This window comes from Lethenteron reissneri, chromosome 35, assembly GCF_015708825.2.
Source record: "Lethenteron reissneri isolate LAM-NWPU_2019-01 chromosome 35, ASM1570882v1, whole genome shotgun sequence".
Taxonomy (NCBI): domain Eukaryota; kingdom Metazoa; phylum Chordata; class Hyperoartia; order Petromyzontiformes; family Petromyzontidae; genus Lethenteron; species Lethenteron reissneri.
The window spans coordinates 1,909,446-2,053,624 of record NC_083813.1 but is presented as its reverse complement, the minus strand read 5'-3'; the positions used below and the strand labels follow the sequence as shown (position 1 = coordinate 2,053,624).

The following is a 144,179-nucleotide window of genomic DNA, read 5'->3' as shown; positions in this document are numbered from 1 at the left end:
AGTGAGTGCGAGCGAGCGGCCAACACGCGCCCCACCCGCCGAGGTGTTAAACCCTGAGCAGGCTGCAAGTGACAGGGCTGAATTGAAGTGTGATCGGACGGTGGATAGCAGACAGCAGAGACAAAGAGAGAACACAGAGACACGCCCTGAGGAGCGCAGGCGTGAGCCTTTGAATGGAAAATATCCAAGGGAAACCAAAATGTATGTGGATCGGAGTGCTAAAATGGAGACGAATGTTCATGACATATCAGGAATGGTGTTGGAATCTAACACACTCGTAAAAACAAAGAGGGCAACATTACGAGGCACGGAATTAAGTCGACACACTGACTCGGCAAATGTGCATGTAATCGCAGAGAGAGCGAATGCCACGAACCAAGTGTCAAAATGGGTCGTGTGCGCGAATTCTGGTTACGTGCAGCACAATTTTTCACCACACACTCCCACGACGCGAGAGAGTGAGAGAGGAAACTACAAAAACGAACCCGAAAACCGTGATCAAATTATCAAAGTGATAAGTGGTAAACCAGGCAACATGAGGAAGGTAACGCATAAATGCGTTCGAAACCGCTACCTAGCGTTTCCCAGGATTTAACAAAACAAAAATGAATGTTCGTCAGAGTTATGATGTATGAGAACCGATGTAACGCAATATCGATGTTAACGTGTTGTTTATTTTCTTTGCTTATTTCAGATGTAACCAGGTTAAGATGGTAATACGTGCACGCGCGTCGTAAGAAATAACCGCCGAGAGTAAGGGCGGCTGATGGGATTCATGACATAAAAAGGGGGCATTACTTTGTTTGAAAATTCGCCAGTGGCCAAATCGACCCCTGATAATTTTCAAACGGGCGGACTGTTGTGTATGTACCCCCTTTTTATTTTTTTTTAATATTATTTTTTTTTAAGGCTTATTCTGCCATCATATATAATATTGTTTTTTTAATAGACACGGGGCCACGTGGGAACGAACACGCCCCCACACTTCCACAGAGGCCCCCACACTTCCACAGATGCGCGCATACCTCATTTCAAAGGAAAGAGGACATGACAGGGGGGGCAATAAGGTAATAAAAAAAAAACTCCCCTAAATTCACACAAGAGGAACAAGGGAGGGGGGGAATTGCAGGCGGGGGGTTGCAGAACCAGGAGACACGGAGGAAGAGATAATTATATTCTGAACAAAGATAAGCCGGGATATCAGATTAAATAATCACAAGAAGTCAAATAATAAGTACGGAATTAAAGTAGAAGAGGAATCAAGGGCGGAGAAGGCTCTCAAAATTAACCAAACACAACACCCATGGGAAGCGAGCAACACGGCCGCCTTTGTCTTTCCGAGAGGATCTCCACACACAGGCACCAAGCTAGGAAATGACACCCATAAAGGGGGCAATTTCTCAAAGGAAATAAACACGTCTTCGAATAAATAAGCGCATGCGCCGGGTGCTCCCACCGTGGAAACAACCGCCTTTGTCTCCCCACAACACGGACAAACACGCACGCGAAACACACGGACGGACACACACACGGACGCAGATGGTTCAGCCCACAGGAAGGTTTTATGACAGCCTTTGAACAACTCGGGAAGCCGAGTGGAAGTTTCCGATATAAACCGAAGGAAAATCCATACAACTCAGATCGACAGGGGCTCTGGCCCCCATCACAGATCTCCAGGGCTGTGGCTCCATCTCTCCTCGTCGCCGCCAACGAAGAAGCTCCTGTCATTCAGAATGACGAGGTTTGCGGAGTAGCGACGCGTAGCTACAAGCCGAGGTCTGCACCACCTGAGAAGAATCGCTACCCTGAGTCGCAGAGCTGCGAGTGAAGCCAACAAAGACGCCAACGTCCACCCTGCCACGAACGAAGCATCGCTCCTCGTCAGAGTGACGACCAGCGAACAACCCGCAGGAAAGGCGGAGATCGCTGAACGAGCGCTGACCGTGCGCCACCTTGCGCCACCGTGCGCCACCTTGCGCCACCGTGCGCCACCGTGCGCCTCCGTGCGCCACCGCGCGCCATCGAGCGACAACGAGCGACACCTTGCGCCACCGAGCGACACCGAGCGACACGAGCGACCGAGCATCTTCAAGGACAGCATCGTGCCAACTCGTCATCTAGCAGTAGAAAGAGAGAGCGCACGAGCAGCACCAAGCCCCCGGAACCATCAAGCGCCAAGCAAGCAAGTTTCTTCAAGGAACATCGTGCCAACGCCGCTCAATCCAGCAGTGGAGAGAGAGAGAGAGAGCAAAAGCCGAGCGACACGCCGAGCGAGGGAGCAGCAGGAGCTGTTCGTATCCTCCCACACCACACAAGCTAACGACACAATTAATATTACGAGAGGACAACGCACACACAGCACGCACACGAATAAGACTTTCAAAAAGTGATCTTTGCGTTTCAAAAGGGTTGCCATTTCGAGGTGGTGCGTTCAATATCAACTGATCGTGCAAAGCAGTTGCTGCCGTCGAGTTGCATGAATAAGAAATGTTTTAGTCATTTTCGTTAACTGCATAATTTCGCCAATGAAGAAGTATTTTTAGTCATTCAATTTAGTTAATTGCATAATCTTGCCCATGAATTATTGACGCATGTTTAACCTGCATGATAGAATGTCACGTGCTTGTTAGAATAAAATTGTTATCACAGAAGCATATTGAGTGTTCTTTCCAAGTCCATGCAAAACCATCTTATTCATAAGAGCTGTATCCTGCGATGAGATATGAAAATGGAGACCTAAAATATTATAACACACACTAGGATAATCGGTAAATGAATCTATGATAATCGTGTTATCCTGATTGATAACTCTGGATAAACGAAACTAAGCAAATTATCATAACTGCACACATTAACATAATCGCAAGCCTCCGCATAAATTACTACGATTATCATAATTTATGCATATAATCACACGCATTATCATAATTTATGCGTATTAATACACGCATTATCATAATTAATGCGATTTGCGCATTTTTCGGAAAATTATTAATTTTTATTATTTTCATCAAAATTTCATAATCACAACACATACAACAAAGCCCCATTGTGTGGGTCGTTAGACTAAACTTTACACTGTTTAGTGCACGTTTTCACATTTTAAGGAATACCACAGTTGTATTAACATGAAATAAAATAAAATTCTAACGTGCACAGTATTTGCTTGCTCTCAAAGAGACACTACTACTCAGAGTTGGAAGGAACTACGGACAACTGGCAAGGCAGCCAGGCGGTCAGCCGGTGCCAACAAATGCCTAAGCTGTGGTTTTCTCTATCTGCCAATTAATGACGGTTGAAACATGTGGGAGGAAACTGGAGCGCCCGGAGAAAACTCATGTGTGTGAGGGGAAAACACTCTCCCATACGTAGAAGCAGGGGAGCCCACATTTGGTGTAGCAGCATTCTGGCAAACCAGGGTATGGCTCATCGACACCCATGGGAAGGGAGTTTCACAACAATCCACTTTCTTTCGTCTCCACACTGCTGAATTGCAGGTATGCACAGCCACTACCACCATGTTAAAGTGCATGGTATAAGTTGTGATGGTAATTTCATAAAGGTAAAACATAATTACGAACATGTGTACCTCTGCTTACAACAAATTACATGTTTAACCTTGTTTTATTAAATTCTGTACATGTGCGTAATAATTGTAAAAGTCATTAACCCCTTATTTTCATGATGCTGGAATTGATGAATTTACATGGATTATTTTTAGAACATATGAAGATTTTGTAGGAATATTAATGGATGACCACATTTCAAATTAAAATGTAAATGCATATATATGGAGATGTGTTCCTAAAGGGTATTAGAGCTAGAATTGCCGTGGCAAAAGCAGAATTCAAAGAAGAAAGAATACTGCTGGTAGCATGAACATGAAACGAATCGCGTGACTTTTAAAGACCCACGTATAAAATGTGGTGGTTGTTCTGCTGAGGTATGGATACTGAAATGAAAGAGGAAAGATGCATGAATTAGTTTTGAAATGTGTGTGTGGAGTTGAATTGGAATACATAGGCAGTATTATTTAATCGTGTCTGTGAACGCAAAAGCAATAGATTGGGCATATATGAAGTACGCTCTAGAAGGCTGAAGGAGAAAATCTGAAAAGGTAAACAAAAGTGTTATTTCTAAGGGTGATGTGACAGTGCAATATTTTATATGATGGAGTGAACTAAAATCGTGAACCTGTCCTCATAAAGAAAACTCAAGAAAAGTTACATAAACAAATATTTGAATTGAATTACCTGAGTCCGCAATGAGCAGCTGTCACAACCCAGTAAGGGTCAATGAGGGAGCCGCCGCAGAAGTGGAAACCAGTTTTGCTCTGCGTAGTGAAAATCACATGGCTGTCACATTGGCGCTCTGTGACTCAATCCTCGATTTTAAATAATAAAATTTAAACATGATTACTTCTCAAGAACTCGTATATTGTTTTTCATCATTTCGATTTTAGTGTGCTTTCTATCATTTCCGAGAGATATATAATCAAATGTACTTTGCCCTTTATTCACTTCACTTGCTTTTTATGTTAAGTCATGAAAAGTATTCAGCCACCGCTGAGGAGCTGTATTGGTCAATATTAGTTCCATACATAGCTGTGTATAAATGATTTATTCATATTTCTGGCAACCTTGTCGGGTAGTGGAGGGTTTAAGAAAAAATTGTGGCATGAAACTGCCACATGGCCAACCGTAAAACAAATATCAATTATTTTATTACTTCCCTTCTACGTGACTTTACCGAAAGAACCAAGAAGATGAATCCCTGCAGTCACGAAAGCTTTAAATCGAAAAATCAATTGTACTTTTTACGGTAAAGTCGCGTAGGTAAAAAAATGAAATAAAAATTAATAAAATAAAATAAAATTAAAATCACGACGTTTCGAAGGCAACACAAGTGTGACGGTCCCATCTGATGACCGAGACTTGTGTTGCCTCCGAAACGTCGTGATTTTTATTTTATTATTTTATTTTTATTAATTTCAATTTTTTTACCTACGTAACTTTACCGAAAAAACTAAGAGTATGAATCCTTGCAGTCACGAAAGCTTCAAATATAGAATAACTATCAATTGGTTTTGTAATATGTTCATATTACTGTACTCATATGTTTGTAATCCAAGTTCATGTTTATCCCACAACTCCCCACACTACCTCCCCATGCACTCTGGCCATCGCCATTAGTTTACATCTGCAAAAGTTGACTGCATGGACACCTGCCAGGGCCAGGAGCCCGGCATCGCTTCCTCGCCGTTGACGATGCGGGAGTAGCCTGTGATGACTGGCTTGATGGCTGGGACACCACACCCTGTAGATATACAATTATTTAATACTTATATCATTCAGAGACTTATCTCTATATATAGATATCCATATCAGCTCAAACTTCCTGTACATCACGTGACTTCTATGTGGTTCCCCTCACTCTAGATTCCCTCTCCCCCACCACCCCCTGTGAAAACAGATGCTGCTCCTTGTAGCAGCAATGAGGCCCTAATGTAACTTCTTTCTTATCAGCTTTCCTGACAATTTGGCATAATTTTCCTTTCCCTTTTTCATCTTTTTTTCTCACATTTTTTTATTCTCTTCCCCATTCTGTTTTCCATATGTTTTTTTTCATACATTGCACGGGTAAAAAGTTGCAAGTTCTGTTCAAAGAACATGTAGCAGAGTAGGTCTACAATGTGATGAGCTGCCAGCTTTTCTAGCATGAAGAATAAAGCCATGAAAGAACAGCATATACATCGCCATTGTCACTCACCAAAGGTGGTGCCGATGAAGGCGAAACACGAAACGAGCCAGAAGAGAGCCATTACTAATTCCGTAGACACTGCTGGTCTCATGCTGATTCTCAGGCTCTTTTATACGGAAAAAGGTACGTTAATAGTTACCTTGTTCTCATATATTGTCCACATTTTATTTACTCAATCAGATGTCATATCACAGGTGTATTGGGTCGATATCTGCACATGACCTTGACAATTTTCGTCACGGCAGGAATCATTCAATATTTTCCATAAAACAGCATAGAGGAAATATTTTATCTGATATTCGTCTACTTGTTTAGATAAATGTGGAAACATAAATATGTAGTGACATAAATGGAGTCACTATGGCGTTTAACGCCAGCTAACATCAAAGGAGTGAAGCAGTGTATCAAGGGCCTCTCTCGGTGCACCAGAGTGGGTATGCCATGGAAGTGGGCCCTAGGGGGCATAGTCCTGGTGACAGTGAAAGAGAGGTCGAGTGAGGACATGATGGTCTGGGTGACCCCGAGAGGGCACATGACCGGACAAGGTGGCAAGGGGGGCCAAAAAGGAGGGGAGAGGGACACGTGACATACGGAGCAGAGTCTTCGGGAAAGATCTGAAAAGGGGCGAGGCCAGGCTCTGCCCTTGGCCACGCCATGACCCAAAAAGGCCGAGTCCCTAGCCCCGATCTCGGCTGTTCTCTGTAATCAACCCTCGGAGCTACGTCTCTCTGATCTTTGGTCTCTGCACGGCGTCGTGAGTCAGTCAGGATGTTACTGACTGACCCGGTTATGTAGTTACCCTGTTGGGGCTGTGTAATAAATGTGTTGCCTCCAAGTCAAGTGTGTTCCTCTGTGAAGAACACTACAACTGGTGTCAGAAGTGAAACATAATAGTTAGGTGATAGCATAGCGTAAAATAATGTTACTGAGGCGGAAAAAAACTCACCAAGTCGTCTTCAGACGAGGAGAAGGATGAAGCGGTGATTCCACAGACAGCCCCGGGAGCTGCAGCCCCGGAGATGGAGCATGAAGATCTTTTGCCGGCGGAGCAGGGAAAAAGTCCGGACCTCGCCGTGCCATCGCCGCCAGAGAGGGAGCACCGATCGCGGAACGCGTGCATCAACAATTTTGTGGCAGCTCTGGCCGCCACTTTAACGTGGGAAGAGGACGTCAGGGCACCGGAGCAGTGGCAAGACGTCTTTCCGCCACTTTCCTGCGAGCGGAAGTACAGAGAGGCGCGGCCTGTGCAAGCAGCTGCCATTTTGCCAGATGAGCGTGACGTGATTCCCACCAAAACAGACCTCCTGCCGAAAGCGCTGAAGCTCCAAGAATGCACTCTAAAGAAGAGGCTTCCCTGTTTTTGCCGAAAATGGACAATCCTTTGGGATTATTGGCCAGATATCGGTGATGGACTGTATAGGCGACATTCGGTTAACAGGACCAGTACTTGTTTCGAAGTCCCTTGCTATACCCTGCCTGTTAAGGATAGATTTTTTTAGGGAGAATGCCGCCGAAGATGCATGTGGATCAAGGCTGCATTGAGTTATTGTCGGGCCGCCGAATAGCATTTTTTTCCTCTCCTATTCAGTTCCACACAGCGAACGCCTCGGTCTATGTGCTGGCCAAACAAACAGTTAAAATCCCCCCCCCCGGTGCACAGATGCTCGTCCCCTTGCATCTGCGGAAACTTTAGTGCATGTGTATTGGCTGGAAATGTCACTGTGTGGTGCCGGGCCTACGAGGCCGCGGAGGAATGTATACTGTTGTGGGTACACCCCGGACAGGGGCTGTAGTACCAGCCCTAGTGGGGGCTTGGGTGAGCGCTGGTTAAGCGTGGTGGCACCACGCACAGCGTGCGGTGCAGGCTCCCGTTGAGAGAGCGAGAGAGTATCAGCCAGCTAGGGTTATGTTGGGGGCATGATACTCTGGCTGACCTGGGGATATGTGACCCGAATGATACTGGAGGGGGGGCACCGGTAGAGGGGGCCAATGGGTGGTCACATGGTCCGGGAAGACCTCTTGAGAGCCTTTGGGCAAGGACGAGAGAGTTCGAGAAGGTGGGCGGGGTGAGAGGCAGAGCCAGCCCCAACCCGGCCCGATATAAGGGGGGCCCCGGGAGGGGCTCGAGGTTCTTACTGTTGAAGAGGTAGGAGATCCATGTCAAGCTTGAAGAAGCCTCCAGCCACGCGGTCTGGGACCCAGCTTGTGGTCCGGACCGGGATAGTAGAACCGTGTCTAGTTCCGCCGTAGCGTGGTTAGTTGGGTGGTCACCTTTCGAGAGTATGTTGTGTTAATAGCCTGGAGTATGTTGTGCTAATAGTTTAATAAAACGTGTTGCTCCCTAAGACAATGTCTGCGACTCAGTTGGACTCACTACAACTGGTGTCAGAAATGGCCAACTTGCGAGGAAATAGCTAGTGGTAGACAGTCATGTCTACACGTCGCAGAGTTCGTACATGGGCGTCGAACGACGAAGACGATGAAGAGCTGATTCCGCCCATGGCCGCCGACAACAAAGCGGAGGCGCTGCCAGCGGAGCAGAGCACCGTCGGAGCACGCAGCGCCTTGCCATCGTTGGAGGCGCTCGTCAGAGACGTGCATGGTTGCCTTGTGGAGCTTCTTTAGATGGCGTCCTCGATCCTCGCCGAGCTGTGTCCTCTATCTGCTGCGGCAAAGGAGGGAGCGGCGGAGTCGTCTGGACGGAGCGACTCGGCCACCATTTCACAAAGGGCGGGAATGTCGATGGCGCAGCCCGCGCTCGTGGCCGCCATTTTACCGTCGGCATGGAGCGCAGAGCCCGCCAAGCTCGAAGTGGAGCTGTCCTCGCTGATGGTCATCCCGTCGCTCCGCCGCCGACTGCCCTTTATTAAAGAATTTGTTGCTACCAGTGGCGATTGGGTAGCGTTTAAGCGGTGATTTCTCACCAATGCCGACTTGGCAGGATGGACGGAGACAGAGGCGCTGAAAGCGCTGCCCGCCACCCTCGACGACGACGCCTTGGCGGCGTTCCTCGCCATCCCGCCGTCTGACAGATCCACCCTCACGCAGGCGTTTGACCAGATGGCGACTGTTTTTGAGCTTCCGTTGAACACCCGGCAAAAGTTCGCCATAAGACGTAAAGGGGAGGGTGAGCGGCTCTCGCCTACCGTAGCGCGCTTTTGGCGCTAGCGAAGGCCGCCTTCCCCAAAAGGGACCACGACAGTCTTGATGTCTTGGTCCTCGAGAAATTGCTGGGAGTCACGAAAGACCTCCAGAATGTGCTTCCCGCCGAGGACGATGCAGTGTCTTCACTCCGGGTCGCCAGGTGCATCCAGGTGCAGCAGACCCTGCACCGCGACAGGGTGTTAGTGGCGTGCACCACATCCTCCACAGAGCCGGAAGCCTGCGTGGAGACTGAGCCTGTTCCTGCATGCTCGCTGCACTAGCGGGGTGGCTGTTGTATATGTTGTGTTATGAAATTTTGATAAAAATAATAAAAATTGATAATATTCCGAAAAATGCACAAATCGCATACATTGTGTTAATTTGTGTAATTATATGCATCAATTATGATAATCACGGAGATAATCGTAGTAATTTATGCGAATGCTTGCGATTATGTTAATGTGTGCAGTTATGATAATTAGGCTTAGTTTCGTTTATCCAGAGTTGTATCAATCAGGATAACACGATTATCATTGATTAAACATTCACCGATTATCCTAGTGTTTATGTTATGTTAGGTCTCCAATTTCATATCTCATCACAGGATACAGTTCTTAGGAATAAGACAGTTTTGCATGGATTTGGAAAGAAGCACTCAAACAGTTGGTGTTAAGCAATTTTAATTCTAAACAAACACATGACACTCTAATATGCAAAGGCAAAAGCATACGTCAATAAATTCATGAGCAAGATTATGCAATTAACGAAAATGAATGACTAAAACATTTCTTATTCATGTAACTCGACGGCAGCAACTTCTTTGCACGATCAGTTGATATTGAACGCACCACCTTGAAATGGCAACCCTTTTTGAAACGCAAAGGTAACTTTTTGAAAGTCTTATTCGTGTGCGTGTTGTGTGTGCGTTGTCCCTTTGTAAAATTAATTAAGATTTTCTTAAGAGCCGGGAGTTGTGTCGTTAGCTTGTGGGGTGTGGGAGGGAATATACAAACAGCGGCCAGGTTCTCTCTGACTTGGGCGTGGCCGCAGCGAACCGTGCTGCTCCCTCGCTCGGGCGTATCTCTGCTCGTGCGCTCTCACTCTCCACTGCTGGACGACGAGTTGGCACGACGCTAGGTGACGCCCGGGTCGTGCTGCTGCTGTCGCTCTCTCCTTGATCGCCGCCAACTTCACACGGACACTCGCCCTTGCTTCAGGCTGTGTTGGCTTGTGGCTCTGGACGACGCGGCTGTGCGCGCTCACCGGCTTGGAGCGTTCTGGTGATGAACGATGGCTCTTGTTGCTCATCCGCTGCTGCTCGTCCTTTTCGATGCTCGCTTGGTCGACGCTTGGCGATTTCCGCCCTTTTACAGGTTGATTGCTTGTCGTCACTCGTCACTCTCTCTTCTCCGTGCTTTTCTTTGTTCGTGCAGCTGCCAGCTTCACTCGCACTTAACTTCGTTCTGCAAGAAGCGACACCTGCTATCGGCATCGGTGTTTGCTCCCTCACGACGCTCCGCCAGCCGGAGCACGGCTGAAACCCAGCCTCGACCCAGGTTGAACTCAGACTTCTGCGACTCGAACGACCCCTCCTCATTCCATCACTTCTCGAGGCACGACGCGCCCCAGCTCCCTTGCGAGTCCCGTCGCAACGCTGCGTCGCAAGCCGAGTCGCGAGACTGAGCGCGACTTGAACAGACTGCACTCAGGCGGTCACTCTAACGACCCCTCGTCGTCCCATCTCTCCTCGAGGCACGATCTGCCCCAGCTCTCTTGCGAGCCCCGTCGCAACGCCGCGTCGCAAGCCGAGTTGCGAGACTGAGCGCGACTCGAACCAGACTGCTCTCAGGCGGTCACTCTAACGACCCCTCGTCGTCCCATCTCTCCTCGAGGCATGATCTGCCCCAGCTCTCTTGCGAGCCCCGTCGCAACGCCGCGTCGCAAGCCGAGTTGCAAGACTGAGCACGACTCGAACCAGACTGCACTCAGGCGGTCACTCTAACGACCCCTCGTCGTCCCATCTCTCCTCGAGGCACGACCGCCACAGCTCCCTTGCGAGCCCCGTCGCAACGCCGCATCGCAAGCCGAGTTGCGAGACTGAGCGCAACTCGAGCCAGACTGCTCACTCTTCTGCGCGTTTGTGCTTAAACTCAAAACGTGACTCCCCTCTCTGCGCATCTCTTGCGAGGGAAACAAACAACAAACCGAGCGAGAAGAACCAGACACCCTTGCGACCCCTCCTCGCGACCTTCTCGAGGCACGACGCGCCCCAGCTCCCTTGCGAGTCCCGTCGCAACGCTGCGTCGCAAGCCGAGTCGCGAGACTGAGCGCGACTTGAACAGACTGCTCTCAGGCGGTCACTCTAACGACCCCTCCTCGTCCCATCTCTCCTCGAGGCATGATCTGCCCCAGCTCTCTTGCGAGCCCCGTCGCAACGCCGCGTCGCAAGCCGAGTTGCGAGACTGAGCGCGACTCGAACCAGACTGCACTCAGGCGGTCACTCTAACGACCCCTCGTCGTCCCATCTCTCCTCGAGGCATGATCTGCCCCAGCTCTCTTGCGAGCCCCGTCGCAACGCCGCGTCGCAAGCCGAGTTGCAAGACTGAGCACGACTCGAACCAGACTGCTCACTCTTCTGCGCGTTTGTGCTTAAACTCAAAACGTGACTCCCCTCTCTGCGCATCTCTTGCGAGGGAAACAAACAACAAACCGAGCGAGAAGAACCAGACACCCTTGCGACCCCTCCTCGCGACCTTTTCTAACCCCCTAAGTATTTATGGGCCATCTGTTTGTGCCGGACCGTTGGAGACAAAGGTGGCTGAGGAGATTTTTGCAATACATTTATGTGGTCCTGTGTGTTACATTTATTCTTGAGTTATATTTTAATGTCCTGAGGTTAAGTGTAACTAAGTTTCCACTTAAGCTTTCTGGAATACGTATTCTTTAGTTTTTGGTAAGGTCATGCAGATAGAAACATACAATACAAAATAATCTATGTGCGGTGAATACGAGTAATATAAGGGAATATCTAATAACAAGCCTCTATTGTTTGCTGGTTAATTCTTTTTGTTAAGTTTCTACTTTTCGTTAAGGAAAACGTTAAAGAAAACGCGAGTTGCAATAGTTGTTTTTCTCTGCTCTGCACCTTATCTGTGCATCTCCAGACGTCTTGGGAAGGTTAGGCCATCGACCTTTTGTCCATCTGGATGTCTCTGACCTCTCTGTGTTCTGAAATCTTGCCACTTAATGGCCCTCCCCGTTTCACAGATTACTGGTGTGCTTGTGAGTAGAGGCTGTTTTCATTATTTAATTAAAAATATATATACATAGAAAAAATAAAACATTTTTTTTATTCTTAATATTAATTTTTGAAAAACAGGGCATTTATACAACAATCCGCCCGTTTAAAATTTATCAGGGGTCGATTTGGCCACTGGCGAATTTTCAAACAAAGTAAATGCCATTTTTTTTGTTATGAACCCATCAGCCGCCCTCGTGTTTCGGCTGTTACTCCTTACAACGCGCGCGTCGTATCACAATCTTAGAATGGTTACATTTGAAATAAGCAAAGAAAAGAAAAAATGTTAAACATCGATACCACATGTTACATCGGTTCTTATCCATCATAACTACTGTAAAAAAAATGTATTTTGATTTTTTTAATTTAAAAAATGCAATTTTTTTTTATTAATATTTTTTTTAGTTCCTGTGAAACGCAAGGTAGCGGTTTTCGAACGCATTTATGCGTTATTTTCCTCCTATTGCCTCCTTGCCATATTTTTACCAAGTTATTATCATCTGGTTTGCCACTTCTGGTTTTATGTGGACATGCTGCTTCCCATGCATTGTCCTTCAGACTTGGTTCATCTATAGCGTTTTCCTGTCCATTAACAATATTCTCATGGCCAGATATTTTAGAGTAACTTTTGACTCTTTCATGCAATCTCCGAACATCATTAACTTGGTTCGTAGTGCTTATCGCTTTGATCTTTCGATCACGGTTTTTAGGTTCGTTTTTGTAATTTCCTCTATCACTCTCTCGCGTCGTGGGAGTGTGTGGTGTGAAATTGTGTTGCACATAACCAGAACTCACGCACACAACCAACTTTGGCACTTCGTTATCAGTGGCACTCGCTCCCTCTGCGACGACCTGCACATTTGCCGAGTCAGTGTGTCGATTTAATTCTGTGCCTCGTAATGTTGCCCTTTTTGTTTTTACGAGTGAGTTGGATCTCAACATCATTCCCGATCTTAACTTTAGAGCTTTCGTGACTGCAGGAATTATTCTTTGGTTCTTTCGGTAAAGTCACGTATAAAGAAAAAATAATAAATTAAATAATAGCATACGACGTTTCGATTGCAACACAAGCAATGATCATCAGGTATAATGAAATAGCGACATAAAATCTAACCAGAAAAAATTATAGACAGACATATAAGCAGACAGATATCACCAAGATACACACAGCGGGCAACACAGGTACAGAGAGGGGTGATCGTCTCTGTGGGGTGGCCTTAAATAGACAGAGGGGGGCGGAGGCAACGAGAGGGAGGGGTTAGAGACAAAATTTACATGTCAATGAGTACAACAAAAAGAAGTGAACAGGCTTAGGGGGAGAAAGAAACACACTAAAATTAAATAACCTAGCAAAGTATCGAAATGTTATGTAAAACGACACAGAGAGTCGGTCAACACACAATTAACGCATAGCCTGGTCGATTACGTATTTCAAAGATTGCTAAGTTAGAATTTAAGTGTGAGAATTTCAAAGAAAAACCCAGAGAGAGAGAAAAAGGTAAACTTGGAACTTCCCCGTAGATGTGGTTCAATCTTAACTTTGGAGCTTTCGTGACTGCAGTAATTATTCTTTGGTTTTTTCGGTAAAGTCACGTATAAAGAAAAAATAATAAATTAAACAATAGCATACGACGTTTCGATTGCAACACAAGCAATCATCGTCAGGTATAATGAAATAGCGACATAAAATCTAACCAGAAAAAATGATAGACAGACATATAAGCAGACAGATATCACCAAGATACACACAGCGGGCAACACAGGTACAGAGAGGGGTGATCGTCTCTATGGGGTGGCCTTAAATAGACAGAGGGGGGCGGAGGCAACGAGAGGGAGGGGTTAGAGACAAAATTTACATGTCAATGAGTACAACAAAAAGAAGTGAACAGGCTTAGGGGGAGAAAGAAACACACTAAAATTAAATAACCTAGCAAAGTATCGAAATGTTCTGTAAAACGACACAGAGAGTCGGTCAACACACAATTAACGCATAGCCTGGTCGATTACGTATTTCAAAGATTGCTAAGTTAGAATTTAAGTGTGAGAATTTCAAAGAAAGACAAAACATAAAAACAAGAGGAACGGAGACACACAGACAGAGCAGAACCTAAGAACGACAAAAAACGAGTGTAGACAGAAAAAATTACACTAAATAAACAGGCAGAGAGAGAATAAAAAACCCAGAGAGAGAGAAAAAGGTAAACTTGGAACTTCCCCGTAGAAGTGCTATTATTTAATTTATTATTTTTTCTTTATACGTGACTTTACCGAAAGAACCAAATAATAATTCCTGCAGTCACAAAAGCTCCAAAGTTAAGATTGAACCACATCTACTGGGAAGTTCCAAGTTTACCTTTTTCTCTCTCTCTGGGTTTTTTATTCTCTCTCTCTGCCTGTTAATTTAGTGTCATTTTTTCTGTCTACACTCGTTTTTTGTCGTTCTTAGGTTCTGCTCTGTCTGTGTGTCTCCGTTCCTCTTGTTTTTATGTTTTGTCTTTCTTTGAAATTCTCACACTTAAATTCTAACTTAGCAATCTTTGAAATACGTAATCGACCAGGCTATGCGTTAATTGTGTGTTGACCGACTCTCTGTGTCGTTTTACATAACATTTCGATACTTTGCTAGGTTATTTAATTTTAGTGTGTTTCTTTCTCCCCCTAAGCCTGTTCACTTCTTTTTGTTGTACTCATTGACGTGTAAATTTTGTCTCTAACTCCTCCCTCTCGTTGCCTCCGCCCCCCTCTGTCTATTTAAGGCCACCCCACAGAGACGATCACCCCTCTCTGTACCTGTGTTGCGCGCTGTGTGTATCTTGGTGATATTTGTCTGCTTATATGTCTGTCTATAATTTTTTCTGGTTAGATTTTATGTCGCTATTTCATTATACCTGATGATGATTGCTTGTGTTGCAATCGAAACGTCGTATGCTATTATTTAATTTATTATTTTTTCTTTATACGTGACTTTACCGAAAGAACCAAAGAATAATTCCTGCAGTCACGAAAGCTCCAAAGTTAAGATTGAACCACTTCTACGGGGAAGTTCCAAGTTTACCTTTTTCTCTCTCTCTGGGTTTTTTATTCTCTCTCTCTGCCTGTTTATTTAGTGTATTTTTTTCTGTCTACACTCGTTTTTTGTCGTTCTTAGGTTCTGCTCTGTCTGTGTGTCTCCGTTCCTCTTGTTTTTATGTTTTGTCTTTCTTTGAAATTCTCACACTTAAATTCTAACTTAGCAATCTTTGAAATACGTAATCGACCAGGCTATGCGTTAATTGTGTGTTGACCGACTCTCTGTGTCGTTTTACAGAACATTTCGATACTTTGCTAGGTTATTTAATTTTAGTGTGTTTCTTTCTCCCCCTAAGCCTGTTCACTTCTTTTTGTTGTACTCATTGACATGTAAATTTTGTCTCTAACCCCTCCCTCTCGTTGCCTCCGCCCCCCTCTGTCTATTTAAGGCCACCCCACAGAGACGATCACCCCTCTCTGTACCTGTGTTGCGCGCTGTGTGTATCTTGGTGATATTTGTCTGCTTATATGTCTGTCTATAATTTTTTCTGGTTAGATTTTATGTCGCTATTTCATTATACCTGATGATGATTGCTTGTGTTGCAATCGAAACGTCGTATGCTATTATTTAATTTATTATTTTTTCTTTATACGTGACTTTACCGAAAGAACCAAAAAATCATTCCCGATATGTCATGAACATTCGTCTCCATTTTAGCACTCCGATCCATGTAATATTTGGTTTCATTGGGATGTTTTCCATTCAAAGGCTCACGCCTGCATTCCTCAGGGCGTGTCTCTGTGTTCCATCTCCCTGCACCACCATCGCGCGCTTCTGCGATGTGCTGCACTGTTTTTCCTGTGCGCTCTGGTTGTTCTCTTTGTCTCTGCTGTCTGTTATCTACTGTCCGATCACACTTCAAGGCAGTCCTGTCCTTGCATTCGATCTGCGCGTCATTTACGGGAGCAATGCTCGCGTTTCCTACCGCATCGTATGCATAATGTTTCCCGATCGTGGCGGTATTTGTCCGCCCTGTCACTTGCAGCCTGCTTGCATTTTCCAATGAGGCCAGGATTTCGCTTCCACTCAGCGGGTGGGGCGCGTATGGGCAGCTCGCTCTCAATTCTCTATTCCCTCCTGGTATAGTCGGTGGGGGAATCGGTCGGAATTGGACCGATTGTGTTTGACCTCCCATCCTGCGATTTTCGTACATTTTTGGCCCCGTGTTTATCCGATTCATGTGCCACCTTTTTCCTGGATTGTCACCTTGCCATCTGTGTGTGTAATTTTGACCTTGCGTGTGTCGGGGCATGGGGTGCTGATATGGTTCTGCCCTTGGCCTCCACATTCTGCGATTCCCCTGAATGTTCGGCTTTGTGCCACTCTCATTTGTGTGCCAACCTCTCTCTATGTTATTTTGCCATATGTGCGTGCGTGTTCGCTCCTCTCTGCATTGTGGGACTGCTCGGTGATTTTTATTTCTCTCTGAGAGGCTGGGTTCATTATCCCTCTCCCTGTGTTCTGGATCCGAATTATGATTCTTAGCTCTGTATAACCATGCCATGTACGCCTTGCTCTCTATGCGGTGTAAGGAAGCTGTTTCTGGGTTTAAAACCATTCTCACACTTTCTGTAATCTCTGGGCTCAAGGATTCAAAAAACATAATTTTGAACATATGGTCCCCTTCGTGGTACCAATTCACATCACCTGCGTAATATGCCCTTTTGAATCGGAGGAGGTAATCTCGCGGATCCTGATCCATGCCCTGGGTCATTGATTTTACAGCATAAAACCCCTCAGTGAGTGTCGAATATTCTCCAAACTTATGAATCACTGCCAGGCTCAGTTGTTTGAAATCATTCCTAATCTTGTATGGTAGCGACTTTACCCATGGTATAGATTCTCCATGTAAACTCCTTTTCAACAGAATCGCTTTCTCATCCCGTCTCATCAGCCTTCTAATCATTGCCTCCTCTTCTACTGTTGCGATATGTGTGTGTATATCCATGTTCTTGTTGTGTGGGTCAAAATCGGGAATTCTGACGAGAGCTTTGTCCATCAATTTAAGGGTTTTACTGTTGAACGAGTATTCCGAAAGTTGATCGTCGTCAGAGTCATCATCAGACGAATTATCATCAGACAAGCTGTCACTTTGATCTGTGCTGTGTCGAGCGTGTTTTAGCGGCGTGCATTTTTTGTGTGTCGCTCGTGTTGCCATTTTCCTGCAGTTTTTGCCTCTGCTCTTAGTGGAGCACATCCTGGCGACTGTATTTTAACATTTTGCCTCCCTATAGCTGCGAGGTTGTCAGTCCCACATGTTTTTATTTGCATCTGTATCTCCCCATCCCTTCTCTCGAATTGTGAGGGATTTCCTTTGTCAAGAATATTTTGTTCGATACCCATAATTTTTGTGCGATCTGTCCCTGGACTATGTCCACGTACCCAAGAGTGTGATTTACTGTTACTTTCATATTTATTCTGTGGCTCAACGTCTGTGAGTTTCGCTGGTGTCGCGAGCACTGATTTCTCCTCCCTTACGAGGGTGTGGGGACATTTTTCCTCGTTTATTAGAGACGATTTCTCTCCCGTTTCCTTTACGAATTTTTCCTCATTCCACAATCCCTGTCTGTATGCCTGTGTGGGAAGGCATGAGTCCTGTCCTGCCTTCTCTGCAGTTTTTGCATTGTGTTCGCCTTCGTTACATTTTATCCAGTCAATTAGTTTCCCACGGAGTGTCTTAGTGTCATAGATACAGCTCCCTACCCATATGTCTCTCTGACTGTCCTGCTTTGTAGCAGATCGGTTCGGTACGTTTTAATACGAGTTCCCAGTATTCCGCAATCCATTCAAAAATTATTCTTAATCCTAGCATCTCAAGTGTGGCAGGAGCTACTTTGACATTCCCTTTCAGAGTGCATATAAAACAATTATCTCACAGAGAGTAGTCAGTTTGACTCGAGCTATTCTGTTATTTTCAGATTCAGAGTGCGTATCTCTAACACCATTTATCACAGGATGCAATCGGTTCGATATGATGTTATCTTAATCCCGCTGTATTTGTTCCAACTTGCTATTCTGGAGTTTCGCCTCAGAGGGCGGTTTTTTGTTTTACGCCCGTTTACAATCACAGGCAATGTTGGATCACAATATTCTGGTTAACACGTAGTGATTCGTTCCTTCATCCATCCAAAACACTGTCTGCGAGAAATCCCGGACGAGCCCCCATTATGTTGTATATGCCAGGTAATGACATTTTGATAAAAATAATAAAAATTAATGAAATTTCGAAAAATGCGTAATTCGCATGAATTATGTTAATGTATGTAATTATATGCATAAAGTATGATAATCGCGGAGATAATCGTAGTAATTTATGCGAATGCTTGCGATTATGTTAATGTGTGCAGTTATGATCATTTGGCTTAGCTTTGTTATCCAGAGTTGTATCAATCAGGATAAAACGATTATCTTTGATTAAACATTTTTTGATTATCTTAGTGTGTTTATGTTATGTTAGGTCTCCAAATTCATATCTCATCGCAGGTAACAGTTCTTATGAATAAGACAGTTTTGCATAGACTTGGAAATAAACACTCGAAATACTTCTGTGTTAACAATTTTATTCTAAACAAACATGTGATACTCTAACATGCAAAGGCAAAAGTATACGTCAATAGATTCATCGGCAAGATTATGCAATTAACGAAAATAAATGATTAAAACATTTCTTATTCATGTAACTCGACGGCAGCAACTGCTTTGCACGATCAGTTGATATTGAACGAACCACCTTGAAATGGCAACCCTTTTTGAAACACAAAGATAACTTTTTGAAAGTCTTATTCGTGTGCGTGTTGTGTGTGCGTTGTATTGTTCCCTTGATAATTAATATTGTAAGTAGAGGCAGGGCGCTGTGTCGGAGCTTGTGGGGTGGGGGAGGGGAGATACAACCAGGGGCCAGAGATTCCTTCTCGCTTGGGCGTGGCCGCAGCGAGCCCGTTCTGCTTTCTCTCTCCACTGCTCGATTGAGCGGCGTTGGCACGATGCTCGCCGTCGTGGTGCGCGATGATTCCGTCGTTGGATAGCGCGCAGCTCCTCCACGAGTCGGCACGACGCTCGGTGACGCCCGAGTCGTGCTGCTCGTGCGCTCTCTCTCTCTACTGCTAGATAAGTGGCGTCGGCACGACGCTCGCCGACGTGGTGCGCGATGATTCCGTCGTCGCTGCTGGACGTCTTGTCTGTTCTCACTGGGTGTTGGTCGGTGTGTGTGTATCAAACACACGGCGCATTCGATGGCGCTCTCTCTCTCTTGGTGGCAGCTCCAAGCTTCTCCACTGCTGGATGATTGTTGAGTCGGCACGATGCTCGCCTTCGGCGGTGCGCGATGATATTGTCGTCGCTCTCTCCTTGATCGCTGCCAACTTCACACGGACACTCGCCCTTACTTCAGGCTGTGTTGGCTCAGGCTCTGGACAACGCGGCTGTGCGTGCTCTGGCAATGAACGATGGCTCTTGTTAATCATCCGCTGCTGCTCGTCCTTTTCGATGCTCGCTTGGTCGACGCTTGGCGATTTCCGCCCTTTCTACAGGTTGATTGCTTGTTGTCACTCGTCACTCTCTCTTCTCCGTGCTTTCCTTTGTTCGTGCAGCTGCCAGCTTCACTCGAAATTAACCACACCTCGACACTTCGTTCTGCGAGAAGCGACACCTGCCATCGGTATCGGTGTTTGATCCCTCACGACGCTCCGCCAGCCGGAGCACGGCTGAACCCAGCCCCGACCCAGGTTGAACTCAGACTTCTGCGACTCGAACGACCCCTCCTCGTTCCATCTTTTCTCGAGGCACGACTCGCCCCAGCTTCCTTGCGAGCCCCGTCGCAATGCTGCGTCGCAAGCCAAGTTGCGAGGCTGAGCGCGACTCGAACAGACTGCTCTCAGACTGTCACTCTATCGACCCCTCGTCATCCCATCTCTCCTCGAGGCACGATCCGCCCCAGCTCCCTTGCGAGCCCCGTCGCAACGCTGCGTCGCAAGCCGAGTTGCAAGACTGAGCGCGACTCGAACCAGACTGCTCTCAGACTGTCACTCTGACGACCCCTCTTCGTCCCATCTCTCCTCGATTCACGATCTGCCCCAGCTCCCTTGCGAGCCCCGTCGCAACGCCGCGTCGCAAGCCGAGTTGCGAGACTGAGCGCGACTCGAACCAGACTGCTCATTCGTGATGTGCGCTTGTGCTTAAAACTCAAAACGTGAACACCCTCTCCTCTCTCCGGGTCTCTTGCGAGAGGAATAACAAACCAAAAAACCAGACACTCTCTCGACCCCTCCTCGCGACCCTTTTTAACCCCCTAAGTGTTTATGGGCCATCTGTTTGTGCTGGACCGTTGGAGACAAAGGTGGCTGAGGATATTTTAGCAATACATTTATGTGGTCCTGTGTGTTACATTTATTCTTGATATTTCTTATGAGTTCCCTCGGTCTTAGTATATCTTGATTATTATTCGGTCTATGTTTAATGAATATTCGTAATGATCATCGTTACATCATTATTTTGAAGGCTTTGCAAAGTTTGGTTATGCGTTTGTTTCCAGGGATTGGTGTTTTATTCTGAGTTATATTTTAATGTCCTGAGGTTAAGTGTAACTAAGTTTCCACTTAAGCTTTCTGGAATTCGTATTCTTTAGTTTTTGGTAAGGTCATGTAGATAGAAACATACAATACAAAATAATATATATGCGGTGAATACGAGTAATATAAGGGAATATCTAATAACAAGCCCCTATTGTTTGCTGGTTAATTCTTTTTGTTAAGTTTCTACTTTTCGTTAAGGAAAACGTTAAAGAAAACGCGAGTTGCAATAGTTGTTTTTCTCTGCTCTGCACCTTATCTGTGCATCTCCAGACGTCTTGACCTTTTGTCCATCTGGATGTCTCTGACCTCTCTGTGCTCTGAAATCTTGCCACTTAATGGCCCTCCCCGTTTCACAGATTCCTGGTGTGCTTGTGAGGAGTAGAGGCTGTTTTCATTATTTTATTTAAAAATATATATATAGAAAAAAAACATTTTTTTATTCTTAATATTAATTTTTGAAAAACAGGGCATAGATACAACAGGTTTCAAAGTCATGTTATGCCCGTGCATTATGCAGGATTAGCAGCATCAAAGGGAGGGGATAGGGGGTAGCATTAACAAAGGGAAGGAATGTTAATAGTATGTAGCTGCAGTTACTAAACCACCACGTAAAAAACTAAAGTATAAACTACATAGTATCATCAGTATACTAAATATACTCTCCAATAAGCTGAGCTAATAACAGTAAGTAATACATTACAATTCTATGTCGCAAAAAATATAATATGCTTCCAGCTAAACTTTTTTTTTCTTTCTCTTACATCACAGGGGTCTACCCCGTTCTATATACTACCATAAACAAACCCAACATTAAATTATATACTGTATTACTATACACACTCTATACCTTCGACTATAATATTACCCTAAGCATTATTCTATCCACCCTACCGTATACCACACTGCTGTATATTCAGTATACAATTACGATACTGTATATTACCTTATACATTGTATTAAACATTACAATTTTATACTATTTATACAATCTGCTATACACTATACATTGACCGTCGCGTGAAAAATACTAAGAGGAAGCAACGAAATATGTCAATGGGAGAGTGGTGGTAGGAGTCTTTTAGCGGAGCAAATAATCCATTCCCTGTTTCATGAGGCGATCCACATATACAAACACAGAGACAATTTCAACCGAGAAGATGGATTCTGGCTCAGCAATCATTGGAAGGATGTAATAAACCATTTCGGATCTTAACTGATCGTGTTCACGTTTACGGTGACTGTCAGACTGCAGTCCACTCACTGGCATTGACTATATATCTTTTATTCTCCACAGGGAATGGATTCTTTGCTCCGCTGCAAGTCTCCTACCACCACTCTCCCATTGACATATTTCGTTGCTTCCTCTTAGTATCTTTCACGCGACGGTCAATGGTATAGTGTATAGCAGATTGTATAGATAGTATAAAATTGTAATGTTTAATACAATGTATAAGGTAATATACAGTATCGTAACTGTATAGTGAATATACAGCAGTGTGGTATACAGTAGGGTGGGTAGAATAATACTTAGGGTAATATTGTAGTCGAAGGTATAGAGTGTGTATAGTAATACAGTATATCATTTAATGTTGGGTTTGTCTATGGTAGTATATAGTACGGGGTAGACCCGTGTGATGTAAGAAAAAAAAGTTTAGCTGGAAGCATATTATATTTTTTGCGACGTAGAATTGTAATGTATTACTTACTGTTAGTAGCTCAGCTTATTGGAGAGTATATTTAGTATACTGATGATACTATGTAGTTTATACTTTAGTTTTTTTTACGTGGTGGTTTAGTAACTGCAGCTACATACTATTAATATTCCTTCCCTTTGTTAATGCTACCCCCTATCCCCTCCCTTTGATGCTGCTAATCTTGCATAATGCACGGGCATAATGACTTTGAAATCCCCCACCCACCTCCTATGCATTTTCTATAAATATGCTAAATTCCTCTTGATATGCAAATTCTTTTGTCAAGGCGCTCTTCTTCCTCCTCCAACCCAGCTTAAATATACGCTCCAAGCTTGGTGGTGTTTCATTCTTCACCTAAGGACATCTGCTTGCGATGTGGCCGAAACGTCGTGAGAATTATTTTATGATGTTTTATTTTTATTATTTTATTATTTCCCTTCTACGTGACTTTACCGAAAGAACCAAGAAGATGAATCCCTGCAGTCACAAAAGCTTTACATCGAAATCAAATAATACTTGGGAGGTATTAGACCGAGGATCATCCAGAAGAGATACAAGGCGAAATAGGTCATTCACATATGACCAAGATAAAATGTATCCCATAGAGAGACCCTCCCAACCGCCTTTGTCTCCCAGCAGCACGTGGTAGCAATACATTACATACGCATGAGGAGGGCACCTCCCCTTGAAATATCAAATACCATGAAGGAATTCCAAACCTTGATGGAAGTACTGTAAACACTGCTGAAGAGGGGGGGGGAAGAATGCACCTGGGCAAAAGGAACCCCTCCCTCCTTCCAGATTATTTATTGGAATCACACACACACACACGTACACTGGACAAATAACTGCCCCCACAGCAAAGAGCAAAATCAAAGGAATTCGTTCCTTTGTGAGAAGGCGAGCCAAGGAGAGAGAATTTCAGATACAAACAGAGACACGAAACACACAATTGAGTACTGCAGGGGGTAGGCTCCGGGGTGGGCCCTGCAATCAACCAAGAATGGCGAGGCTTGCAGAGTAGCGATGTGTCACCGAGTGTGAGTTCAGAGCTGAAAGATGAAGTATCGCAAAAAGTTTATTCTACATTGAGTGCCAGCTCCAACCAGCAGCTGCAGCCCGAGAGAAAGAGTGACGAGCAACGTCAAGCAATCAACCTCGAGGAAGGGCGGAAAGCACCAAGCATCGACCAAGCGAGCATCACAGAGGACCAGCCGCAGCGAATGAGCTGCGAGCACATCGTGCATCGCCAGAGAGCACGGGGCAGGAGAGAGCGCGCAACCAGAGCCACCGAGCTTGGGTGTCTTCCACCAGTGAATGAGCTGCGAGCACATCGTGCATCGCCAGATAGCACGGGGCAGGAGAGAGCGCGCAACCAGCGCCACCGAGCAAGGGTGTCTGCCACCAGCGAACGAGCTGCGAGCGCATCGTGCATCACCAGAGAGCACAAGCAGGAGAGAGCGCGCAACCAGCGACCACCAAGCAAGGGTGTCTGCCACCATCGAATGAGCTGTGAGCGCATCGTGCATCACCAGAGAGCACACTGCTGCACACCATTGTTTCACGACATGTTGTTAATTGCATAATCTTATCAATTAATCCATTGAGGTCTACTTTTGCTTTCGGGATATGTTTCTTTATTGCTGTTCGTAATGAATATTGTCACATTCATTTTAAGGACTTTTTCCTATCGCCGTGTATGCTCGCTTTACTCTGAGGAATTAACCGATTGTTCTGTTACCCAGTTTAACAAACGTGATCATTGAGGGTTAAATGTATGGAGCAATGAGGACATCTCCAGGAGTACTGTGTTGACATTCCAAGCATAAGAGTTCGCATATTAGAGTGTTATGTTTTTGTTTAGAGATTAAAGTTGCTTAGCACAGAAGTGTCTGAGTGGTGCCTTCCTAAGTTCATGCATAATAATCTTGATTATGAGCACTGTATCCTGTAGCGAGATCTGAATTTTGAGACCTGACATAAAACACACTTAAGCATGATTAGTTAAAGTTAAAGCGAGAATCATTGTATTATCCTGATTGATAATACAACCCTAGACAGCGAAGCCGAGCTTAATCAGCATACTTACATCACACTTGCATAACTTCATACAATTCATTGTATTATCTCGATTGATAATATAACCGTATACAACGAAGCAGAACCTAATTATCATAATAGCATACATTAGCATAATTACATACACTTGCATAACTTCATATAATTACACCTTCAAAATTCGCATAACTGATTTGCATTATTGTATAAAGAAGCATAATTTCGGATATTTACCAAACAAATATTTTCATTTTATTGCTATAATTTTTTTAAAATTTTTAAAGACCCAATATAAACAACATAATGGGGGATTGTCCGGGATCTCTCGCAGACAGTTCGTGCATGAATTAAGGAATGAATCACTGTTGCGTTAACCAGAGTATTGTGAACTAACATTGCCTTGTGATTGGTAACCGGCATAAAACAAACAAAAAACGCACTCTGAGGCGAAGTACCAGAGTAGCAGGTGAGAACAAAGATAGGTAGATTAAGATAATATCTCGAGTCGAACTGACTGCATCCTGTGATATAATTGTTTTTATATGCACTCTGAGGTCGAATACCAGAGGAGCTTACGCCACACATGAGATGTTAGGATTAAGAGGAATTTTTGAGTGGATTGTGGACTATTGGGAACTCGTATTAAAACGTACAGGCCGGAGAAGACAAGGCAGAGAGACACATGGGAGGGGAGCCGTAATGATGATAGTAAGACACATCGAGGGAAACTACTTAAGGGCTTGAAAAAATGTGACAAAAGCGAACACGATGTAAAAACTGCAGAAATAGAAATACTGAGCTCATACCTTCTTATACAGACAGACAGACAGACAAAGATTGGGGAATGAGAAAATAAATTTTTTAAAGGAAAAGGTGCGAGAAACTGTCTCTGATAGGCGAAGTATAATGTCTTCACACCCTCGTAAGAGAGAAGGAATCGGTGCTAGTGGCACCAGCGAAACTCACAGACGTTGATTCTCAGAACAAATACGAAGGTAGCAGTACACCACATTCTTGGGTATGTGACCGTAGTCCAGGAACTGACCACACAAAAAGTATGGTTATCGATCAAAGTAACTTTGACAAAGAAACCCCCTCACAACTCGAGAGAAGGGATGGAGAAATACAGGTGCAGCAGGAAACAGGTGGGACTGACAACCCCGAAGTCAGAGGGAGACAAAATCTTAAAACAAAGTTGCCAGGATATGCTGTACGGATAGCTCCAAAAAGGGGGGAACCTGAGCAACACGAGCGGCACAGCAGAGACAGCTCACTAGAAAGACGCACACCACTCAAACACGACCGACACGGCACAGATAGCAGGGACAGCTCACCAGAGAGACGCATGCTACGCAAAAACCACCAACACAAAACAATCTGCACCACAGACGACAGACACGGACATCACGACAGGCACGAGGCACGAGACAAATATAAATCAAGCATCAAATAAGGACCTCGGAACGCAAGCGCCACACCTAGCAGACACCATACACAGAGTGGGCAGCAGGAAAGCCGAGCTCAAAGACACTCACCACATAAGCACAGGCCAAGGGGACAACGCACACCAACTCATAAACAAGGATCACAAGACAAGTATAGGAAATATAAGGGACACAAGCCACGGGACAGGCATGAATTACCAAGCAAAGTTGAACCACGTTACAGGCGCAAAATACACTACAGAAGTTATGTTAAGCAGCGCCACAGTTGGAGTGATAGCTCATCTGACACTGACTCCTCTGACGACGACCAACTTTCTGAATACTCATTCAGTCGTAAGACTCTTAAATTGATGGACAAAGCTCTCGTCAGAATTCCCTATTTTGATCCACAGAATAGGAACAGAGACATACACACTCATATCGCAACAGTAGACGCAGAGGCAATGTTCAGAGGTCTGAGGAAAAAGGACAAGAAAGCAAGTCTGCTGAAAAGAAGTTTACATGAACATTCTATACCATGGGTAAAGTCACTACCATACAAGGTTAGGTTTGATTTCAAACAACTGAGCCTGGCAGTGATTAGGAAGTTTGGAGAATATTCACCACTGTCTGTGGGTTTAATGCTGCCAAATCTATGACCCAGTGCATAGACGAGGATCCGCGAGATTACCTCCTACAATTTAAAAGAGCGTACTAAGCAGGCGATGTTGATCAGTACCACGAAGGTGACAACATGTTCAAGATTATGTTTTTTGAATCCTTGAGTCCAGAGATTACAGAAATTGTGGGAATGGTTTTGAACCCAGAGACAGCCTCCTTACACCGCATAGATAATAGGGCTCACATGGCATGGCTATATAGAACTAGGAGCTATAGTTCGGGTTAAACACACAGGGAGAGGGTCAATGAACCCAGCCATCCAGAGGGAAGAAAATAATCACGTGAGCAGCTACAGCACCCCACATGTGAGGCATTTCATACACCAAGCCCCACAATACAGAGAGGAACAAGCACCCACGAACTACCAACATAATTACACACACAGATGGCAAGGTAACACTCCAGCGAGAGAGTCGCACACAAATCGGAGGCGACCACAGCGCACAAAGACAAGTATTTATGGGAATTGCAGGGTGTGGAGGCCAAGAGCGGAATTATACCAGGACCCCATACCACGACACACTCAAGGTCAAACACAGTCTGCCCATTCACGTGGCACAAACACGTGATGAGTCTAGATTTGAAGCTTTCGTGACTGCAATGATTCATACTCTTAGGTTTTTTCGGTAAAGTCACGTAGGGAAAAATAAATAAATAATACAATTAAATTATTGAAATAATAATAGAAGTAAAATAATAAATCACAAGCTTCCTTCATCAGGTGTAAAAAGGCACAGCAAAATAACTGTAGTGAGAGTTATTTGTGATGGGACATTATTGTATAGGGTAAGACGAGGGGGGAGGAGCCAAGGGGGATGGGTGCAGGGTGGGGGGGTTTGGGGTGTGGGTGGAGCCAGGAAGGTGAAGGTGATCCTAGAGGACGGGTGCAACGGATGGTGGAGGGAGGACGAGGTGCAGGATGGGGGGGGGTGGAGCCAGGAAGGTGAAGGTGATCCTAGAGTTGAGGGGGGGAGGGGGTTGTCTGAATGTGGCAGCCAGGATGATGGTCCTCGGGAGCGGGGCTAAAAGAGAACAATGGTGCACATCGGCTCATGGTTGTGGCCGGTGTTAGCTGATAATAAGCATCAAAGTAAGCAATACTAGTAAACACTGGGGATGTCAACACTCGGTAAAGTAGAATAGTACCTGTCAGATAAGATGGTACAAATGTGTGTAGTTAAATCTTTTTTACATGGTTAATGACATCGTTCCAATGATTACTCAGTTTGTACCCATCATCACGGTTGAAGTTATGTCTGTGTTTGTATATCTGGATGGCTTCGTGTACTAACCTCTGATGGTAGCCAGAAGGTTTGCAGAGCACCTTGGTCTCAGAAAAGACAATCTCATGAGAACCCACAGCGTTGTAGCAATGATTGGCAACGGCGGAAGTCTCAATTTTGCCGTGTTTCAGATCTGACTTGTGCTCGCGGACACGATCAGAGATATGACGTTTCGTTTCCCCAATGTAACAATCACCACAGCTGCAACTCAGTTTATAGACTCCAGGGTATTGCAAGTCAGGAATGACATCCTTCACAGATGGAATTAGATCACGGATGTTATGTACTGTACTGAATCGGACTTGGATCTTATGTTTGTTTAGAATTTTGGAGATCTTTTTGGTCACGCCTGCTATGTATGGCAACGTGATAGTTTTGATCAGAGTTTCAAGTGGCTGTTTCTGTATGGTGGGAAAAACAGCTTGGCGGATGGTGCGGTCAGAGTATCCGTTCATCCTGAGGGCCCGATGTACATGTCTTAATTCACTGGCCAGGTGGTGTTGGTCAGAAATGCCATGAGCTCTGTGGTATAGTGTTTTGATAAGAGAATTTTTTTTGAGATGGGTGGTGGTGGGAATCAGGTTTCAAGTAAGAATCTGTGTGGGTGGCTTTCCTGTAGACAGAATGTCCCAAGGATCCATCTGGTCTTCTCTCAAACAGAATATCTAAGAATGGTAGTTTGCCATCTTTCTCCACTTCCATGGTGAAACTGATGGATGGGTGTCTGGAATTGATGTGGTCCAGGAAGTGGTTCAATGCTGGGAGGCCATGTGGCCAAATGACGAAAGTGTCATCCACATACCTTTTCCACAGGGAAGGACGCAGGGTGGATGTCTGGATGGCGTCTGATTCAAACTTTTCCATTAACACATTGGCTATCACTGGTGACAAAGGGGAGCCCATAGGGGTACCCTCATTCTGTTTGTAAAAGGTGCCATTCCAGGTAAAATAAGTGTTGGTGAGGCAATGCCTAACCAGCGCAGGTACATCTGAATTCAATCCATCTTGGACCAAGTCTTCAATTATTAAATTTCGATTTAAAGCTTTCGTGACTGCAGGGATTCATCTTCTTGGTTTTTTCGGTAAAGTCACAAAGGGAAGTAATAAAATAATAAAAATAACACGTAATAAAATAATTCTCACGACGTTTCGGCTACAACGCAAGCAGCCGTCTTCAGGTGAAGAATGAGACACTGCCAAGCTAGGAGCTTATATATAAGCTGAGTTGGAGGTGGAAGAAGAGCGCCTTAACAAAAGAATGTGCATATCAAGAGGAATTTAGCATATTCATGGGAAATGCGTAGGAGGTGGCCGGGGGGGTTTCAAAGTCATATTATGCCCAGGCATTATGTAGGATCAGCAGCATCAAAGGGAGGGGGCAGGGGGTAGCATTAATAAAGGGAGGGAATGTTAATAGTATGTAGAAGCAATGAAACATGTGAATGGGAGAACGGTGGCAGGAGACCCGCAGCGGAGCAAATAATGCATTCCCTGTGGAGAACACAAGATACACAGTTAATGCCAGTGAGTGGACTGCGGTCTGAAAGTCACCGTAAACGTGAACAACAATCAGTTAAGATCCGAAATGGTTTATTACGTCCTTCCAATGATTGCTGAGCCAGAATCCATCTTCTCGGTTGAAATTGTCTCTGTGTTTGTATATGTGGATCGCCTCATGAACGAATCTCTCATGGTAGCCAGATGGCTTGCAGAGAGCCTCTGTCTTGGAGAAGTCAATGTCATGTGAGCCCACTGAATTGTAACAGTGATCTGCCACGGCTGAGGTGTTTGTCCTACCGTGTTTCAGGTCTGCTTTATGTTCACGGATGCGGTCCGAGACATGTCGTTTGGTTTCTCCAGTGTAACTGCTACCACAGAGGAAACTTAGTTTGTAGACGCCAGGGTACTGTATGTCTGGAACCACGTCTTTTACAGAAGGGACCAGATCACGGATTTTATGTACTGTGTTGAATCGGACCTGAATCTGTGTTTAATCAGGATTTTGGAGATCTTTTTTGTGACCCCAGCAATGTAGGGTAAGGTGATGGTTTTGAAAGGCTCCTCAACAGGTTCCTTCTTGATGGTTGGAGTGATGGATTTTCGGATTGTGTAGTCGGAGCAACCATTAGCCTTAAGAGCTAGGCGTACGTGTTTGAGTTCACTGGCAATGTGTTCCTGGTCGGAGATGCATTGGGCTCTATGGTATAGAGTCTTGATGAGGGAGTTCTTCTGGGATGGATGGTGGTGGGAATCCGGTTTTAGGTAGGCATCCGTATGGGTGGCTTTCCTGTAGACAGAATGGCTCATTGAACCATCAGGTCTCCTTTTAATTAGGACATCCAAAAAGGGTAGCTTGCCATCTTTTTCGACTTCCATGGTGAATCTGATGGCTGGGTGTATGGAATTGATGTGGTCGAGAAATTGGTCTAGAGCAGGCCGGCCATGTGGCCAGATGACAAAAGTGTCATCTACGTACCTCTTCCACAAGGTCGGGTGTAGAGTGGCAGTCTGGATGGCGTCAGTCTCAAATTTCTCCATGAAAATGTTGGCTACAACCGGAGATAGGGCGGAGCCCATTGGGGTGCCCTCAGTTTGCTTGTAGAAGGTTCCATTCCAGGTGAAGTATGTATTGGTTAAGCAGTGTTTCACCAGGGGGGGTACCCCAGTATTCAGTCCTTGATGAACCAAGTCTTCAATGATTGCGATGGTGTCAGGCACAGGAACCTTGGTGAACAAGGAAACCACATCAAAACTGACAAGCAGGTCGTCTGGGGACAGGGAAATCCCCTTGATTGTCGATACCAGGTCAGTAGAGTTTAGTACCGCAGAGGTGGTTTTTCCAGTGAAAGGCTAACAAAGTCGTAATTAATCGCAGTAACAGTTCTATTTCTGAAGGTCTGAAATCCGTTCTAGCTAAAGGACTAAACTTTGCAGTCACACCTAGACACATACCAGTTAATGATATAATTGCCCGAGTAGATGTAGCTCTCAAGGGCCTGAGTCACATCGCTGCAGATGTAGCAAGATCGGAAATCTCTGCAACCCTCAAAAACGCTAAGATGCCTGCTAGCAACATCAGCAAAGATGAGCGTTTTGAATTAGCTCAATTAAAAAAAAGGGATGACATTGTCATCCTCTCAGCCGACAAAGGCAATGCCACTGTCATCATGGACAAAATAGAATACAACAACAAGATTCAGGAACTACTCAACGATGGCAGCTATACAAAAATAAAAAGAGACCCCACCAACAGCCTCGTCTCCAAAACCAACAAAATCATTTCTGCTTCAACCGCATTAATTGATCAGACCAAACAGTTCTCGTTGAAACCTTCTGCAGCCAGGCCACCAATAGTGTACGGCTTGCCAAAGATACATAAAGAAGATACACCTCTTCGTCCCATTGTCTCTACTATTAACTCCCCCACTTACAAACTGGCTCGTTTTTTGTCTGAAATCCTACGACCTTTCACTGGAAACACCACCTCTGCGGTACTAAACTCTACTGACCTGGTATCGACAATCAAGGGGATTTCCCTGTCCCCAGACGACCTGCTTGTCAGTTTTGATGTGGTTTCCTTGTTCACCGAAGTTCCTGTGCCTGACACCATCGCAATCATTGAAGACTTGGTTCATCAAGGACTGAATACTGGGGTACCCCCCCTGGTGAGACACTGCTTAACCAATACATACTTCACCTGGAATGGAACCTTCTACAAGCAAACTGAGGGCACCCCAATGGGCTCCCCCTATCTCCGGTTGTAGCCAACATTTTCATGGAGAAATTTGAGACTGACGCCATCCAGACTGCCACTCTACACCCGACCTTGTGGAAGAGGTACGTAGATGATACTTTCGTCATCTGGCCACATGGCCGGCCTGCTCTAGACCAATTTCTCGACCACATCAATTCCATACACCCAGCCATCAGATTCACCTTGGAAGTCGAAAAAGATGGCAAGCTACCCTTTTTGGATGTCCTAATTAAAAGGAGACCTGATGGTTCAATGAGCCATTCTGTCTACAGGAAAGCCACCCATACGGATGCCTACCTAAAACCGGATTCCCACCACCATCCATCCCAGAAGAACTCCCTCATCAAGACTCTATACCATAGAGCCCAATGCATCTCCGACCAGGAACACATTGCCAGTGAACTCAAACACGTACGCCAAGCTCTTAAGGCTAATGGTTACTCCGACTACACAATCCGAAAAGCCATCACTCCAACCATCAAGAAGGATCCTGTCTTGGAGCCTTTCAAAACCATCACCTTACCCTACATTGCTGGGGTCACAAAAAAGATCTCCAAAATCCTGATTAAACACAAGATTCAGGTCCGATTCAACACAGTACATAAAATCCGTGATCTGGTCCCTTCTGTAAAAGACGTGGTTCCAGACATACAGTACCCTGGCGTCTACAAACTAAGTTTCCTCTGTGGTAGCAGTTACATTGGAGAAACCAAACGATATGTCTCGGACCGCATCCGTGAACATAAAGCAGACCTGAAACACGGTAGGACAAACACCTCAGCCGTGGCAGATCACTGTTACAATTCAGTGGGCTCACATGACATTGACTTCTCCAAGACAGAGGTTCTCTGCAAGCCATCTGGCTACCATGAGAGATTCGTTCATGAGGCGATCCACATATACAAACACAGAGACAATTTCAACCGAGAAGATGGATTCTGGCTCAGCAATCATTGGAAGGACGTAATAAACCATTTCGGATCTTAACTGATTGTTGTTCACGTTTACGGTAACTTTCAGAACGCAGTCCACTCACTGGCATTAACTGTGTATCTTGTGTTCTCCACAGGGAATGCATTATTTGCTCCGCTGCGGGTCTCCTGCCACCGTTCTCCCATTCACATGTTTCATTGCTTCTACATACTATTAACATTCCCTCCCTTTGTTAATGCTACCCCCTGCCCCCTCCCTTTGGTGCTGCTGATCCTGCATAATGCATGGGCATAATATGACTTTGAAACCCCCCCGCCCACCTCCTACGCATTTCCCATGAATATGCTAAATTCCTCTTGATATGCACATTCTTTTGTTAAGGCGCTCTTCTTCCACCTCCAACTCAGCTTATATATAAGCTCCTAGCTTGGCAGTGTCCCATTCTTCACCTGAAGATGGCTGCTTGCGTTGTAGCCGAAACGTCGTGAGAATTATTTTTTATGTTTTATTTTTATTATTTTATTACTTCTCTTCAATTATTGTTAGGGTGTCAGGTACTGGGACTTTGGTAAACAGAGACGAGGATATTGTCAGGAGAAAGTGTCATGTCCTTGACCATAGAGACCAATTGGGTTGAGTTAAGTACTGCTGAAGAGGTCTTGCCAGTGAAGGGAAGCAGAGTATCTGATAGAAAACGGGCTAGTTTGTAGGTAGGAGAGTTGATCGTGGACACGATGGGCCGTAGTGGGGTGCCTTCTTTATGGATCTTGGGAAGACCATAGAATCTGGGAGATCTAGCAGCCGAGGGTTTTAGGGAGGGACGTCTGGTTGGATCTATTAGGGAAGTCGAACTCGTGATGATCTTGTTGGTTTTTGTCAACAGGCTGTTAGTGGGATCGCTTTAAATTTTGGAGTAACTCCCATCATTGAGTAGATCCAGAATTTTGTTGTAGTATGAGCCTTTATCCATGATGACCGTAGCATTGCCCTTGTCGGCCGAGAGGATGACTATATCAACTCTCTTTTTTAGGTTCGCGAGTTCAGAGCGTTCGTTTTTGCTAATGTTGCTCGTGGGTTTCTTAGCGTTCTTAAGAATAGTGGCTATTTCAGCTCTTGCTACATCCGTATGGATGTGTCCTATACCTCTGAGGGCTACATCAACCTGAGAAATCACATCCTCTACTGGTATATGTTTATGGGTGACAGCGAAATTTAGTCCTTTGGCCAGTACCGTTTTTAGATTGTCAGAAATTGGGATATTACTCTGATTAATAATGGTCTTGTTGACATCCAGCTTTGTGATGTGTGGCTCTGGTTTCTTCTTTGATAGGAGGTTGAATTTAGAGATCAGGTTAGCTTTGCATTTGGCTGACAGCGAGTCAGCAGAAGCATCAGTCATGTTGTCAACGTGGTTCCAATCAGAAGGGGACATTTTTTTAATAATAATATTTATTATTATTTTTTATTTTTTTCCTACGTGACTTTACCGAAAAAACCTAAGAGTATGAATCCTTGCAGTCACGAAAGCTTCAACTCTAGAATTAATACCCTCTTAGGGGAGGAGTTTTTAACAGACAACGAGACAAGAAGTCACAGCTCCTCGAGACGCTGGCCTTCCTCAAGAGATGCCGCGATAACAAGGTAATACCCATCGCTTTCACACTCACTTTTGCTGTTGTGTCCTCACCGAATTCTAAACAGATTTTATTTAAAGCTAGCCTATCACTAATCTCGGAGAGAATAAGGTTTCCGATTTGAACTCGATAATTTAGACAAGACTCTCTTACAAACACATTTAATGTTAATGTAATATATGAGGATATATCCGGCTCACTGATGTATCACAACTCGTCATGGTGATTGGCTCTGCCGGTCCTGGTTTACAGCCAATAAGGGGAAGCCTAGGGGCATGGCCCTGACGTGATGGAAAGGTGACAGCTATAAGGTTTGGTTCTGCTGGCTTTAGCCACAGCCAATGGGGAGATCAGTCAGGGGCGTGGTCCCGGGAGCTGACGAGGGAGCCTGGAAGATTCCATGCAGCCTAAGAGGATTGGCGGAAACGTACCACGTGACCTGGGTATTAAATAGGGGTGGAGACGAACGACACGTGGTCAGAACGGGAACGAACAGAGGAAGGAGGCCACGCGGGAGCGGGACTCCGAGTTGCCACGTGGCAGTGCGTCTCTCTCTCTCTATATCTGTCCCTCTCACGCTGCCTATCAGCAGCATGAAGTAAACTGTAATATAAGTTGAATAAAAGACGGATTCCAGAAGTCGCCTCAACGAGCTTTATTACATTGGTGTCAGAAGTATCTCTTGAGACCGTTTGGACGATCCTTCAAGATGTCCATGCACCTCAAGAAGAAGAACCCACCGGACCATCCGTCGGAGGAAGAAGTTGAAGCGGACGAGGACGAGCTGCTGGGAGCTGCGGGTCCTCTGCCTCCGGCTGCTGCTCTCCTCGACGCCGCTCATCGCCGACAGGCTGGAGAAGCGACGTCCTCGACTGCGGACGAGGGATGGCGGCGACTGGCGGAGCACATCGAGTCGCTCCGCGCGATTTTTCTGAATCTGGTGACGGTGGTCGTATCCTCAGCGGCCCTTGGTCGGTCGTGTGGTTTTCAACCAAGTGCCAATGACCAGGATTTTCAGTGGGAATCGACGTCCGCCATTGCTCCTGCCGCGCGGGGAGAGGCCTACATCATGGGCGGGGCTGCTGCGATGGAGCCGCCGGACGCCATCTTGGGCGGGGCTGTTGCCACGCGGCCGCCGGACGCCATTTTGACGGAGCCGCGAAGAATGTGGGAAGCGGGAATGGAGACGCTCGAGGCGTCGGAATTCACCGCGGACATCGCCTTCTTCAAATCAAGGAATTTATCGCCGGGGGCGATTGGAGTGCCTTCACGTGGCGCTTCGAGTCGGCCTTTAGATCCGTATGGTGGACGGAGGCGGAGGCACTGGAGGCGCTGCCCACGCTGCTGGATGATGTCTCCCTGGCGGTCTTCCGATCCATCCCGGCGACCAAGAAGAAGATGCTTCGTGATGCTTTCACGGAAATGGCGGAGTTTTACGACCCGCCGACGGCGGCTCCAGGAAATTTATGTCACGTCGTCGAGGATCAGAGGAATCACCCTTGGCCTACCGGGGGGCGCTGTTAGCGTTGGCTCATCGGCTGATCACCTGGATCCTCTCATCCTTTCCCGAATGATTGAGCTATCCCAGGAACTAAACATCTCGTTGCCGGTATGCGGCCACGAACCGCTTACGTCGCGATGGGCGGCGCGCTGCTTGGACGCTAAGTTCAATCTGAAGCGCTGGGATCAGATGGCGGCATGGACGGGGAATCCCGAAATAGACGGTCCACCGTTGGGGTGGGTTCCACGTCGGGTCGTCCACTGCTCCAATGACTCCGGCGACAATGAGGTGATGTCTGCTGTTCCTCGCTGGGTCCCGAAACGCCGGCTGCGCGACCAGTGTGATGATACGGGTCGACCACGTGCAGGGCCTGGGACGAGCGACCGCTGGGCGACCACGGCCACGTGCTTCAAGTGTGGCTGATGGGGCAATTTTGCCCGGGATTGCCGCTGCCGACCTCAGCCTTCTCAGCTCCCGTCGGGTCAGCTTCCATCTCGTACACCGGACGCGGATCCACGACACCCTCGGACGAGTCGGCACAAATCGGACACCCGGCAGGTCTTGTCACATCACCCATCCACTCGCACACATGTTTGCGCTCCGGACGGAAATTGTTGTACACCTGTGTCGATGCCACACTCTACGACACAATGGAAAAAATTGGCCCGTAGGGTGGTAGCAGCCGCGTCGGGCTCATCGACGGTACGAGGTACCATCGATGGGATCGATGTCCGTATTTTGGTGGACACAGGCGTGTCTGCCACCATCATTTCCGATGTCATTTTTCATCTCCTGTCCATTCCTATGTCACGGATCCGACTGGTTAATGATGCGTGTGTTGCTGCTAATGGGGGTAGCATGGGTATTTTCGGGCAAGTTGATGTGCGCATTGCTATCGGGAATATCACCGCGGAGGGACCAGTGTTTTCTCGTTCACTGGCCGTCCCATGCCTATTAGGCACCGATTTCTTGCGCCGCGTGCCAGTTAAGATACTCGTCGACCAAGGTTGCTTAGAAATGCCAGGGGGCCGTAGGATGTCGTTCCTGCCTTCCCTGCTGGGCCGTTCACCCCCGGGTAATGCGGTTAACGCGATTGTTGCTGCCACGGTAGAGGTGCCGTCGGGCTCGCAAAGGCTTATTCCGCTGCGTTACTGAAAGCCCTTGGATGCTGCGGATGGTGCGACGGGTGTGCTGTTATCCCCGTCGAATTCGGTGGCTAAATCTTTTTTTCCTAGTAGCGGCTCAAACTATCGTTCGGCCGGGTCAAGCCCCGTTCATACAAGTGTTGAATGGGGGCCTGAACCGGGTTGTCGTTCCGGCTGGATCGGTATTGGGGAGAGAATTTCAGATATAAACGGAGACACGAAACACACAATTGAGTACTGCAAGGGGCAGACTCCGGGGTGGGCCCCGCAATCAACCAAGGATGGCGAGGCTTGCAGAGTAGCGATGAGCTGAAAGATGAAGTATCGCAAAAAGTTTATTCTACATTGAGTGCCAGCTCCCACCAGCAGCTGCAGCCCAAGAGAAAGAGTGACGAGCAACGTCAAGCAATCAACCTCCAGGAAGGGTGGAAAGCGCCAAGCATCGACCAAGCGAGCATCGCAGAAGACCAGCCGCAGCGGACGAGCTGCGAGCGCAATCGTGCACCGCCAGAGAGCACGGAGCAGGAGAGGGCGCGCAACCAGCGCAACCAGCTCCACTAAGCAAGGGTGTCTGCCACCAGCGAACGAGCTGCGAGCTCCTCGTGCATCGCCAGAGAGCACGGGGCAGGAGAGAGCACGGGGCAGGAGAGAGCGCGCAACCAGCGCCACTGAGCAAGGGTGTCTGCCACCAGCGAACGAACTGCGAGTGCATCGTGCATCACCAGAGAGCACAAGCAGGAGAGAGCGCGCAACCAGCGACCACCGGGCGGGGGTGTCAGCAGTCAGCGAACGAGCTGCGAGCGCGATCGAGCACCTTCAAAGACAAGCGTCGTGCCAACTCAGCGCATCCAGCAGTGAAAGGAGCCTGCAGCTGCCGCCGAGTGAGAGAGAGCGCCGTGTGTATGAAACTCCCACACCCACAATGCATCGCCCAGCAGGGAACAAACTAATTTTGGTACAAGAAACGCCACCTCGGCGTCTGCTTAACGCAAAGAGTTGAGCAAGGAGACGATACACCAACACACACATAACGCACATATTGGGACTAATAAGAGTACTCCAAAGTTATCTCTGTGTTTCAAAAAGGGTGGCCATCCTAAGGTGGTGCGTCAACTATTAGCTGATCATGAAAAGCATTGCTGCCCATTGAGCTACGTGGATACGGTCGTTTAGAAGTATATTAGTCATTCCTTTTGTTAAATGCATAACTGTACCAATGAATTCATTGATGAAACTAGACATTTAGAAACCTACATTACGAATCAACACACTCACATGGAGACGTCCAACTCTTGAAGTTTGCGGACGACACCACCATCATTGGGCTCATCTCTGGTGGGGATGAGTCTGACTATAGGTGGGAAGCTGACAACCTGGTGACCTGGTGTAGCCAGAACAACTTAGAGCTTAATGCTCTTAAGACAGTGGAGATGGTTGTGGACTTCAGGAAGAATACAGCCCCACTCACCCCCATCACCCTGTACGACTCCCCAGTCAACACTGTGGAGTCCTTCCGCTTCCTGGGCACTATCCTCTCCCAGGACCTCAAGTGGGAACTGAACATCAGCTCCCTAATAAAGATAGCACAACAGAGGATGTACTTCCTACGGCAGCTGAAGAAATTCGACCTGCCAAAGACAATGATGGTGCACTTCTACACAACCATCATTGAGTCCATCCTCACCTCCTCCATCACCATCTGGTACGCTGCTACCACTGCCAAGGACAAGAGCAGACTGCAGCGTATCATTCGCACTGCTGAGAAGGTGATTGGCTGCAATCTGCCTACCCTCGAGGACCTGTACACCTCGAGGACCCTGAGGCGAGCGAGGAAGATTGTGGCCGACTCCTCCCACCCTGGACACACTCTCTGTTCCAGCTACTCCCCTCCGGCAGAAGGCTGCGGTCCATCAGGACCAAAACCTCACGCCACAAAAACAGTTTCTTCCCATCCGCTGCTGGCCTCTTCAACAAGGCCAGGGGCTCAAACTGACTTTAACACAATATCTGCACTATGTTACCCTATTTGCATTTTTGTAATTTTATATTGTATATTATAGCTATTGTATATTTTAGATTTTATTTTATTCAATTTTTACATACTTTAGCTCCTTAGTATTAGTTAGACTTGTACCTTTAGTATAGTTAGACTTGTAAACCACTTATTTAAGATTTAAGATTCCTATATGTTGAATGTATGCACCTTCCGGCCAAAGTAAATTCCTTGTCTGTGCGAACTTTCATGGCGAATAAAACCCCTTTTCTGATTTCTGATTCTGATTCTGAAATCTTTCTTTTGACCACAGAATCTTGCCCGTGAATTTATTGAAGCCCTTAGCCAATTGATAAGCATTTTCTAGACAGACAGGCACACTGCCGCACACCATTGTTCCAAGACATTTCGTTAATTGCATAATCTTACCAATGCATTCATTGAGGTCTACTTTTGCTTTCGGGATATGTTTCTTTATTGCTGTTCGTATGAATATTGTCACATTCATTTTAAGGACTTTTTCCCATCGCCGTGTATGCTCGCTTTACTCTGTGGAATTAACCGATTGTTCTGCTACCCAGCAGTTTAACAAACGTGATCATTGAGGGTTAAATGTACGGAGCAATGAGGAGGACATCTCCAGGAGTACTGTGTTGACATTCCAAGCATAAGAGTTCGTATATTAGAGTGTTATGTTTTTGTTTAGAGATTAAAGTTGCTTAACACAGAGGTGTCCGAGTGGTGCCTTCCTAAGTGCATGCATAATAATCTTAATTATAAGAACTGTATCCTGCGGTGAGATCTTAATCTTGAGACCTGACATAAACACACTAAAACATAATCAGTAAACGTTAAAGCGAAATTCATCGTATTATCCCGATTGATAATACAACCCGAGACAACGAATCATAGCCTAATTATCATATTTGCATACATTAGCATAAGTTCATAATCAGCATAAATTCGGATAATGACACATTTTTCAATTTTCATTTAATTTATATATTCTTTTTATTAAATTTTAAAGACCCGTGTATATACAACAAGCCTCAGACCCCTGGGCTCTGATGCAGCGAAGACACGCCTGTCACTAGTTGCAGCAAGGTGAATGCCTGGGAGACTCGCAGCCTCCATACTCGGTGGTATGGTAGATGTCGAACGCCCACTGGTCACAGAAATGTGGAGGCCTAGGAGCTTCATTAACGGCGAACTCTCCCTAATTGAAAGTGCACGGCAGAGGCGGGGCATGACCACCAACCAGACACTGCAATGGCCGGGAGTGGCCCAAATACCATGCTGCCTTTAACACTGGAACCTGTTTATACACTTCCCCTTTATCAAACAATCTACCTGAAAATTCAGCTGCATGACTCTCTCTCTCTCTGTCAGTGGAAATATAAAATATATTACCCGTCAACCCATACGGTTTGTCCGTATTCATGTACAGGGAAATTGAGTTTTCAGGTCCATACGGCGTGCAGCCGTTTCAATACGGGTGGTATGATGTTTTACCTACGTGACTTGACCGAAAACACCTAAGAATACGTTTCAATACGGGCAAAAATAATGTTTTTCTAGGGTGACCAATAAGGTTTGAATTGGTCTGTAATAAGATAGGCACTGATAAGGGGGTTGACAGGTATGAAATATGATCCCACAATGAGCTGATACTATTGTGGGGGCCGGCGTCCACCCCGGGCAGGTGGGGCGCGAAGTCCGCCACCTCCACTCCCTCCTCCACCGCGTCGATTGGCTCCCGCCCCCGGCGACCGGGTGATCCCCCCCCCCATCCTAGCGCCCTCTCTGAGGGACATAGCTAAATTGCTGGCTCACCGCCACACGGGGTTACTCCACACACACACGCCCGCATACACACCGCCACTAATGGCAACGCGGCGGCGAGCACGCGCAGGCACCTGGAGGCGATTATACCCTACCACGCACACACCACAGTTAACACTCAAGCGGCTGCGCGAACACACACGCGCACCTCCTGGTCATTATATTCCAATACGCACCCGCACCACAGCTGACGCTCAAGCGGCCGCACGAACCCGCGCACCGGCGGGCAGTTATATTCTACCCCGCGCCCAAACTAAGACTAACGCTACGCGGCTGCGTGAACACACGCGCTCCTGCTAGCGATTATATTCTAACACACGCCCGCACTACAGCTGATGCTCAAGCGGCGGTGCTAACACACGCGCGCCAGCGGGTGGTTATATTCCTACCTGCGTCCGCACTAAGATTAACGCGAAGCGGCTGCACGAACGCGCGTGCTCCGGCTGGCAATTATATTCTAACACGCGCACACACTGTGGCTCCGTGATCACTCTTCTGTGCATACCACCACTCACGCTAACGCGGGCCGCAGCAGTCCGACCGCGCCCACACCTGTAAGCGATTATTAATGAGTGTTTGTGCTGCGGCTCTGCCTCTCACTCTCTCTGTGCTAACGTTTATTCACGGCACAAACCCTGCACTGCCCGGAGGGAATATTCTGTGAGCAGAGCCTAGCCTACTGCGATCCAAGTCCCCAAACACTCACACGCTCTATCATGTACCTCGCAGCTGTACTCACGGCGTCGCATGGACGCTGTGAGAGTCGGAGGGAGGATGACGAAAAAACCTTGCCTATCACTGCCTTGTAGCAGCATTCGCTGGCATCACACAGATGCTGCAAGCGGCTCGAGGAGGCAGGACGGCAGGAGGGGGGGTCTTAGCGACCAGGCTGTTGAAGATGAGATCTCTTGAATCATTTTTCGCGCCCCTTTTTATCCCCTTGACTTTTGAAATCCAGAGCTACGTCATCCGGCGCAGCTAATCATGAGCCTATCTGTGTTTTGAACCGTTTCTCTGCCCTTACATGGAGCATTACGTTACGTTATTTTTCAACCCATTGTCTCTGCACCCGTACTCATTAATCTGGAAGGGCGTCCAGCTGCCGAATACACACCCGGCTAGTGTGTACTTGGTCTGTGGTGCTGGGATCCCCTAACCTCATCGTTTGCTCTGGGCGCCTAATATTTAACCCCAGCCACTCCCCGATGTCGTGCATGACTCATTGTGGCTGGCTCGGTGAACCTTTGTGCGCCCATACAATTTTAAGCCAATTTAGGGGCGCCGCAATGTGATTTGTCCTGGAATGGTCGGCCAATCTCCTGGCACCGGGAAACTGTGGGCCTTCTCACTTATGGGCTCTTCGGATGAAAACCCGTTGTGCCAGGCGATCCCCGGCTGGGATATTGCATGTGTGTGCTGCGTGTGTGCATGTGCTCAGGGTGGAAGTCGGGGCGCTTGCGGAGTTGCTCCGCGGCCGTGGCACGGATATCACCGAATCACACATTTTGCAATTTGAAATAGAGTAATTGGTTAACCACTTCATCTGTAGCCTAAATTATCAAATGTAAAGCAAATATCTGCCCTGAAATATTTGATAACCTTTGAAAATGTATTGAAGGGTTATGGCCCGATGCATGGCTCGTTTGTGCACACCTGCATTAGTACAATATTGTTTTAAACTTGCTCCTGTATCCGTGTTTTTCTCTTTGCATCCAAAATATTTCAAAACATTCCCTCCTAAGTATAAATAACATCACTAACATTCCCATCCATCACTTATCGGCTGCTCCGGCCTCAGCAGACTCCGCAGCCCGGGTCGTCTTCTCTCCAACACTGCAAAAGATTGCACCTCGCACGCTTTTTTCAGGCGAGGTCGGGCTTCCACACGTGGCATAAGGTCACATCTCCCGTGCATCATGCACTTCGCATTACTCACCTAAATTATCTATATTTCACATATGTAATTTAAATTGTACAATTCAGTTGAATTAATGCTGACCAAGTTTTAACTCTGATAATCCTCAAAATTTGGTTAAGGTTAACCCTCACTCTAACAAAATATGTAATAACAAAACAACTGTCATTAACTTCAACACAATTTAATATTGGTTGAACACCCATTTACAAAATGGCATGTTTAAACCAAAGTGTGTGAAATAAATGTGTTGCTCCATATCGCTATGGGTGTTTTTCAGCCGACCTTCGCAATATTGGTTGTTCATGGGAAGATATAGATTAGTGGCATGTGGCACCAGTACTCCAAAGCTTATCCAAGGGCAAGGCCAACCGCTAGAATTCTAAATAAAGGTTAAAACTCGCTGCCACGTGACAGATTTTCTGTATAAAAGGGGCTGCCCAACAGCAGGAGGCCAGCACCGTCTACCACAGTAGCAATATCTCTCTTCTGGCTCGTCTCGTGCTTCGCCTTAATCGGCGCCGCCTTCGGTATGAAACTGCCATTGCACACCTGTTGAACTCAAACACTCACAACGTAAAATGGGAGTCGCACGCAGCGTGGTAGGATAGGAAATCTACGCTTTGAGGCTTAAATTGAATTCCTTTATAAGGCCTTTATAAGAATACTAATTATAGAGGCTCTTAAAGATACGCCAGCTATTTTTTTATTCATCAATCATCATGCGAGAGAACCATTTGAACATGTACGCCATAGTGAGGGATTCACTGAACCCTGGGTAATTTTTTTGTCGATAAACCAAGACATGGTGTACTCACAATTTGCCAGAATACTTTAACGAAATACATGAATAAATCCCCAATTGATATGAGAGCTGGGGAAAATGTACATACATTTTGCCTTGGGATGAAACTCAAAAGATCTGTGTTTTAAACTATCAAGATTGTGTAGACAAGCAGTACCAGGGTTACAGAAGGGTTAGGTTCCTGAGAAACATCCGTAACCCGAAAATTTTACGTCGGAAACAAAACAATTTCCCCCTCAAATCAACGATAAAATCCCATATCTGGAATAGTTGTGCCTCCCCTACCGTTTTCTCTGAGTATTGTACGGTATAACGCTGTCATCCGCTTTCTATCGCTACCTGTATCGTATCGCTGGACATACGCTCTACACTTCCTATGATGTTTTCATTTGATCAAATATCTACCCTAACACTGCCCATAATTCAACGAATGGAACATACACTGGACTGTGTCTAATTGTTTATGAATGCCACGAAGCATAGAAAACAAACAATTACGTAATGCTACAAAGAAATCGAGACGATGTGACGGGTAGTCTACTCAGGGTACCAATGTAACAGCGTAACTCAAAGTGCTGTACAGGACACCACCACCTTGGGGAATATGCGGCCCAGCTTTACCCCTCCCTCATCTGTATTCATCCGCAACCTCACCACGCTGCACCATTTGCGCTTACATAACTAATGCAGACATTTATGCATACAGTATTGCAATTTTTGTTACGTGATTTATAGGAGAATAATTCCTGCAGTCACGAAAGCTCCAAAATTAAGATTAATTTCCGTTAAGTCGGATTTTCATAAGTCGGGTCTTCCACACTATAGTTTTTATACACATAGCGCAAACTGCTGTCTAACTATAATTCTTTCATATTGTATGTATGTAATCATGGGCAATGATCTATTAGCTGGTGGATGAATGCCCCACCAAGCCGTCGACTTCTCTCATGTTCTAATGATGCAACAATATTTACATAGCTCCTCCACTAGCTTTGTAGGTAAATCATTCAAGGAGCCTCTGCAGACTGCATCAGCAGTAGGCAATGCTTTCCCACCTGATGACGGACGCTTGTGTTGCGCCCGAAACGTCGTGATTTAATTTAGTTTTCATTTATTTTATTTAATTTTTTACCGACGTGACTTTACCGAAAAAACAAAGAGTATGAATCCTTGCAGTCACGAAAGCTTCAAATCGAGAATTGAGCATCTGTAATGTTCACGATAAATGACCGTTATCTTTACACATCACAGGGTGCGGTGTCCCGGCCATCAAGCCGGTCATCACCGGCTACTCCCGCATCGTCAACGGCGAGAATGCGGTGTCGGGCTCCTGGCCCTGGCAGGTGTCCCTGCAGGTGAGTGCTCAATGTTAGTATATCATGAGTCCACATTGACATGAACCGTATCGCGGTGTCCACGAGACAAGCGAAAGTCGGCCTGTACGAACTGCTGTTTGGTATGTGAGGTGTGCTACGCGTGTCCCAGAGTGCGACACGACACCAATTCTGTCGCGTCTTGCCACTACAGGATTCCACCACATGGCACTATTGTGGTGGCTCCCTCATCGACCCCTCGTGGGTGGTGACCGCTGCCCACTGCGAGTTCAAGTAAGTGCATGCTGGAGTCACTGCACCAGCATAGCACCGCTCATTGTTAACAACTTTAAAACGAGGAAGAATATCTTTATCAATCAGTAAATGTTCGGTTTTCTTAAATGCGTCCGCAGCCCGTCCCGTGACCGCGTCGTCCTGGGCGAGCACGACAGGAACTCCAACGCCGAGAACATCCAGTCTCTTGTCGTCTCTAAGGTAAACTTGCGAGCCATGAATTGACCTCATGAACATTCCCTGCAACTTCCTAGACATTGCAATGGATGAAGTTCAACTGAGACCAATTGTGTTGATCAAGTACCCTGAATTTAACAAATGTAGTGAGTTTAAGGTATTATAACATCTCGTTCTGTTTGCACACACAGGCCATCACTCACCAGCAGTGGGACTCCTACAACATCAACAACGACATCATGTTGCTGAAGCTGGCTCAGCCCGCTCAGATCGTGGCCCGTGTCTTTCCCGTCTGCCTGCCCGCCGCCTCGGATGTCTTCGAAGATAACATGATGTGTGTCACCTCTGGCTGGGGCAAGGTCCGCTCTTCCGGTGAGCATCAAAGACCAATAATTAACAAAATTTACTTTGCGCAGGGTATTCATTCAGACGTCCTACAGCTCGTAGGCCTATTCAACTTTGACAGTAACTCGTGCCAAATAGTCATTAAGAAATATTATTAAAGAGATGATCTAACCATTATTATGTTATTTGGCATTCTTCTATGTGTGTGTTCACAGCCTTCAACACGCCTCCCATCCTGCAGCAGACCGCTCTGCCCATTGTGCCTACTCCCATCTGCCAGCAGAAGTGGGGCACCGTGAACGTCATCACCAGTGTCATGATCTGCGCTGGTGGTGCTGGAGCCAGCTCTTGCATGGTAAACGTTAACGGCCTTCCATTACGTAGCTAAAGTGGTATTTGAAGTAAGCGTTTTAATGCCTACACCAGAAGATAGGCGATCATCATTAGAGGTATGAGGGATGGTGGGGTTAATGGGACTGTCTTGTAAAAATGTAACATGTTTGAAAGTAAACCATTGATGAAAGTAGTTGTTGACAATTTAATAGGATTGAACTTTGATATAAACCTCAATACTTAATTTTAAGTGGCAATATATTTAGTATTTCATCATCTAATGTAAATTGGTGACAGCTCATTATTACCATGCACAATGCACATACATTATTTTAAAAAAAATGTGTAATGATTGCAGACCTGCACCACCATATAAGTGAAGTGTATCTCAACACAACTCAATTGTCATCAAATATGGGTAGGATGGTTTTATTTTACTTTATTCTGTCTCGATATCGAAGCTCATTCCGATATGCTTGTGGTTATGCACCTTGCGTGTCTTCTCTCCAGGGCGACTCTGGCGGCCCCCTGGTGTGCGAGAAGAACGGCGTGTGGTACCTCGTGGGGATCGTGTCGTGGGGCAGCAGCTCGTGCTCCACCAGCATGCCGGCCGTGTACGCGCGCGTCACCGCCCTGCGAAGCTGGATAGACCAGACCATGGCTGCCAACTAGACACACTGATGGGCAACGATTCAGTAATTGCTTTCAATTGGTCGCATTGGATTCGTGATTGTGAAGACCTTGGATATTGTACGAATCCATTTGTTAATGACATGTTTTATCATTAATACAATTGTTGACCAATATTTTTCCCAAAAAGTTTGATTTATTTCATCCTTGACTTGTTTTGGTTTAACACGTAGGCTTTCGCGACCAATATCATCCACAATACAGGTTTTTTTGGGTGAGATCGCGTATTCCATTTGTAGGCAGTTTAAGGAATACGAGTTTAAACCACAGATTTTTTTACAACAGTAACATAGCTAATATTCCAACAAGCTAGTCGACCTTCCCAAATGCAATTCTAAATTTATACTCATGTATATTCTTCATTCATTTATAAATTGCTTTCCGTGCACATCTGAAGTTTTTTTTAAAGAGGATGACGTCGTCATGATTGGACTAGAGTTTGGAAACCCATGGAGTATGTTATATGTAATGAACTCTGTCATATCACTGCAATTTAACTCTAATCGTAACGTGAACAAAATTTCAACTTCAAGATTAGCTTAACACCGAGTATAATCATACAGGCAGACATCGTCGAACGCAGGGGTAACGTTCTTGAAAAATGCCATATTGGGAAAAACCACGTTCGACAATAAAGTTTATGGAAGTTGCATTTCTGTGTCTGAAATCATCAACCCCTCCCTCTTTAACTAAATATACATGATTTCCACCCTTGTTATTATGCTAAAGGATGCTGAGTTACTCTCCGTTTCTTGTGTTTGTGTACACTCTTGATTTTTCAATTTCACCTCAATTTAAACCCCCATCTCCATTCCTCTTTCCGCACCGCGACACTCATGCCCATAACTCGCCCCCGACATGCAATTGCCAGCACGGTACTGGCCCCTAACAAAGTCACTTGAACGTGAATGATTTGCCATTTAGGCGTCCATATGAACTGACACATTTCCTGCGTGTTCTGACTCGTAACAATTTTTAGAATTTCTTCATTTTTGTAAAAAAAAATCTCCAGGACAAAGAGCGCTTTGACGAATTAGCGTTGTACGGGGTCGCGCTTAGCGAGATCTGCCTGTATGTTATACCAGGCAGATCTCGCTAAAAGCGACCCAATCGAACGCTAATTCGTTACAGCACTCTTTGTTACTATAACATATAGCACGGCCGGCCGGTCTGCAAGGACACAGCACCTATGGTGGCGGCAGTGAGGCTGGTACAACAGAATGGGGAGCCCTTCTGATGCCAGCAGGGTGTGCGGCAACAGGGCGAAAAGCCCAGAGCAGCGGGATGATGGCTGCCCGTCATCCCACAAACACCCACGCACACAGTGAAATAGTGCTCACCACCAAACCTCTCCACATGGGTTTTTATCCTGGCAACCTTGAAGGTTATTTTTCCATGAGTTTTTCACATGAGAGGCGAGTAGGGGGCATTGGGGGTGATAGAAAACCAATGTGTGTATGATTGAAAAATGTGAACCCAGTGTGAGGTCACCTTCAGGAAACCCCAAATAACAATTATAGTTACGTTATAAAATGAGAGGGCAGCCTGTCCTACAGATGCGTTATATTCTCCATCGGCTCAGCCCTCTTCTCTCAACTATTCTCTGCTATTGACTCCATCTCTCCTCTGTTGGGCACTCTCACCCACCGGACACTACTCACCTGATGTTCGCTGCTCACATCAGGCTTTTCACTGGTCAATGATTCTATCAGCTTCGACAATTGCGCACCATCCATCGTGCATTGATTAAAGAGATAGCGAGGATGCTTTTCCATGCATTCATCATCAGTCGCATGGACAATTGCAACAGGATATTTTGCTGTTCTAGCACTGTGCATCTACGTCCATTCTGGCCAGTGTTCAATACTACGGTTCACCTGATAGTTCGGACGCGGCAATTTTAATATGATAACGATCTCGATATGAGACGACTTAAATTGGCTATTAAATCTAGATTTTATGAACAAAAATAAACTTTGCTTACTATTTTACAAGATGCTGCACCAATCCGCTCTGTCTTATCTCACTGAGCAATGTATACTCGCCTCAATGGACCCCAGACGATGCACTCTACAATTCACAGCTCATGGTGATCTACTGTACCCACGCACACACATTGTGCTGTTTTGGGGTCTTTGGTCCGAAGACCGGTTACTTGCATATGTTTTGGATCCATCCTTGAGTCTGAGTCAGCTTGCAACAGACTTAAAAGAGTAAAACTTAGTATGCAAGATCAGTGCGCATTTACATCGTACATAGCTAACCGTGCTAATCGGAGGTGCGGGATGCTCACATGACATCTAATGCTCACGAAACACCCCCAATACTCCCATGACACCATTCACCAGTCATCCACTTGACCCTCACCATATACAACTGACACCTAACTACTTGGTAGACACCACACTACTCTGCTGACATTTAGGCACTCTAAACTCCTGAATTCAGTAGACATCACCCACCACTCACCTGCCACCAGCCTCATCGTTAATACATACTCACCAGACCAATTGACTTGATAATTACACCACTAAACTACACCCTCATCTCCAACTACACCAAACTGTACTCCAACAAGGCACTGCACAACGTCACAATTGTAGACTACACCACATCACTCTTAGTGCGCCATTCCTTAGCACAGGTCAACCGAAATGAAGAACCGACTTTTACCAATAAAACTTGAACAAAACAAAACACAACTGAACAATCACAATAACCAACCCACTCGCAACTCCCCCAAAAAGTCACCCAACTGCACAATTGGGTCTTGACTTTGGAAATTCTTCCGGGCCTCACGTCGGAGCAGCTTACAGTCTCAGTCAAGACTTCTGGGCTCAGGAACAACTTGCAGTCTCAGACCGCTGAGTTAGATTCAGTGAAGACAGGTGCATCTGTTCATTGTGGGACTTTAAGAAGCATTGTCTGTAAGGTCGTTTGTATATTTATAATACTGGGAATGCTGTTATAATGTTAGGATTGCCATTATAATGCTGTAAATGCCTTTATAATGATGTAAATTGTTATGATAAATATGAGGCCTAGTTAACAACGAAGCCTGCCACTTGCATTATCGTGAATGTTATTTGTAGTTGGATAAGTCGTGCCAGACTTGGGCCCATGTAACTTTAATGCAATCTTGAGAGCAAGGATGAAGAAGTATCTCATCCACAGTTCAGTGTTATATGCAGAACTGTACATTTAGGCTACAGTATGGTGACTACACAAAGTGACTTAATTTAACACAGTCGCTTATTCACTTGCTGTATAGTTATGCAGTGCTAATGTAGGTTCGTGGTCCATCCAGGACCTATTGTTGAGATTCATCTTATCTAAGACAATGTTATGATGCTGCAGTGTTCATTCATTGTATTGATATTGTAAGTATTAACAGATGCTGTATTTTGTGCTGTGTTTTTCCATCAGTTTTATTTCGTTCTATTCATTAAAAACGTTGGAGTCGGATTTTCACCCCGGCTCTGAAAATGTATTGAATGCCAGGTAAACTACTTGGTGCAACGCAGCGCACAGCGAGGCCGTGACAGTAAAAATGCATTATTCTTGGAGCTCTCAACCAGCCAGCTCCTCAGGCTTAGAAATCTCAAGCAGCCAGCTCCTCAGGCTTGGAGCTCTCAAGCAGCCAGCTCTGCAGTGAGTCTACATTAAACTTGTGTTCTAAGCATCGCAGCATGGAAATCCACAGTTCAGCAGGGAGAGATGCTGAAACAAGTGATTTAACCAATCCAGGACCTCCAATCATTCCTCAAGAGAATCAAGGGAGTTCAAGGCCCCAAAGAGAAGTCAGGCTGACACAACGGGCCTTTGAAAGCGATGATGCTGAGAAGCAAGACTTTGATGCCAGGATACAAAGGGCATGGGACCGGGTTGAAGCAGGTATAACTGAAGGTCACTAACGCCTCAGACACAGTGGCCTCAATTCAGTGGGCCATACATCGAGTGAAGGTCGGCAGTTCAAGCTACAAGCTGCTGGCAAATAAATACATCTCCCACCTGAAGAAGGTGAAGACAGACGAGGGCATCGAGGGAGTGCGCATTCAGGAGCACTTCTTTGAACTGCTCGATGATAATGTGAAGGCAGTGATACAAGACACAATGGACCGTGTGGATGGCTTAAGAGAGACACCATCTAAGCACTCTGTCTCATTCAAGTCCATCACAAGATCTAAAGGCTCAGCTCACTCACAGTTATCATCTGCCAGGATGGCAGCAGCTCAGGCACGTGCAGCAGCAGAAGCAGCAAACGGCCCGTATCTCCTACATGGCTGAAGAGGAAGCCATGATAATTGAAAAGGCCCGCATTCATGAAAAAGCAAGCGTAACCAAGAGTACATTGGTGGCTACTGCCACACGGAAGAAAGCAGAGCTGGATGCTAGTTAAGCACCCTACAACTCAAAAAAGAAGCAGCTGCTGCAAAGGCCCAGGCAGAGATGCTCGAATCAGCAGCCAATCTGGATAAGGAAGATAATTGGAGTGAGTTTGGCACTCAGATATCTGTCAAGGACCGTGATCAACTTACCAGAAAAAATATTTTGGACTGGTCTGAACAACGCACCAATGCTCTACCACCAACCGATACTTAGCAAAAGGCGGATGTTGAGACATCACCACCTCCATGCCGAGTGAACATGAATGATGTCCACGGGAATGGTGAAAATGCATACCCTGCCCTGGCAGTTAATCACCAACTCAGCATCTTACACGTGGGGTCAGACAAGGATGCATTAAGTCAGACCCACATTACATACAGTCACATAAAGAGATCAAACCAACGTGATCAAAACCTTTTGGGCCCATAATCCAATGCCATCGCGAATGATGGCATGCAAGGCAATACAGCCAATAATAGCACCTCACAAGCGCCAGTATGGACACACCCTGAATTAGCAGGCATAGGGGACTTTGCTAGGTACTTGGCTCACCGTGAACTAATCAACACAGGACTCGTAAAGTTTGATGACCACTCTGATAACTATCGAGTCTGGAGATCTACCTTCAGGAACGCAATCAGGAATGCAGATATCTCAGCAAGTGAATGACTCAACCTGTTGGTGAAATGGTTAAGAAACAAATCTGCAGAGTATGCAAAAAGGATCTGGTAGGCAAACATGGACGACCCTGCCTCAAGCCTGCATACGGTGTGGGAGAGGCTTGAGGAGGGCTATGGTAGCCCAGAAACCATTGAAAAGGCTCTCTTCAAGAAGTTGCAGAACTTTTCAAAAATCTCTGGTCGAGACAATAAAAGGTTACATGAGCTTGGATATCTTCTGATGGAACTTCAATCAGCCAAGGCTTATCACTACTTACCAGGTCTCATGTTCCTGAATACCTATCATTGAGTGAACCCCATCGTGGAGAAATTGTCATTCGACGTGCAGAAGAAATGGAGAACAAAGGGTTCCAGATACGAGTCAGATCATCAGGTTGCATTCCCCCCATTCTCGTTTTTCTCAAGGTTTATCTACAACCTGGGTCGGACCAGAAATGACCCGAGTTTCATGTGAAGCACCACGGGGATCTCCAGTCCAGATCTCCCAAAATTGAAAGAGCAACGGCGAAACGAGGAACAGTGAGAATGCCAATCTCTGTACACAAGACTGAGGTCTCTCCTACATTATTCGCAAATACTGTCCAGGCAACCATCACAAAGAAAGGCAATGCCCATTGCATGATGAACCTCACTCTCTCCAGAAATGCCGTGAGTTCAGGAGGAAGCAATTGGAAGAGCATAAGAATATGGGGGAAATCCCGTTAGGGTGTTGGTGGACACAGAAGCATCAGTCACCATAATTTCTGCGATCATGTTCAATATGTTACAAGTGGATAAACGTCGCCTAGAACCCGTTTCTATTAAATTTGTCACAATAGGCGTAGCCTGGGAATTGTTGGGAAAGTTAAAACGGAAATCCACATAGGGGAAATGTATTTATCGGGCCCCATATTGGTCTCTTTGGCCATAGCAGTACCATGCTTATTGGAAACTGATTATTTCAGTTGGCTACCCATTAAAATACTAATGGCTCAGGGCTGCATTGACACGCTGTCAGGAAGACAGATATATTTTTTGCAGCCTGACACAGAGACAGGGAAGGCCGCTAGAGTCACGCCCTGGTGGGAAAGTTGATGTCAATTCTGCTCCTAGCACAGGTTCCCTTGCAACATCGATCGCCACTAATTACATCGGGTGCGGAATACCAATTACAATATCACCATTGGGACCAAAGATCAGTCGACATTCACTAACGGCAGCGAACACCATTTTTAAATGGAACCAGTGATTATATATGCAAGTTTTGAACACATCAGAGCAAGTGCTAACAGTAATTGCACAGATTTACCTCGCAAGTGAATAAAAAAAGATGAAGTAGTGACAGGGATACAGGAAGTTATGGATGGGGTAGGGTTTCACTGGGCAGGGGAAATCGTTCATCGGAACCCTGAGTTGACTCAAGGTCAAAGAGACCGGCTTAAAAGTCTCCTTCCCGAAATCAATTATATTTTCAATAAGGGCCCGTATGATTTGGGCTGCACTGACATGATGCAGCACCACATTGAAATGGGGAATGCTCAACCCGTGAGACAGAACTCATATAGAGTGGGTCCGGCAGAAAAGGAGCAGATCCATCGAGCTATAGACGAGATGTTAAAAGCATAAATCATTTCTCCATCGACCAGCCCTTGGGGAGCACCAGTAAGACTGGTGATAAAACCAGATGGCTCCATGTGGTTTTGCATGGATTTGTAATGCGAGCAAGGATTGAGGGGGGGCGGAGTCTGGGTCACGTGGGGAGTGGGTGGAGTTGGGGTCACGTGAGCGAGGGGATTTAGGGGGAGAACCGGAAGGGGAAATGGAGTGGAGACGGAGTGAAACAGGAGGAGGCCACGCTGGGCAGGACGGAGAGAGTGGCACAGTCGCCACACGGAGGGAGACGTCGACACCGTCAGCCATCGGTGTCAGACGCAGAGAGAGAGATAGCGGCTGTGGGAAGCTGGCTATAGAGAGCGGGGCAGCGGTGTGGCTGTAAGGTGGGGCAGCAGGGAGGCTGCATATTGGGGCAGCAGGGAGGCTGCATCTCGGAGCAGCAGGGAGACTGCATATCGGCGCAGCCGAGGGGCTGTGGAGAGAACGTCGGGAGAGACGCGGCCTGAGCGAGGACGCCGTGGTACGAGATTCTACGAACCCAATAAAGGACAACGGAGATCGACACCTGTGCGAGAGTCCTTTATTACATTGGTGTCAGAAGTGAAACGGCATGTCCAAGCAGCTCAGGAGGAAGACCGTCCCTGCACCATCTTCTGCAGCATCTTCTGATGACGACCTCCCTCCAGCGGTGGCGCTGCCGACGATGGAGGAGGAAGGCGTCGCGGGGATGAGCGGAGGTCCGGGCGTCCAGGACGTGGCCGCCCCGGTGGGCCCATCCACGTGACTGGACGCTGAGGACGGATGGCGACAGGTGGCGGCGCAACTGGAGGCGCTTAAAACGGTGTTGGCGCAGTTGTGCGACCTTGTAACGCCGGCGACGACTTCGGGGAGGCCCGGCGGGGAACAACGGGCCGGGGCCTTGCCGTCGCCATCAGCCCTCTCGACCACGCGGCACGAAGACGCCATCTCGGGCGTGGCCGGGGAAGAACGGCGGGAAGCCGCCATCTTGCGCCCTCCGCCGCGGGAAGCCGCCATCTTGCACACGTTGCGGGGTGACGCCATTTTGTCGCTGCCACGGGAGTCACCATCGGCGGAGGACAGCGGAGCAAGAATCCGCAGCCGTCATTTAACAACCGTCAAAGAATTCTCCATCAGCGGCGATTGGATCGCATTTGCCTGCCGTTTTCAAGCGGCCGTACGCTCCGCCAAATGGACGGACGTGGAGGCCCTGGAAGTTTTACCAACGCTTCTCGACGACGAGTCCGTCCGGTTCTTCCGTTCCATCAAGGCCGACAAGAAGAAGACGCTGCAGGGTGTCTTCGAGGAAATGGCGGATGCGTACGAGCCTCCGGACGATGCCCATCGTAGATTTATTCAGCGCCAACGGGCGCCTGAGGAATCGCCTGTGGCTTTCAGGGGCGCAGTTCTGGAACTGGCGATGGCGGCATACCCCGAGACGGAGCTGGATTTGTTGGAACCCCTTGTGTTGGGCAAGATGCTGGATCTGTCTAGAGACCTGGGGATCCCCATGCCGGTGTGCAGCCATGATAAATTGACGTCCCGTGCTGCGGCTAAGTGCTTGGACGCTCAATTTAATCTCCGACGCTGGAAGCAGGTGTCAGCTTGGACGGGGGGCCCCATTGTTGAAGGCGGTGCTACGGGGTGGGATCCTAAGAAGGCGGTCTACGTTCCTGGCGACAAGGGTCCGCAGGAGTTGACGGCCGCCTCCGGCCAGTGGCCTCCTCGGGGGGGAACGGGGCCGAGGTCTGGCCCGCCGGCGCGAGAGCATCAGGACAGAGGGGGTGCCGCGCGCCGGAACGACGTGGAGTGTTTCCGCTGCGGCCGTAAGGGCCACTTCGTCAGCGACTATTGGGCTCGCATCCCCGGGCCGCCCCAGCAGGAGGCCTCGACCACGGACGTCGCGCCAAAAGACCAGCCAGGACAGGCAAGTCGGTGCGCATCAGACACCTGGCAAGGCCTGTCACCTCATGCATCACCATCGCCGCACGGTCCGTGTGTCGTTAACAACGAGGTGCCTCCGAGGGACCCGTGTCGCTCGCTGACGCAATGGCGGCGATTGGCACGGAGGGTAGTTGCGGCTGCTACGGGGTCGTCCACGGTACCAGGTTCTATTCAGGGGGTCGACGTGCGTATTTTGGTGGACTCCGGTGCGTCTGCGACCATTATTTCGGATGTCATTTTCCATCTTTTGGGCATTCCGTCAGGTAGAGTGCGAGCGGTTTATGATTCATGCATAGCGGCGAACGGGGGAAGTATGGGCATTGTGGGCCAGGTGGATGCCAACATATCGATTGGGGGGTGTCGGCTTCAAGGACCATTTTGATATCCAGGTCCCTTGCGGTACCCTGTTTGTTGGGGACTGATTTCCTGGCAAAAATGCCCATTCAAATAAGGGTTGATCAGAATTGCATTGAATTACCGGGGGGGGCGAAATATTTCGTTCCTACCGTCGCCATGGGGCCGGCCTGCCCCTGTTTGCCAGGTGCAGGCGCTGTCCGAGGTATCTGTTGACATTCCACCTGGTTCGCAGATGCTTATCCCGTTGAGATATCGGAAGCCAGTACCTGGCGTTGAGGGAGCGGCGGGGGTTCTGTTATCACCGTCCACGGCTATAACGGGCGGCTCGGCGCTGGTTGGGGTGCAAACGATTGTCCGACCGGGCCAGCCCCCGTTCTTACAGGTGCTAAATGGGAGTGCGGAGAATGTCAGAGTCCCGGCCGGAACGGTCTTGGCTCACGCCACGACCGCGTTCACGGCCCATGACAACCGGGGCCGCCGGGACATGGTAGGGGGGGGTCTCGGGGCCTACGGGGCAGGATCACCGTTGGGTTGCCGAGTTATGCGGGGAGAATTCATCCCTGACCGGGGAACAACGGTCCGCGCTTCGCGCGCTGTTGCTAAGTTATTCGGACGTGTTCAGCTCGGATGATTTTGACTTGGGACGCACCTCCCTGCTTTCCCACCACATTGACATGCGGGATGCCGCTCTGATTTGGTTGAACTCGCATCGGTTGAGCCCGACGGAGCGGGATCAAGCTCGCGGTGCAGTGGAGGACATGCTGGCCACTGACATAATATCCCCGTCTAACAGTCCATGGGGCGCGCCGGTGGTCCTTGTGAAGAAGAAGGATGGGAAACTGCGATTTTGTGTTGATTTTCGGAAATTGAACAAGGTGTCTGTCGCAGATGCGTACCCCCTGCCGCGTATGGATGATTCCCTCGATGCCTTGTCTGGGGCAAAGTTTTTTTCAATGCTGGATCTCTCTTCGGGATTCTGGCAGCTTCCCCTCGACGAGTCCTCGAGGGAAAAGACGGCTTTCCGTACGCCGCAGGGACTGTTTCAGTTTAATTTCCTTCCAATGGGCTTGAATGCGGCCCCCGCCACTTTTCAGCGATTGATGGAGCTGGTGTTAACGGGTCTGCAGTGGGAGACATGTTTGATTTATTTAGACGATGTCATCGTCTTTAGCCGCACATTTGACGAACATTTGCAGAGATTGGAGACGGTTTTTGCGAGGATGCGCTCCGCCAATTTAAAATTCAAACCGAAAAAATGTCACCTACTGCAACGATCCGTGCGTTATTTGGGACACATCGTCAGTGCGGACGGGGTGGCCACGAACCCGGAGAAGACGGCGTGCGTCCGTAACTGGCCAACCCCGGCCTCGGTTCGGGGATGTACGTCGCTTCCTGGGGTTCGCCTCATACTATCGCAGGTTCGTTCCGAACTTTGCTATGATCGCTAGGCCCTTGCACCTCCTTATGGGTAAGGGTCGGAGGTTCAGTTGGGGTCCGCCGGAGGAAGCGGCGTTTCAGGGCCTACGCGATCGGTTGGCGACGGCACCGACATTGGACTATTCAGATTTTGATCGACCTTTTATTCTGGATACGGACGCTAGTGACACTGGGATCGGGGCCATTCTGTCACAGTCCAAGGGCGGCGTGGAACGCGCGGTAGCCTACGGTATCCGTGTACTGTCCCCGGCAGAAACCCGCTTTTGCATTACTAGCTGCGAACTATTGGCTATTGTCCATTTTCTCCGCCAATATCGGCCGTATCTTTACGGTCGGTCGTTTATTGTGCACACGGACCATGCGGCTCTGCAATATGCCTTGAGGGTTGACCAACCATCTGGCCAACTGGCACGATGGTTGGAGACCCTGCAGAAATTTTCCTTCGACATACAATATCGGAAGGGGTCGCGTCACGCGAACGCGGACGCACTCTCCAGATTACCGCAGGGGTCCCCTAGCGCTTGCGCGTCGGGTACGAATAGGTGTACGCCGGTTCAGCTACCCCCTCGGCCTGTCGTGTCAGCTGTCGAGGTGCCTGGGGCTCCGGTGTGCCCAGGACCGGCCGATGGGGTTCTGAACCTGCCGCGCTCGGTATGGATTCGCGAACAATTGCTTGACGACTCGTTGGGGGCTTTACGGAGTCGGGCTGCGAAGGGAGCGGGGAGATTGCTGTCCGGGGGGACGCCGGGGGCCGCTCTCTGGGATGGTTTGCTCATGTGGAGGGAGGGATTGCATGACCGCTGGCGTCTGGTAGTTCCGTCGTCGTTACGGTACGAATTGATTCGGACTCTGCACGGCGACACGTTATTACATCTCGGGATGCAGAAGACTTTGTTAACATTGCAGCGAGATTACTTCTGGCACGGCATGACGACGGATGTCGTCGAACACATTCGGGCGTGTCCCGAGTGTGCCCGACGGAAGCCGCCTAAAAATCCTTACGTGCCGCCGGTGCAGTCTATACAGGTGTCTCGAATCAACGAGTTGGTGGTGCTGGATATTTTGGGACCTTTCCCGCCATCCGCTAGGGGTAATAAATATTTGCTGGTCGGGGTGGAATATCTTTCCCGGTGGCTGATGGCTTGGCCCTTACCCAACCAGTCGGCGGCATCTATCACGGACGCCTTCCTATTTGGATATGTGCTGGACAAAGGGGCGCCGGAGAGGCTACTCACGGATCAGGGGCGAAATTTTTCTTCCAAATTGTTGGCGGAGGTGTGCGCTGTGCTGGGAACCAAGAAGGTCTGTACCTCTCCCTACCACCCGCAGACGGATGGCATGGTGGAACGCCTTAATCGGACGCTGTCGGCCATGCTATGTCACACGGTTGACGAGAAACAAGCTGATTGGGACTTGCATATACCTTGTGTGTACACCTGCATTATTCAAGAATAATCTGCTCCTGTGTTTCTGTCGACAAAATATCTTTAAAACATTATTCCATGTAACTAACCTCTCTGCACTCCCATTCATTACTTATCGGCTCCTGCGAGCTCAGCAGACTCTTTCAGACGCGGGATCATCCTCCCCGCACTTTTGGCAGGCCAGGGGCATGCTTCCACGTGGCATTAGGCCGCAGCTCTCTCTCTCAGCCAGTGTCACGCTCCGAGCACACATCATCACCCCGCGGCCACGGCAGCACGCAATCAGGATGGATGATGAGGCACCTGTTTCGTTGTTCCTCCCTCGTAACTTTAAATTTGAGGCCACCAAATAACCGTGCTGCACTGCCACACCATGCGGCTCCACGCCCATCTCTCTCGGGCCCTTCCCCTTCTGTCCATCTAAATCGGGGCACCTCCCCTCCTGTCAATCTCCACGTCCTGTCCATGAGACACCTCCCCTCACCAAATGGCACGGAGCGGAACCGAGGGAGGGGTGGAATAAGGGGGAGGAATCGGAAGGGCCACTCCAGTGTGTAGATGTCAAGCAAATGTGAATGTATAAGCACGTGTGTTCATTTGAAGTAAGTTGACGTTTGAGTGAACTCTTGCAACAAATGCAAGGGATTTATAAACATCTCGATGCAGGACCACAAAATAATTTCAAACTAAAGGCAGATGTTTTGCTTCTCAATTTATTTGTCAATCAATAACAATCAACACAATGAACACATTTGTACATGTGTCTCTGGATGCACTATGTGTCTATCCGTATCATGTGAAGTCATGGTAATTATAGAGATGTTGTTTTAAATTGAAGATGTATCGCTTCAAAGAATATCACTGCTTCATATAATTCCTAGTTGGCGGCAATGGTCTGGTCGATCCAGCTGCGTATGGCGGTGACGCGTGTGTACGCGGCCGGCATGCTGGTGGAGCACGAGCTATGGCCCCACGACACGATCCCCACGAGGTTCCATGCGCCGTCCTTCTCGCACACCAGGGGGCCGCCAGAGTCACACTGTAGGCGAGACACACACACACGCATGAATTCCTTTTCAGTCGGACACATCTGTCCATTTCTATTTCTACAAAGAAATAGGTTCCATCAAAAACACAAATGACAGAGACCAAGATGTTTTAAAGACATACTGCTTTACACTATGGGAACCTCATTTGCTAGTAAAAATATGATAATTGGTTTTTTACCCTTCTATCTGGCAACAAAACTGACACCTTTTTACAAGGAGTCATGTTTGCATAGACCACAATACCTGCAGTCATAATGCAAACAAAAACATAACTCTGATAATGTGCACTGTACTTGAAGTTGATTGGTCCACACCCGAGACAGCTTTCCTTAGAGCCTAGTCTCACATGGGTTGGACCAGATGACGCCAAAAGGCGCACAACTCAAAGACAATGCACCATCAGAGTATGAGAGCTCGGGGGCAAGCATCTACACTATGGGAACCTCATCTATCTATATATATAAAATCGTGCATGTCTGTCTGTGTGTGTGTGGATTTCGGACCATACGCACTTTCATTGGACGGCGGTTGCCCCTGGCAACGGCTAGCGACGCCTTCGCCGCTTTCATTGGACCTGGCAACGGCTAGCGACGCCTTCGCCAAGGGCTGCAGTTTCATTGGACGGCGGTTGCCCCTGCTAACGGCTAGCCACGCCTTCGCCACTTTCATAGGCTCCGTAAATAATTAAATAATAGCCATTACACAGTATTGTTGGAGCGCTGAGGGGGGGGGGGGGAGGCACGCCACCCGTACCCTGCCTTTGCCGGCTGGACAATTTTGGCGAGGCCGCAGGCTCTGCACTGCTACTAGGCCTCGACACCCACCACGCCACTCTGAGGTAAATTCATCAAAGTTTTTCCTACTCTTCACTCCACCCCCACCACAATGTGTGCAATTTATATTACTTTTAAACCCAACGCGCCAACAATCGATTACTTAAATGTTCACTGTACAAATAGTCATTAAGCTGGGTCAGCGTACTGCCAGTCTATCATGTAGACTGTAGCCTGCTTATTAAACTCGGTGAGCGTACTGCCACTCTATCATGTACACTCTAGCCTGCTTATGAAGCTGAGTGCGTGTACTGCCAGTCTATAATGTGGACTGTAGCCTGGTTATTATAACCGATTCTTTATATGTTCTTTGTACAAATAGTCATTAAGCTGGTTGAGCGACCCCAGTTCCATTCCAACTCACGCCCACCACCGCTGACGATTATTTGAAACGGACCTGGGCCTCCCCTAGGTCGACTCAGCCTCAAACGCGTAACTGCTGTCGTGTGTGAACATCGTCACTGGGGAGACAAAGGCGGCCGGCCATCGTGAATCCAAGTCCTGGGCGAAGCCGGGTCATGTGTATGTGTGTATGTGTTTATGTGTATGTCTGTGTGTCTCTATGTATGTGTGTATGTATGTGTGTGTATGTGTTTGTGTGTATGTGTGTGTGTATGTATGTCGGTTTTTTTGTATGTCTTTATGTGTATGTCTGCGTGTCTGTATGTATGTGTGTATGTACGTGTATGCATGTGTTTGTGTGCATGTATGTGTGTGTGTATGTATGTGTGTGTATGTGTTTCTGTGTATGTATGCGTGTGTACGTATGTGTGTTATGTGTGTGTCTGTGTGTCTGCATGTATGTGTGTGTGTATTGTGTATGTGTTTGTGTGTATGTGTTTGTCTCTGTGTATGTATGTGTGTATGTATGTGTGTGTATGTGTTTGTGTGTATGTCTGTGTGTGTATGTATGTGGGTTTTTTTATGTGTTTATGTCTATGTCTGTGTGTCTGTATGTATGTACGTGTGTGTATGTGTTTGTGTGTATGTATGTGTGTGTGGGGAGCGGTGGTGTAGCGGTTAGCGCGCTGCGCTATGAACCTGGCGACCCGGGTTCGATTCCCGCTCACGGCTAACACCAGTGACGATTATCTGAACCGGTCTCGGGCCTCCCCTAGGTCGACTCAGCCTTAAATGAGTACCTGGTGCGGTGTGTAAACATCGCCACTAGGGAGACAAAGGCGGTCGGGCGTGGTGCTGGCCACCCACCCCCTCGTGTACCGTTCCGGCCTTCATAGGTGCTCGCTAACAGCACTTGCCCCAACAGTCTGTTCCAGGCTATATGGGGATCTTTGTCTTGTATGTGTGTGTATGTATGTGTGTGTTTGTGTGTATGTGTATGTCTTTGTGTATGTATGTGTGTGTATGTGTGTGTGTATGTATGTGTGTGTATGTGTTTGTATGTGTTTGTGTGTTTACGCTCGCATTACACAAATGTGTTGCAGGTCTAAGGCGTTCCTCGCGCAGCATTGCCGCTTTCTTTTTTCAGTCGTTTACTGCCGTACGCACCCTGACAGTCGTGTGTGTCTGCAGCAAGCGCGTGTATGTGTACCTATGGACGCGCGCGCGTGTGTTGTGTAGGGGGAACGGTAGTGTAGTGCTTAGCGTGCTGTCTGTGTCTGTGTGTGTGTGTCTGTGTGTGTGTCTGTGTGTGTGCGTGTGTGGTGTGTGGGGAGCGGTAGTGTAGTGGTTAGCGTGCTGTCTGTGTGTGTGTGTCTGTCTGTGTGTGTCTGCGTGTGTCTGTGTGTGTGTCTGTGTGTGTGTCTGTGCGTGTGTGGTGTGTGAGGAGCGGTGGGTGTAGTGGTTAACGCTACGCTGCGCTACAAACCCGGCGAACCGAGTTCCATTCCCGCTCACGGCCACCACCCGTGACGATTATTTGAACCTCCCTTAGGTCGACTCAGCCTCAAACGAGTAACTGGTGTGGCGTATTAACATCGCCACTGGGGAGACAAAGGCGGCCGTGCGTGAGTGGTGAGGGAGGGAGAGTGGTGAGGGAGGGAGAGTGGTGAGGGAGGGAGAGTGGTGAGGGAGGGACAGTGGTGAGGGAGGGAGAGTGGTGAGGGAGGGACTCAGCCGCAAAACGAGTAACTGGTGTGGCGTATTAACATCGCCACTGGGGAGACAAAGGCGGCCGGCCGTGGTGGATACAAGTCCCGGGCGAAGCCGGGTAGTACAGCTAGTTTGCCAGTAAAAATATGATAATTGGTTTTTTACCCTTCTATCTGGCAACAAAGCTGACACCTTTTTACAAGGAGTCATGTTTGCATAGACCACAATACCTGCAGTCATAATGCAAACAAAAACATAACTCTGATAATGTGCACTGTCCTTGAAGTTGATTGGTCCACACCCGAGACAGCTTTCCTTAGAGCCTAGTCTCACATGGGTTGGACCAGATGACGCCAAAAGGCGCACAACTCAAAGACAATGCACCATCAGAGTATGAGAGCTCGGGGCAAGCATCTACACTATGGGAACCTCATTTGCCAGTAAAAATATGATAATTGGTTTTTTACCCTTCTATCTGGCAACAAAACTGACACCTTTTTACAAGGAGTCATGTTTGCATAGACCACAATACCTGCAGTCATAATGCAAACAAAAACATAACTCTGATAATGTGCACTGTCCTTGAAGTTGATTGGTCCACACCCGAGACAGCTTTCCAACGTGGTCTCCCTCTTCACTCCCTCAACTCCTCCAGATGTCTTCCGGTCTCCTTCCTATAACCTCTCCCCCACGTGACCCAGACTCCTCCCTCTCCCACGTGACCCTGACTCCTCCCTCGCGGATCGTCACATCCGGCCTGCCCATTTACGCTCGCATTACATTCATATAATTGTGGCTATGGTTGTACTATATAAATACCTAATATCTGCCATTACATACAATGAAACAAGAAAAGTTCAAAAATAAATAACAAAGCAATGTAATACAATACACTATTAGACATTATTGTTTAAAATAAATGAAAAGTCAATCCCATGTGTTAGTGAATTTTTTTATATTTTAGACAGGAAATTATTTTTCCAAATTAGATTTTTTTTCAGGGGGGGGGGGACCCCCAGACCCCCTGGAAGATTTGGTCCCCCCCCCAATGTTGACTCCAAGGCTTTTTAGTGCACTTTAAAATAAAACCAGTTGTTTTTAGTTTTTTACTTTTTTAAAGGAGTTTATTTTCAATGCAATATTATGTCAGTTCCTCTTACTCGCGTCATGCATATGTAGGACTTGATAAACACGCGTCACGCGCTCGGTTGAGATGCGTGCACGTGGCGGACAGTGAGGGCAAATGGGGACACAGGGCGCTGAGCGACTTACTGTTGTTATTGTACCAATTAAGGTGGCATGATAGTTAAGGGGGGCTGCAGGTGGCCGGGGGTAATTGAGGACGCAGGCCGGTGATTGGACGAGAAGTATGGGTGTCTGGAATTGGCGCAGCGGTATCTATAACAACGCCACGTGGCATTGGGGGCTGGGGGCAAGTGGCGAAGTGGGGGATGATCCAATTAATTAAGGGGAATTGGTTCAGGGATAAAGGGGGAGAGCGTGGAGAGAAATGGGAGTTGGTGCCTGGGACGAGTGACGAACAGATGGAGAGACGGAGCAGCGGATAGTGTGGGTATAGTATAAGGTAGCAGTGGACAAAGAGAGTATAGTATAGAGTAGCAGTGGACAAAGAGAATATAGTGTATGGTAGCAGTGGATAGAGAGAATACAGATAGAGTAGCAGTGGACAGAGCGAGTACAGCGTAGGATAGCAGCGGAGTAACGGACCTTGGTAGAGAGAGCTACGACGGAGTGGGACGGCAGAGAGAACAAAGAGCGACCGAGCTGGAGAGCGAGAGCAGAGAAGAGGGTCGCTGGAGGAGCAGAAGGAGAGCGAGCGAAGCCAGCGGAGTGGAGCGAGCGAACGGAGGGACATTGAGTGATGTTGATGGGGAGTTGTGAGTTGAAGAGTACGGAGGGCCATTGAGTGATGCCGACGGAGGAGATGTGAAACTATATGAGTTAATAAAGAACCGAGAAAGACAAAGAAGCTGTCGCGTCAGTACGAGTCCTCCACATACAATTATTTTGGATAGCTTAAGAGATGTCCATAGTACATAATTCTGGTTGTTAGTAACATTATTATTTATTAGTCATGTTTATAAAACATCCTTGCTTTCTATGCAACTCCTGTAATCACGCCCTTCCCTCGTAACATGCTCAGCCATTTTAGCTGGGTCGCCACTGAAAAATAGCTTCTTAACTCAATGAACTGAACGACTGACTGAGGTGCTCACCCTGCACGAAGAAGCTCCAGCACCACCAGCACAGATCATGACGTCGGTGATTTTCTGCACGTTGGCCCACATCTGCTGGCAGGTGGGGGTTGCCATAATTGCCAGAGCGGTCTGTCGCAGCTTTGGGGGTGTGTTGGAGTCTGAAACGTCAAGCATGTCACCACGGTTAAGTGTGAATCCTATAGCTATTTCGAACACTTCTGAAGAAGCATTACCTAGTGTCAAATGATAGTTACCAAAAATGTTAGTCTTGCCCCAACCAGACGTGACACAGTTCAGGCCAGCAGGGAAGTTGTCAGAGGTGGAGGAGAGACAGACGGGTGAGACGCCATCGGTCATCTGAACAGGCTGGGACAGCTTGATGAGCGCAACGTCATTGTTGATGGTTTCTTCGTCCCACTGGGGATGGTTGGTGGCCTGTTCAGATATAGAAAGGAATAGAGGAATGCCATACACTTATGTCAAATACGTAGAGTAAAATCTTTTAAATCCAGACTACTTCATGGAAGAATCTATCATTATGGATCATGCCTGATAATGGCTTAATTTGAGTTATATTTAAATGTAAGTAACATAATCCACTTAGATGTAATGAACACGTTGTAACTTAACAACCACAATTGTAAAATGTAATACTGTCAATAAAAAAATGTCAAGTCACTCGAGCTTCATTTGAGTCACCATCGCCATGAGGTTGCCCAGGTTAACTGAATGGATATCTGAAGAGATTTCCTGACGAGCTTGAGCAATGTAAAGTTTTCTTTACAGAATAAGCATAAAAACATGAATGCGAGCCAAACCACAACACTTTGGTAACAGGAGCGTCCGAGGCCACAAGTGCAACGATTGCATAAGTATAACCATGTAGTCTGTTATTCTTTGGATATTTCAGTAAATTCACATAGATAGGTTCAAAAAATAATAAAATAAATAAGCAAAAACTACGACGTTTCGATCGCAACACAAGAAACCGTCATCAGGTGGAAAAAAGGGGGGGGGAAACACTAAAGACAAGGTGTTTAAAGGTTTTTAATGGGCGTAGCCAAGGCGTCCTGGTATCAGAATTAAGTAGGCGGGGCACAAGTGCCCTGGGGCCTGCGCAAGCAGAGATTGTTATGTTAATGTGAAATCGGAATTAGGAGAGGGGGAGCCGCATGAGACGTGGAGAAATTAACAACTTGTGGTACGCCCAATACAGGGGCGACAGCACAGGAACTGGAATTGCTTGTCCCATCATTGGTAAAATAAAACTAACATCGGAAGGTGACAACATGGAAACATCACAGCCAGTTATGACTTAAACTGTATGATGACTTCCTTCCAATGATTGCTGAGTTTGTACCCATCCTCTTGGTGGAAATTGTGTCTGTGTCTGTATATATGAACGAATCTTTGTTGATAGCCAGTGGGCTTGCAAAGTACCTTCGTCGTAGAGAAATACATTTTCTGTGAGCCAACCGCATTAAAACAATGATCAGCCACGACCGAAGTGTTGGTCCTCCGGTGTTTCAAATCTGCCTTATGCTCACAAACACTGTCCGAGACATGTCGCTTAGTTTCCCCAATGTAACTACTGCCATAGACACAGCTTAGTTTGTAGACGCCGGGTATTGCATGTCAAGGATCTTATCCTTCACAGATGGGATCAGATCATGTCGTCTGTTGGCAATGAGATATCGCTGTCATTCTTATAGGATATTTTTCTGAATATATGGAGCACTTTTCACCTATATGTTAATATACATACACGCATTATTTTATTTACTTTATTTCGGGCAATACAGTCGAAAAAAGAGCAGAACATTACCACCAGCAGACCCCGAGGTAGACTGGTAGATGCAAATTTACTGCACCAACTGGCCTCAGATTACCTTGGCGATGGTCATTGTCTGGATCTTTTCGGAGCTGGAGCTTTGGTCATGCTCACCCAAAATGACACGGTGCTCCGAGGGGCTGTTGAGCAATCACAATAAATTACTTCCATGTTATCCCGAATGGGCCAGAGGTGAGCCCCTTGACAATTTCAGGCATTCACATACTGAATTAAATAAATTATGTAAGTTCTTTGTCAATCCGCTGCTGTATAAAGGCCTCTCCAAGCCACATTGTGTGGGTCGTTTGACTAAACTTTACACTGTTTAGTGCACTTTATTTTAAGGTATACCATAGTGGTACTAAAATAAAATAAAAAATTCTAACGTGCACAGTATTTTCTTGCTCTCAAAGAGACACTATTACTCAGAGTTATGAGCAACTACGGACAACCAGCAAGGCAGCCAGGTGGTCAGCCGGTGCCAACAAATGCTTAAGCTGTGGTTTTCTCTATCCGCCAATTAATGACGGTGTATACATGTGGGAGGAAACTGGACCGCCCGGAGAAAACTCACGCGTGTGAGGCGGAAACACTCTCCCATACATGGAAGCAGGGGAGTCTATATTTGCTGTAGCAGCATTCTGGCGAACCAGGATATGACTCTTTGATGCCCATGGGAAGGGAGTTTCACAACAATCCACTTTCTTTCGTCTCCACACTGCTGAATTGCAGGTATGCACAGCCACCACCATGTTAAAGTACATGGTATAAGTTGTGATTGTAATTTCATAAAGGTCAAACATAATCACGAACATATGTACCTCTGCTTACAACAAATTACATGTTTTAACCTTGTTTTATTAAATTCTGTACATGTGCGTAGTAATTGTAAAAGTCATTAACCACTTATTTTCATGATGCTGGAATTGATGAATTTACATGCAATATTTTTAGAACATATGAAGACTTTGTAGGAATATGAATGGATTGACCACATTTAAAATTAAAATGTAAATACATATATTAGGAGATGTGTTCCTAAAAGGTATCAGAGCTAGAATTGCCGTGGCAAAAGCAGAATTCAAAGAAGAAAGAATACTGCTGGTAGCATTAACATGAAACGAATCGCGTGACTTTTAAAGACCCACGTATACAATGTGGTGGTTGTTCTGCTGAGGTATAGATACTGAAATGAAAGAGGAAAGATGCATGAATTAGTTTTGAAATGTGTGTGTGGAGTTGAATTGGAATACATGTGCAGTATTATTTAATTGTGTCTGTGAACGCAAAAGCAATAGATTGGGCATATATGAAGTACGCTCTAGGAGGCTGAAGGAGAAAATCTGAAAAGGTAAATAAAAGTGTTATTTCTAAGGGTGATGTGACAGTGCAATGTTTTATAGGATGGAGAGAACTAAAATCGTGAACCTGCCCTCATAAAGAAAACTCAAGAAAAGTTACATGAACATATAATTTGAATAGAATTACCTGATTTTGCAATGAGCAGCTGTCACAACCCAGTAAGGGTCAATGAGGGAGCCGCCGCAGAAGTGGAAACCAGTGTTGTTCTGCGTGGTGAAAATCGCATGGCTGTCACATTGGTGCTCAGTGACTCAATCCTCGATTTTCAATAATACAATGTAAACATTATTACTTCTCAAGAACTCGTATATTGTTTTTCATCATTTCGATCTTAATGTGCCTTCTATCGTTTCCCGAGGTATGTAATCAAATGTACTTTTCCCTTTGTTCACTTCACCTGCTTTTTATGTTAAGTCATGAAAAGTATTAAGCCACCGCTGAGGAGCTGTGTTGGTCAAAATTAGTTCCATACATAGCTATGTATAAATAATTTATTTGTATTTCTGGCAACCTTGTCGGGTAGCGGATGGTTTAAGAAAAAAGTGTGGCATAAAACTGCCACGTGGCCAAACCGTGAAACAAATATCAATTGGTTTTGTATTATGTTCATATTACTGTACTCATATGTTTGTAATCAAAGTTTCTGTTTATTCCCATAACTCCCCACACTGCCTCCCCCATGCACTCTGGCCATCGCCATTAGTTTACATCTGCAAAAGTTGACTGGCATTCACACAGTGTCAGTATCAAATGCAGGTATTGACACCATGATGCCGGTGAATATAGAGCACTCACCTGCATGGACGCCTGCCAGGGCCAGGAGCCCGGCATCGCTTCCTCGCCGTTGACGATGCGGGAGTAGCCGGTGATGACTGGCTTGATGGCTGGGACACCACACCCTGTACATATACAATTATTTAATATTTCTATGATTCAGAGACTTATCTCTATATATAGATATCCACATCAGCTCAAACTTCCTGTAAATCACGTGACTTCTATGTGGTTTCCCTCACTCGTGTCCCTCTCCCCCACCACCCCCTGTGAAAACAGATGCTGCTCCTTGTAGCAGCATTGAGGCCCTAATGTAACCTCTTTCTTCTTGTCAGTTTTCCTGACAATATGGCATAATTTTTCTATCCCTTTTTCATCTTTTTCCTCAAAATTTGTTTATTCTCTTCCCCATTCTGTTTTCCATATGTTGTTCTTTTATACATTGCACGCTTGACTCTACTCCCCTTCCTGTGGTGTGCTACGGCTAAAAAGTTGCGACTTCTGTTCAAAGAACATGTAGCAGAGTAGGTCTACAATGTGATGAGCTGCCAGCTTTTTTAGCATGAAGAATAAAGCCATGAAAGAACAGCATATACATCGCCATTGTCACTCACCGAATGTGGCGCTGATGAAGGCAAAACACGAAACGAGCCAGAAGAGAGCCATTGCTTATTCCGTAAACACTGCTGGTCTCATGCTGATTTTCGGGCTCTTTTATACGAAAAAAGGTACGTTAATAGTTACCGTGTTCTTACATATTGTCGACAGTTTATTTACTCAATCAGATGTCATATCACAGGTGTATTGGGATCGATATCAGCACATGACCTTGACAATTTTCATCATGGCAGGAATCATTAAATATTTTCCATGAAACAGCGTAGAGGAAATATTTTATCTGATATTCGTCTACTTGTTGAGATACATTTGGGAACATAAATATGTAGTGACGTAAATAGAGTCACTATGGCGTTTAGCACCAGCTAACATCACAAGAGTGGAGCTGTGTGTCTAGGGCCTCTCTTGGACACCAGAGTGGGTATGCCATGGAAGGCGGGTCTGAGGGGGCATAGTCCTGGTGACAGTGAGAGAGAGGTTGAGTAAGGATATGACAGTCTGGGTGACCCAGAGCGGGCACATGACCGGACGAGGTGACAAGGGGGGCCCAAAAAGAGGGGAGAGGGACACGTGATATAGGGACCACAGTATTCGAGAAGGTTCTGGAAAGGGGCGTGGCCAAGGGCAGAGCCCGGCCACGCTGCAGCCCATAAAGGCCGAGTCCCAAGCCCTGATCTGGGCTGTTCTCTGGAAACAACCCTCGGCACGTCTCTCCGATCTTCCGTCTCCGCTCGGCATTGTGGATCAGTCAGGATGTTACTGACTGACCCGGTTATGTAGTTACCCTGTTGGGGTCTAGTTAATATGTGTACGTTTATGTAGTTAGCCCTGTTGGGGCTGTGTAATAAATGTGTTGCCTCCAAGTCAAGTGTGTGCCTCCGTGAAGAACACTACAACTGGTGTCAGAAGTGAAACATAATAGTTAGGTGATAGCCTAGCGTAAAATAATGTTAACTAGATGGAAACAACTCACCAAGTCATCTTCAGACGAGGAGGAGGACGACGGGGTGATCCCACAGACAGCCCCGGGAGCTGCAGCCCCGGAGATGGAGCACGAAGATCTTCTGCCGGCGGAGCAGGGGAAAATCCCGGACCTCGCCGCGCCATCGCCGCCGGAGAGGGAGTACCGATTGCAAAACGCGTGCATTGACGACCTTCTGGCCGCCGTGGCAGCTCTGGTCACTGCTTTAAAGCGGGAAGAGGATGTCGGGGCACCGGAGCAGTGGCAAGACATCTCCGCCGCCGCTGTTTCCCGTGCGTGGGATAAAGACAGGCATGGTCCGCGCAAGCGGCCGCCATTTTGCCGGACGGGTGGGACAGGATTCCCGCCAAACAGACCTCCTGCTGAAAGCGCTGAAGCTTCAAGAATACACTCTGAAAAAGAAGCTTCTCTTCATTAGGAAATTTGCAGCTGCGGGTGGCTCATGGGAAGCATTTCGATGATGCTTCGCCGCCACCTGCGCTTTTGCGGGATGGACGGAGATGGAGGTGGCAGCGATTTTTGCATTGCCCAACAAGTGCCAGAACTTCGCCACGCGAAGGCGGGGGGAGGCCAAGATGCCCCTCACCTATCACAGTCCGCTCATGGCGCTGGCGAAGTCTGCGCACCCCGGGACGGACCACGTCTAAAGGGATTCCCTTGTCCTCGAAAGAATGGTGCTGCTAGCCCAGGGGTTGGCAAATTTTTTGACTCGCGGGCCACAATGGGTTCTAAAATTTAACAGAGAGGCCGGGCCAGGAACAGATGGATGGAGTGTTTGTGTGAACTAATATAAATGACATGTAAAAATCATTACATGAAAGGATTTGGCCTTTAACAGGTAGCAAAGCATTTATTTGCAAGGCAATTTAACAAATTGCACGAACATGAACAATACAAAAACATGTTGTAACGTGACTGATCAAACATCATGAGAACATCTGAGGCCTGCGCCAAAACCAATTACCTCATTTGAACTTATCTACATTAACAGGTTAGAGCAGCCACGCAGGCTGTGTGTTGGAGATTTGGCTCCAACCTCGCTGCAGCAACGCATCATCACTTTCAGTTTCAGTGGGAACAGTGTTGTTGATCTCCCATTTTTGCCAGTGCATCCAAGTCTGGAGTTATTGTGGTTGTGGCAATTCTCAGGATAGATCTGAGGTGCTGATCCGTTAACTTTGATCTGTGACGGGCTTTGTTGGCGTTCATGACGCTAAATGTCTGCTCACACACATAAGTCGAGCCAAACAAAGTCAGTATCTTCTGTGCAGTCCTCCGGAGGTTTGAAAACGTGGCTCTGTTAAGTGAAGCATACAAGTCATTCAGTTTAACAGAGTTGAACTTCTCCTTTAGGACGGAGTCAAACTGAAGATATATCAGTTCCAACTGCAGCTCCTGTGGTGCTATTTCAGGGTCTTGTGACAGGGGACAGGACACCAGCTGAAGTGACTGTTCAATGTTTTCGAAATCAGAGAACCTACGGCAGAGTTCTCCGTGCAGGTCCTCAAGTGATTTGCTGTATTTTTTTGCGTTTCGCGGTGCCTCTTCCTGCATGGCAAGTGTCGGGAAATGAGCGAAAGATTTGTTCACAATTTGTCCGGAGAACAAAGTGAGCTTGGAATTTAAGGCTTTCACATGTTTGTACATATCGTGAACAAACTGATCTTTCCCCTGCAGTTTCACATTCAGCTTATTCATGTGTGAAAATATGTCCACAGCAAACGCAAAGTCACTAAGCCAGTTCTTGTCGCTTAGCTCAGGGAATTCGTCAGATTTCCCCATCAACTCCAAAAATGCGATGATGTCCTCTTTCAGCTCCCACACTCGTTGTAACACTTTCCCCAAACTTAACCAGCGGATACGAGAGTGGTACAGCAAGTCCTGATGATCCGCATCAGTTTCCTCAAGGAACATAATAAACTGACGGTGCTGAAGTCCCCTTGCTCGTATAAAGTTCACAAGTTGTACGATTAGATTCACGACATGATTAAGCTGCAATACAGACTTACACAGGGATTCCTGATGGATGATGTAGTGAAGGAAAATAAGATCCTGTACAGGGTTTTCCTCTTTCACTTTTTCCTGGATTATTTTCACCAACCCAACATTTTCTCCAATTAAATTTGGCGATCCATCCGTTGTGATATTGACAAGGTAGCTTCATTCTTTCGATGACAGCAGATACCTGGTTATACAAGTCCTCTCCCCGCGTTGTTCCTTTCAGGGACTCCATGGTCAAAAACTCCTCTGTTATCGCAAAACTGTCGTCAATGCCTCGAATAAAAATGAGGAGCTGAGCAGTGTCTTTTACGTCCGTACTTTCATCCAGTGCTAGTGAATATAATTCAAAGGATTCAGACTTTTTGTTTAATTGACTGGCTATATTTTCATCAATGAGTTCCACACGGCGAGTCACAGTCCTGCGTGATAAACTGACTTTTTCATATTTGCTTTTGATCTCCGGACACAAGATGTCTGCTGTCTGTACTATGCATTCTTTTACAAATTCGCCTTCGGAGAAAGGCTTGCTAGCCTTTGCTATTTTGAATGCCACCAAAAAACTTGCCTTGGTAGTTTACTCTTGAATCACAGTTTGTCGGTGAAAAAAATGTTGCTGAGTCTGTAAATTAGCCGCCAACCTCTGAGCCGTAGCCACCCGGTCTTGCGTTGACTGCTTGCTAGCGCAGTTAGCATGCTTCGTAGCAAAGTGACGGCTGATGTTGTACTCCTTGAAAACTGCGACAGTTTCTCGGCATATCAGGCATATAGCCTTCGATTGGACTTCAATGAAAAAGTATTTTGTTGTCCACTCCGTGTTAAACACTCGGCACTCATTGTCCACTTTTCGTTTCCTTGATCCGCTCATTTTAGAGAAGGGCTCACAGGGCAAAGCGAAAAAGTGAAGGGAGCACCGCATCTAACTCAGCAATGTAAACAAAGCCTGAAAATGGCGCTGATGGCCCACAATGCATTGCGAGATCATGTGCCCTTTCGAGCCCTATACACCACACTCCCGGTCAAAGTGCGCCATCTAATGGGGAAATGGGGGCATTACAGGAGGAAGGTAAAATTTTATTTAATAATAATATTTGGACAAGTTCAGCGGGCTGGATTAAAAAGCCCAACGGGCCATATACGGCCCGGGGGCCGTACTTTGCCCATGTCTGTGCTAGCCTAAGAATTTAAAGTCATCATGCCAGCCACGGAAGAGGACGACTTGTCCTCACTGAAAGTCGCATGGTGCCTCTAGGCACATTTCAACATCCAGCAACGTGCGACCGTGGCCGCGTGCATCGGACCTTCCGAGGGTAAAGGTGTACCCGGAGATGCGGAGCCTCTGCAAGCCTGTGCTTCACTGGATGGTGCAAATTGGAAGAAGTGCAATACGAGACGACAATGAGTTCGAGTCCGGCTGAAGGAGACCTTCCCTCGCCAAAGGGACAACCTGGTCGTCTGCTTCAGGTGCGGCCTGCCAGGACACGTCTTGATGGGATGCTGTGCTCGATGAGGGAGGCCCCCTTCACGACGTCGCTATCCTACGCTCAACCGTCCTTCACTCCGCTGGGTAGTCGGCGAGTCGCTGCGCACCACACGTACAGCCCTTGCAGTCACCTCAGGCATCGTATTCGGAGTCGCGGGTCGTCGGTTTTCCCTGGGTTGCATTGCATGTGGGTTGGGTTGTTGCGGGCGATGGGTTGTCATGGCGTCCCGGTCAGTTGTTGGCATTGGGTCGCCATGTTGTTACTGCTGTGGCGAGATTGTCAGCCGTGATCGGAACCATTAAACGGGCGTAGAGGTGCGGGTGCTCATCGATACTGGAGCATCCGCCACCATCATTTCAGACATGATTTTTAAATGTTTGACGCTAAATTCACACAGCATTCGGGACATTGACATCCCCTGTTTTGCCGCGAATAAACAATCCTTAGGGATTATTGGCCAGATATTGGCGGCGGTCTGTATAGGCGACATTTGGTTAACAGGACCAGTACATGTTTCGATGTCCATGGCTGTACCCTGCCTGTTAGGAACAAATTTTCTAGGGAAAATGCTGCTGAAGATCCTTGTGGATCAAGGCTGCATTGAGTTACCGTTGGCCCACCGAATGGCGTTTTTGTCCTCTCCTACTCAGTTCCGCATAGCTAACGCTTCGGTCCAAGCGCTGGCCAAATAAACTTAAAATCCCTCCCCCCCCCCAGTGCACAGATGCTCGTCCCCTTGCGTCTGCGGAAACAACTCGACCGGGAAACAACCGCGGGCGGGATGCTGTTAGTCCCCTCCAACAAGGCGGTTCGAGGTTCAACTTTAGTGTATGCGCAGACTTTAGTGGCAAACAACCAGCAACCATTTATCCAGGTTTTTAACGTCGGTTCAGAGACGTCCGTCATACAAGCGGGTACTGTTTTGACTCACGCGTCGGCCGCGTGTTGTGAGGGGGAAAACGGTGGGACTGTGGGAGTTGCGGCAGCTGTGGAGCAGGGTGAAAAATGTGACAAGTCGTGGATTGATACATCCCAAGAGGGTATCATAAAAGATGCCATATTAGACACCAAAACAGAACAATTCTTGAAATAACTCATCAGTAATGAAAACCAAGATAAGGTTACCGCACTCCTGGGGAGTCCCTGCACAAATACAATTTTGGGAGACATCTCTGCATATTCGAATCTCATTCACTCCAGCTGTAAAACCTGGAAGCTTCTCTGGAACATTGGTTCCTCAAAATCCACAATGAATGCTTTGATTCCCATGTGCTATCCTGCCGAAAGGGACCAACAAACTCACCAAACAAGCTGTCCAGAAACAACTCGCCATCACCATAAGCCAAACATTGCAAGCAACATCTCGCCGATCAGTGCGTACCCACTTCAACAGACCCAAATCGACTCCGACTACGATCCGCGGCTCGCGGCGACATGCTGTTGTACCCGCGTGTGAACCTTGTGCGATATGCTCAGCGCAGTTTCGGGGTCTCCGACCCAAAAACTTTGAACACGCTACCAACTCATGTTTGGGATCCATCCCTGAGTCTGAGCCAATTTTGCAACAGACTCAAAACAGTGTTGTTTAAGAGACCCTACTTCAACGTGTGATAAATGCGCATTGTGATGGACTGGACTCATAATAGTGCGCATTAACAAATGTTTTTACTTACCAAACAAGACGGTTTTTGAACTGGCAATAGCTGCTGTGAACAGATTGTTCCCCTCATCATCCTCATAGAGGCTACTTTACAGTATTAACAAAAAAAAGTCACAGCAATGATTGACCACTCTGCCATCTATGATACTAATACGTATCATGGCCTTCTGCTGAAAAGGACCAAAATCATCAGATGCCGCCCTGTTGCACACCTAATCGATACAATTCTCAGCAATCATTACTTAATGGTACATCTCGCTGCAAGCGAATTATGAAAAAATACCCTCCCTCAGTGCTTAGTTCTAGCACCATCACTATTTAACATATGCATAAGTGACCTACCATGTACATAATATCTCAAGTTCATGTATGCATATGAAATAGTTCTTGCAACACAGGGCACAAACCTCGAGAACAGTGCCAATGCTTTAACAACTGATATAATGTTATTGGAGGCATAGTGCCTTCGCTGGAAACTCAGACCAAATCTCTCCAATATCAGCACAAGCGCTTTCCACCTTAACAATCATGCAGCAGATGCCACCCTTGACGTGTCCTTCTGTGGTAGCCCAGTGTACAGTGCCTCCACTCTAAGATATATTGGCCATGCAATCCAAACTATCGACACTCGTGAAGCCCTTTCGTGTCTAGCAGACCTCGGCATTGCCTTTTAGCTCTTGACGATACTGCCATGTGAATAAACTCTATCTCCACTGAACTTTCCAACCCATCTGCACTAACAAACCTTAAAAGCACACCTGGAACCGGTCTATATCCAGATTGCCTTGTTACTCCAATTGCATGTAGCAAAGACAGAGATCCTCCAAACTGGAAAAAAGTCCGTTATGAAGACTTTTTTTATTAACTACTGTCCGTTTTCTAAATTCTGACATCTCAAATAAGGTGTGATATCTTTGTATCCCAAGGACTCATTCTCCCATTACATCTGCAAACGTGTCTGCAAATGTCGTTGTTTATGGCATTTTCTAACTTAAACCTGACAGAGACTCTCATATACACATGTACCTCCTGAATACTACACTTAATTTTATGGTCTTCCCAACGTCCTCCTGCTCAACCGATAGCTGCTACAAATTGCAGCAGCAAAAGTCCTCACCTGCATGTGTAAATGTGACTACATTACACCTGCATTGATTGTCCTTGAACTGGTTGCTGATAACATTTTGGATTGAATACAAGGTTGCTGTGACAGTCTTCAAGCTTTGTGCGTTGGCCCGAATATCTTACCCGATACATCACTCTCGACTGCCCTGCAAATTGCCCTGAAGTCCGGAAATAGAGATCGCCTGGTGAAGCCACAAGCAAATCTGCAAACGATGAGGGGGGTAAACTCTTTATTAGTTTCTGCTCCCCTGATCTGGAAGTTGTTTGTACTTGAAAAAATATATATATTTGTCTCTCAGTTTTTATTGTAAAGCATCTGGAAATGTGGCTGGATGTCATAAAAAAATTATAATTATGAACCCATTTAGCATCCTTTTCACAAGTATAATTTATTCATGAATATTACAGGAATCCAAATAATGGAACGTTTAGAGACCAACCAGGCTGGGTACAAGAAAGGGTTTTCTGCTTTGACGCTTGCAATAAAAACAAATCTCAGAAAATGCAAATACCATTAGGCCTGTATCCTATCAACTGTGGATAGTGATTTGATTAGCCTCTCACAAGCCAAGTTCCAGATCTTAATAGTTTGGGTCTTCAAATGCAGAAATTATCAAAACCATAAAAAAATGTAAACAACTACATGAGATTACATAGAACATCAAATACAAATCGGAAAAAGAGTCGGGCATAAGAGACAATTCGTAGCAAAATAACTATTTGTTATAATTTAACTTGGAAAATAAAGGATTTAACATAAGCGAGAAAATATTAGCCATCTATGGTTTGCTAAAACATAATATCTAATGAAAAGTAATAAGAGGAAATCATTCAACTTCACAGAGAAGGTTGCAAAGTTAGATTCATCGTGGTGAAGTATGGTCAAATAATTTAAATTACGACCAATGCGTGGGGAGACCTTCATACAGCATTAAATTGGCAAACTACTTGTGTAAACGTATCGTTATTAAACTTCATTATAATCAATGCTTCAAGGCCATGGACATATATTCATTTTAGCCATATCTGATATAGTTATGTGAGCTAATAAATTACTTGTTAAGTTCCATAAAAATGTTATGAAACAAATATCTCTGAGGATATATAAGGGGCTAGTAAATCAGCTTGAGACCAGCAGCATAGCGACGATGTCTCTCTTCTGGCTCGTCTCGTGTTTCGCCTTCATCGGCGCCACCTTCTGTGAGTGGTAAAACATTGGGACATGCGCGGCAACGTATTGGGCACTATATATAGGCTTTATCCATCAAGCACCAGTTAGACAACTCTATTAATCGATAAAGGGCATCATTGAAAGTGTTTTAGCTCAACATTTTATGCAACTGAGCATTTTAGGTTGGCCCTGCCCTATGAGTAAAATAACTGAAGCTTCAGATCTTAATATTGTGGTCCAAAATTAATAATTGTTGGATTTCCATTTTTGCAGTCATGATGATAGATGCAGCTGTGCGGTCTGCAGCGCAATACCATTATTTTCCTGGCTCACGGCACCACAAGGCAATTTCAAGCGATGTGCAAACGCTCCCTACTGGCTGTGCTATGCAAAAGCAATAGCTACAAGCACACTAAAATCATATGCTTGGTTTATGTGGATTACACATTGGTGGTCTGGCCATACGGCAAAGATACACTGAACGCATTTCTAAATCATCTCAACTCCCAAAACCCATCCATCCAGTTCACCATGGAAGTGGAAGCTGACAGAACTCTACCATTTTTGGATATTCTGCTCGGACGAGGTAGAAATGCTAAAATAACACACAATGTTTACCGAAATAAAACGCATACTGATGCCTATCTGAATGCAGTCACACCATCACCCCGCACAGAAATCTGTTCTTATCAAGACGCTCATTAATCGAGCTAAGAAAGTGTCATATGGTGACAGTCTGAGAAGTTAAATTCAACATGTTAAAGAAGCGCTTGCAAATGAGCGGTTACAATGATGCACAAATCAACAGGCCATTGAATAACAAAACCAAATCAAATAACAAGAGCATTGAAACTGTCCAAGTAATTAAAACTATCAAAATACTGTACATTGCAGGGAATCACTGATAAATTAGCCAGATGTTTGGAAAAACAAAACATCCGAGTCAGATTTGGCACGGTACATAAAATACAGAATTTAATATCTGGTACAAAATATGTATTACCGAAGCTATCAACAAAAGGTGTGTACATGAGTACTGCACGTGTGGTAAATGCTATGTTGGGCAAACAGGACGAATGATCAGCACGAGACTAAAAGAAGATCAGAGAAATATTAAGTTCTCCCAAATGCAACTGTCTGCAGTAGCAGAACACGCGTGCCAACGAGGACACTCAATTGATTTTGATAATGTTGAAGTTTTGTGAAAAACTAGCTACTACTAGCCAAGACTAATTATATAATCTATCGAAATTGAAAGAAGTCAAACTAAAGTGGTACAAAAACAGACACCTTTATATGTATAAAGGTATCAGTTTTTGTACCAATTGAAAGGGTAAAAAACCTATTACTATATTTTGCCACTGGTAAAGGAGGTCTCATAGTGTAAGTCAAACTAACTTTAACCAACATGGACTGAATCCTGATGTACCAACTTTGGTTAGGCACTGCCTTCCCAACACTTACTTCACCTGGAATGGTACTTACTACAAACAAAATGAAGGTACACCCATGGGTTCCCCCTTATCACCAGTGATAGCGAATGTTTTCATGGAGAAATTTGAAACAGATACCATCCAGACATCCACCTTACGTCCTTCCTTTTGGAAGAGATACGTAGATGACACTTTCGTTATTTGGCCACATGGCCTGCCAGCATTGAACCAATTTCTCAACCACATCAATTCCATACACCCATCCATCAAATTCACCATAGAAGTGGAGAAGGATGGTAAGCTTCCTTTCCTGGATGTTCTGTTTGAGAAGAGGCCTGACGGCTCTTTGGGACACTCTGTCCACAGGAAAGCCACCCACACAGATTTATATCTAAAACCTGATTACCACAACCATCCAGCCCAGAAGAATTCCCTCATCTAAACACTACACCATAGGGCCCACTGCATCTCCGACCAACACCACCTAGCCAGTGAACTGGAACACGTACACCAAGCCCTCAGGATGAATGGATATTCTGACCGTAAAATCCGCAAAGCTGTCACCCCAGCCATGGGGAGACAACCATCGGAGGACCCAATCAAAACCATCACCTTGCCATACATAGCAGGGGTTACCAAAAATATTTCCAAAACCTTAAACAAACACAAGATCCAGGTTCGATTCAATACAGTACACAAAATCCGTGATCTAATCTCATCTGTGAAAGAGGTCATCCTGACATGCAATATCCTGGAGTCTACAAACTGAGTTGTACCTGCGATAGCAGTTACATTGAGGAAACGAAACGACATGCTTCGGACCGTTTTCGCGAACACAAGGCAGATCTGAAACATGGCAAAACCAATATCTCTGCCGTAGCTGACCATTGTTATAACGCTGTGGGCTCACATGATATTGTGTTTTCCGAGACCAAGGTACTCTGAAAAACTTCGGGCTACTATCAAAGGTTTGTTCATGAAGCCATCCAGATATATAAACATAGACAAACTTCAACCGAGAAGATGGATACAAATTGAACAATCATTGGAAGGATGTTATCATCCAGGTAATACCTTAACTGGTTGTTGTTGTTTCCATGGTACCTGCCGGTTTACGAGCACATTTCTATCTGTTCTTCTCCAGCTTCCTACTTCTAGCCCCGCCCACTTCCCCCCCCCCCCCAAGCCTCACGTCCTCTTGCTCTAGCGCTCACGCAGCCCCCTACCCCACACCCTCCCCTCTCTCTCTCCCCTATTGCTTCCTCCTCCCTTTTTTACCTATATAACCTCTTGCCACGGCAGCTCTCCCGCCGACTTCAGCATTTTCTTGCTATGGTTGTCCCACCTGATGAGGATTGCTTGTGTTGCGATCGAAACGTCGTGATTTGTTTTATTTCTATCTACGTAACTTTACCGATAGAACCAAATAGTATGGATTCCTGCAGTCACGAAAGCTTCAAATCAAGATTATAACTTTAACCATTCAGATAGCTACCGTTGTAGTGATGCGTGGAAGCGAATAATCAAATAATACATTATTTACTGCATGCCTACAAAGGGCAGCATACTTCAATAGGGATTACCGTTGGTAGGGATATTTTAATAAACACAATAGACAGTAAGGACAAGTTCAAAGGGCTCGCATAATGCACATGCCCACAGCATTGTAGCAATGATCGGCAACGGCGGAAGACTCAAATTGAGTCTTCCGCCGTTGCCGATCATTACTCTCATGATATTGTTTTTTCCGAGACCAAGGTGCTCTGCAAACCCTCTGGCTACCATCAAAGGTTTGTACACGAAGCCATCCAGATATACAAAACACAGACATAATTTCAACCGTGATGATGGGTACAAACTGAGTAATCATTGGAAAGATGTTATTAACCATGCAAAAAAGATTTAACTACACATTTTGGACCATTTTATTTGACAGGTACTATTCTACTTCACCGAGTGTTAACATCCCCAGCGTTTAACAGTACTCTCCTTTTTGTATTTGGGTTGTCACCAACACTGGGTTAAACAACATGCGCAGTGTCGCTCGCTCTCTTTTAGCAGGTGCACCTTTAACATGTGCACTTGTTGTTCTCTTTTAGCCCCCCCCCCCCCCCCAATACGTTCCATTCATTGGCTACCACACTCAGATAAGCTCCTCCCCCCCTCCTGCCCCCCTTAACTTGTATTTAAGAACTTGTATCTTGGAATTTTTTGCCTCACTTGATACAGTAAATCTAGCTGTGACGGTCCCACCTGATGACAGAGACTTGTGTTGCCTCCGAAACGTCGTGATTTATTATTTTATTTTGTTTCTATTAATTTTATTATTTACCTATGTGAATTTACCGAAAAAACCTAAGAGTATGAATCCTTGCAGTCACGAAAGCTTCAAATCTAGAATAAATGAGTATAGTATCAGAAACATTGACAGTATTTTAAACAAGTGTAGAGACAGTGCGCTGACTACTGGCCAGAAGTGGTAATTGTGGGTGTAAGAACAGTATGGGCAGAAAGAGAGACAGATACACGAAGCGACCACAAGGGTGAATATCTAGGCCAATGGTCAGAGAGGGGATCCATCTGGGAGTTCCCAGGACCGGCTGGAGAGTTTGAGAAAGGGGGCGTGGTCAGGGCGGAGCCACGGCCACGCTGGGGGGATATAAGGGAGCGAGGAACAGGGTTCTCGGCCGTCATGGGGGGTCCGAGTCCGGGACGTCGTCGCTGTCATCCTCGTCATCGTTGTCGTCTTTGGCATTGCTTCATTGTCATTGTCGCTAAACAGTCAGCCAGCTAGTTAGTCGAGTCGGCGCCGTCAAGCTAGACTGTCAGCGTTTAGTCCATGTTACCGAGTTGTAGTCATGTGAGTGTGAGGAAATAAAGGAGAAGCTTCTACAGTTTATGTCTCCAGAGTCGTTACACTACACAAGAATGCAGCAGTGCTTATCTCTGTCCTCAGTCCTGAGATCTTGGTGGAAATTGCATATGTTCACGTCAAAGACCATTCACTGATTCAATAATTTATTGTTGGGTAGGGTGTGGCGTACAGTACATCCAACCGTCGATCTCTTTTTAACCTCGCATCATCAACGGTGAGGAGGCTGTCCCTGGCTGTAGCAAGTGTCTCTCCAGGTACGACATTAACTTTCAATAACCATCATGCACTCGAGTTTGGTAGCATTGACGTGGTGGAACCCTGCATCCTGTTGAACACTGCTCACATACTCTGGTGAGAGACCAATGTAACCCCTCTGGATAGGGTCAGATGAATGAATAAATGTGGCATTGTTACTATTAACCGGCTGTCATAATGTCTATTTTGGTAAATGTGTTCCAAAATTCACTCATGATGGAGATTGTAGCTATAATCAGATAAATGTTGTAGAGTCATTGAAAACAGGTTCCGTTCATGATTCTCGTTGATCTTTGCTCAGGATTCCACTGGCTGGCACTTCTGCGGCGGGTCGCTCATCAATGGCTGCTCATTGCATCTTTGAGTCAGCAATCACTGTTTGATCTCAAACGTAGAGGCCATTAGTGGGGATTTGAAAAACTGGAAGAAAAAACCTATTTCGCAAATGTTGCACATGCAGGACAATGCTGATATAGTGTACATGCATACAGTACACGTAAGAGCCCTGTTGTTGATTCACTGCTGGATGAAGTTTTCCCCCTGCCATTTTGCTACAATACCCTCTGCTACCCAGAATGGTGAAGATAAGGAATGGATTCAACCCCGGGTTTAGCTCAGCGGTTTTGGCCCGGCCATTGTGAAGCCTCCCTCCAAAGATCACCAACCCTCTCGTCTTAAGACTATTGGGGCAAGTGCTGTTAGCAAGCAGCACCTACGAAGGCCGGCACGGCACAAGACGGGGTGGACGGCCAGCTCCACGCCTGGCCGCCTTTGTCTTCCCAGTGGCGGTATTACATTCTAGTACCAGGTACATATTTGAGGCTGAGTCGACCTGGGTGGGGGGGGGGGGAGTCCCAGGACCGATTCAGATAATCGTCCCCGGTGTTAGCCGTGAACGGGAGTCGAACTCGGGTCGCCGGTTTGGTAGCGCGGCGCAAGCGAACCGCTGCCCCCCCCCCCCACCACCTCCTCCACCACCACCTCCTCCACCACCACCACCTCCTCCACCACCACCACCTCCTCCACCACCACCTCCTCCACCACCACCACCTCCTCCTCCACCACCACCACCACCGCCCCCTCCTCCTTCACCACCACCTCCTCCACCACCACCACCGCTCCCTCCTCCTTCACCACCACCTCCACCACCACCACCTCCTCCACCACCACCACCGCCCCCTCCTCCTTCACCACCACCTCCTCCACCACCACCACCGCTCCCTCCTCCTTCACCACCACCTCCTCCACCACCACCACCTCCTCCACCACCACCACCGCTCCCTCCTCCTTCACCACCACCTCCTCCACCACCACCACCACTCCCCTCCTTCCTCCTCCCCCACCACCACCGCTCCCTCCTCCTTCACCACCACCTCCTCCACCACCACCACCACCTCCTCCACCACCACCACCGCTCCCTCCTCCTTCACCACCACCTCCTCCACCACCACCACCACTCCCCTCCTTCCTCCTCCCCCACCACCACCGCTCCCTCCTCCTCCACCACTGCTCCCTCATCCTCCACCACCGCTCCCTCCTTCCTCCTCCACCACCGCTCCCTCCTCCTTCACCACCACCTCCTCCACCACCACCACCACTCCCCTCCTTCCTCCTCCCCCACCACCACCGCTCCCTCCTCCACCACCGCTCCCTCCTTCCTCCTCCACCACTGCTCCCTCCTCCTCCACCACCGCTTCCCCCCCACCACCACCACCGCTGCCCCCCAACCACCACCACCTCCTCCACCACCACCACCGCTCCTTCCTCCACCACCACCACCGCTCCCTCCTCCACCACCACCGCTCCCTCCTTCCTCCTCCTCCTCCACCACCACCACTCCCTCCTCCTCCTCCACCACCACTCCCTCCTTCCTCCTCCACCACCACTCCTTCCTCCTCCACCACCACCACCACCGCTCCCTCCTCCACCACCACCGCTCCCTCCTTCCTCCTCCTCCTCCACCACCACCACTCCCTCCTTCCTCCTCCTCCTCCTCCTCCACCACCACTCCCTCCTTCCTCCTCCACCACCACTCCTTCCTGCTCCACCACCACCACCACCGCTCCCTCCTCCACCACCACCGCTCCCTCCTTCCTCCTCCACCACCACCACTCCCTCCTTCCTCCTCCTCCTCCACCACCACTCCCTCCTTCCTCCTCCACCACCACTCCTTCCTCCTCCACCACCACCACCGCTCCCTCCTCCACCACCACCTCCTTCCTCCTCCACCACCACCACTCCCTCCTTCCTCCTCCTCCTCCACCACCACTCCCTCCTTCCTCCTCCACCACCACTCCTTCCTCCTCCACCACCACCACCGCTCCCTCCTCCACCACCACCGCTCCCTCCTTCCTCCTCCTCCTCCACCACCACTCCCTCCTTCCTCCTCCACCACCACTCCTTCCTCCTCCACCACCACCACCGCTCCCTCCTCCACCACCACCGCTCCCTCCTTCCTCCTCCTCCTCCACCACCACTCCCTCCTTCCTCCTCCACCACCATCGCTCCCTCCTCCACCACCACCGCTCCCTCCTTCCTCCTTCACCACCACCGCTCCCTCCACCACCACCGCCGCTCCCCCCCACCACCGCTGCCCCCCAACCACCACCACCGCTCTCTCCTCCTCCTCCACCACCTCCTCCTCCACCACTACCACCGCTCCCTCCTCCCCCACCACCACCGCTGCCCCCCAACCACCACCAACTGCGAGCTGCGTCATCCGCTCTGAGCCGCATCGGTGGGGGCAGAGGGGGGGGGGCACGGCCGGGGGGGGGGGGGGTAGTGGGCGGGGCTCTGCGCGAGCTCTGCCCAGGTGAGGGGCGGTGCCGGTGCGGGCTGTGCAGGATGTCACGATTCACGATTCTCGGTGGGACGCGATTCCATTAGTGGTCGTGATTATTAACGTGAATTGGCTCTTTCGCTTTCTGTGGCCCACATTAAAGAGAACTTCTCGGGGCTCGCCATCGATTGCAAAAAAACAATGCTCGGCAAGTTAGCGCAGTCTCTACGAATCGTAATTTAATCTTAAGGAATGTAATCGATTGAATAAAAACAAGTCGATTTAATCGCGAACCCATGAATCGTGACCGACGCGAGGCGGTGACGCGCCGCGAGGGGCGGGGCCGTGTCCCGGATAAGGGCGGGGCCACGCTGAGCGAGGGGCGGGGCCGTGGTGGGGTGGGGGGGGCAGAGTCACCACCCTTCACCCCCTCCCCCCACCCGCGTCTCGTCGCTTCTCGGGAACCCGCGATGTCGGACGGGGACGCTCCGGAGTGCGAGGGCAGCTTCCGAAAGGTGCGCGATCTCCCTGTCCCCCCGTGTGTCCGCACCGTGTCGGCGTGTGCCCTGAGCGGGGGCCGTCTACTCCGAGGGCGATGGTGGCGATGTGGGGGGGGCGCCTCGCTGCCCCCCACTGCCCCCCACCTGTTGCCAGGCAACCTCCCATCTCTGTCCCTCTGCGGCGGTGGTGGCGGTGGAGAGATGCGAGGTGGAGTTGAGGGTGGATGCTGTTGATCTTTGCGCTCGTTTACTCCTTTTTTGTGCAGGAAGGTCCTGCCAAAATGTTCACAGCTCCGATTCGCATGGTTGGCTACGTAATGTGCGAAAGAAGTTAAACATGCAGTCCATACAATAAGGGGGTGGGGGGTAGGGCGGCGATTGCTATGTTTGATCGTAATTTGGGAGCATTTTTCTAATTTGGTATACAGTATTGAACATTGACGCCGGAACTAACTGGCCCACTCTTGCGAATGATGTCAGGGACCCTTTTTTAAACGTCCACCGTGAAAGCAGAAAGCGCGTGTTGCTGTGCTTTATATACCCGCAGTGATAACCGGGGCAGCTGTGGGATTCCAACCGTGATCCTCTTCAACAAGCGGCGGCGAAGGCGCCCACATTTGGGGGCAATGTCTCCGCCACGATAGATTGGAGGATGAGTGAGGTTACTAGGAGGATGGAGGTGCGAGATGGCGCTCCGTCCTCCCCCCGTCTCTTACGCCTCGTCTTGGGCCACAATCACGGCGAGATATTGGCCCTTGCCTGGCCAGCCAGCCAGCACGAGTTTCTGCTTGCAGCAGCAGTGGTAGACACCGCCTCAACCCCGCACGACCCCGGGGCCCAGAGTCATTAGCGCAGTACACGTTCATCGTGCCGTCTCCAAGCGTGTGTAACAAGTGCAGTGGGGAACCCCACAGCTATCGGGCTGCCTCTCTGTTGTATCTGGCCCTCTGCTTCTCTAAGTGTGTCCTCTACATGTTTGTATATCTGAGGCTTTGTGCCCCCCAAGGGTCCTTTTTGCCTCTTGTGTACTGGGTCCCACATATCGAAATCGTTGCAGAGTTTTGCTTGTGTTGAACCAGTGGTTGCTAATCGCACCTCCCATGAGCACGGCTACGTACCGTGCGAAATAGTTTCAACATACATGCAGTGCTTCTGAAATTGTGGAGGGAAAGACATGGGAAGTAGGCGTATTGGCTGCGTATTTATTTTGAGACTGCTACAGTTGGGCTATTGAGAGTTGACAGGCATACCGATTCTAAAGCAAGAACCAAAAGTTGAACTAGAATGAACTATCCACCAAAAGCACAATTGTGCTTTTGAAGGAGCATGTAAAGGAGTGAATGAATGTCATTTACTTCCCTATTGATGGATGGCTGAATTGCAATATTTTCAAATCGTCATCCGAGCTATTGATTTATTGAATTTCGATTTAATCATCACACTTATGAATGGTATTGAAGGATGTATTCACCTTTCACTCGACAACCAAGGATAGAACCCCGTGCACCCTGCTGTGAAGCCAATGCCCAGTTAATGACTGTGTGGACCAGTGGTGATGAGATAAAGCATTGTTCAACGTTGATCCGTCGTCACAATGTTATCTTGGAGTGGTGTTCTATTTTTATTGAGCTAACAAACAGTAAACCACTGTTGGAACACACTTCTAAAAACTACTGTCAGGTTAAAAGTGCCTCTAACACAAACCGTGGTACAACTACTACAAAAACTTTTCTGTTGTATGGAATAAATCACAAATCTTTTCATCTAGCTAAAACACTGTTAAAGCATTACAAATATGTTGAATATATATTGAGAAAAAATATCTCATTGTACTGGGAAATTGATGTGCGCAGCCCTGAGTATTGTCAGTTTAATAACTTTTTTGTTGCTTTTTTTAAACCTAATTGTGCAAACGCAGCCAATATCCATGTTGAAATGGGCACAGGTGCATATTTCCAGACTCCTCTCCAGGGTGTGTCAGCTGGCTGGTAGGGAAATTGAAAACTTTATTTATGTTGTACATGTTAGGGCAGTTAGGCACGCCTGCGACTGACTTCGTCACACCTCCGAAAAAAAATTGGTATATTTTTACCTATGTTGCGACATTAAATAGTGATTTGCAAAAGGCCAAAGCTTACAATGCAAAAATGTTGCATACAGTACTTTAACACATTTCAAAATTATATAATTGTGTCCGTTCAAGGTAAAAGTAATTGTCATTGTACATTTTGAGGTTAGAACATCTTCTCAAGATGTGCACAAAATATTGCAGGTTTACAACAAACACGTTATAAAAGAGCTTCAGCCATATAAATACATGATGTCATTGTTTATTGATGTAGTATGACAAAAAAATGTTTGTGGTATATACAATTGTGACAATTATATGTCATAGCATAGTGTGATTGCAACTGGTGGTAAGGCAGGAATTGAGGGCTGTTGTCGGCAGCAGAGTGTGTGATGGAGCTGTCTGGAAGTGATAGCGCATTCCTGCAGAGCTCGGTGAGTGGGGGGGGGGGGTCTTTGTCCCAGGTTATGACCAGCAGCCAGTCAGGTATTGGGGGTTGCAGTTTGTGGCCTAGTCGGCCGTGGGGTTGTCCACGTTGCAACTCAGATCACGGAGGGGCTGAAACAGGCAGGGTCAGCTGTGAAGTGCTGACAACAGTAAGTGGCTGAGCAGGATTTGCCTAACAATACAAAATGGAACAGGCAGCCGGACCTAGGCCACAGCAGACAGGCCAGGGCATAGGCCACTGGGTGGTCGAGTCGGGAGTGAGGCATTTTAGAGACAAGTCTAAATTGGTTGAGCAGGAAGTGGGCAAATTAGGCAATCAAATTGTCTTCATATGAAGAGCAATGGAGAAGCACAAAAAAATTGACATTTCCATGGCAAGGCCAGTTTATACATAGGGTAACCAGGTGTGGTAGGATCACATCAAGTGACATGGATAGATGACCCTGTACTTGGCAGGGTCACTCGCATTGAGCAGATTATAGTTGCTTAGGCATTCCACATTCTTTTATATCATTGATTCACCATTTAGTAACATACTTAAAAAACTGCATGAAAATGTTTAAGTTAATTGTGGCTGTTGTAATATTTTAACATTTATGAATGGCATCCTCATGCCTTTTGTCATGACAAGTCGTACAGTTTGCCCTCGTTAAATATAATTGCAATTCAACATGGGCAATATTAGCCAGGATTGAGCAATATTACATAAGAACAGGGGCTTGTTCACTTTCACTTTTTCGACCCACAACAAATCAGACGAGAGGAAACCCTCACTGTCACATGTATTGTATTTACCATGTCATATGGCATGTGTCCCACTTAAACCAAATCGGTCATCACGATTTTGTTATTGGTGAAAGGCACCACAATGATTAAATCACACGTGGGAGGGCCACTTCAACATCCCACACCCACGCATCTTCATGGAGGAGGTTAAGTTAATACTGAAAATGTTTGCTGATCCACTACATGGAAAACTTGAGGGAGTCATTGAACTCATTTAAGTAGCATGTGTGGCACAATACAGTGTCCGAATCCCATGCCAGGAAGCGCCAAAACTGCCCGCTGTGCACACAGCCTACCGAGATCGGTGGAAATAAATAAGCAGCACACAGCCTTGTGCTTAGACGACAATGTGATAGGGCAAACCTAGTCCTTGTTTTTATTAAATCTGACACAAGCAGTCTCTTTTCTGCATCATATGCAGTCCCTGTACTGCGTCATACATATCATGAAGCGCAACAAATGTCACAAGGAGGCACACCCAACTTGAGTGTGACCACAGCCCAGACTTTCTTCCCTGTCATACCTTCTCCAGTAAATTACAGACGTTCAGAGTTCTGCCTGAGTAATATTATCTTCCCAAATATTGTATGGCTATTGTATGTATGTTGAACTTCTTTCACACCTTATGTAGCCAACTGTGCGAATTCGGAGGTGCTGGGGCTTTTGAAATCCAATAACTGCATTCATAATTTTTCTTATTTTTGATAGTTCAAACATTCTATATTTAATTAATTAGCTTTTATTTTCATGTCTCGGCACATTCATAATGACTGCCTCGTCCTTTTTGTATGGCAAAGCCTTTACTGGCGATGTTACGGGAATGTGCAACAACAAAAGCGTCCCTTATTTTGTACACGGATGTCTGACAATCGTTTGAAACATTTTTTTAAATGAAATAAAGCCTTCAAAGTTACGGTCAAAAACATCATTATGGCACTCTTCATATATATTTTTTAATCGTTAATGAAATTTAAAACCTGCATAGGACAAGCCCATAGCCTAAGTGTGTGTGTAGAAATAAGAGCTGCTTGTTTTTTTGGGTTATGTCTTCATCTTGGAGGTTGCATGTCTACTGTTCAGCAGCTGCTGAATCTGCCATGGGGTAGAAAGCGTTTGTGAGGAGTGCTGGTATCAAAGGTGTTTGGCTATGATGACATTTCGATCTTTGGTCTTCCTTTGAAAGCAAGTGGTAAGTTGAACTTTTGCAGTGTTACAAACCAGCGATTTCCACAACAATGGAGAAACCTGAACTGTATGTCATTAACCATTGACAATGCTATTCACGTGTGAGATGTTGTAAAGCTCTTACATTGTGATTCGCATCATGGTTTCTTCCAATGTGTGTCCCAGCCCAATGTTATGTTCTTCTCATTCCACTCTACAACACCACAGCAGTCACCTCTTTGTCTCTTCCTCCTTGGCATGAAACCTCCCAAGCTTCTAGCTGGATGGCCTCCCAGGTCTGACCATAGGTCTTTCCCACATATATTAGCGTCACTTTCGTTTTTAAAAATACTTGGGAACATAATTGTGGACAATTGTCACCCCAACCAAAAATGAGCCATACTAAACTCTCAGTTCAAACTGTCACTTGATGTTTTTATGACCAAATATCTCATTTGCGCTCTTGTCCATCCCAAAACAGTCCAAGCTTATCACAAAAATGTCAACATTGGTCACAAAAGACTTAAATTGGCAAACGTAATGTTTTGGTTTATTTATTAAACACTATTATTCATAGGAGAACATCAGCTGGGCCCATATGAAGATTAAACCATCCAAGTCACGCAGCATCTCGATTGTGAAGGGAGTACTCTGTGACCTGAAATTCTTCATCGGAGATGACCAAATCCCAACAGTGTCTGAGCAGCCGGTAAAAAGCCTTGGAAGGTGGTATAATGCAAGCCTGAAGGACAAAGACCAGGTGCAACAGCTGCGCAAAGACATCAGTAGTAGCCTACAGTCCATCGACAACACCCAGCTACCTGGAAAGTTAAAGGCCTGGTGTCTGCAGTTTGGTCTCCTACCCCGGGTGTTGTGGCCCCTAGCAGTGTATGAGGTTCCAATCTCAACAGTGGAGAAGATGGAAAGAGGAGTCACGAGCTACTTAAAGAAGTGGCTCGGAGTTCCACGATGCCTTACCACCATAGGCCTCTATGGAGATGGTGTCCTCAAGCTGCCCCTCACCAGTCTAACAGAGGAATTCAAGTGTGCAAAAACCAGGCTCCAGATGACACTGAATGAATCTCGAGACCCAGTGGTGAGCAACAACGCGCCGACCTTGGCAACTGGGCGCAAATGGAGGCCAGGAAAAGCAGTCCAGGAGGCAACAGCAGCCCTCAGACATGCTGACATTGTGGGTCATGTTCATCAAGGGAGAGGAGGCATTGGGCTAACTAGCCGTGCTGCTTGGAGTAAGGCCACTGCACCAAAGCGGCGGAAGATGGTAGTGCAGGAAGTACGCCATCAGGAGGAGGCTGCAAGGTGGGCCAAGGCAGTCTCTCTTGCCAAACAGGGACAGTGGACTCGATGGGACAGTGTGGAGAAGAGGAAGATCAGCTGGAAGGATCTGTGGGCCATGGAAGCGAGGCGGTTGAGCTTTTCCATCAGAGCAACATATGACGTCCTTCCAACACCAGTTAATCTTCAATGGTATGGTGAAGATCCAGATTGTGCCCTCTGTTCCATGCCAGCCAACCTCAGGCACATTCTCACAGGGTGTAAAACAAGCCTCACCCAAGGACGATACACTTGGCGTCACAACCAAGTCCTTAAAAACCTTGCGTCTGCCCTGGAGGACAAGTGAGCTGCCACCAACTCCCTACCACCCCCAGCAGCATCATACCCCTTACGGACGACCTTTGTCCGCGAAGGGGCTAAACCACCGAAGAGCGGCTCTACACCATTAGAGCGAGACCAGCTGCGCTTGGCCCGCGACTGGAAAATGCTAGCTGATATTGGCCGGCAACTTGTGTTTCCTCCGGAGATCGCAACCACCACCCTAAGACCTGACATGGTGCTCTAGTCCTGTTCGCTCAAGAAGGTCTTCATCATTGAGCTCCCAGTACCCTGGGCGGACTCAGTAGATGAGGCTTATGAGCGAAAACATCTGCGCTATGCCGATCTAGCTGCCGAAGCACGGCATCATGGCTGGAACACAGAAGTCCGACCAGTGGAGGTGGGCTGCAGAGGTTTTGTGGCAACATCTACAACCAGACTACTTAGAGACCTGGGAATTAAGGGCCAGAGCCAGCGTTCGGCAATCAGAGCTGTATCGGAGGCGGCAGAAGGCAGCAGTCAGTGGCTCTGGATGAAGAGGAAAGACCCCAGCTGGGCCCCAAAGTGTTCTTGGAATCAAATCATACACTCCCAATCAAACAATCACGTGTCTTTACGCCTTAGTCACTTTAATTAATAATTGTAACCATAAAACTTCAAACTTGGTCTTCTCATTGGCCCATTCCTGCAGACAAACTGGAGACACGGTGAAAACACACATTCTGGCCGAATGCCTCAACATAGCTGCCCCAAGACCAATTATTCTGTTTCCCCCCAAGCATGTAGCCTTTTAGAGACTTGTATTACATTTGTAGTGAGTTCAACTGAGTCGCAGACACACTTTTTGGAGGCAACACATTTATTGATACCAACACAAAGGTGTAACTGCCCTAGATTTGAATCTTTCGTGACTGCAAGGATTCATATTCTTAGGTTTTTTCGGTAAAGTCACGTAGGTAAAAATTTTAATTAAAATTTATAAAAGTAAAATAAAAAATAAAATAAAAATGAAAATCACGACGTTTCTGAGGCAACACAAGCTTCCGTCTTCAGGTGGAACCGTTACAGCACGACAGCTGTATCAAGTCATCTGCCTTCGTGCTGTGACGGTTCCACCTGAAGACGGAAGCTTGTGTTACCTCCGAAACGTCGTGATTTTTATTTTATTTTTTATTTTACTTTTATTAATTTTAATTTTTTACCTACGTGACTTTACCGAAAAAACCTAAGAATGTGTAACTGCCCCTTCACCAGTTAACCTATGGTGGTGGACCACCAGGCTAACTACCCTAATTATACTGGGAGTAGCTGCAACGTACAGGACCCCAGCTTGGGTCCAGGTCCACGTGTTGGTGACTCTTCTCGGACGTCGAAGGTAGATTCTTCAGGATGACAACACCAACGCTGAACCCCGGTCCCTCTGGGGACCCGGCTTATAGCCTCACTGGTCGTGGCTGGCTCCACCCTCGGCCACGACCACCTCAAATCCTCTAGCAGGATCTCCACCCGACATGTGACCACCCTTCGCCCCCACTTGGGGTGCCCTGTGTAGACTTTACCAGTCACTTGCCCTCTGGGGGTCAACCAGAGTACCACAGCCTATAGTAACCCTATTCCATGGCTGACACTCTCACACCCCATCCTGTAGGGGTCGGCACTGCACGCCTTGCGTGGTGCCACTCAGCGCTATCCATCAGCGCTCACCGAGCCCCTCCAGGGCCGGTGCTACACCCACATATACGGGGTGTCCGCGATGTCAATACATCGCACGCTGTGCATCACTAGGGCCGGCATTACACAGTGACATCCACGATGTCCCAATATACGTGATGTCCGCGATGTGAGTGCATCGCACGCCATGCCTCTAGGGCTGGCATTACACAGTGACGTCCGCAATATCACTCCACATTTATATGATGCCTTTATGATTTCTGAGTTATCATCTTACTAAATCTGCATTCAAGTTTGTGGGCGTATGTGTGCTTATCTCTATATAGTACATTAAAACCTCTCAAAGCTGGATTTAGAAAAGCCGGAAGGCTTTTCGAACTAAATAAAATATGTTTTTTTTAAACCAATGGATTCCACCCCTAACACTGTTACCGCATACATTAATCTGCACACTCAAGGAGATGGTGTCCGTGTTTGCGCTACTAATTATAAATACCATATGCAAAGTATAGTATACAAGCATAACTTGTTTACTTCTCTGTAAATAATTCAGTGAATACATTCCCTTGGACGTCACGGGCTCTGTTAGAGCTTTCACACTCGATGTTTCATTTTGATTTTGTTACATATAACAAATACATGCTTCATACTCATCGGAATATTTATTCAGCCTTCCATATTTCGTGAGCCTTGGTCTTCATCCTCTGCTTCATGATGGTGGTAAGCGGTTTGGATTAAACGGCAGAGTAGTGAATGTTTTGGTCATAATTTGTCAATATTAAATTGTAAATCTATAGTTATTCAATGTTATTAAGTGTTAAGACGGTCAATTTGACAGCAATACAAGAGTCCTGTCTGTAATTTCTCTGAATCCAAAAGGTTCAACCACATTGTTGTTGTGTTCCTACGACCTCGCACTGTACTAATTAACATAAAACTGACACTTTTAGAGCAATTTCCACCAATCATATATTTGTGTGATACCTTATTCTTGAATATCCACAGCAGTTGTACAATCCTAAATGGCCCGAACGCTAACTATCTTCACTGTTTCGCAAATTACCTGCTACCTGAAATATCTTAATAGCTTTTGAAAACAACATCGTAATTAAGTCTCAAACATACAGCAGGCCCGTCTCCAGCTGGTCTGAGATGGGAGGGGGCAAGTAGAACTCTTGTGTGGGTACCACCATAATAGTGATGTACTGCTAAGGAGAGTGAACTTGGGTTACCCAAAGGGACTTTGGCAGGGCACATCCCATCCCAGCACCGCAGTGGCAAGATGCTAACTCCCTCTCCTAGTGTGCAGGAGCGCGTGGGTTCAATCCCGACCCTGATGCCTGTTGTATATTCTCCCCACGTGGATTTTTCTCCGAGTCCTCCGGTTTTTCCCTTCCACATGTTGAAACATGTATTTAGAGTATTTGGCTGCTAAAAAAATTCACGTGATAAGCCACTTAGTTGAGCTGTCATTTGTGACCAGGTCGCTTCTGAAAAATCTACATATCTCAGTGGGTCGTACCTGGTAAATAAAAAGTTTTTAGCTTCGTTCAGTTCAATCCTAGCACTGGTTCTGGACTACAGTGGCAGTGTTAAAAACTAATTGTAAGTTGTTTTGTTTGCTATTTGCTCAATGTCGTATTTTGTGTGTTGCGTGTAGGGATGTGATCCCTTTGCTCAGACGCAGCGCAGCAAGTTGCAAACTCGGCGAGCCAAGCTCAACCAGCAGATCAACAAGGAGATGAGGCTCCGAGCTGGCGCCGAGAACCTCTTACGGTGCGTGCGGAGAACTCTCACAAGCAGAGGCATTAAAGCCTATTTCACGTTACGTAACGAGACAACGAAACAGGGATCGCACCGGATACCCTGGCTCATCAAGCCTTTGTTTTGTGCCAGTTTCGTTGTAATGGATGCCGAGTGAATGTAGGGAGGCCACTGTTTCACAGTGCAGAGCACAAACATGGTCTGAAGTAGCATGTTGAGTTCATGTTAATAGTTAATCCTGGAGACATTTGCCAGGTTTCTTGACTCTTGCTCGGATTAGTCGCTTTGCTGTGTTTGTGCATGCACTGGTGGAGCTTGCAAGGTCTTACAGGTTTTCTCGGGATGATTAACAATTTATTTAATCAAGCAAAACTGAAGCCTTTTTACTGCGAGCTGAATCCAGTTCCTGCTACACACGTCTGCTAATTAGCATCCATTCACATTGACCATCTGTGTGATTTCTGGCATATTGGCTCGTTTATGTGTTTTGTATGAATGTTGGTTATATGTCGCAGTCTTTTGAAAGTGAGACTGCTAAAAATGTTGTATGATGCACTGAAGAAGTGGTACTAATGGTTTATTTTAAATCCACACATTTTTGCAAGTCTTTGTTATATGGAGGAGATTTTAGGTCATGGAGGAAGAGATCTATAGCCAAATTCCGTGCGCCTCTTTTGGGGTTAAGCACAGTGTCGTACGAATGCATTTTCCTACACGGTGGTGTTTGAGGACACAGCGGCACACTTCACTCAGCAAATTCGTCCACGTGGTACTGTTGCGCACTTGCTTGTGCACGAGGGTGTGAGTGTGTACAGGACAGCTTGCACGTGAGCGCATCTAGATGCGCAGCAAGTGCATCATTTAGTTGTCCGATTCATGATTTGTGCAGGATATGTTTGACAGCCGTCAGTTATTGCTATGAGATGGTTTAGGTGATTCCCTTTTTCTCTTATTTTACTCGTGGCTCACCGATCTTCTCATGCTTTTTTCACGGTCACATTCCACGTCTTGAGTACAGTTGGTACATACAAATGTCAAAGACTAAGTGGGTATAAAAAGTTAATTAATCATCTGCCATGATCTATTCATGTCCTTGTGAAGGCATCCTCATGCCGACACCACCCCCCCGTGGTCTTGTGATATTGTTATCCATGTCGCTCCTGTACATGATCTGATCTTATCACTATTTATTTCGGGCAGTTGTCCTATTGGACGCGTTTTCTCCTTTGGCGACCATTCCATCACCAGTCCTATTCATTGGCCGTCAATCCTTATTGTGATGTGTTTTGCATAATCCTACTTATTATCCTTAACAGTATGATGTTTCTGAATTGCGTTTGTTTCTTGATCCATATATTTGTCTTTCTGTCTCTCGGTTTAATTCTGTGCATGCATTGCTGCAATACTTATTTTCCACATTTCAGCATTCATTCAATTATCTTAATCAGTGTCCACATTTCTGATCCATACTTCATAGCAATTGATATGCACTGAAAACTTTATTCTTCCTGCACATTGGTATTCTGAGTATTACAAAAAATGTATTCTCCCAAATGTACTCTATCGTGCTCTTAATAATCTCTCTATTCCTTAATTAAGATCTAAATCCTTCTTCAGTATTTTATGAACAGATGGTTAATAATAATTTGAAGGATGGTACTAGAAAGGTAGATTACTAGGCATAAAGTACTCTGTTTATTACAATGTGTCATCTACTTATAAATACGTGGTTATAGCTGTGATGATGGAAACAGGATAAGCTTATTTTTTTTCTGGGAAGGAGTTTCATGGCATATAAACGTGTGTTGGACTGGCTGATGTGCATTGTGTGTGCTTTGAGATGGCATTAACTTTGGATTACTCTGATCCAGTGTTTTGCGGACTACAGGAAGGCTGTTAGCATTTGCCACGTCTCACTTGTGGATCTCAACAGATGAGATTAGACGGACAGATCCTCATGCTGCCCAAGCAATTTCACTTGATAACAGGTCAATTCTCCCATGTTAACAGTTTTAACCTAGATACATTATATGCTACATTGCACAGATGTGGATGAGGACTTCACTGTGATATATATGAAGATTGTATAGCCATTTATATCCCTATTGTGTCTAGATTCATGGTGTGATGCAAATAAACATGTTGAATTCTTAATGGGCAGTTGAGGCTAAATTTATGGGAAAAACATCCCCAGAATGTGGCAACATTTGTTTTATTTTGGGTGCCATTTCATTAATCCTCCAGCATGAGGTGTCACTTCTCCATGCTGTATAAACGATTATTCTCCGTATGTCCAGTACCCACCACTAACAGTGGGACTTAGCGGATAAAAGGAGCTGCCCGTGGTATACTGCGCTTTGAACCCGTCGAGTTCAATTCCAGGTCACAGATAAGAGTACTTAATTGAGAAAGTCACAAAGCAAGATCCCCTCCCATACTGCCAGACTAATGCCCACTGGCGTTCCCTTGTGCCTCACCGACAGCCATCATCAGGAAGTCCCCTAGACAACAAAAACATTACAGCAGAGCCTTGCAATCATTGATATGAGATCTGACGTACATCTCTTGAGATCCTGGGGCATTTCAACACCCAATGAATGCAAACCCTTATTCCTTATCGTAACCCTTTTTCACCAACCCACACTGACCAGCATGGCCAAATATGTTGTCTTGCACACAAACTTGCCATAGGGCAGCCTTATCCAGCCTTGGATTGACAAATAGCTGAATAATACTATTTATTATTTGTATACTTATAGTGTTGTGTGTTGTGGGGTAAAGTATGGATACTCCCACCTCTTCCAAGACTTCTGGCCATTGTGGAAGAGTAGGCCAAATACCCAATAGAGGAGATCTTTTGAGCCTTTAGCAGAGGGGCTGTATAGAGCACCCTGTATGGAGGCCCTTACAGTGGTCAGAAGTGGCACGAGCAAGAAATAGTGAAGCTTTCCAGCGGTGTGTGTTTCACATGACGTGTCACGTTACTGGGTTCCCCTAACGTTGAGTAAATAAATAAAAAGCGTTGTGTCTCAAGTGTGTAAGGGGGTCACTGTGACCCCCTCTGTGTCTGTGGGAGATACGAGCCTACTGATGAGAACTCCTGTAACCGCAGCATCGCGAATCCATGCATAGTCCTGAGCCCTCCACCGCACAAGGTGGTGCACACTCATACTTTCATACTTTTTGGGGAATATCATCTGCGTGAGTTGCCCAGCAAACGGTGCTGCAAGGTTGAGAGGAGTACAGTAATAGGTTTCTGGTCTGCCTGTATGGGGTTTTGGCTGTTAACGCCATCTATCCATACGTTTTGTTGGTGTAATATGGTTTTCCCTACATGCAAAGTTATTGAATGGACGAGCCCACCCTTTTTACCCAACGAATTGAGCAGTGGGGCCGTTTCTGTTCGCCCACTTGGTGCCCATGGGTGGGATCCAGTGGGCAAGCCGTGCCCAGCCCATTTAAACGTTCCGCAGCCAATGCACGATGGAGGTGGCGCGGTGGAGGGTGACGCAGTGCCTGGGACCCAGCCAGGAGCCTTCACAAACTCTTTGTTTAATTTTTTGTATAAAGATTTCTCCCACAGCCACTTTTGTGAACCCCCACTGAATGACGGGCAGCATAGGCTTTGTGTGCAAGACAATATGCTCCCAGAGCACACTAGCCAATTGTGAAAGGCGTTCCACGTCCGCACTATTTGCTCTGCAGATAACTGTATGGAGAAAAGCCGTTTAAGTAAATGAATGCAGAAGAAATGTTCTGTATAGAGAGAGAATGAAAAACAGCTTGCTTACATGTTTTCATTGTGGAAAAGAGAAAAAACTGGTCACAAATAAAATAAAGAATCATTAACTTGTTATTTTCTACTCGGGATATGATTAATTCCTTTGCTACAACGTTAATCTTCATCACAAACATTCAAATCACAAGCAGACATCAAATAGACTCCAAGATTCCCATGATGACACTTTATAATTATCAGTCACTACAACCTGAAAAAATGTCTGTTGACAAGAACCAAGTCACTTATTCAAAGAAAGCCTTGTCAGTGTATTTCTTGTAGAGTTTAGAATATCATCCGACCACATTTATCAATATTGATATTATCCATATGAAATCCATGAATCTTGGTAAAACCATGTCATCTGACTTTTAATGGGACGGTTACATTACTAATCTTGGTCAGGAGTCCAGACTGGTGTTCGCGATCACGGTGGTGTTGTTGTCGGTGGTCATGGTGCTGGTAGGTATGTATGTAGATTACAGGGTGGCGAGATGTTAACTACCTCACCTAGTATACAGGAGGGCCTAGGTTTGATCCCGACCCTGGCGCCTATATATTTGGAGTTTCTCCCTGTGGTCATGTGTATTTTTCTCTGGGTCCTCCGGTTTTTCCCTCTACATTTAGAAATATACGTTTAGAGTAATTGGCTCCTATAAATTTCCACATGATAAGCCACTTTGAGCTATCATTTGTGTCCAGGTCGTTTCAGTGGGCCTTACCTGATAAAATAAAAATAGTAATAGCAGTAATATGTTGAACTTATTTTGCATCGTACATAGCCAACCATGCTAATCCGAGGTGCAGTCTGAATTAAGTTTGGTAGTCACTGAGTTTATATTTTAATTAAGAGTGGCCACAAGGCTGGTGTTGTCTAACATCACAGAGACCCATAAATGTTTACCGAGTGCAGAGTGAAGTCAAAGAATTGCTCGTTATTACTTGCCATTGCAAGAGTTGCAAGTGGTGGCATAGTTAATCACACTCCCACATGTGTACGATCAATAGGGAGTGCTGCAAAATGCCCCATCGGCAAAAGCTTTGACCTGCCTTGGGAAACAAACACCGAGCTTCATGACTCACTCATGATTCTGTATTACAACAGAAGCTCTCACAGGGCTTATATTCTCAGGGAGCCCTTCATTCTTTTTCACTTCTTTTGAAGTGCTTCTCTGAGTCAACCTGCTTATGATAGTCACTTGTTTTAAATACACATTTCCAGCTCGCTAGGTTTTGTGGCCTGGAACAAATTAAACAGACCCGATTCTATTTTGCATCTGGTAATATGTTCAGGAGCTAAAGGGCTTCAGAAAATGGTAACTGCATCGTGCGCTTTCAGATGCACTTCTGAGGCCGTCTGGAACACTCTTTCTTCCGATATTAGCCACTAGGAACTATGCACTTTTAAATCGAGATTGAAAACTCATTTCTTTCGAGCTGCTTTTTGTGTTTAGTTTGTTGCCCTTCCCCCATACATCCGATTAGCACGGTTGGCTACGTACGGTGCAAAAGAAGTTCAACATACATACATGAGAGTTTGTGTAGTTTTGCTATTCCTTCCTTGAAGAAGTGCAGACTACAGTGGTTTACTGTTTGGTCCATAGTTTGAGTTGCACAGCCACAGTCGCACTCTGGCTTGTCTTTAAATATTCAATCATGATAGAGATGTACACATCAGCCTTTTGATGTTTTGCTGCGGTTGATGGTTACACCAGTGTCTTCGAGGAATATCAAAGCCAGGATGTTCGATGTCTGGGGTCTCGAATGAGATGGTTATTCTGGACGTCCGCATTATTCTACTGTGTTCTCCAGCATTCTTCTGGATATGGGTGAGATTCTAGGATGGTGACAGCAGCGTGATCCCAGAAGGGGGATCGGGATTTGAGTTGGCGGTGAAATACATTGTTGAGGTCTTGGTTAGTGGGTCGGTTGTCGTTTGCAAGAAAACGTGTAAATACCCTTGCAGTTTGTATATCTCTGGATATTTGGTGGCAGAATTTTTGCCAGAACAGGAAGCCATTCGATGTAATGTTTTGGTTATAATGTGCATCGTGTTATTCAATTGTGCATCTAGCCGTTTTTGTGTATGAGCTCCCAGACCAGGCTGCAGTGCAATACGATGCCACTGAGCATATCGATGAGAGGGTCGCAGTTCGCAGCACATCAGCTGAGGCACTCCAGGATCATTCCTGCAAGTGTGTGTAACAGGGAGATTCTTGATTTTTTTTTTCTTACAGATGTCTGTTTTATGTGGGAATTGAAGGTTGAAATGTTTATTTTCCATGTTGTTTTGAAACTATGATTGTATTCATCTCATGAGACAAATTAGCAAGTGGTAGATCACATGTCAGAGAATGACCTTGTAACTTAACATCATAGAGAGCTATGGGTGATGGCACTGCAATCAGCATCTTATTGGCACTCCAGTATGAAATGTTTTTTCTCACATCTGGAAAGTGGCAAATTAAGCCAAAACATAACACAAAAACTGGGCTGAGACCATAAACTCACCACACGGGTATCTGCCTCAACATCTCACTGATGCCGGCTCAGTGCTTCCACACAGGGGCATTGTGGGTGCCCAGAGCCACCCAGCTACATCTGGGCATTCACAAGTTTTGCACAACATTGGAAAACAGTGATTACTAAAAACAGACCCGGCAGTGATGAATACATTTTAACATTAGAGAATGATTTGTGTGCCCATATGGAATGCTGAGCTACACATGAATTGTTTTGCGACACGTGCCTGTTTAAACATTTATTGAGTACAAGGCCAGGATTACAGGTACGATAGTGTAATGGATTGTTACTTGTATACTACAATGTAACTCAGTACGACTTTGGTGATGAATAATTCAAGACATTTGTTAAATGTAAAACTAACAGCATCAGCTCGCACATGTAAGCGGGCTGTAACTGTTTTTTTTTTTTGCAACGGGAGCTCATTAATCCACGAAATACATTTTGTAACGGCAGAGCGACCAACAACAACAAAGTCAAGGAAACGGTTGCGATCGAGCTCAGCTTCGTCAACTCCAAACTCCAGCTGCTCAAGGAGGAGCTGGCCGAGCTCAACAGCTCCATGGAGATCTACCAGAACGACAGGTGGGCAAGTGACGGGCAGCCGGCTCCACCTAGCCCAACAACAACAATAATTGCCATTCGCCACAAAGTGGCGGTGACATCACCACGGTGCTTGTGCCAGGCTATGTGCACTTTAAATCCACGTAAAGTGTCAAACACCTGCTGGCAGGAGGTCACGGGAGAGACCCAGGCGCCATGGATTGACTAACATGACTGGCTGACGCACCAGCTGTGCCCCCTACTGTGTGCTAGCTTGCTGTGTTTTAAGCACCCGGCGCTCCGCTCGTTGTGAGCGTCGCTCCTCTGCCCTCCGTTATTGCTGGAGGGCATCTACCTCCAACTGCAGAGTAGCCTTAAAACACTCACAGAAACAAGTGTATTTCATTTCATCCAGCTCCTCTCAGATGGGGAGGGCGGTGCAGTAAAACTGTTGTGTGGGGGCCACCATAAGAGTGATGTACTGCTAAGGAGAGTGAATTTTGGTTGCCCAAAGGGACTTTGGCAGGGCACAGCCCATCCCAGCGCCGCGGTGGCGAGATGCTAACTCCCTCGCCCGGTGTGCAGGAAGGCGTGGGTTCGATCTCAATCCTGACGTCTGTATATTTGGAGTTTGCATGTTCTCCCCGTGGTCGCATGGATTTTTCTCCGGGTCCTTCGGTTTTTCCCTCCACATTTAGATACAATGTGTGTTTTAAGTATTTGTCTGATACATTTCCACATGATAAGCCACTTCGTTCAGCTATCATTTGTGGCCATGTCGCTTCTGAAAAATAGCTATATAGCTCAGTGGGCCCTACCTGGTATAATAAAAAAAATAGTTAATAGTTTATAGCAGTACTTATCCACTTTTTTTCCCTAAATTATTAAGATAATACTATAGTTTATTTAGGAAAGCCTCACTATATCTCAAGACTCGATTTCAGACGGTCCTGAATTGGGATGATTGGTTATGACTCTTTTAATAAAGAGGGCTTTTCATGCAACAGAACACAGGGGTAACTAGGAAAAGCCCACAAATACAGAGGGACAGCACTAGAAATTCCACATGGACAGGTGCACTGCTCACCATGTCTCATGCCATCTCCTGCAAGGACCCTAAATCACATTGTTTTTTATTGGGTACAGCATTGCAACGTGAATCCTTGTTACAGTCACAATTTAACTATTTCTTTATCACCATCAAATATACCATATATATGAATAATTTGAATCTGTAGGGGGAATCTGTGGGTAATGGGAAGAATCGTGGATCTGCTGAGTATGCATATAGCAAGGTTCACCCATGACAGACTGACAGATCAAAAGGAGCTATACATTTTAAATTATACACATAGAAGTCTAAATTATGTTACTATGGGGATTTGTGTTTCAATTTTGGATAACACTGAGCACATGATATTTATAGACTTGCGAAGCATCAGAATACTGTAATTGTATTTAGGGCCATCGGTCCAACGTAGATTTCATGTATTCAGTTGATTAATGTGATTCTCTTCACAGCAGCTGGATGTGTTGTTGCTGTTGTAATACATTGTGAGTATGTTTGCTGTGGATATGTGCCATGCTGTTTTGCTGTGACTATGTAACATTGTATCCATTTTATCTCCAAAGAGCATGATTGTTAATGTAAAACTGTTTATAGAAAGAGAGTGTTGTGTCAAATAAGTGTGACTGCTGAAATGTCATCATTATTAATTCAGCATTTTATACAGTACTCTGAGGATGTTACATTTGGCGGCAGGGTAGTGCAGTGGTAATTGTCCCTCACAAAAAGAAGGGCTTGGGTTCGATTCTAAACTCGGGCACCTTTCCGTGTGGAGTTTATATGTTCTTCCCCTGTTCTATAATGGGTTTCCTCCGGGTTCCTCAGTTGTGTACCATAGCTGAAAGAAAAAAATACAATGTAACTGGTATTGGCCAAACATCCCAATGTTAAAAAATTACCTGCAAATTACTCACTTGAGATTAAACATAGCAGCACCATCACCCCCTATTTAAAAAAATTGGCAGGGCCCTACAGAAAAAGATGATTGAAACTCGGGTTTTTCTGGATAAACAAGCATAATCATAATAATACATAAATGTGAGCATGTGTTTTTCTTGACAGTGAAGGCATCAGCGTCCCATTGATCCCGCTCGGCCTAAAGGAAACTAAAGAAGTTGACTTCTTAACACCTTTCAAGGTACGACTTGTCATTAAATATGGCAAAGCTGCACGACTAGAAATGTACGGCACTCTAGACGTGTAAATTATGATTATGATCATCTTTTGCCTTTGGCACCTGTGACGTGAAAGCACGGCATCGCCTTAGGTGAGTCAGCCTGAAATACGACCCTGGGAGAAAATAAAATCTAACAAATGGATCTTGGGCACAGCTGTTAAAACACCACTGCTTCTACACAACAAATACAGTGTGCTGTGTCAACATGGGTAAATAAACATGTTTAAAGACAGTGTTCGTTTTTTTATGAACCATGGGATTCTTAGTCTCACTGGGAATTGCACATAAAGTTATAGGCTTCAAGAGTACTTAATGTTTTGTTTCTCAGCTAACATTAAGGCTATTAAATAGGGTTTGAATGTGGATTGCTGCCCTCAATTAAACTGGGTTTTGAAGTCTCACGAGTTGATGTTTTCAGTCCAGTCACCAATGACCATCACATTACATTTGTGGCATTTTTTTCACTTTTAACTCTTGAGAAATAAAATATTGATTTGACTGTCCTGCAACACCAATCTCATAGCAAAGAGGACAAAGATCGTTTGTAAGAAAAAAACATGACAGTTCACGTAAAAAAATAAAAACTGTTGAGGTAGGGGGAATTTAAACTGAATCTTTGCAACAGATTCAAATCCTAAGAGAAACAAACCTTATAAATGGGTGGTACTACTGTAGGTAATGACGTTAATAGCATCATAATTGTCCATTGGGGGGGAAATAAACTTGCAGAGCAGAATCTTGATTTGAAGCTTTCGTGACTGCAGGAATCCATACTCTTTGGTTCTTTCGGTAAAGTCATGTAGGTAGAAAAATAAAATAAAAAATTATATCTTGATTTGAAGCTTTCGTGACTGCAGGAATCCATACTCTTTGGTTATTTCGGTAAGTCACGTAGGTAGAAATAAAACAAAATAAATCACGACGTTTCCATATCAACACAAGCCATGGTCTTCAGGTGAAAATCTCGACAGCCGCGATGTCTGCTGCTCGCAGCACGATGTCTACGACGTTTCGATCGCAACACAAGCGGTCGTCCTCAGGCAGAAAAAATAATCCAGCAATGGAACTGCTGAACCAGGAAGAAACACAGCGCGAGAGCTGTTATAACAAGGTTATATATGTGGCGAAGGGCAAGCAGGCGGGGTATGAGCTGGAAAGGAATTTCATCCCTGGACGCAAGCACGTCAATTGTGATAATGGGGGAGATTTGGGGGAGAGAGATTAGCATGAAATGAGCTTCCGTCCAAGCATAAGAGTAACGTCCCCGCATATGCGCACAACAGCAGTGTTAATGGGAGATTAGTACTATGTTGATGAGAGAGATTAGGGAGATTAGCAAGTTAATGTCATGTCTATGTGTAACAAGCTGCGGCGCTGCCAACTGCGCTGTGAGAGGCAAGCGTGTCAACGCAAGAGAACCACCGCAACGGTGGTCGCGCCAGTGAGACACACAGCCCATTACACAGCCAGAATCATCGATACATCGAGACTAAGGGAGCAGAGTTGGCCATGTTAGTGAGACCCCAGTCTGTTAATGCAGAGGCACCCAACAGGGCAATGCAACTCAGAGAGTCGGAGATAACAGCCAAACGGCAGGTAGGATGGAAGCACCACAGCAAGTTACGACTTTGCTTGGTTAATAACGTTCTTCCAATGATTGCTCAGCTTATACCCATCTTCTCGGTTGAAATTGTCTCTGTGTTTATATATCTGGATGGCTTCATGGACAAATCTTTGATGGTAGCCCGAAGGTTTGTGGAGTGCCATGGTCTCGGGAAAAAACAATATCATGCGAGCCCACTGCGTTTATTAGAGCAGAAGTTTTCTAAAACCATAAAAAAACACGATGAAAAATATAAAAAATATGATAGGTGTAAATTATTAGATGAGATTATAAAGATCTCTGTAAAATAATGTGTAGAATGAGATGAGAAATCGGAGAACACAACACAGTGATTGAAGACATAAGCAATAGGAGCATCATAGCAATAAACAGGAGGTTAGTGATTGGTAAATCACATATTTAAATGCTAGGTGTATCAAGAAAGTTGTCAATTAGTTGTAATTTATTACATATTGCCAGCTATGATGTATGTGTAGTGACTGGGTATGTCACTATGTGGTGCCGGGCCTGCGAGGCCACGGCGGATAGTATGTTGCCATTATGTGTAGCCCGGTTACTGAGCGCAGTAGCCCTAGCGGGGCTTGGGTGAGCGCTGGTCAGCGCAGAGGCACTGCGAGCAGTGTGCGGTGCGGGCTCCCGGTGAGGGAGCGAGAGGGAGCGTCAGCCAGCCAGGGTTACGTTGGGGCATGATACTCTGGGTGACCTGCCGACATGTGACCAGATGATATTGGTGGGGGGCCACCGGTGGACGGGGGGCCGCTAGGTGGGCACGTGGTATGGCGGAGCTCTCGGGAGCCTTGGGGAAAGAGCTGGAGAGATCGAGAAGGTGGGCGGGGTGAGAGGCAGAGCCAGCCCCAGCCCAGGCTGATATAACGGGGGCCCCGTGTGGTGCTCTCGGTTCTTGACTGTTGGTTAGTGAAGATCTACGTCGGGTTGAAAAAGCCTCTAGCCACGCGGTCCGAGACCCAACTCGTGGTCCCGACCAGGATAGCGGGACCGTGTCTAGTTCTGCCGTAGCGTGGTTAGATGGGCGTTTAACACCCGAGTGTAGGTCACGTTATATTGTGTTGAGTTGATGTAATAAAGTGTTGCTCCCAAGACAGTGTCTGCGACTCAGTTGGACTCACTACATATGGATCAGAAACATTGACACTTAACAAATAAATAGAACAAAATCAAACATTTGTACAAAATAGTAGAGAAAGATGCACGCATGAAAGTACACCAAGAGACAAAAGAGAAACACATGGATCAGGGAACAAATTCAAATGATAAAATGCACCTTACTTATCACTTTTACTACTTAATTTGTCATAGGGCAACTGACAATATGACCATTGGTGTGTCCTTCAGTGGAGTGTAAATAGCACATGCACATTTTACTTTGGGAACATTGCTTTCCTTGGCATATTTGATACGAGAAACTTGGAAATATAAAACCAGAATGTATACCTAATACTAGATGAAGGAGGGCATGTTGGGGCACAGCGGTGGTGAAATATTATCTTCCTCACCTGGTATGCAGGAGGTCATGGTTTAGATCCCGACCCTGATGCCATTATTTTTGGAGTTTGCATGTTCCCCCGTGGTCACGTGGATGTTTCTCTGGGTCCTCTGGTTTTTCCCTCCACATTTATAAACATGCTTGCAGAGTATTTGGCTGCAATAAATTTCCATGTGATAAGCCACTTCGTTGAGCTATGATTTGTGGCCAGGTCGCTTCTGAAAAATAACTAATAGCTCAATGGGCTTTACCTGGTATTTTAAAAAAAAATATTCAATATTACAAACAGAGGCCCTGCAATGAGTAATTATTTTTTTTGCGATCAAAGAAAAAAATCAAGTAAAATCTTGAGATGTTGACTAAAAGAGTTCTATGACCTGGCCGATGGAGCAAAGTGAATGTGTGCTTTAGTGATGTCAGCGACAGTCACCTCTGGCCTCTCATTTTAATTTTTTGTTTAGATGTTCTTGTTTATTTTATTGTTGATATTTTCCGAAATTGTGTGGTTTTAACATTTGTGTAATTTTCAGGCATTTATTGAAGAGCATTATGGTGAATGTGGAGAAAAATATGAAGAGGAAATTAAAGATCTTCTGGAGCTCCGACAGGTAATAATTATATAATAATAACATTAAACTCAACAAATTAATCAATAAAACATTGCCTTTAAAGTAAGATATACAAGTGGAGACATTTCAGACTGCACATAATGTATTTGGCGTGAAGAAAGGCCATTACCCTAAACGTCACCTATTTTATATTTATATATTCCTTTTAAGGCAGTGTTATTAATGAGTGTGAGTGTGTTATTTATGCTTGTGCACTACTGCCAATGCATAATAGTGTAGTGGGTTCAACTGAATCGCACACTTAGACTCGGAGGCAGCGCATTAATTACTTCAACACAACGGGGTAACTTTCCCCTTAACACGACAACAACCGAGGGTGGTGACCACCCTGGCTAACTACACAGGTTACAAGGTAACTATCAACTTGACCGAAACCAACAGCAGACTGCCCGGGTCCACGTGCTTTAGGACTTGAAGATCGGAGATCATAGACGAAGGGTTTCTTCGCCGGGACGGACAGCCCAGCTCCCTCTCGGGACTCGGCTTGTATTTTTCTCCAGCGTGGCCGACTCCACCCCTGGCCATGCCCCTTTTCCAGAACCTCTACGAAGAACCTCGGTTCCATCACATGACCCTCACAGCCCCCTCTTGGGGGCCCCCTCTGTCATTCTAACCAGTCACGTGTCCTCCCGGGTCAACTAGGCTGTCATGGCCTGACCTTCCCTTCAGGTCGACACACACCGTGCCCTCTAGGGCCGGTACTGCACTTGCAGCATGGTGACATCCAGCGGTGTCACTGCAATAGTATAACAATTATTTATTTACCCAGTAAAGCCAAAGTCCGAATACTTTTTCAGGATCGTCCTGCTACATTGCGATGTTTGGCCAACACCAGTTACCACATCTCCAATTAGCACGGTTGGCTATGTATGGTGCGAAAGAAGTTCGACATATATCCATGCCGGAGAACGCAGCAGAAACCTATGCAGAACAGGCGGAGAACATACAAATTTCATACAGAAAGGCAGCCGAGGTCAGGAATCAAACTCAGGTCCTTCTTGCTCTGAGGCACAAGTATAACCGCGGCGGTCATTGGTTTAACCTTGCCGCCATTGCGCTTGCGTCCGTCGTTACACGATGAAGGTGGGAGGTCTGATGCTAATGGGGGATCCCGTGGTTCACGCTGTTCTTTTATATTGTTGTTAAGATGGTGTGGTTATTATGGTTTCGTTGGTTTCCACCCTTCTCCCTGTTGGTTTATACATTTGTATATAGTGTAATTTTTGTACAGGTGGGTTGGGGTATTTATTTCTGTTCTTGTTACTGTTGAGGCACACTGTTTTTTTGCTCGTTGCATTTCACTTATTGTTCGTTGTGGGGGGAGTTGACAGCCGGTACGGCTGGATGCTACGAAGGGGGGGGGGGGGGGTGATGTAGTGACATCGGGGATGTCATTGTATGGTGCCGGCCCGGAAGGGTCATGCCGTTCGATGTTCCTACATCGTGGACAGCACCGTGTGGGTGGCTGTGTATAATACCAGCTCTAGCGGGGCTTGGCGAGCATTGGGATAGTGTGGGCACCACGCACAGCATGTGGTGGGGGCTCCCACGAGGGGGAGTGGGTGAGTGTCAGCCCAGAGGCAGGTATTGCCCCGGGCCATGGCACTCTGGTTGACCCCGTAGACACATGATCCGGAATGCCCACACAGGGGGCCCCAGATGGGGGGACTCATAGGTGATCACATGTCCGGAGAGAGCTCTTGAGAAGGATCGAGAGGGAACGAGAATGTTCGAGAAGGCGGCGGGGCCGAGGGCAGAGCGGCCCCGACCGAAGAGGGATATAAGGTGGGTCCCTGAGAGGGACCGGGGTCGTTGCATTCTACAAGCTGGAAGCTCTACGTCTCAAGCTGAAGCTCTCCGTCTTATGAGGCCACCACGTGGTCGGAAACCCGAGTGAAGAATTGACCCTTCGTAGCAGTAACTCGCTGTCGTCTGGAAAAGGGGCAGTTACCGCCTTTTGTGTTACGGTGTTACGGTGTTACAAATAAAAGTGTTGCCTCTAAAAGGAACAACGTCTGCAACTCACTTGGACCCACTACACATTCATTAGAGGCCTCTGACATTCAAAATACTTTTTTCAGCGTAAGTACTTTACAGTGGTCACACATTGAAGGAAGCCACAATACAGGCAACACGTCGCTGTGTAATGTTCGACGTATTGTGTTGTAGACCCTTGGCTGTGCTGTACCTGGGCGCGCAGGCGATGAGGACTCCACGAAGGAATGAGGTTGGCGTGGAGCTGCTGATGGAGTATTACAACCAGTTGTACTTTGTGGAGAACAGGTTCTGCCCACCGCACAGGCACAGCGGAGTCTTCTTCACGTGGTGAGTAACCGATTGCAATTATTTACATCTCCGTGCCTTACACAACATCGTTGTCAATGTGCTGCTGATAATGACAGCGTTCTCATGGCCCACCCTGTTCACACGAACCGTCAAAAGTAATGTCATCGGCCTTGGATACCGAACCTATCGTTTTCCATGAAGAATCATCATTGTTATGCTTGGGGCGCCATGTCGGTGAGATGTTAACTCCTTCGGCTCGTATGCAGGAGGTCGTGGGTTCGATCCTAAACCTGACACCTGTTGTATATTTTGGGTTTGCATCTGTATCTCCCCATGGTCATGTGGATTTTTCTCTGGGTCTTCCAGAAACATGTGTTTAGAGTATTTAGCTGCAATACATTTCCACATGATAAGCCATTTTGTTGAACTATCATTTGTGCTCAAGTCACTTCTGAAACAGAGCTATATAGCTCAGCAAGCCTTACCTGGTAAAAAAAAAAATAGTTTAGTTTTTTTGTTTAGTTTACCCAGCAATGCCTCACTTCAGTCTCAGTACTATTTCAGGAGGGCCCTGCTATGTTTTCACATTTGAAGGTGATGATTGCTATGTATTTCCTCAACAATTGAGTAAAATATAACACTTTTAGTTGCATATACAATTTGCTTGCGGTGAGTTATAATTATTAATCGGTAACAATACTGTCAGGCATTGACGGTTGTGACACTGCCGTGCACCACCTTGCACACCGCGTGCAGGTATGACTCGCTGACCGGGATGCCAGCGTGCCAGCGAACGCTCGCGTTTGAGCGAGGCAGCGTGCTCTTCAACGTCGGTGCCCTCTACACGCAGATCGGGGCGCGGCAGGACCGCACCGCGCACGATGGCCTCCACAGTGCCATCGACGCCTTCCAAAAAGCGGCCGGTTAGTGTTTCGCGAACCATTTTTTTAAATCTCATTATAAAACAAATTAGTTTACTTCCTATAAAAATGTTGTTGGATAATCGCAAGTCAAAACGTAATTGTTATGAACTCTTTCCCATTCTGAGACATCTGCAATTTGCAGGGTGGGTCCTGTTCGCCTATGAATTTCGGAATGCGAAAGTGGCTCGGCATTAATTTTATTTGGAGAGGCGTAGCACTGTTGTTTTTATAAACATTGTACTCGCTGCAGAAAACTGTAGTGACACGGCAGTACTCTAAGATAGCTGGTACCAAACTGTGCTAGACGCCCTCCCTCGGTACCAATAAAGTTTTTTTTTATTCTGGTGTCGTTTTGATGATGTACACATACATGTATGTCATTGGAACAGGAAAGGGTTAATAATAATTTCAACTTGTAACGCGTCGCCGCACAGTATTCACTCACTCTCGAAGAGAGAGACTCAGAGACACGAGAAACTACAGACAAGTAGGAAGGCAGCCACATGGTGAACTGGTGCCAACAATTGCCCAAGGTCTGCGATCTTCTCTATATTAAGGCATTATTAATGAGTGCTTACATTTGGGAAAAAATCGGAGTAGCCGGAGTAAACCCGTGCGTGCGATAGGGAAACAGTCCATCCCATACCGAAGGAAGAGTTGGAGTCCACAATTTTTGCTATACTGCCTTCTCCTTGCAAGTCAAGGTATGGCACCCATGGGAAGTAAGTTTAACAGTTTGTGTGATCCACTACCCCTCACTTCCATAGTGTTTTGTTGCAGTCGTGCACCATCACCGCCCGGAAATTTGTAATGGCATCATCGCGAGTGACTGACTCGATGTGACCACAAAAAGTTTGGAAAATTTACTGATTATGTTCTATTGCGTATGGCAATATGTTGAGCTAAATTGAAATGGCAAGGTCTGCTAGCCACGAGAGGGCTTCAGCAGAGAGTTTGTGTAGTTTTGCTATTCCTTCCTTGAAGTAGTGTAAACTACAGTGGTTTACTAGATGGTCCTTAGTTAGAGTTGCATGGCCACAGTCGCATTACTGTGGCTTGTCTTTAATTTTCTATTTATGAAGGAGATGTGTGCATCGGCCTGCTGATGTTCTGATGCAGTTGACACTTATACCAATTTCTTTGTGGAATGTCAAAGGCAGGAGATGTGCTGTTTGGACTACAAACTAAATACAGAATGCATTTCTAAAGAAATTAGTTTTCAATCTAGATTTTAAAAGTGCATAGCCCCAGTCACTTGCTAACATCAGAAGGAAGAGCATTCCAGATGACAGCAGAAGCACATCTGAAAGCTCGTAATGCGGTAACCATCTATTAACAATGTTCTTGAAGTTTGTGTCCTGTGCAGCAAGGGCTATGCCATCTACATGGATGAACTTGCGAGATAATATAGATACATGGCAGGTCACATATATGTTAAATAGTGAGAGTACCTGAGGGATACCATTGTTTAAGATTTTCTTGTGGCTGTGTTCAATAGCAAGGTTTACCCTACAGGTACAGGCGCTGAGCATCACGTTGATTTGGTGTCCAGTAGCACAGCATCTGATGGTTTTGGCCATCTTCAGCAGCAGAGCATAGATGTCAATCGTTGCCATGCCGTTTTCTATTCATGCTGGAAACCAGCTTATTTTGAGGGTGGTGAATGCAACAATCTGTTCGCAGCAGCTACAACCAGTTCGAAATCTAACTTGTTCAGCAGGCAGGTGTGGGTCAATATTGGGGGAAAGTCTGACAAGTACGGCACATTCCATTGGTTTGGAGGTGGAGGACGAGAGGGATATTGGCCGGAAGCGGGAGGGCGAGTATTGCTGTTTTCTCAGTTTTAGGATGGCGATAAATGGATTAGTTCAGTAAAGGGTAAAGACAAATGACACATTCTACATCTGGTCCTATATTTTATATGCTGAAGAAATAAGTTTGTTTTCATATCCTGATTTACATTTGTTTTGCATTTGAGCTTTCCCCCATAACCTTGGCTTATTGAGAGTTAACTGTACCATATGTAGATAAGCTTTTTCAGTAAATTTTTAAATGAACGTGAATATATCTAAAGTAAACTCATATTTATTTACTTATTGCAATGGTACGCAATGAAATAATTATTTTGGCAGTTTAAGATAAAAAAAAATCGTCCTGTGTGTATATTATATATTGCGGTATATGTTTTAAGTTATTTAATAGAAAAAATATAATCAAAACAGCAAATGTTATTTTTTCCAGGTGATTAAACAAACGGCCAATAAATAAGTGCTCTTGGCTGCCTTAAAGCCGATAGCAAAACTGATAAACGAAATCTGGCACATGAGGCGCAGAAAGTCAATTACAGCACAGGCCCCCCTTAGCCCCTTCATTGTATGAAATGACAAGGGATGCGAGGGAGTGAAAATGAAAAGGAATGGCATCGTACCACAGCAATGAGTGGACATTGAATAAAGTGGAATGTTTTTCTCAGCTCTTGGACAATACATATATTTCTATAGTCACGAGTAAGTTAAGTAACATCATTGAAATATGTAGTTTCAAGGGGAGACTGATGCGTTATGGTTAAAACTGAGAACTTCTCGCTAGCAAACACAAGACGCAAATTATACAAATATGTTGTGAGTTGTGTTAAGCGCGACTGCCCCGTGTCTTCGCATCCGACTGCACAGGTGCATTCAACTACCTAAAGGAAAACTTCACGCATGCACCCACCCTGGACATGAGCCCGGCCTCGCTCACGATGCTCGTGCGCCTCATGGCTGCACAGGTGCAGGAGTGCGTCTTCGAGCGTTTCCTGCTGCAGGGGTTGCATAACGACGTCCCTGCATTGATCAACATCGCACAGGAGGCCACCAGGGTAAGAAAGCAGCACCCACATCCTCTATCGCCTTCCTCCCAATTCTACCGTAATATTGCCACATCGATCATTTTCATCTCCACTCCTATGTCTAACTACATCTTTTATCATAATTAATCATCATTATCAGCAGCAGCTGTGATCTATCCACAGCTGTACATCAGCTGTCCAAGCCCACTTATCTTAACAGTCAATGTAATGTTTCTAATATGCGTTTGTTCTCTGATCCATGGATTCCCTTGCTGTTTCCCTGCATAATTCCAAGGATGCATCTCTCCTTCCTTAAGGCTTTTCACTGACTGAATCTAACATCGACCTCTATTTCACTCAGACTGCTTCGAGCATCATCAGGAAGCGAGCTCAGAAACCGCATGCAAAATATTGTATCTCGGGACTGTTTTCAAATGTTTCGGTTTAATCCCAAAATCAGGAACACATGCCTAATGAGCCATAAATATTGTATCCACTTTTAAAAATAATTTACCTGTGATTTTGAAAAAACTGTTCTATTTAAAATGCAATTTGCAATTAATATTGTCATTTTTAAAAATACATAGTTCAATGTAGAGTAATTTTCTAATGTGCATGTGTTACATTTGTTGGCTGCCCAGGTGGGAGTGAGCGGTAGTGTAGTGGTTATTGTGCGGTGCTACAAACCCGGCGATCCAAGTTCAATTGATGCTCATGACGAACATCGGTGACGAATATCTGAACTGGTCCTGGGCCTCCCCTAGGTCGACTCAGCCTCAAATGAGTACCTGGTGCCATGAATAAACATCACCACTTGGGAGAAAAAGGTGGTCGGGCGTGGTGCTGGCCACCCACCCCCTCGTGTGCCGTTCCAGCCTTCATAGGTGCTCTCTAACAGCACTTAACCCCACCAGTCTGTTAAGGCTACATGGGGGATCTTTGTATTTGTTTTTTTTGGCGCACAGGTGTCGGACGTCTACAATGTGACTCACCAGACCATGGACCAGACGGCGATCACGGACTACGTACCCGTGTCATGGCGCACTATGGTGCGGGTGAAGAGCTTGCACTTCCTCGCTCTGTCCCACCACTACGTGGCACTGGCGCTGCTGGAGCACTCGCGTACGTTACACATCCTGCAGGGATTCATCTTCTTGGTTCTTTCGGTAAAGTCACGTCGAAGGGAAGTAATAAAATAATAAAAATAAAACATAATAAAATAATTCTCACGACGTTTCGGCCACAACGCAAGCAGCCGTCCTCAGGTGAAGAACATGTCTGTCGATAAGACAGAGTCTAAATGACACGTCTTAGGCTTGGACTGTCTATTTAAGCTGTGAGGGAGGAGAAAGAGAGCCTTGACAAAATAATTTGCATTTGAAGAGGAATTTAGCATATTTATGGGAAATGCAGGAATGCGAATAGTGCTAATTGTGAAATGCGTGGGAGGTGCGCGGGGGGTTTTCAAAGTCATATTATGCCCATGCATTATGCAGGATTAGCAGCATCAAAGGGAGGGGGCAGGGGCAGCACCAACAAAGGGAAGGAATGTGAATAGTATGCAGCTGCAGCAACCAAACAACCACGTAAAAAACTCAAGTATAAACTTCATAGTATCATCAGTATACTAAATATACTCTCCAATAAGCTGAGCTACTAACAGTAAGTAATACATTACAATTCTATGTCGCAAAAAATATAATATGCTTCCAGCTAAACTTTTTTTCCCTTACATCAAACAGGTCTGCCCCCCATAGACAAACCCAACATTAAATTACATACTGTATTACTATACATTGTTATATTACACTATGTATTATTCTACCCACCCTAATGTATATCACACTGCTATATATTCACTATACAATTACGATACTATATATTACTTTGTACATTGTATTAAGCATATAAATGTTATACCATTTGTTATTATACACTGTACCATTGACCGTCGTGTGAAAGATACTAAGAGGCAGCAACGAAATATGACAATGGGAGAGTAGCAGAGCAAAGAATCCATTCCCTGCGGAGAATACAGTGCCAGTGAGTGGAACGCGGTCTGAGAGTCACCGTAAACGTGAACACAATCAGTTAAGATCCGAAATGGTTTATTACGTCCTTCCAATGATTGCTAAGCCAGAATCCATCTTCTCGGTTGAAATTGTCTCTGTGTTTGTATATGTGGATCGCCTCATGAAAGAATCTCTCATGATAGCCAGATGGCTTGCAGAGAACCTCTGTCTTGGAGAAGTCAATGTCATGTGAGCCCACTGAATTGTAACAGTGATCTGCCACGGCTGAGGTGTTTGTCCTACCGTGTTTCAGGTCTGCTTTATGTTCACGGATGCGGTCCGAGACATGTCGTTTGGTTTCTCCAATGTAACTGCTACCACAGAGGCAACTTAGTTTGTAGATGCCAGGGTACTGTATGTCTGGAACCACATCTTTTACAGACGGGACCAGATCACGGATTTTATGTACTGTGTTGAATCGGACGTGGATCTTGTGTTTAATCAGGATTTTGGAGATCTTTTTTGTGACCCCAGCAATGTAGGGTAAGGTGATGGCCTTGACAGGCTCCTCAACAGGATCCTTCTTGATGGTTGGAGTGATGGCCTTGCGGATTGTGTAGTCGGAGTAACCATTAGCCTTAAGAGCTTGGCGTACGTGTTTGAGTTCACTGCCAATGTGTTCCTGGTCGGAAATGCATTGGGCTCTATGGTATAGAGTCTTGATGAGGGAATTCTTCTGGGATGGATGGTGATGGGAATCCGGTTTTAGGTAAGCATCCGTATGGGTGGCTTTCCTGTAGACAGAGTGGCTCATTGAACCATCAGGTCTCCTTTTAATTAGGACATCCAAAAAGGGTAGCTTGCCATCTTTTTCGACTTCCATGGTGAATCTGATGGCTGGGTGTATGGAATTGATGTGGTCGAGAAATTGGTCTAGAGCAGGCCGGCCATGTGGCCAGATGACAAAGGTGTCGTCTACGTACCTCTTCCATAAGGTCGGGCGTAGAGTGGCAGTCTGGATGGCGTCAGTCTCAAATTTCTCCATGAAGATGTTGGCTACAACCGGAGATAGGGGGGAGCCCATTGGGGTGCCCTCAGTTTGCTTGTAGAAAGTTCCATTCCAGGTGAAGTATGTATTGGTTAAGCAGTGTCTCACCAGGGGGGGTACCCCAGCATTCAGTCCTTGATGAACCAAGTCTTCAATGATTGCGATGGTGTCAGGTACAGGAACTTTGGTGAATAAGGAAACCACATCAAAACTGACAAGCAGGTCGTCTGGGGACAGTAGAGTTTAGTACCGCAGAGGTGGTTTTTCCAGTGAAAGGCCGTAGGATTTCAGACAAAAAACGAGCCAATTTATAGGTGGGGGAGTTGATAGTAGAGACAATGGGACGAAGAGGTGTATCTTCTTTATGTATCTTTGGCAAGCCGTACAATCTTGGTGGCCTGGCTGCAGAAGGTTTCAACGAGAACTGTTTGGTCTGATCAATTAATGCGGTTGAATCAGAAATGATTTGCTTGGTTTTAGAGACAAGGCTGTTGGTGGGGTCTCTTTTTATTTTTGTATAGCTGCCATCGTTGAGTAGTTCTTGGATTTTGTTGTTGTATTCTGTTTTGTCCATGATGACAGTGGCATTGCCTTTGTCGGCTGAGAGGATGACAATGTCATCCCTCTTTTCTAATTGAGCTAATTCAAAACGCTCATCTTTGCTGATGTTGCTAGCTGGCATCTTAGCGTTTTTGAGGGTTGCAGAGATTTCAGATCTTGCTACGTCTGCAGCGATGTGACTCAGGCCCTTGAGAGCTACATCTACTCTAGCAATTATGTCATTAACTGGTATGTGTCTAGGTGTGACTGCAAAGTTTAGTCCTTAAGCTAAAACGGATTTCAGGCCTTAGAAATAGACCTGTTACTGCGATTAATTACGACTTTGTTAACATCTAGCTTTTCAATGTGTGGGTCCGGTTTCTTATTTGAGAGGCGATCGAATTTGGAAATCAAGTTGTCCTTACATTTGGTCGACAGCGGCAGCTGAAGAGGCAGTCATTTTATCTACATGTTCCCAATCCGATGTGGACATTGTTGCACTCAAAGATAAGTGTGATTTGTAGAGTGTCTTGTCTAACTGATCTAGATCTGGTTAGGCACTGCCTTACCAACACTTACTTCACCTGGAATGGTACTTTCTATAAACAGAATGAAGGTACCCCCATGGGTCTCCCCTTATCACCAGTGATAGCGAATGTTTTCATGGAGAAATTTGAAACGGATGCCATCCAGACATCCACCCTACGTCCTTCCTTGTGGAAGAGATATGTTGATGACACTTTCGTCATTTGGCCACATGGCCTGCCAGCTTTGAACCAATTTCTCAACCACATCAATTCCATACACCCATCCATCAAATTCACCATGGAAGTGGAGAAGGATGGTAAGCTACCTTTCCTGGATGTTTTGTTTGAGGAGACATGACGGCTCGTTGGGACACTCTGTCTACAGGAAATCCACCCACACAGATTCCTATCTGAAACCTGATTCCCACCACCATCCGGCACAGAAGAATTCCCTTATCAAAACACTACACCATAGGGCCCACTGCATTTCTGACTAACACCACCTAGCCAGTGAACTGGAACACGTACACCAGGCCCTCAAGATGAATGGGTACTCGGACCGCATTATTCGCAAAGCTGTTTCTCCAACTATGGCGAAACAACCCCCTGAGAAGCCAATCAAAACCATCATGTTACCATACATAGCAGGTGTTTCCAAAACGATTTCCAAAATCTTAAACAAACACAAGATCCAGGTCCGATTCAATACAGTACACAAAATCCGTGATCTATTCCCATCTGTAAAGGATGTCATTCCTGACATGCAATATCCTGGAGTTTACAAATTGAATTGTACCTGCGGCAGCAGTTACATCGGGGAAACGAAACGACATGTCTCGGACCGTGTCCGCGAACACAAGGCAGATTTGCAACACGGCAGAACCAATACCTCTGCAGTAGCTGACCATTGTTATAACGCTGTGGGCTCACTATGATATTGTGTTTTCCGAGACCAAGGTACTCTGCAAACCTTCGGGCTACTATCAAAGTTTTGTTCATGAAGCCATCCAGATATATTAACGTAGACGTAACTTAAACCGAGAAGATGGATACAAATTGAGCAATCATTGGAAGCATGTTATTAACCAGGTAAAACCCTAACTGCTTTATGGTTGTTGTTTATCATATCTGCCGGATACTAGTCTATTTTTCCGAGTTAACTTCCCCCCCCCCGCATCCCCAGCTCTCTCGGCCTCCCACTTCTAGCCCTGCCCACTTCCCCCCCCCCTCCCCCAGCGTTGCGTCCCCTCTCCTAGTGCTCACGCAGCGCTCTCCTCCCCCTACCCCACACCCCCCTCTCTCTCCCCCCTTGCCCCTCCCCCCCTTTCTTACCGATATAACCTCTTACCACGGCATCTCTCTCCCACTTCAGCAAAAAAAAATTCTTGCCGTGGTTTTCCCACTTGATGATGATTGCTTGTGTTGCAATCGAAACGTCGTGATTTATTTTATTTTATACCTACGTGACTTTACTGAAAGAACCAAAGAGTATTGATTCCTGCAGTCACGAAAGCGTCAAATCTAGATTCCCATACCTGTCAATCCCTTATCAGTGCCTACCTGTTTACAGACCAATTCAGACCTTATTGGTCACCCAATGCCCTTATAAATCTCAACGTTCATGCTACAAAGTCCCATCACAAGAGAGAAACACAAACAAATAGACAAACGGAATGTTGCCCGTATTAAAACAGATATACGCCATACGGACCTGAACTGTACAAGAATACAGATCAACCATATGGGTTGACAGGTATGCATGCCAGACGGCCGCAGAAGCGCATCTGAAAGCGTGCGATGCAGTGACCATCTTTGTTAGATGGTTAGCCATTGTCATCAGTAATATTCCATCCACTGTGTTGTTCCTAAAACCTCTGATCATTCACTTCTCCATATTTTCGCAGTGGCTTTTGTCTAACGATTGAACAAAGTCTGTTACTGCATTGCGCGTTTTCATATGCGCAGCCATCTGGAACACTCTTCCTTGTGATATTAGGAAGCCACTTCAGCGATGCCACTTTTAAATTTAGATTGAAAACTAATTTCTTAAGCACTGCTTTTTGTGTTTAGTTGTCTTTCCCTCGCACCTCCGATTAGCATGGATGGCTACGTACTGTGCGAAAGACGTTCAACTTACATTCGTAGAATGTCTGCCCTCTACAAGCCAGTGAGCCCAGGCGTTTAACTGTGTATAGTTTCAAAATAGGTTGAGGCCTTGTTTTTATTTTCACAGGGACTATAACAGAGGTTAACTTTGAGTTCCTGCTTTTCTTTTATCCATGTAATTAATTCAGGGGTCACAGCAGGGGTTGAGCTGACAGGGGAATCACTCTTAAGGGCAGAGTCTCAGGTCCGGCCTCGGGCACTATTTCAGCTTCTCTCCCACAACCACAGCCAGCATTTGACTGTAAGAACAAGTTGAATGAGTTGAGTTGAGCATGCTGCCCTTATCGCTGCAAACTCCTTGTTCATCGAAAAACGCAGTCTTTCTCTAGGTAGAAACTGTTGGGGTACAAGATGAAAAACTGTCACTTTTTTATGCTCTTACAACTAAAAGGAAAGTTATATTACTAAACTGCATCACCATTAGTTGTTGTATAGGATATAACTAGCATGGGTCTATTGTGTTGTAGCATTTGAATAACAGTAATGGGTAATTACCAAAGTGGATTTCTCCCCCATAAATTTTACATCATGGGTGGGTGCTCACTGACAGCACTTTCTCCAACAGTATGTTCAAGTGATATGGGGGATCTTTGCATGGGCGGGTGATTTTGAAGAGCAGTACTGCATAGGTTAACGCACTGCCTTATTGATCCTGTGAGTCCACTTCAACTCCTGTTCACAGGTTAAGTGATGTATATCTAAACCTATCCTGGGCCTCACCGAGGTCGACCAGTCTCAATTGAGTACCCAGCGCGGTGCATAAACATCACCACTAGGGAGACAAAGACGACCGGGCATGGTGCTGGCCACCCACCCCCTTGTGTGCCATGCTGGCCTTCATTGGTGCTCGCTAACAGCACTTGCCCGAAAAGTCTATAAAAAAGCTACACGGGGTTTCTTTGTCTTTGTGATTCCAGTGGGACCCACAGATGATGCTGACCTGCAGGAAAAGCTGCTCTCCCAGCTGCACGTGGAACAGCCGGAGTGGAGTTCTCCACTCATGCTACTCAGGGACAATGAGGAGCGCAGGAAACTTGGTAAAATGTCTCTTCTTAACCCTTTCGCATTCCGATGACGTACACATACGTCATCAGTTTTTCTTCTGATGAGAATCGGAGGTAAAAGGCCATGCGGGAGGGCGTGTGGCACAGTCTGGCGCGAGCTGTCATAGAGTGCGGTCGTGTCGCTACAGTTCTTTGCAGTGAGTACAATGTCTTTAAAAGCAGTGGCGCTACGCCTCTCTAAATAAAATTAACGCCGAGCCGCTTGCGCGTTGCGAGATTCAGCGGTGAACGGGACACCCCTCCCTGCAACTTGCAGATGTCTCGGAATGGGAAAGGGTTAACAACGGCCCAACGGCCCCAAGAGCATGACAACAACAATCTGTAACTATGGCATTTATATTACAGGCTAACAAAAAAAACTACTTAGATTTTTATGGCCAATACAATGATTCATATTTGTTTTTTAGGTTGGGCCACCTAGTAGTTTTTTGTCAAAATTCTTATTAAACCACCTCCTGACAAGGTTGTCACGTTTAAAAAGTGAAACCTACTATAATCACCCAGGGATGTCTGTCCTTCACTCCACTCCACATCGACCAGCCCCCTCATTAATATTCATTAGCAGGTGACATCCTCCAAATGGACACCCCCCACCCCTCATTACTAATCATGAGCAGGTGACATCACTCCACATGGAGCACCCTTCCCCCTCATTAATAATCATGAGCAGGTGATGTCACTCCACATCGAACAGCCCCCCTTATTAATAATCATTATAAGGTGACGTCCTCCAAATGGACACCCCCCCCCCCCATTCATAATAATTAGTGGCTGTCGTCACTCCACATAGGGGGCCGAGGCGCCTCCTCCCCTCTCCTCGGCGTCAACTTACAACCCTCACGACAAAGGCAGAACCCTCACGTCACGCGATCTCCGTAACGCTATTGAGACATCAAAGTAAAAAGGACGTCATGATGAACAAGGGATTATAACCGTAAAATGGAATAGGTCTGTGTCACCGCGCCTTGACAAATTGCACACGCATTAATGCAATGAATATCACGTCGCAGTCTGCTTTTCACTTGCAAGTTTCAGATTTACTGCAATACACTTGGACGGGAAAAAGGCGAGTTATTTATACTTTCAAACATATTGATCAAATTCTGCTTGCTTAAAGCTCCTTATCGGTGGTTTGAGACTTTCATGACTGATTTTAACATCAGCATGCGACGTTTTGCTCTAACTGCTTTGAAGTTTCATCAGGTCGTGAACTCCGAAAACCAGAATATACTTCTGCATATTTCAATGAACATCGGCTTCACACCACACCTTTGATTAGCACAGTTATTTCTACATATAGTGTGAAATAAGTTCAACATACATACATAGAATATCTTCCCTTTCCGTACAGAAAGAGTGAAAGAATTTCAACATACATAAGTACACACAGCACAGATTCTCATATTACTAAACACTACCTGCGTCGTTTTTTTTGTTAAATCCATGACCGGGTTTCCACCACAGGCAAAGCTCACCTGCGCAAGGCGATAATGCAGCACGAGGAGGCGCTGCGTGTTCACAACTTCTGCAAGCCACTCCGCCGGCTGGACATCCTGCAGGAGGTGCTCGCCTTCGACCACGAGCGCTCTCTCAGCAAATATTCTCTCGTCGACGAGGAAGACGACTTCTTTGTGCTCATTGACGTGCCCGACATCACCCGTGCGTGTTTCCACTTGCCATATTCGGAATGCAGTTCCCGCACCTACCCTATGTGCATTTTCATTTTTATTGGGCGGCAGGGTGGCGCAACGTTCGTGCCTCGCAGCAAGAAGTTCCTGGGTTCGGTTCCCGACTCGGGCGCCTTTCTGTGTGGAGTTTGAATGTTCTCTCCCTGTTCTGCGAGGGTTTCCACTTGGTTCTCCGGTTTTCTCCCATAGGAAAAAAACATACAATGTAACTGGTATTGGCCAAACATAACAATGCTGACAACTTACCTGAAAATTACTCTTATTGGGATTACACACAGCAGCAACATCGCCCCCTACAGTGGAAACTTAGCGGGACCCTGCTGAAAAGATTACAGTTTGAGGTGGTTCTGGGTAAACATGCATAATAATACAATCAAAAAATTACTTGCATTGCACAGCTCTTTTGTTACTTTTCCAAATGCCTTGGTGTCTGCCAAATTTTGCAGCCTCCATTATAAACCATTATAAAAAGCATCCAAACAGAACATGTTCAATCATAATACACTGCAACACAACTAGAATTCATAAAACATCAAAGATGTGACCACACATTATGGCACTGTACACGCGCAACAAATGGGTCTTAGATTGTGAAAAATTAATCCGATTGTTTTTTTTTCTTAAAGTAGGAAAGTTACTTAGAGCAGGGGAAAATGGGGAATTTATCGTGATGATCGAGATCTTTGGATAGATTGAAACGGTCAGTCACTTGCAGATGAGAAGAGGAAGGTCTTCAGGTCTTAAGCCCGTACTGGAAAAGCTAAATGGAGTCAGGCAGGGAGTTACCGACAGCAGGGGCATTTGCAGAGAAAGAACAACCACCCATTGAGTTTGACATATCCCTTTCTCTTTACATATTAATACAGTGGCCACCCAATATCTGTTTAAAAATGCTGTAACTTAATTGTATTTGCACGATGATCAGTCTAAACATAATCTGCACAAACCAACTTGCTTTACAGGGAGTATATTATCTGATGTTGATTGTTTATCCACATTTTTATATGACACAGTTGTTTTTTCAGTGCTTTCTATTTGTTTCGTCACTGCACTTGATTTTATTTGTTTTCCTTTTGCCATGTTGGTGACACAGATCACCCTTGCAAATGAGACTAATCCTGGTTAAACAAATTAAACTGGAGTAGCGGATCAGGGGGGTTGGGGGGGTTGACAAAAGGCTCGGTCACCGGATCAGAGTGCACATGGAGGAGTAAAGTGGGATGAGAGAGCAGAGGTAGGAGAGCGTGTGTGTGGAGGGGGTAGTTGAGTGAATGAGAGCTCATATGCAAGATTGGATTTAGCATCTGTTCAGACAAACTACTTTTTATTTTCTATACACAGGTTTCTTGTTTGCTCAAATAGTTTAAACCTTAATACAAATTGATTTAATTTTTTTGTGCATTTCAATGAGGTAATAACTGCTTACCTCACTACAATATCAACGTGGCATGATTGCAAAACTTTTAAATGCCCAGTTGTGCACAATGACCATTCTTAACACTCGCATGGCAGGATATCTCAACAGAAGTACGATATGTGAATGTGTAAAGAGAGAAAATAACATTTATTTGACTTGTGTTTCTTTTTGATTTTTCACAGCCAAGTCTCTGTATAAGGCGGAAATGAAGCCTCCAGATTTTTCCAAGATCAAAGTGATGGATTTTTTCCACGAGCTGGTAAGGGTTTTTGTTCCATTGGAAATGAAGTATTGTAGTAAATGTATGAATGCAATGCATACCAATGTATATTTGCATTTATACATGTGTAGAGGAGTGAAATACGTGGTGTGCACAGTTAACCAAGGGCAACTGAGGGCAAACAAGTGTGCGTGTGCAACGTGAGGTTTGCACGGACAGACCGCCAGTTGTTAAGGGGTGAAGCAGGTACAAACGGGGTCGACCGGTTGTGCACGTCGAGACCAGAGGTGTTGCCAGGGAGATGGGAGATAAGGGTTGATTGATGGGCCGACAGGCGCCGGCCTGGCAAGAGCTTAAAGAGACGCACGAGAGGTCTCGGATAGTTAGCAGAGGGATATAAGGGTGTGTGCGGGAGCGGAGAGGGAGTTGTTGCCGGGGTCAAAGAGTGAAGACATCTCGCTGCTCCAGCCGTCAACAGGACCTCAACCCTCACGCCGTCGCCGGGCGGGTGTTGGCCGATCCCCCCCTCCCGGGACAGACAGTTGAGTGGGTCTGGGGTAGCGTAGGTGAGGACTGCAGTGGAGATGTAGAGTTGCTGTGTGCGGAGTCGTTGTGTGCGAAGACGCTGTGTGCGGAGTCACTGAGAGCAAAGCTGCCGAGTGCAGGACAAGTGAGGTGGAAGGTAGATAAGAGTAGGGAGAAGTTAAACATAAGTTACCAGAAATATAGTTACAGGAGTGCTTACAACTGGTGCAAGAATAGGTGAATAAAGTGTAAGCAGGTTACAACGTGTCGGTGTGAGTCATTTTTGAAGACGCTACACACGCGAGCTATCGAGATATAACATCACACGAAAGTGAGTGGTGATAATAACACAGTAATGTTGTGATTTCTTGTAAACTAGCAGTAAGTACCCGGCATTGCCCGGGTGAAAAAGACAGACACACACATCGACCTACATACACAACAACAACAACAACAACCGCCATTCGCCACTAAGTGGCGGTGACGTCACCACGATGCTTGTGCCAGGCCAAGTGCACCTTGAGGCCACGTGAAGTGTCGAAAGCCCGCTGGCAGGAGGTCACGGGGCAGACCCAGCAGGTGCCACGGGTCGACTGACCGAGATGACCGAGATGACTGGCTGATGCACCACCTGTGCCCCCTACTGTGCCAACTTGCTGTGCTTTAGCCACCCGGCGCTCCGCTCGTTGTTGTGAGCGTCGCTCCTCCGCCGTCCGTTGTTGTTGGAGGGCGACTGCCTCCAACTGCCCAGTAGCGTCCTTCACGAGCCTCCTCCACTGAGGCCGATCTTGACACCGCTGGTACCAGTCATCGGCAAGTCCACTCAGCTCCACGTCCTCCTGTACCACATCACTCCATCTCTTCTCCAGCCCGTGCCGCGCCCGTCTAGCCCCCTCGATCCGGCCGAACAAAAGCTGTTTAGGCATGCGGTGGCTGGGCATGCGGGCTACATGACCCAGCCAACGCAGCCTTGCCTGCCGGAGGAGCTCACTGATGGGACTTTGCCCAGATCTTTCAAGGATTTGTGAGCTCCTCACACAATCCAGCCTGGTTAAACCCAGGATGGATCGTAGGCAGGCCAGCCTAAATGTTTCCAACCGGCGAAGATGCTCCACCAGGGGGGTCCACGTCTTGCAAGCGTAGAGAAGGGAGGGAATGACCGTGGCCGAGAAGACCTGAAGCTTCGTGCGGAGCGACAGACCAGGTAGCTTCCACACAGCGTTACGCAACCGATGAAAAGATATTGCCGCTCGACTGATTCGGAGTGAGACCTCTGCTGATAGACTGGAGCCGGTCATAAGCACACTGCCCAGGTATGGGAAACTCTCCACTCTCTCCACAACTGCCCCATCACCAATTGGGAGTTGTGGGGGTGGAGTGTCCGATGGTACAAAATACCCAGGCAGGTGCTTAGTTTTGGTGGGGCTGATGGTAAGGCCCCACCTCTTAGTGGCACGCTCCAGTCTCAGCAGCAGCGTCTCCAACTCCTCCTCTGAGTGAGCAGCTATTACCAAATCATCGGCATACATAACGTGGTTGACCAATAGGGAGCCATCCCTTGATCGCACCCGGGCGTCGATCAGCCTCCCATTATATCTGTACCAAATGGAAATTCCCCCGGTACAGCTATTGAAGGCTTCACGAACTACGCGGTCAAAATAGATGTTAAATAATGTGGGAGCCAGAGGACATCCCTGTCGCACCCCAAGGTGTACAGGGAAAGGCTCCGACTCCCGGCCACGTAGTTTTACCCGGGCCCGCTCACCATCATGAAGGTCCTTAATGATCGTGAGCAGAGGGTCAGGGACTCCGAAAGCACGAAGAACAACCCAGAGCCCAGGCCTACTGATGGTATCATAGGCCTTGACCAGGTCAATAAAGCAGAGATGTAGGTCTTTTTGGAATTCCCTACACCTCTGCTGTAGCAGACGGACAGAAAATATGGCATCTGTGCAGGACCGCCCTTTCCTGAAACCGCATTGGGGCTCCGCAAGCCTCTCCTCAGCGTGCCTAGCAAGGCGATGTTGAATAATCCTTGCCAGGACCTTACCCGGCACACTGAGGAGTGAGATGCCCCTGTAGTTGTTACAGTCGGTACGGTCCCCCTTCTTAAAGAGGGGAACCACCAGGGCATCCTTCCAGTCCTGCGGAACCCGTCCAGTGGTCCAGACTGTTGTTATGATGTCATATAGGGCAGTCTGTGCACAAACGCCACCCTCCCTCAGCATTTCGCTTGGGAGATCATCTCTGCCCGATGCCTTCCCTGGTCTCAGACTCCGGATCGCCCTCAGTACTTCCTCAACAGCTGGCACCTCAGCCAGCCACTCACAGGGGGTGACCTCTTCCAATATTTGAGGCACCGCAGCCTCAGCAGGGTTATCACCACTTTGTGCCATGATGTTTTCCTGGCTGAGAGAATTTCCCTCCCCCAGGACCTCACAGAAATGCTCAGCAAATCTGCAAACCTGTTCCTGGGGGTCGGAGATTGGATCACCGTTTTTTCCTCTAATGATGGTAATAGGTGTGGCGCTGCAGGTTACTTTTTTGATGGAGTTAAATAGTGATTTGTGATCACGGGCCACTGAGGCAGACTCCATCTCCTCAGCAACCCGCGACCACCACCCATCCTTACAGCGCCTTACGGCTCTCCGAACTTCTGAGCGAAGGCTGCGGTAACCCTCCTCATTCTCTGACGTGGGATGCTGTAGGCGATGAGAGTGGGCCTGACGCTTTTTCTCAATTAACCTGAACACCTCCTCTGTCAGCCAGGGTTTCTGGGGAGGTCTGGACCGCGTACCCAAAGCAGCCATTGCAGCTGCATGAGTCACAGTCTTAAACCTCGCCCATTTCCCCTCGACATCAGGTGGAGTGGGGGACGATGCCAACCCCAGCTGCAAGCGATGATGAAATTCTCGCTTGCAACTTTCCTCAGCTAACTGAGACCAGGCCACTTTTGGTTGGAATGGGATCCTGGGTGTACACCCACCACCGGAGTGGAAGAAAGGCAGGCGCATCTTACAGATGACTAGTCGATGGTCAGAGGAGAGATCAGCTCCACGGTAGGTCCTGGTGTCAAGGACATGGGTTCGCATCCGCTGGTCCGTCACTATGTAGTCCAGCAGATGTTCTTGCTTGGACCCGGCATGTATCCATGATGTTGTGTGGATGCGCCGATGCCGGAAGAGCGTGTTGGTAATTACAAGCCCATGGGCTGCACAAAAATCTAGCAGCCTCCTACCGTTATTATTGAGCTGATCTGGCCCATGCCTTCCAATCACTCCAGACCAGGTATCAGCATCATGACCAACTCGGGCATTGAAGTCACCCAACAAGATGACTCTGTCCCGAGTGGCCACTTTAGCCAGCACCTGTGACAGGAGGTCATAGAAAGAGTCTGACTCATCGGCTTTGCCTGCATCCCTCCACGGATGTTCGTCTTCGGTGGGGGCATAAGTAACCACGACCACCACTCCTCGCCTCTGGTTGATGGGAAGGCGAGCCCAAAGTATCCTGGGGCTTACAGCTTCCCACACCTCACCGCCACGCTCCCACGCCCCCTTCATTCTTTTGTTCAGAAGAAGAGCCACACCCTGTTGTTTGGCAGTCTCCTGCCCCGAGTAGAGGACTGTCCACCCCTCATGGTGGCAGGAGCCAGAACCGGTCCACCGGACCTCCTGAATGCCACAGAGATCCAGGCGGTACCGGTCCAGCTCCCGACAGAGGAGTGGCAGCCTCTCCTCCGCAGTGAGCGTTCGAACATTCCACGTGGCCATCCGCAATGGTTTTTTGTTGTTTCTGGAGGAGCCCCGAGGGTGAAAATTCAATCTCCTGGCTCCGCCAAATGGGGTTTGGCCAGGAGACGTCATAAAAGCCTGACCCCCCGGGGCCTCCGGCACAAGCTTATTTGTTACAGGTTTATGTTTAATTCGTGGTTTAGTGGTGGTTAATTGAAGGTGGAGGGGTTACCAGCCCCTCACACCCGTCCAGAGCCCCCGTTTAGCCGCTGTGGTGGTCACAGACGCCATGAGGGGAGAGGCCAATGGGCATTGGCCCTCCCCCCACAGCACTGCCCACGACAGTGTTGCCCGTCCGGCACCGCGAGGAGGTAGGAGGTTGTTTTGCCGGACATACACAGACATTGACCCACACACACACAAAGACATCGACTTACACACATATGGACTCACACACACATTGACTTACACACACACACATATGGACTTACACACACATATGGACTCGCATACACATCGACGTACACACACACACATCGACTGACACAGACACAGACACACAGTGACTTACACACTCACATAAAGCCATGCACACACATAGACTAACACACACACACAGCGACTGACACCCACACATGGACTTACACACACACACACATCGACGTACACACACAGACATCTGGCATTGCCCGGGCAAAAAAGACACAGACACACATCGACTTACACACACACATGGACCTAAACACAGACACATCGACTCTCACACACACACATCGACTCTCACACACACATCGACTTACAGAGCAATCCACGATGATGCCACAGCTAGATACATTTTCTCTCTCTGGCGAGCCTGAGTGAGGAGCAGTTTGAAAATAAAGGTCTTCCCAGTACTGGCAGGTGCATCAAGGAAAAAAAAGACTCGATTTGTAGTCTTAATGTCTTCCAAGATTTTCGCGTAGGCTTGTATTTGTGCATCCTTCAGCTTTGGTTAATTTTCCTAAATAAATTTAAGAAGCTGTAAAGCATAACAGCATATTTAACATAGGATCTCTTGAGCAAGGGCATGCAGGTTGTCCCTGTAGGGTGTTTGTAGTCCCATAGACGTGGTGGTACTGCTATGATAACAGCAGTGCATACTGTGGTGGTACATGCTTTGACAACAGAAGTGCATACTGAATGTGGTGGTACCTGCTATGATTACAGCAGTGCATACTGACTGTGGTGGTACGTGCTATCACAACAGTAGTACATGCTGACTCTATAGCAGTATAAATCGATTCTATAGCACAAACCACGAACCTGACAGAGTGGCATGGTGAGGCCTAGTCCCGTGCAGAGCCCCCCCGGCCTTGCCTAGATTGCCCAGCCGGCAGGCTGGGGGCTGGGCCGCTACCCCCCCCCACCATCCCCCTGGCCGCGCAACAATAATACTATCTAAGCGCTATATCAATATGTACGGACTCTATAGTAGTAACTGTACGTATCGGGGTGGGGTAGGGGGAGAAGAGGACATCACAAAGTGAAGAATGCACCTCAGCGTTGTGTTTTTTGTAGCATTTTTAACGCGAAATAAAATGTCCCCCTCACCGAACGCGTGTGATTTGGCATGGTCCGTCCCCCCCACCAAAAATGCATGAGTTGGTGTGGTCGAGCGTGCGTATTGAATAATTAAATAAAGATCCACTACATCGCTACTTATACTCAATTAAAGGTGAGGGACGTGAAAAAGGAATAGCGCTTGCCAACTGTGCGGGGCTTACGGCGTGGTACCTGGCAAAAAAACGTTTAACGTAAACTCCACCGTTTGAGAGCCAAATCCCTCACAAGCGCATTAACACACACAGACAAAGAATGACGTTTATAGGTAAGATTACGTGTACATTTTTTCAATCTGCAGTTTTATTTTCGTGCTTTGCTGACAGCTGGTGGATTAGTAACACATCGGTTAGCACACAGCGCTATGAACCTGGCGACCTGAGTTTAATTTCTGGTCACGGATTAGGTGCTTAAATGCCCCAAAATCTCAAAGCAGTGTACTGTAGATCACATCTAAATCACTGTAATGCTCAGCTGGAGTGTTTTTTTTAGTTAGCCTAGGGGGGACCCCATGATGACAGCTGTTCATGTGCAGCACAAGGCTAATACCCACTTGAGCTACAAGTGGGTATTAGCCTGCTAGGGGTGAAATTGACTTTAGTTATACCAATTAAATCATTTGCAAGTGATTTTTCAAGTTTGCCAAGTTTTGAGTTTTGCCGCTGGTACACCACAGGGGGATCCTCTTGTTCACGTAATGTCACAGCATCTTTAATGTCCACTGTAATGCAGATGGCACCTGTTCATGATTAGTACACCCGCCGAATTAACCAGGGTGGTCTGCATTTTCTTTTGATACAAGCTTGTAGTATTACACAATATATACGATTCACTTCGTTTCAATTTCTATTGTACATTTGGATGTTACCTTTTTAAAACTCTTTGCTTTAGAACTGCTTTTTTGTGTTTAGTTTGTTGTCCTTCCCCCGAACCTCTGATGAGCACGGTTGGTTTGATACGGTGCGAAAGAAGTTCAACACACATACATTACAGATTAATTCATATTTGGTAAACAGATGACTACAGTGGTGTTGATGATCGCCTGTCTGTACCTAGGGCCCTCTGTCTGTGTTTTCGGCCAAGCACAGCTGGACGTCGCCCCGCAGCGTTAAGCTGGTGCCCTGCGCCGACGGCTATGGACTGGTGCTGCGAGGAGACTCGCCCGTCAGGGTGGCCACCGTGGAGACCGGCAGTGTCGCCGAGGTTAGTGGCCATTGCCATAAGTGACACTTTGAACCATTAGTGGAAAATACACTTTACTATGACGGGGGTGAGTCTGTCCGTAAGAGAACCACTGTTGACTTCCCAGAACTTTTTTTAGTGAATGCTTTAACACGTGACTTTTACACAGAGCACCAGATAAACAAGGTAAATAAATAATAATATTTGCACATATGCATGTCGATGTTATTATGTGGGTGGACGTCAGCCCACATAGCCACAGTGTTAGATGACGGCCTCGTCCTCCAGCACTTGATTGACAACAAGTCTGCCTGGCATGCCCAGACGGACTTCACAGCTGGAGACAATGTACGCCATGGTGTCCTGTTCTCCGCATTCACACAGAAGGCCGTCATGTAGGCTCCATCGATGAGTTAAGACATAAATTGGTCACTACGTGGCATAGCGCTGCCTGCTGGCAGGGAAGGTGATTTGCAGAGTGAAGCAGGCCACGTGACAGACCAGAGAGGGATCTAGGGTAAAGGTTACGGAGGGGATGCGTCGAGAGCCCACTCGTAAGTTCCAGAAGGGGGGCATGGCCAAGGCGGAGCGAGGCCATGGTAACAGGATAAAAGGGGACCTGAGTGAAGGCTCGAGGCCGTCGTTTGAGTGGGATCCCCTCGTCGTCGTCGCTGCTGTCGCCTTCGCCGCTGTCGTCTCGTGCCTTCGTCGCTGTCGCCGTCCACTTGATAATTGCGCTACTATCTGTAGCTGGCTGTCTTAGCTCAGCGCCGTCAGTGTCAGACAGCTCGTGTTGTGTTGTAGGCTAGCAACCAGAGTAGAGTTGTGTTTTAAGCGAGAGACAGCGTTGTGTAAGTGTAGGGGGTGTATGTATTGTATGTAGTGTACTAAGTGTGCTCGGTGTTAAATTAAATAATTGCCTCCAAGAGTTACGTCTCCAAACCAGTCACTACAGATGTTCAGAAGTGGCACACACCCCCTGGTCACGCAGGAAGCGGATCAACTGAACTCACTGGCGCCTTGGGAGTTCGAAGCCAGGCATCTGGACAGAAGGATCTCTGATGAGGTCCTTGATAGGCCCAGAAGTGGTAGATATTTTATCCCCAAAGATATTATGGGCTAAGCCTACCCCGTAATAATATATGAACTTACAACCGTTCATACATTAGTTGAGTAATCTAATAGCTTGCTCCATACATATTGCCACCTGAGGTCATCTGCTGCCTCAGAACTTCTCATTTACAGACTAATCTAAACTATACAAACAATTTTTATTTCACCAGATAAGGCCCACTCTGCTGTTTATTTTTTTTACAGAAGCGACCTGGCCACAAATGATAGCTCAACAAAGTGGCTTAACATGTGGAAATGTACAACAGCCAAATACTCTTAGACGCATGTTTCTAAATACGTAGGGAAAAGCAGGAGGACCCGGAAAAAAATCCACAGGACCACGGGGAGAGCATGCAAACTCCAAATATACAGGTGTCAGGTTCGGAATTAAACCCACAACCTCCTGTATACCAGGCGAGGTAGTTAACATCTGGCCACCATGACACCCAGACACCTGTGATAGATATAGTATCCTAGCCCCAACCAGTTCCATCATATTACGGCCACAGTGTCTGTAAATGCAGGCCATTTGGCCTTCCGAAAATCTCAATGCGGCAGTGTTTTTCACTGTCAGTAATCACTAAGAAATTAGTGGCTGTCCAATCTTATCGACGAAGCATAACTCTGGGACGTTCCTTATAAGAGACCAAGATAGAAAGATGAGCACCGATTGATGAATGTGATTGTATGGCTTTGGTGTATGAGGGTAAACATTGGCATGTGGTTAGCATTACAATGTTTGATGAGGATAAGGCTACGTTGGATTGTCTTTCGTTCTACGATTCATAACTAAATTATATTAAAGCAATACGAGTTATATGTATATATCGGTGGATCACATGTTTTCCTTGAAAAGGTTTGCACCTCTTGTTTCCCACTGCTATGGCCCCACAGCTGGCAGGAGTGAAGAATGGAGACTGCATCGTGGCTCTGGGTGGTGAGGACTGCAAGTGGGCCAAGCACGTCGACGTAGTGGAGGCCATGCGCAGCGCGGACGCGGCCGGAGTGACGCTGCTCATCGTCTCCCCACTGCCCTCCGAGTCCACCAGCACGGTAAGAGGGGGCAGGCAGTTTGGTCCTCATGTGTTTGTAACGTCTCTCCGTCTCTTAGAGTTGACTTTCAATATTTCCATCTGTTACGTAGCAGTTATTTGTTACACAGTAGCAATCCATCTATCGATCGATCTATCGTGCTGCCCTTCAGAGTTCAAATATCAACAGTAGAACATTCGACATTGGTTTTGATGACATGGGTGTTGCAAACCCGGACTATACGCATACACAAGTGCCTGTCCTTCCCCCAAACCCACACGTACGGAGGGGGAGAGGGGAATCCCCCTTCTCTTCACCCTTCATGGCAGACACTTTCAACCCTTTTAAAACTTTTAACCCTTTTTCATTCCGATGACATATGACATACACATATGTATGTCATATGTCACATATGACATACACATATGTATGTCATATGTCACCGAAACGGAATCGGAAGAAAAAATAAAATAACTTTATCCGTACGTCTTTATGTTGGAAAACATACCGAGGCTCCAAAAATGTCATGCGGGAGAGCGTATGGCTCAATTTGCCGCCAGCTATCATAGAGTGCGGTCGTGTCGCTAAAGTTTTCTGCAGTGAGTACAATGTCTTTAAAAACAACAGCGCTATGCCTCTCTAAAAAAAATTTACGCCAACCGTTTGCGCGTTCCGAGATTCAGCCGTGAACAGGACACCCACCCTGCAACTTTGGCGTCGCTGTGGCGAGATGTTAACTCTCTCGTCTGCTATGCAGGAGGTCGTGGGATCGATCCCAACCCTAACGCCTATATATTTGTATCGTGTGGATTTTTCTCCGGGTCCTCCGGTTCTTTCCTCCACACTTAGAAACATGCATGTAGAGTATTTGGCTGCTATAAATTTGCACAAGATAAGCCACTTCGTTGAACTATCACTTGTGGCTAAGTCGCTTCTGAGAAAGAGCTATATAGCTCAGTGGGCTTTACCTGGTAAAAAAACATTTGTTTAGTGAACTTGCAGACATCTTGGAATGCGAAAGGGTTAAACTCGCCAATTTCCGTGACTGCAAAGTGGTGGGCACTTTCGTGTGTCCCATTTGGTGCTGATTGTCGCGTGGCCCATCGCATGCACGTGCGATGTTGTGCATCACGGCTGGCAGTGCTGGCATTACTTTGCTCTCTGATGTTTCGGAGGTGTGGAATTAATTTGCATTGGCTAGATTTGCTTTTGAAGAAAGAGGTTAGATAAAAAGGCAAATTAGCTTCATGCTCATGTGAGCATGGGTAGCATTTTTTCTGAACGTTTGATTTATCTTGAAATAACATTTAATTTTGTTTAAACCGGGAGCTCTGTGAGCATCATGGGGTAAAATACGCATTTGTATTCAGTGGTGTAGACTAGATATGCTGTATCTGTACGAGGACGATCACTCAACTTAAGTTTACAACTATTTGTGCATCATAGCATGTATGTGAATGTTCAACAAGTAAGGAAAATATGAAATTTGGCATTCCCTCCAATAAGATAGGACGCCATCAGTATTTGGTGGTATAGTGTTATAGTAATGTTTGGAAGTTATATTATTAACATTACATTGCTTAGATATAGGCAAAATAATGCTATGCAACTATGTTGTGGTAAGTTAACTGTGGTGACCGTATTATATGAAAAGATTGGCCTCTGCCAACATAATATAGAATTCCACCACTGGCTTCGCTGCCAATCACTCATTCCTTTTTTAAACAGGAATACACGTTGGCTTGCACAATGTACTACAGTATACCAATGCTTAGTCAGCCCCATTGGGATAGGTAATATTCATAACAAAGCATTATATATACATACACATTTACAGTCCCATGTCAATCACATTTGATTGAAGGCCTCCCACAATGTCAGTCATGGGGTCTGTTTGACCATAATTCACCAGGTAGAAACTGTGGGTTGGTCAAGTGAGACCCATGATCAGTTCAGATATCACTCACGACCCCGATGTTCACCCTGGCCGGGAATCAAACTTGGGGTCTCGTTGTGGTTATAGCACGTGTTGGAATAATCACGACGCCACTGCTCGCCTCCATAACAACCTTCGGGGATGATAACTAAACTCGTGATCTAGCTGTGCGTATAGCTGTGTGTGTACACACTTGTGCTGTGGTGTCGTGCTCGCAGCTGGAAAGAAGGACGAACGCAACGTTCCCCCTCTCCTCCTCGTCTCCGTCCCACGCGGCGAGTGGCATGAGTAAGACGAGCGGGCGAGCGGAGCAGGTGGGGCGAGCGCGGAGCCTGCTCCCTCTGGGCTGGCTCGGTGGGGTGAAGAAGAGCCGAGGACACAACACCCTTCCTGGAGTCTGCTTCAGTATAACCTCTTTGGGAAATGGCAATTAGCCTGCCTCCGCAACGCGTCGTGACGGTACCGTTTATAGAGCACCCAGTTAAGAAATTGGGTCGGCACATTTTCTGTCCGTGTGTGGTAGCATACAATGACAGCATTGTCTGTGGCTAATGACATAGATATCACATTTAAATAAATCGTGAAGGCCATAGCTTATGTGCAAGGAATTTGTAGATTATTTTCACGAGTTAATGTGGTGGTTGGTGATTATTTGAAAGTGTGAATCGGAGGTTGTTGCTTTGCCCTGTCCTGTTTGTGTGCATCACTGTGTAGATGTTCCCACCATTTTGTGATAATGCTACAACTCCATTTATAAACGTAAAAAACTATTTCAAATCAGAGGTACAAATGCCTATAAGCTGATTTTATTTTTTAGCAATACTGGATAAAATGTCAACACTTATTTTGAATTGTTGTCATATGGACATGGTTGTGCCCACACCAACTGGGAAATGTGTTTTTTATATTCAAATCAGGACCAAATTGTGATGTAAATTCCCACTCTACAAATTTGCACAATCAAGTGCTTTTAGAATTGAATTTTAGAATTGCATTAATGAAGCATGCATTATTTGTATTTGGCACATGCTATGTTTTTTTGTATGAAGGAAGTATATCAAGTGCTTGGGTGAGACTTAAGGTGTGCGAGTGTGCACATTGTGTGCATGATGAATCTAAATGTCACTCCCACTACTAGGCTACAGCACAACATAGAGTGCCTTTGGAGGGCTGGAGAGCTTGCTGGTCATTGTGTGGATATGTTTGCATGGAATTGTCAGTTTGGATCTCCCTGGCACCTAACAATTTCTCTGAGATGTACTCAAATTTGTTAAAGACCATGTGATGTAATTCCCTAAAGTAGGCCCCTTGTATATTATTATCGAATATAATGTATATAAAATGCACCCTACTTGACTAGATCCCCAGGTCTCCCATGTGACACAAACCACTTCGTGGGCTTCTGTCCAATTGAAGGACATGGAGTTACTGTACTTGAATATCAAGTACAAAGCAGCTTCTCCAAAACCTGTCAGGCCAACAATTTTGCTCAACAATTTGATATGACCATTATCATCCATGAACAGTCTACAGCTTGATGAAGGCTATCCCAAGTCGACATGTTTTAAATTTAAAAACATCCTAAAATACTGTACTATAAACATGTTGGAGTTAAGCCTTCATAAATACTTTTTTTATGGAGGCCTTGGCAGCACACACAACATTAATAACTCTAGTGTATCTCCAAATTGAAACTCATTGAAGAGATATTTATCTATGACCGGAATGAAGCACACTACCGGGTCTTCGAGGTTGTGTGTGCACCAACCATAAAATGCTGAAACCCCTCGGTATAATGGCCTACTGAATTGGAGCAACAACTCTTGCACCGCAGTAGATGGCCCGTGTCTCCTGAATCCTACCCTCCGTCACTGGCAGTCAGAGAAAAATAGTTGATTCCTGAAGCGATTTCCCCATACTGTGACAGATTTCTCCACTTGGGGAACTTGATAGGGGGGGGGGGGGACCCAGTCTGAGTGCCTGCAGGTCGGAGAATCACGACGCACCTGTCCCATTTGGGGGTGACTAGCACCGGGGAGGCGCGGCCCTCCTGACCTTGGCCAAAACCCTTGGAATTAACGGCAGCAGAGCAAAAGCAAATGGCAAGCCCCTTGCTCCAGGAGATACTGACCGCATCTGCCACCAAGGGCTTGCACGTCTCAGAAATGGGTGCAGTGGGATGGATGGGAGGAGATTGTTCTCTGCCGAGGCAGACGAGTCTGCTGGTGGTGTGCACCAGTGGGCACACACCAGTCTGAATGCCTCAGGATGCAGACTCCACTCGCCCATATCCAACTAGCCTTTGCTGAGTCGGTCCTTCACACGGTTCAGGACACCGCAGAGGTGTACAATGGACAGGGTTATGCGGTGCTGCTGGTACCAGGGACCAGAAGAATATCTCCTAGTGACCTGTATCAACCTGCTGAAGTGAACAGAGGCCTATGGTTGGTTCCGAATGACTACCGACATTACATTGTTCAAACGGACCAGCACCTTCTTCCTTCTGACTACATAGCTAAATGCTCTCAGGGAATTCTGGACTGCTCTTAGCTCCAGTATGTTTAAACTGTTAAGTATATATCCATCGCTGCTGGGGCTGGCAAACCTTCCAGGTGTGCTCTCCAACCCCTGCAACTAACATTAGTCTCCAAGGCCAGTTCTGGATACAGATCGTCCAAAGTCGTCTCACCACCATAGAAAGTCGTCTGTCCCTTTACAAACTCTGACTGCCGGTTCGGTTGTGAGTGGCAAGAGATGTCGAGTCACCATCGTGCTAACAGGTACCACTGCAGGGGCGGCATTTCTAAGGTTATGGTGGTGAGATGTTAACTACCTCGCTTGGTATGCAGGAGATCGTGTGTTTGATCCCGACCCTGACGCCTGTATATTTGGAGTTTGGATGTTCTCCCCATGGTCATATGGATTTTTCTCCGGATCCTCCGCTTTTCCCTCCATTTAGAAACATTCCCTTAAGAGTATTGGGCTGCTATAAATTTCCACATAAGCCACTTCGTTGAGCTATAATTTGTGCTAGCCAGGTCGCTTCTGAAAAAGAGCTAATATAAAAGAGCTATATTGCTTAATGGGCTATAGTTTGTAGGCGAGGCAAACCCAACAACCTCAACTGCCGAGCCTGGAGTTGGATGGTGCCGGGTTTCGCGATGCACAGAAAGATCCTGCTCTGCGAGGTGGCAAAGAGCATGATGTAAAGATGCTCGAGGTCCTCCCAAGACAGTCGATCAGTACGATCCTGGACAGAACTTGGCCGCATCAGAGAGTGAAATTATATATTAAAAAAAAATTATGCAGAGTATCCCACGCCTGCTGCAAATGCTGATGGAGGGCAGGGACAAAAGGGGAAAGCCCTGAAACTATTAGGCGCTCACTCTTGAGAACATCACCAGGTTAGGTGCCTCTAGCTTAGGAAGTATGAGATCCTTTCCCACGTGACAGAGCCAATCAAATAAAGTTGTCACGTGGGCAAATATTGCCAATTGATTTGTTTTTTTCAGCAAACCGGAATGTTGAAAAGCAATCAAAATGTTGACAACTGTGTGTGTTTTTGCGGGAGATTACATCCAACATCATCAGCTTTTAACAGCTCAGCTCTGGAAAATTGACATTATACCTACACAATCTAACCCAAATAATTAATAATAATTATGGATGGGAGTGCAGGAAAAAGTACAGAAGGTCAAACCCCACCTTCTTTTATAAGTACACCTGGGGGTTGGGTTGGCCTTCCAGAGAACCAGTTCTCTGGACGCCAAACCCGTTTGGAGAGCTCTACCGTAGTTATTAATGCAGTGAGTGCTGCCAGGCATTCAAAAACAATATGTACATTTTAAACATGTCCTACCATTTTCTGAATGGTTTGTTTGGGTCCAGTCAAAGAAGTTTAATGAATTTATTGTGAGGTAAAATAGAAAATCTTGTGATTGGGAAATATTTTGAGAATGAAAATGTCCAGGATACTCAATCTTTGCCAATTCTGAGGTCGTGTATCCAGAAATTGAACGGCTGGCATATAGGTAACTTATGTTATATAGTTTATATTTCTGCTATAAGTAAATGTATTTTGCTGCTACACAAACACACCCTCTTTGATTATATATATTTTTAGGCATCATCAAAGCCAGAGTGAATGGCTTTCCCTTGCCTGTGTATTTATGTAACTATTAATATTCACAGTGACACTTGTGGAGTATGGTTTGTTCGAATGTAAAATGTATTGTTAATATTTATAAACCCTGGCATTTCTGGTATTAATACTACTGCTAACATAATTTGTCTCCGTACTGTACCATAACCAGCCAATTAGCCATAGCATCGCATGTCATTAACTCCACTGCCATTAACTGTAGTTTGACTTGTTTATGTTGTCTTTTGATACTTCGTAAGTTCAATAATACGTTGCATGTAAGCAAATCTCAAGACCAATATAATTAAGTGTATGAATCTAGCATTTTTAAATCACGCCACTTGCCCATTTACTTTGGGAGAGAAAATATTGACTCCTATGTCCAGAAATGCCAAGATAGTTGTCGCCTCTTTCAATGTTGCAGTTGAAAACAACTCATTTTAGTCCTGCACACCCTGTCAGCCACAATACATCTTATTGAAATCCCACGCCAGAACTCTTTTTCTTTACATCCAAAACAACTGCACAATAAACTTACGGCAAGTCCACACTCAATCTTTTTGGTGTGTTTTGTGCATAAAAATGCCCATTGCCTGTAGCAGGAGCTGGGATATGTGTGCCAGGAGTTTATTTCACCACAATACTGACCTCGAGTAACTACTAGTTACAGTGCTTCATAATTGTTGCGGTTAGGCCACAAGGATCTGGTAAAATTTCAGCAGTAAGACCCGCCACCACCTTACGGGAAAACAAATTAAATTATGGCATGCATGAGAGATTAACACGCCCATTATTATAATAGGGGTTTTCCCCTTTTTTCTGGCAACAAAACTGAAACCTTTTTGCTAGGATTCATGTCTGCATTAACCACGATACTTGCAGTCAAAATGCAAAAAAAACACTGATAATATATGCATTGTCCTTGAAACTGATTGGTTCACACCAAGGGACGGCTTTCTTTTCAGCCTCGACCCAAATTGGTGCTCGACCAGAGGACGCCAAAAGGCGTACAGCTCAAAGACAATGCACTATTAAAGTAACGAGGGCTCGGGGTGAGCATCTACATCAGGGGTCTCAAACTCGCGGCCCGCGGGCCAATTGCGGCCCTCGGGACGATATTTTGTGGCCCCCACCTTAATATGAAAGTTTAATGTTAGTGCGGCCCGCGAGTTTTATATTGTAGCAACCCCGCTGTTAGCTGCTGTGTGGGACAATGTTATGATGCTCTGGTTTCCTACTGTGTGCCTGTCCAGTGAATGCAGCATGCATGTGAGTGACATGGGGGGCGGGGTCGTGTGTGTGTGTGTGTACGTGTGAGAGTGAGTGAGAGAGAGAGCCGGGAGGGAAAAAAGTGGCTTTGGATGTGCGGAGACCAGGAGGGTAAAATTCATAGTTTTCCGCCCTCTTTCGCGCAGGTCATGATGTATCCAGTGCTTCATTTGCAAATCACAAGGTGCCGGAATGCTAAGTACATATGACAGCGCAGGTACGACAAGCACAGGTCCCGGAACGCACATAAAACGACGCTTAAAACAACACACACATGCCACTTACAATGCAGTGGGACTTATTTAGGCTATACTGCAGTGACGGTATCAGTCTTTGTGTCAGTGATTAATAAAGTGGCATCTTGAGCAAAGGCGACTTTTGTGTCCAGCGGAGAAAACGAACGGAGCACACACACATACACAATTTGTTAAATTGAAGGCAAATTCAAGGGACACCACGGCTCCTTTACGCACACGCTGCGCTGTGAGGTTTTGGGAGCTTCTTTACGCAGACGGATTATAAACCGCAGCAGTTTATAACACGTCATTGAGCTAATATCTACATTTTACAGTCTGGGCTGTTTTACATTATTATTTACACCTGATATGTGTGGATGAATTTTTATTATTTAAATTCCCTCATCCTCTGGTGGTGACATTTACGCACCGAGCCACAGACTGTACATGACGATGTGCATAATTATTTTGGTTCATCTTAGAAGTCTGCATTTGTTATTATTTTATGAAATTGTGATGCTGTTGTTAAGAAAGCTTTATATATAACTTATTAGATTATCTTGTTATTGCGTGGCCACAAATTAGTAATTCATCCACAGATGTCAACAGGGGCTCCCGCACCGGAGCGCATCAAAGCGCAGATCCACAGCTCATCCCGGCTCAGATCCCCGTGCTTTGAACAGAGAAGCGTGTATAGTAGCAGCCGCTACAGCTGTGTCTGCCTGTGACTGGGGTGTGGGGACGAAATCTGATGGGAACGCATTACCCCCCCCCCCCCCATAATCTACGCACCTGTTGTTACCGGAAAAAGCGGAAATGACGTGCATTTGCGGAAATTACATCTCCGTGCGTCGCTGGTTGGCTAAACACTTGACTGAAACTTTATTGCGTGAGCGACAGCAAGTGGAATGAATATATATCTTGTCACACAGCCCCAATCATGTCTTTTTCAAAGCCTGCAGTGAAGAGAAAGGTTGGTGACGAGCACAGACAATTTCAGGAAAAGTGGGAGATGCAATATTTCTTTGTTGAGCACATGAGCACCCCGACGTGTCTTATTTGTTCAGAAAAAGTTGCGGTGCACAAGGAATACAACCTCAAACGTCATTACTCAACTAGACATGCTGAGGAGTATGCAAAATACCAGGGAGATGAGAGAGCCAACCGGGTTGCCATCTTAAAACATGTCTACTGAGGCAACAAAATCTCTTCAAGAAAGCAACCAAAGAGAATAATGCAGCAGTCGAAGTAAGCTACGTGGTTAGTGAGATGATTGCTAAGGCAGGAAAGCCATTCACAGAAGGCGAGTTTATCAAAAAGTGCATCTTACAGGCTGCAAGTATAGTCTGTCCGGAAAAGAAAGGTCAGTTTAGCAACATCAGCCTTTCTGCTAACACCGTGGCAGAGCGCATTTCTGACCTGTCAAGTGACATTTATGATCAACTGCGTGAGAAAGCCAAATTTTTCAATGCATACTCAGTCGCTCTTGACGAGAGTTCAGACATCACTGACACTGCCCAGCTCACAATATATGTCCGTGGTGTTGATGACAATTTTGAAGTGATGGAGGAGTTGCTCACGGTAATTCCAATGCATGGCCACACCACCGCTCAGGAGATATTTTGCCAGCTGTGTGATGCCATTGTGAATACCGGTTTGCCATGGAAGAAGTTTGTTGGAATAACTACTGACGGAGCGCCATCAATGACAGGGAGGAAAAATGGACTGGTGGCACTTGATCAACGAAAACTAGAAGAGGAGGGTGTGGAGGAGGCCATTGCTCTGCACTGCATCATCCATCAGCAGGCCCTTTGCAGCAAATGCCTGAACTTTGACAATGTGATGTCTGTTGTTGTGAAATGCATCAACCAAAATCAGATCCAGGGGCTTAAAGCACCGGATGTTCCGTACTTTTTTAGAGGAAATGGAGTCAGAATATGAGGATGTGCTCTACTTCACCGAGGTACGTTGGCTCAGCAGGGGAAACGTCTTAAAGAGATTTTTTGAGTTGAGAGCAGAAGTGAAAGCCTTCATGGAGAAAGATGGGGCGGCTGTTCCTGTGCTATGTGATCCCAAATGGCTCATGGACTTAGTATTTCTTGTTGACATCACGCATGAGCTGAATGTACTGAAGAAGAAGTTACAAGGCCAGAGGCAGCTCGTCAGTGCTGCCTATGACAACGTGAGAGCATTCTCCACAAAACTTGTGTTATGGAAAGCCCAGCTCTCTCAGACAAACCTTTGCCATTTCCCAGCATGCAAGGCACTCCTGAATGCAGGCACACCATTCAGTGGTGAGAAGTATGTTGATGCCATTTTGAGGCTACAGGAGGAATTTGATCACAGATTTGCAGACTTCAAGACGCACAGAGCCACTTTTCAAATTTTTGCGGATCCCTTCTTTGATGTGCAAGATGCCCCTCCTGTGCTTCAAATGGAGCGCATTGACCTGCAGTGCAACTCTGACCTCAAAGCCAAGTTCAGGGAGGTGAGTGGAGAAGAAGACAAGCTTGGGCAATTTTTGCGAGAATTGAACCCCAGCTTCCCTGAGCTTTCCCGAATGTTCAAGCGGACCATGTGCCTTTTTGGGAGCACATATTTGTGTGAAAAGCTCTTCTCCACCTTGAACTTCAATAAGTCCAAGTACAGGTCCAGACTTACTGATGATCATCTTCAAGCCATACTGAGGGTCTCAACTGCTTCCTCCCTCAAGCCAAATGTGGCTCAGCTATGTGAGAGGAAGCGCTGCCAGGTCTCTGGCAGCAAGAAGTAGGCAAGAGAAGCCATGTTCAGAAGAACTGTTCATGTTCTTCAATATTCTATTCATGTTCAGAA

General features: G+C 46.3%; 4 protein-coding genes across 5 annotated transcripts in view; 2 read left to right on the top strand and 2 right to left on the bottom strand.

Annotated features, from left to right (window-relative positions):
- The window catches only part of LOC133350804 (chymotrypsin B-like), a 26,457-nt gene extending 20,636 nt beyond the window's left edge, over positions 1 to 5,821 (bottom strand). Inside the window, exons 1-4 of one of the 2 annotated variants that reach the window (XM_061565548.1) lie at positions 5,770 to 5,821; positions 5,198 to 5,316; positions 4,254 to 4,333; positions 2,080 to 2,086 (exon numbers count right to left, since the gene is read on the bottom strand). In XM_061565548.1, coding sequence (XP_061421532.1) covers positions 2,080 to 2,086; positions 4,254 to 4,333; positions 5,198 to 5,316; positions 5,770 to 5,821 — 258 coding nt within the window. The remainder of the gene's footprint in view (positions 1 to 2,079; positions 2,087 to 4,253; positions 4,334 to 5,197; positions 5,317 to 5,769) is intronic. The other variant, XM_061565547.1, reaches the window with a different exon arrangement.
- A 29,191-nt stretch (positions 5,822 to 35,012) lies between these two features.
- LOC133350750 (chymotrypsinogen B-like) lies at positions 35,013 to 46,773 on the top strand. Its single transcript, XM_061565474.1, has 10 exons — positions 35,013 to 35,415; positions 36,763 to 36,879; positions 38,444 to 38,595; positions 43,133 to 43,229; positions 44,756 to 44,859; positions 45,032 to 45,111; positions 45,231 to 45,312; positions 45,480 to 45,660; positions 45,849 to 45,988; positions 46,477 to 46,773. The coding sequence occupies exons 1-10, from the start codon at positions 35,013 to 35,015 to the stop codon at positions 46,636 to 46,638; spliced, it is 1,518 nt and encodes a 505-aa protein (XP_061421458.1). The 3' UTR covers positions 46,639 to 46,773.
- A 12,437-nt stretch (positions 46,774 to 59,210) lies between these two features.
- Positions 59,211 to 68,721, bottom strand: LOC133350758 (chymotrypsin A-like). The gene is made up of 6 exons (XM_061565481.1): positions 68,640 to 68,721; positions 67,971 to 68,050; positions 66,541 to 66,622; positions 64,906 to 65,086; positions 64,670 to 64,809; positions 59,211 to 59,537 (listed from the first exon to the last, which is right to left on the bottom strand). Exons 1-6 carry the CDS (start codon positions 68,673 to 68,675, stop codon positions 59,376 to 59,378), a joined length of 681 nt encoding a protein of 226 aa, XP_061421465.1. The 5' UTR covers positions 68,676 to 68,721; the 3' UTR covers positions 59,211 to 59,375.
- Positions 68,722 to 85,406: 16,685 nt separating this feature from the next.
- LOC133350803 (rhophilin-2-like) lies at positions 85,407 to 141,291 on the top strand. Its single transcript, XM_061565546.1, has 15 exons — positions 85,407 to 85,513; positions 94,909 to 95,024; positions 101,770 to 101,898; positions 103,985 to 104,060; positions 107,758 to 107,835; positions 110,057 to 110,181; positions 110,899 to 111,065; positions 113,738 to 113,925; positions 114,861 to 115,017; positions 121,106 to 121,225; positions 122,717 to 122,911; positions 124,540 to 124,616; positions 131,492 to 131,638; positions 133,625 to 133,783; positions 135,917 to 141,291. The coding sequence occupies exons 1-15, from the start codon at positions 85,469 to 85,471 to the stop codon at positions 136,130 to 136,132; spliced, it is 1,995 nt and encodes a 664-aa protein (XP_061421530.1). The 5' UTR covers positions 85,407 to 85,468; the 3' UTR covers positions 136,133 to 141,291.
- The last annotated feature ends 2,888 nt before the right edge of the window (positions 141,292 to 144,179 follow it).

What these genes read in the sequence shown, in the direction of transcription:
- LOC133350750 (XM_061565474.1), top strand. Translation starts at nt 35,013, where the DNA reads ATGTCCATGCACCTCAAGAAGAAGAACCCACCGGACCATCCGTCGGAG. An exon ending in CCTGGCAGGTGTCCCTGCAG is followed by an intron (nt 44,860 to 45,031) that starts GTGAGTGCTCAA and finishes TTGCCACTACAG; the next exon opens with GATTCCACCACATGGCACTA. An exon ending in GGGCAAGGTCCGCTCTTCCG is followed by an intron (nt 45,661 to 45,848) that starts GTGAGCATCAAA and finishes GTGTGTTCACAG; the next exon opens with CCTTCAACACGCCTCCCATC.
- LOC133350758 (XM_061565481.1), bottom strand. Translation starts at nt 68,675, where the DNA reads ATGCCGGGCTCCTGGCCCTGGCAGGCGTCCATGCAG. An exon ending in GGGCAAGACTAACATTTTTG is followed by an intron (nt 64,810 to 64,905) that starts GTAACTATCATT and finishes TTGACGTTTCAG; the next exon opens with ACTCCAACACACCCCCAAAG. An exon ending in CTGGAGCTTCTTCGTGCAGG is followed by an intron (nt 59,538 to 64,669) that starts GTGAGCACCTCA and finishes TCTCGCCTACAG; the next exon opens with TGTGACTCTGGCGGCCCCCT.
- LOC133350803 (XM_061565546.1), top strand. Translation starts at nt 85,469, where the DNA reads ATGTCGGACGGGGACGCTCCGGAGTGCGAGGGCAGCTTCCGAAAG. An exon ending in GCGAGGGCAGCTTCCGAAAG is followed by an intron (nt 85,514 to 94,908) that starts GTGCGCGATCTC and finishes TGTTGCGTGTAG; the next exon opens with GGATGTGATCCCTTTGCTCA. An exon ending in ATCTTCTGGAGCTCCGACAG is followed by an intron (nt 107,836 to 110,056) that starts GTAATAATTATA and finishes CTGGGCGCGCAG; the next exon opens with GCGATGAGGACTCCACGAAG.